This window comes from Xyrauchen texanus, chromosome 18, assembly GCF_025860055.1.
Source record: "Xyrauchen texanus isolate HMW12.3.18 chromosome 18, RBS_HiC_50CHRs, whole genome shotgun sequence".
Taxonomy (NCBI): Eukaryota; Metazoa; Chordata; class Actinopteri; order Cypriniformes; family Catostomidae; genus Xyrauchen; species Xyrauchen texanus.
The window spans coordinates 39,766,962-39,911,140 of record NC_068293.1 but is presented as its reverse complement, the minus strand read 5'-3'; the positions used below and the strand labels follow the sequence as shown (position 1 = coordinate 39,911,140).

General features: G+C 39.2%; 2 protein-coding genes across 3 annotated transcripts; one reads left to right on the top strand and one right to left on the bottom strand.

The window, feature by feature from the left end:
- Nucleotides 1-61,027: 61,027 nt before the first annotated feature.
- Nucleotides 61,028-79,948, top strand: igfbp5b (insulin-like growth factor binding protein 5b). Of its 2 annotated transcripts, none has more exons than XM_052148129.1 (4): nucleotides 61,028-61,711; nucleotides 74,065-74,189; nucleotides 74,285-74,404; nucleotides 74,704-79,948. In XM_052148129.1, the coding sequence occupies exons 1-4, from the start codon at nucleotides 61,384-61,386 to the stop codon at nucleotides 74,836-74,838; spliced, it is 708 nt and encodes a 235-aa protein (XP_052004089.1). In that variant the 5' UTR covers nucleotides 61,028-61,383; the 3' UTR covers nucleotides 74,839-79,948. The 2 variants fall into 2 exon arrangements, with proteins under 2 accessions (XP_052004089.1, XP_052004088.1); XM_052148128.1 differs by having other exon boundaries at nucleotides 73,978-74,189.
- Nucleotides 79,949-84,439: 4,491 nt separating this feature from the next.
- On the bottom strand, nucleotides 84,440-129,002 carry igfbp2b (insulin-like growth factor binding protein 2b). Its single transcript, XM_052148127.1, has 4 exons — nucleotides 128,538-129,002; nucleotides 108,064-108,221; nucleotides 99,931-100,071; nucleotides 84,440-88,380 (listed from the first exon to the last, which is right to left on the bottom strand). Exons 1-4 carry the CDS (start codon nucleotides 128,884-128,886, stop codon nucleotides 88,222-88,224), a joined length of 807 nt encoding a protein of 268 aa, XP_052004087.1. The 5' UTR covers nucleotides 128,887-129,002; the 3' UTR covers nucleotides 84,440-88,221.
- Nucleotides 129,003-144,179: the final 15,177 nt, after the last annotated feature.

Here is a 144,179-nt window from a genome sequence, read left to right as displayed (position 1 = left end):
TGTCGGACAGCTGCCCGTAAATCTCTCTCTCTCTGTCCCACTGTAGTCTCCAGTCGGCCTTTATCCCTCTCTGAGGCTTGATTAGCCTGATTAGGGTCCGGGTGTGCAGCATCCCGCCCTCCGCCCTATCACATTCCTCCTTCGTTCTCTCAGGCCGGGGGTGGTGCCTTCCAACCCGTCTGCCGGCAGGTCATCCCCGCCTTCCTGAATCTGGGAGGGGACAGGGGGAGGGAAACAACACTAATTAAAAACACAGGGGGTACTCCTTGTAACAGTGCAGTACCCCCTAAAAACCAAAGTAAAATTTAAAAGAGAGAGAGAAGAAAAAAATAACACTTACTCGCAGGTTCTCTGATATGCCGTAGCTTGGTCCTCGGCCACTCCTCCACCCTCTAGTGGACAACAGCCGCGTCTCCCTGGGTGGTTCGGAGGCAGTCCTCCGGCCCCTGGCTGACGGAATGCCTTGCCGAGTTTTTGGTGGATGGTAGGGGTCTCCCCTGCCCCTGGCAGCGTGCACCTGAGACCCGTAGTGACAGATTAATTGACAGCTGCTATCAGACTCTAAAATGGAAAGTGACTGGAGTGACGCAAGTAGCTTTGCCACGGAGCGGTCTTTTGAAGTCGAGGACCTTTCTCCCCCACCTTCACCTGAAGTGGAGGAGGGTGAATTGTCTGTGGACACAGGGCCGGAGCCATATCAATTCGAGCCGCTGGCTCAAACTGCGGTTTTAACTCCCTGTTGAGCATCCGAATGCGCGTTCACCTTCACTCGCGTGCAGGAAAAACAAACGAAACGCTGTTCAGTGATGGTTATCCTTTTAGCAGGATTTTTATTTAGCAAGCTTCACTTGAACATAACATCAGTTAGCTATTCTCTCAACTTAGAAGAATGTGACGTAAAGCGTAACGTCATCATGTACAAAACCGTATACCTCCAAATAAAACTATACAGGTAGTCAATACCGTAATACAATGTATAAGGGTGCAATACGTTTAACACTCCCGCATCGCGAACGCGCGTTTGTTGACCCCAGAGGATTAACTTTAGCCTAACCATAAATTGTGATTCAAATATATATGATCACTCACCTCAAGATGCCGCTGCAGTGGTGGAGTCCATGCAGGAGGAGCAGCGTTTGGCACTACATCGCTTTTCAGCGCGAGCTGTTTGGAGAAGCCCATTTCCAACTCCATTGCGTTGGAGAAGCAATCCCGCATAAAATGCAGTTTGCACACTCCTCCAGCTCTAGGCGGGAACTCGCGGTCTTCCAGAACAAGGACGTGCAACCCCTGGCGCCTAATTTCCAAGTCTGCTGGAAAGCTATACAGTCCAGCAGTGCTGTTGCAACCAGAAACACTACACCTACGTACCATCCTGACCACTGTACTAAATACAGATAATCTACGCTAACTTGAAGCTATCCTAACTGACCTAATACTATGCTACTAACTAACTATGCTTCTAACAATACTACACTAACAAATATGCTAATTAACTACCTAGGCTACACGAAATAATCTAAATAACTATATAAATGCTATGCTAAATAGATGCTAAAATACTCTATCCTGATCGTTTTCAATACTCGCTATTCCAACTCCTGACTCGCTACTGTGGTTTTGACGAAACGAGATGGTTTTTATACTGCCATGGGCGTGGTAGCTCGTACCAAGGGCGTGGTGAGCTGGAACCTGCTTACGTCAGCTGTCACCGCTTACGTCACGAAGTACCGCAAACAGCCAATAGGAAAATTCAACTGCAGTAGCCACCGTTCAACCTGAAGAGGGCAGCACTCAGACGTTTTTGCACCATATATTGTAGAATTAAAACACTTTATACACAAATGTCAAAAAAATTACTTGAATTAATGACCAGTACTAATAAAGCCCCATTCTTACTGATCATTAACTAAAAAAAGTTGGTTTAGGGTTTAGTTACCCTTTAAATATTTAAAAGTGCAATGTGTCATTTCTGAACCACTAGTAGCACTAAGCAAAACTGCTTTGTTTTACAACATTGCCTCAACCAATAGCATGACATGGAGGGCGAGGCTATCTGCTTGAAACATATTTGAATGTTGAAACATATTTGAAAAGTCATTATTTTTGAGATTCCATACCTTCAACTTTCCAATTGAGTGATGGCAACTAAAAAGCAAGACCACTTTTTAACATGTATATATGGATTTTGTTGCATATAAGAATATTGTCTTAGCTTCTAAAATATAATTTTATTATTTTTTCATGCAAAGAACATCCTAGAAAGACTTCCAAACCTAGAAACAAACACAGCCACTGTGGAGAATTATACACTGGTTGGGAGCAGAATAAAACATTACAGCTGAGGCATCCAGAGAAACATGATGCCAAACCTCACAGAGACATATTTTTGGTAAAAACCCCAGAGATATATCAACACTGAGCTCACAATACCAGCAGCGTGAGAAGCCACCGAATCACCAATGGTTATTTACAGAGTGATGCATTGTAAAAAAAACTTCTCAATCACTTTATTTTGTTTTATGTATTGAGATTTGGATCATTGTTTGCGGGTTTGCTAAATCAATCTCAAGTTGACAGTCTCAAGTTAGTGATACATGCTAACTGCTGTTCTAAGAATGAACTCTTTGACCTCATTTGCAAGAGTCTCCAGGCACTGAATGTTATGTCTGGGCAACAGTGTTTGCTGCTTTTTTTATTTTATTTATAATCAAGAGCACAATTAATATCCTTTTCATTTGACAATTTCTGTTAAGCTATTTTTGTTTTTGGAATTGTTCAAATCTCTGTCCTGAGAACTCAAGGTCATTCACTGTTCTCGAGATATTGCAAGAAATTTGTTGGATCTGTCAACAAGGGTGGAGATTGAAAATAAGCAAGCTATTTGTCCAGTTTTAGGAAATGCGCTGACCTTAAACAACAAAATAAAATTTATTCCTGACAAGCCAAGAATGTTATACAGTCAATCAATGAGCTAGTGACATTTAAGGGTGTTCTCGCCCCTCACTGCTCAAACAACAGGGAACGCTTGCTTAAAGTAATGGCTCCAACCTAGTCCCATATATCACATTACTATCTAAATCTTTGCTAAATTATTTTTACGTGGCTCGTTGTAAGTACAGTATCATGGCAGTTTGCTGGTGAAATTAATACTAGAGGGGCAAAAACGACAATGACTTTCATTATCAATTCATAAACACTTACTTTTCACCCTGTTCCTCACACAATGCTATCTTATGACATTTAAACACTTTTACTAAGGTGCATGAGTTGTAAGTCAATATGTTTTAATGGTTGCATTACATCATCAACTACAGTACATTTACAAGCTTGTTTTAGTGCAATTAAATTGTGCTGTAGCTCGACTCATGTACAGTTGCACTTGCAATGTCACAGAAGTACCACAAAATAATGTGGTCGCTTCAGCAATTGCGTTTTTTATGTCACATTAGCTTTTTCTGACACTTTCGTTTAGGTTTAAGATTTAGGGTTGGCAGGTAAAATTTGCTGATTTAAAACTCCACAGAAGATTAACCTCAGAAAACTCACCCATTTAGCAGAAAACTTTACTTGCTTTTAGCACCGCACAGTGGATATTTCACTTCGAAATTCGCCAAAGGCGCCATTTTTTATTGTACAAGAAAAAATAGGATTTGTGCGCTCCGATGGAGGGGAAGAGTATTGTTGACCAATGACTTCGATTTCAGTCTGTTCATCAAGCAAAGCTATCGTTTGGATTCGGAAGACTTGGAATATAGCGCATGAGAAGTATGGACATATATATATTTTTTTATCCCCTTTTCTCCCCAATTTTTGGAATGCCCACTACTTACTTGGTCCTCATGGTGGCGCAGTTACTCACCTCAATCAGGGTGGCGAAGGACAAGTCTCAGTTGACTCCACTTCTGAGGCCGTCAATCCGCGCATCTTATCACGTTGCTCATTGTGCATGACACCGTGGAGACTCGCAGCATGTGGAGACTCGCACTAATGAAATTCTCCACGATCAACGTACAACTTACTACATGCCCCGTTGAGAACGAGAACCACTTAATGAGGAGGTTACCCCATTTGACTCTATCCTCCCTAGCCAATTTGGGCCAATTTGGTTGCTTAAGAGACCTGTCTAGAGTCACTCAGCACACCCTGGATTCGAACTTGTGACTCCAGGGTTGGTAGACAGCTTCAGTACTCACTGAGCTACCCAGGTCCCCTATGGGCTTCTTTTAAAGATGCTTAATAACCATCCACGTTGAATAGTTTTAAGACTAGTCGATTAAATTAAAAAGCGTTGTGCATGAGAATCCTCTTGAAGCATGCTTGTGTTACGGCATCAAGATATAAATAAACCTGACCTTGACCGCACAGATTGAGGGAAAAAAACCACTGCAATGTTGTAAATCAGTTACAGATTACTCAATACATAAATTTGTTGCAAGCCATAAAGTGGTTCACTTTTACAGTACCTGCAGACGGATTGGAGAGTGAAATTCATGGCCGCCCCAGGCCCAGCTCTATAAACTGAACTCATAAAACAGACAGCAGACTAATAATGGAGGCATGAGTAGGGTTTGCCCTACGCTCTGCAATACTTAAGTAATGTACAACATGTCAAGAACGGACTTAAATCACATCATGTGGAAATAAAGAGAAAAACTGACTCTCTTTTAAACCCATTGGAGTTCATTGCTCAAGATTGTTGTTTTATCATTTAATCTGAATTCTTCTATTGCAATCTAGCAACATATACAGTGGGATCCCAAAGTCTGAGGCCACACTGAAAATCTGGGATTTATTTATTTTTTACATTTAATCCTGAGAATAAGCAAATATGTAGGATTTTTAAAATTAATAATAAATAAATAAATAATAGGAGTTTTATGACATAAAAGAATAAACTATAAATATGTAAAATGCCTGTACTATTTCTAGGTCACTAGTCAAATGTAAGCAAATGTGTGACACTTCACCATGTTAACTGCTTTGCACAAAAGGTCAGATTTCCTTGCTTTCATTGATACACACAAGATGCTCTTTGGAACATTCTCAAAGCATGCTGTATAACATGGATCAACAGGTTTTGAACAACCTTGTGGAATCCATGCCAGCTCAAGCACATAAAAGAAAAGCCAGCAACACCTTAGAATTACAGTTCATCCTTAAAAGGTAATTGTGCAGGAATTAATACAGGATTAATTAAAACAGGAGTAAAAAATTAACACTTTAGTTACTAATATTTACTAATATGGAAACATGATTAACCAATCAGTAAGTAATAGTGAACTGATGACTGAGGTAGTTCACTATTAGATAATCACTAATTACTGAATTTGATTTTCCTCATTGAGAACTATCTACTAACTAGGGCTAACTTAAAATAACTAGTTGTTAATTACTAATCAAAACATAAACAGTGTCTCAAGTGTGAATGATTATGTTTTTATTGTGAACATGATCATGAAAAGTGCCTTCAGAGTCTGGTAGAGTGTCATAGACAGGCTACATATGTATTTACCCAGCATGTGTATTCCTCGGGATATCTCTGTTCATTACAAATTATCAACTTCAGAAGGTTTGATATTTATATATATAATTTTGGTAACCCATAAGTAATGAGTCGAGTGTTACCACATAGACACAAAGGAATTACTAATTATTTTAAAGTGAGGGTCATGGTAACGCATTATTAATTAATGAATCCACACTTGAATATACACAAAAAAAGAGAAAAGAATGAGTGTCACGTCCATTAAGCTTCTAATCCAATCAGGGTTCGCCATATTCAGTGCTCGTGCCCACCCGTCGATCCGCCTGCAAGCGGTAAACTTCGACATGTATTCTGTTCTGTTCAGAACGAACATAGGCGAAGGAGGAAACATGTCAGATTAATTTGATAAAACTGTATGTATTTACAGAGTTGGCTGTCTAGGGCGGAAGTACACATGTGAAATCGGCCTCATGCTGCACGCCGGTTTACTCTCCGTTTCCTGTTGAAGTCTTGTGGAGATCAACATTTTAGTGTACTTTAGACACATAATTGTATTATTTTATTTTATGTTAAAATATAAGACTTTTATAACATGTAGTAACTGTGAGCGCCAGCGATTAAAAGCATTATCCTGCTAAAGGTTTGTAGCCTAAGCAATTATGTTCAATTATTTCAATGATTCCGAATTCAATGATTCATAATTCAATGTCAGAATATCTTTTTATTTTATGTCTGTGAATGTTTGTTTGATCTGTTTGATTTAATGAATAAAATGTAGGAACAAACACTTGAGTATTCATTACTAACTGACAAGTAACACCTCAGTTACTATTAATGGTTTATAATATGTTTTCACTTTAGAATAATTGTCCAGATGACCTTTAACTCCTAACCTTTAATTCCTTCATACTCAAGTGGGAACACTTGACTCATTAATTATGGCTTACCAGAAATATTTAAAGGGGTCATGACATGAGAAACCAAATTTGCCTTGATCTTTTGGTATATAAGAGGTCTTTGTATCATTAAAACGTCCTGCAAGTTTAATATTTTAAGACGTCCTCCCCATTCTAAACGAATCATTTATTTAATCAAGCTCAAAATACAGCTCGTTCTGGATTCATGGTTAGAAGTGACGTGACGGTTAGAAGTGACGTACCAGCGTTTGCATATGACCGCCTCCAGCACAAGATAACTACGCTTTAAGCGCAAGACAACTACGCTCATTTCAGTATCGCCGTACGCCTCACAAGTGTTCAGTCGATGGACAGCGAGCTCTGACAGAGACTACTTGTGCACAGGAAAATTACGATGCCACACAGATGTGCTGTTCCTGGCTGTGGTCAAACAAAACCTCTGAATAAGCTGCCGAAAGATCCAGACGTCAGGGAAAAATGGATGCAGTTTATTTTTTGCGGACGTCCCAGTCACGGCAGTGTTAACTTAAGCATTTGTTCTGTACATTTTAAGGATGACTGTTTTGAGAACAAATCTCAATATGATGCTGGCTTTGCCAGAAAACTGTTGCTCAAAGATAAGTCCGTGCCGACTATTCTGGGAACAACGACGACGCAAACTGTAAGTAATCTATTTTAAACTTTAAACTACTTTTTAAAGCGCAATTTCATTCATTATGAATAATCACAGTGTTTTTACTTAGTTTACTTGCATATTGTTCTGGCTGGGAGCGTCAATAATTGATACATAGGCACTGACGTTAGCCAATCATAACAGTGGGCGTTAACACTGAAGTCTTAAATGGAAAACGCCCCCAAAACAGACTGTTTGAATCAGAGGATGAGAAACAGGGTGGGAAAAGGTCATAAATCACTAGATTTTAAAAGTTTTTCTTAAAAAAAAATATATTAATACTATAATTGCACCTAAGGGAACATAATAATACAATAAAAAAACCCATGTCATGACCCCTTTAAAAAAGACCTTCAGTAATATCAGACATGCAGAAGTTAATAATACAAAAATAAAAAATAAAAATAAAAAACAGAACAGATATCCCAAGGAATGCAAAGGTTGGGTAAATCCCTGTATTTCTGTTAAGCAAGCCAACTATGATCATGGCTGTGACCACCATAGACATTGAGGGGGACATATTAATGACGGACAATTATTCTAAAGTGTTACCAAAAAGCCATAATGAAATTAATATTGATTTGATAATATTACATCATTAAAAAAAATATTAAATTAGAAAAGAATACAAAATAGAAACATTTTCACTAGTAGTCTTAAACTTTTTGACCCTGTTGTTCATAATGTAGAACCATGTGATCTACGTAAAAGGCCCTTATATTTTGTATCCTAGTTGTTTAAAGCATAGACAACAGAGAAGTATTGTTTAAAATAAAAACTATGGAATTTTGCATGGCATTACTATCATTTACAAGCTTATAACTCACATGAATAGTGCTTTAGTGTGCATAATGATGTTTTTATTGGTTAATGGCTGAACACGCAAACATGGTATGTGAATGAGAACACTACAGGCGCTCAGTGAGATGGGGCTACTATAAGTTGTAAAGCACTTAATACCATTCAATCAGACTTCATCGCAGACAGTGCATGAAACCAGGCCTCCATAAAACAAGTGTATATTTCACTCTGTGTAATTATTCAGTTCAGAAGTAATGAGTAATTACATTTGTTATAAAATTATATAATGTAAAAAAGAATTAATATCACATTTCCATCCTTACATTCTGAAAGTGCAGACAGACAGAATAACTTGTTACATTTTTGTATTTACACCACAATACCGGAGTTACTTTTCCATGCAGGTAACATGCAATCCTTTTTCAAGGTATTTAATAAAAGATGGACAGCTGAAAATCTTTTCAGAAGACGTGGATTTAACCATTCAGGTTGTGTGGATTTTTTTTGTTATGCTGACTTTATCCTTTGTGGAGCTTGGAAGTTTTGAACCCATTGACTTACACTGTAAGGACTAAAACAGCATTTTTCAGAATACTGTATCTTCTTTTGTGTTTCGCAGAAGAAATAAAGTTTTAATGAGTTTGGGACAGCATGAGGTGGAGTAAATGATACATTTTGGGTGAACAGGTTCTTGTAATGTATTTATAAGAGCATATCATTTCAAAATATTGAAATACCCTGGTATTTAGCGAGAGCCTTTGTGTTTCACTGGTGGAAGTATTTGCATTTGGAATGAAGGGAAGAAAAGGACAGGGCCAGGTCAGTGCATGCAAACTATGTTGTGGAGAAAAACTCTTGTCTACAGCAAAAAATACCACTTTGAATAAAACAAAAACACCTGCAAAGCTCATTACAGCATTACAATTCTAAAAGAGAGAGAGCATCAGCACACTGCCAGTGAATGAGAAGTAACTCATGTATTACTTTATATAAAAAGAAAAAATGTAGTAGAATTATTCACTTTACAGTACAGCAATAATCTAATGCACTAAAAGGAACATTCTCCATCATCATATGTGAACCACATTGTTTCAATGGGTCATCAGAAGTCAACAGGTCATACCAATCTGCATATGGTAGTCGGTGAGTATCGATCAAATCCCTGCACCTGTGTGGTTAAGTCAATAAGCTGCGTTTGAGATACATCCTGTTCAATACAACCCTCTGTCATGTTATAACAACCCAGTGCTGTATTACACCTCTGAAGCCATTGCAAATCAGTAGTGCTATTCATTTGGGAAATCTGTTTGACAACAGTAATTATTTTCACAGTTCTGTTGGGTGTCACTAATGGTGCAGAAATTGCACACTTCCTTTGTGCAGAATCAACCTTATCAACCATATGTACACTAAAGCCCCTATCAATAAAATTATTCAGGCTATTTTTTTACTTTTTAGGCTGCACCTATTCAGTCTAAAAGTAGTGCCATTTTCCAGTGGCCAATTTGTGAAAGGAAAAAGTGACCACATTCCAATTACACTGTAAAAACCTAGATCTAATCGACATTACCTCACGAAAACTGTTTATTGATATAAATGATATATTAGGGAAAATTGGCCAGTGAAAAAAAGCCCACACCAACATGTAAAATGATGGACAGGGTGGGGTTTATGAGAAATCAAGGCGATCCATTAAAATTCTATTCAAGTGATGTATTACACGTAATTGTATGCTATCTGCCAATTCAAGCGAGAGAGGAAAACTGGTGAGAAAAATATAATACTTCATAGATCAAACGTGGACATTGGAAAAAGATAACATCTTTATTACTAATGGTTGACCAAATAAAATAAACCAGTTTTCAGGTTTCTGGCCGAACCATAGCAGATGAGGAAATGTAATTTTTTCAATTGGGTTTGGTGAGGATGGTTTCACAGAACTTGTAAAATTTTAAGGTAGTTCACAGTTGAGTTTCATTAAAGTATCAACGTTGTCTCAGATGGTTCTCCTAAAATAATGTAGCAGAAATGACAATAGACACAAATGAGACAATAAACAGTAAGTGTCTAGCGCTATAATATGAATGTGGATAGCATAGCTCTGATCATTCGGCTTTGGAGTAATATGGTGAGATGTTTGAGTTCATATTGAAATCTCAGACTTTTGTTTCTTAGTAAATCTGAACACAGTTTGAGACATTATTACATGAGATAACGGGGTCTTTTTTCTCTGTAGAAAATCGAAAAAGCAGGAAACTTAAGCCACAATCTCCATTCCCTCATCATTTAATCTCAGAGAAACAGTTGAGATATTACATAGATCTCATTTGTGATTTTCCATCTTATGTGTTTCCAAAACAGGCATATTTAATTCTGTAAAAATATGGATGACTTCAAGCAATCGCTGCATATAGCAAAAATAAGAGGAGAACTAGAACAAGTGCCTCAGACAAGACTTCACAAAGGCATTGAGTTGGTTTAGCTGGTTGTCTTTCAAAGGATTCTTCCTGCAAGGACATTTTTCATTCAGAGTACACTGTCTGGTATATGTTCTGACTCATCTCTCAGTGGCAAAGCTCATTCTCACCCAATATCTACAGATAATGATAATAACTGAGATTTATTGACAGTGCAGAGCCTAAACAATGTACACAGTCAGTCAAATGTTTGGACACACCAACCATTCTTCAATATTAATGTATTAATAATAGTAAAAGAAACTAAAACTATGACACAGCAAACATGGACACATGGGAATTACTTAGTGACCACATTTTTTAAAGCTGAAGTACTGTATGTAATTCCGGCGAGACTAGCGCTATCAAGCAGAATTGCAAAAATAAACAATGTTTTCAAAACAGTTTTCTGAATACCCCCCCCCCCCCATCTGACATTAGACAAACAAAGAGATAGTCCAGCCCCCAACTCATGCAATCGGTTGAGAAATGTTGTTGGTGCAGGTCTAAGGAGATCTCTCAAAACTAATTTTCATAGTGCCACAAAAAGACAGTGCTTACCATTTTCGAGATAATTGACATATGAATGGCTTACTTATAGTTGTGAAGGGATATGAAGACTTACTTCACTTTATAGTAGTTCCCATGCTTTGTCATGTTTGGATGCTTTACCTTCACTATCTAGTCAAAGTCAGCAATTTAAATTAAAATTTTAGTTTTGCAAAGAAATTCATTGCTTAAGTTAGACCAGCTTGAAAAATATAATTTTTTTTGCGTGATCTGAGCTAAAAAAGCACAATTAATGATGCCATTGCTGTTAGATTTCAGTCTTTCCCCATTCAAGTAAAAAAGGTACTTGATTGTCGCTTGTATTCATGGAGAATAGCTCCCTGGGAGCATTCCAAAGATGGCCGCCGAGTCAACTGACTTGCATTGATAGGGATCTTTGAAAACACTCTTACAGTATTCCATTGGTTGGACAAACAAGTAGTCTCACCCCAATTCAAGCCATTGAGTCAATGTTGCTATTTCAGGCCACTCAAACAGACAGAGATGCTGAAAGCAGCAAAGAGCTATTTATTTACAGTTTCAGCGATATCAACCTAAAAGTGGCTTATTTAAACTGGTCTCGGCAAAATAAACAGGGATAAATAAACAGGGATAAAAGAAATATTGCATTACCTATAATGACCCTAACCATACATATAAAAAAAAATACGTTATCAACAGTTATTTTGTTTATACAATAACATTTCCTAACCTGTCTTTTTACAATACGTAGTTCTATTTGGAAATAGTGCATACTCAGTTCACCAATCTAAATATAAATTGTAAAAACAAACAAAACCGGTATTGTCGCTATTTTCTCCTCTCTGGAACGTTCCACAATAACTACCTCACAGGGACTTTCCGTTGTTGTTCACTTCCTGCAGCGAACTGGAAGAGTCTGTGTTACAGTAAAGCTCACCTCTTTACAAATTAAGAAACTGGATTGACTTATTGTCGATTTGAGGAAACTCTGATGGCCTGCAGCAATGATCAGATTCGTAATTCGTCATTCAGGAGAATTCCCCTCCTGGTCAGTGGTTTTGCCTTTTCAAGTTCTTGCCAGGCAGCAGTGATTCAGATGACACCCGGGAAGGATGGGGACTTTTCCAGCTCAGTTCAATCTCATGAAAAGAGCAGCCACCCTGAGCTTATCAGACAAAAACCCAACCTGAAGGACAAGGTACAATAACACGTAACTTGGCAGGAAAACCAAATCGAGCACTGAGAATCGTATTCCCTGCTCTTTCTCTCTGCACTGGGATGAACTTTTTTGGGAATTTTGTTGCATGTAGTTTCATTCTTATTCATAAAGCTACACAAGCAAATAAATAATGACAAGTGGCTACAGATGGGGCCAATCAGAGTTTACATTTCAGTAAGGACAATGCAAAGAGACAAATGTCAACAGAGGTACAATTTCAAGACCCCTCTGTGTACGGTTCAAGAACACAACCTTCAGAATGCCAGCAAGCTTTATCCACTGTGACACACAACCTACAAATATAACAGCTGGCAGAGAAAGCACTTAAGTTTAGAGTCAGCACAAAAGTGTTGCTAAGAAAATGCTACCATTAAAGCAAAATGGTTAAGAGTTATATCAGTCATGGTTTGAAGATCAAAGCATCTGTCGAGAACTGAACAAAATTTGTTGGAGTAGCACAAAAAAGGCAAATAAATTAATAAAACAGTTTCACCAGAATAGTACTAGGTGGCACTATCCCCAGACTGCCCTGTTACCCACAGGATGCATATCTTTTAAGCCATTTTTTGTGAAAATTGGACAAGATTTGTGGGAGGAGTAGCAAATAAAAACAGCTAACAACATATTTTATGATTTCGTACAGTCGAGAATGTGAATGTTGAAGCAGAAGAAGTCACATTTTGAGCTGATGGTGGCACTAGAGGTTTTGACTGAGAGACCCCTAAATGGGTCAGCGGACTATTCATACCATCCCAAAATATTGTGCCAAATTTCACTACTTTTTTCCGAACGGTTTCTTCTACAGTTTCCTCCAACATGCACCTCCATAGAAGACAAAGCAGAAGATAACAAGCAAATACAATAGTGGCTTCGCACCTTCGAAACTTTCTCCATAAAGAACCTTTTCTCTGTTTCAGGGAACCAGATAAACCTTTTTGAGAGCAAAATCAACGTTGTTTTCCCCAAATTCCACAAGTCAATGGATATCAATTAATATTCAAGGCATTACCAGATCTGTTACACATGGCCACACCATTACACTGGTACAATAGAGCGAAACATTCCTCACACAGGGACAAAGTGTTGACAAGTGCAGTTTGGGAAGTCTAACTGGATCACCCAATACTTCTTTAAATGCATTTGCTCATGCCTTGTGTCATTAACCTATGCTTCCATCCCTCTTGGATAAAGAGACACCAGAGACAGTTGCATTCATTTCTTTGTCTTAGACAATTGGGCTTGCATTTAGTCACTGTTTGTCCTTCACTTTAGTTAGGGCTATGCCTTTAGAAAACACCAGGTCAATTGTAAATGAGCAATTCTGAAACTACCAAATTGTTCCCTCGATTTGCATTATTCGCTTGTGCAAATACTAGACTAAAATCGCATTTGTGTCAGCTCAGAGTAGTTCAAAAGAATTCTGTATCCTCCTTTGCATATTTAAATTGCACAAGTATGCATAATGCATTAGTTTGTGATCTCTGGAAGCAGTGCGGATGATGTAAATATTAATTCCCGCATGACGTGGTCTGATCTGAATCATATTAGATGTTATTTAGATGCTCTGTGGTTTGTCTCTGAGTGACTAAGACCTTTAAAATTCCATTACTGATCGCAGTTAGACCGCAGCTCTACTCCTCCTTGTAAATGTCTATTGTGCATACCTCTCTCATCAAGGAACAAAGAATGATGTCAATGGCTTGGTCAGAATGAGGCTGCTCTGTCTGAGCAGCATCATTAGCAACACTGCCAGATGCAGAGACACATGGAAGCCAACCATGGTGGTCCCATCATCTCTCCCTTACTTGTATTGATGGCAATTGTACGTCATCAACAATTGAGAGGTACAAATGAGTCAGCGCTTCATTTAGTTGACAAGGAGGTTTCTCTTAATCACAAAACTGTGGCTCTGTTCAGAATAGCACACAACTCTTACCATTTCTGCAGTATATTTATACATTGCATAGCATGCATATTTTCTGTGGCATGGGTTATTATGTTTGGAATAACCTATATAACTCTTATTATTGCAGCAGTATATTGTGCATAATATGCACATTTTCTGTGGCATGGGCTATTTTAAGAATAGCATTCTGTAATACTACTCTTAAAATCTTCGCAGTATATACTTTAATATGAATAGCCTACTGTGCACAGAATGCACATTTTCTATGGAATGGGCAATGTTCACAATAGCATACTAGCATACTTCTACTATTGCTGCAATAATAACATGTATACCTTACAAAGCTTGCACATTTTCTGTGACACAGGCTATCTTCGGAATAGCATACTACTATACTACTTACTATTTATGCAGTATATATTATGTATGCCGTGCTCAGTATGCACATTTTCTGAAGCATGGTCTATGTTTGGAATAGCATACTAGCTTAAAACTCTGACTATTGCTGCAGCACCTAGCATGTACTGTATACTGTGCACAGTATGCACATTTTCTGTGGCATGGGTTATGCTCGGAATGGCATACTAGCATACTATTACCATTGCTGCTGTACATAGTATGTATACTTTACACAGTATATAGTTGACGTCCGTTTGTGCCAGGTCTCGCCGTGTTTTTAGCATCTTGTTCATGAGTGTGAAGTTTTTAGACTTTTTAGTTAATTTAGAGTTTTTAGTGTCAAGTTAAAAAGAACTTCAACTTTTAAAAATGCATCTGGAGACCCTTGCATTAGTGTATAGCTTTATTAAGCATGTTCGGTATGAACAGGCCCCTATTGTTCTGTTTAAAATACCACTTTTGAAAAAGAATAGGCAGTATACATACTACACAGTATTCAGTAAGAAGTAAGCTAGTATTCCATTCCAAACAGAAGAGTGCATCATGCAAGAGGTTCCAACTTCTCCATTAGGTTGTGGTTTGATTGTTAGTTGAACTTTTACCAACTGTTGTAACCCTTAGGTTAAAAAATTTCTAAGCATTACCAAGGCATTGTGTTCATATTGTTGTTACACCCTTAGTGTCAGTACTTACAGTAACTACTAAGGATTGTCAAACCAAAACAAAAAATTTAACAAGGGGAATTTCATGGCTGGAACCAAAGGAACTGACTTCCAAATAAGTAGTTCCTATCTTTGGAGGTAATAAAACACACCCAATTACAAATTCATGTACTGACAAAAGCTAGATGTATTTGTAGAGGCACCTTGAGGTAATATCGAGGTGTTGTATAGGAACAATATTAGAGGAATGTACATCCAAATAAGGAGATCCTGTCTGTGGGTGGGTAATATATCATAACTGATTGCAATCTCACACCCTCACCAAGCCAAGGCTATAGAAATAGGGAAAAAAACATGTATAGGGATGTAGGCAGGCTCATATGTTACAAGGGTAACTTAGAATAAGATAAGCTATCAACACATCTGAAGTTGAATGGCTGCTGATTATTTCATATTTTATAATTTGAAACCATCATACTACCTTTTGAGAAAATGTGGAAGATCCTGAAGTCAATGCATAGCTCAACATAGAGCTAACAACACCAAGGTCATAGGTTTGATTCCAAGCAAACACGCATACTGATAAAACATATTGTTGTATCGCAAATGTTCAAAAGCAAAACCATAAATAAGACACGAAAATTCAAAAGACATTCAAATATTTAATTCTGTACTTCATGTGAATGTATAAATAGGTCAATAGGTCAATTGATTACTCAACGGTATGACAGAAGAATGTCATTAAAGATGATGAAGATGAAGTTAGCCACTACAACCAAACACATTTTCTCAACAAACCCCACCCTCCAAAGGCTTGTTAGCCAGTCCGATGTTATCAATATGTAATCACAATGAAACAGTAATCAATTGTCTTATTCAGATATAGTCTGTTGTACCCAACACTGACTATAAGCAACTTTGTCTCACATCTCCAGTGATGTAATCTGTTATCATTTACCTTTTGGTTTAGTTGATTATCTCATCTTATGCAGCATGATTTAAAAATAACAAGTGTGGAAGTGTATATGTTTTAATATTCATTTTCTTCCCTGCAGGGGCTCAATGAAAATTTAATTGAGTCAAACTGACTTAGGTATGGAGAGTAATTAGACTTCTAATGATAGGAGCAACATGAGATGACAAGCATTAAACAAAGTTTAATATAATGTGCAAATTAATGTATGTGTCCACCAAACAAAATAGATGTTGTCAAGACAATAAAAATAAGGAAGAACACGGAGAAGGGTGGACCCCACACCATGCTAGAATATTCACATCAGGTGAGTGCAGTCTTGTAGATTATGTTTATGTTGAGCGAATCAAGCATTATATCTGTGTATTCATTAGTAAACATGTCATGTCTCAAACATAAAGAATATTATTTTACCTTGACATATCATGAAGACATGCTGTATAATTTCACATGTTATCATGACTCATGTCACATGAGTTTTGTCAAGTTCATGAATCTGAAATGTTGCCCGTGCAAAACAATTGATTGTATGTGGACAATCCTTTTTTTGTAGATAATTACAATGAACATGTTGAGCAAACAGAACCCGGGACAGAAGATTCTCCAATAGAAGTCAAACGAATAAGAATGGAAGTTATCTTTAGTGAAAAATTTATGATATCCAACCAAAATTTAACAAAGTGTTTCATTAGACTTTTCTCTGGGGAAGATGAAGTTGAAAATTACTTCTCAAAAGCTAAAATGAAAGTTACGGTTACATTTCTGGGTTACATTTTCTGTAAACAATATAAACAATATAAAAAGTGATATGATAGTTGAAGTGATATGATAGGTGTGGGTGAGAAACAGATCAATATTTAAGTCTATTTCAACTGTAAATCACACATTCAGCCACATCCAGGTCCAAGTCCTTAAAAAGGACTTAAATATTGATCTGTTTCTCACCCACACCTATCATATCTCTTCTGAAGACATGGATGTTACCACTGGAGTCATATGGATTTCTTTTATGCTGCCTTTATGTCCTTTTTGGACCTTCTGAGTTCTGGTCACCATACAACGCAAGTGAAGAGAATAAATATTCTTCCAAAAAACTTCATTTGTGTTCTGCAGAACAAAGAAAGTCATACACATCTGGAATGGCATGAGGGATTAAATGATGAGAGAATTTAAATTTTTCGAACAAACTATCCATTTAAACCATTAATAACGTACTTATTATTCATGACTGAAACAAGTGTAATTATACTTTATTAATATTTGTGTGTCTAAAAATCTACCAAGACTATTTAGCAGTGTTTAAGTATTATAAGAGTTTTCCCCACAAATCACAACAAAACATATTTTGTGAACTGCTGTGCTTGACTGTCATGCTATACAAAAAAAGAGAACAACAGTGTTTCCCCTATATAAATTTTTCAGCGGTGCTGCGCCTCTGTTGAATTATAAGCGGTGCTCTTTGTTCACATGTTCATTTAAAATTCATGACGCAACAGTCAGCTGTGCGCTTTGTACACTGCGAAAGAGACCTCACCACATATACACACAAATACATGCACTTACTAACAGTGACGTCACCGCACAACAACACGTGTCAAACTTGCGTAATTTCAAGTGGCCCGAATGCTCATATCTGAAAAGTAGAATGGCAGGAGTCACAACGTTTCACTGAACAATCAGTTAGCATTTTCCTTGTGAGTATAAATGAGCCTTCCCCTGTCATTGTATTTTTTGGAGAACATTTTCCTTGGTTCAAAAGCGGAATGAAACAGCGCTACACTGGTCAATTATAAACAAGGCTTAATCATAGCAGCAAGAGGGCAGAGCAGGTGCGGTTATATGCGAACTGGTCTCAACTGAACAGACTATTTTAAATGCGCCTGAGAACTAGTGAGATGCACGGTGGGGATCGTGAAACCATTTGAATGTGGTACAGAATTTTCTGTTGCAAAAACAAACAGCCTCCACATTCTAAACGGCACTGACAAAGAAAACAGGAGAAAACCAATTCACAGGTCACAATGCTTACAAAAATGTACCATGGATTTACTGTAACAACACTAACTGTACTGTATTACCTATGGTAGTTGTGGTAGAAAATATTTCTAAATGTATTTAGACTGCTGTTTTTTCGTTACAAAAATGCCATAGTTATTTATATCGAAACCATAGTTACTAACCATGGTATTGAGGAGCCATACATGGTTTTACCTATGGTTACTATGAACTATTAAACATTTCAGAGTTAAAACTATGGATACTATAAAAAAAGAACTATGGTGCATTTTCATAATTATGGACCATGCTATCAGTTTTTCTTCTGTGTAAAATATGTACTCTTGTAATGCTCTCTGATTGTAGGAAAATGTAAGTCTTATCCTGTTTGCCTTCAGAAATTCCAAGATATGGATGTAATTTAATCAGTAGGAACCTGATGAAAGGAATCTGCAAAGAAGACCAAAATTAGGTGTTATTTATTTTCACAGATGTTACTGTTGTTAATATCATAATTTTCCTCTGCACACCAACCTCAAAATCAATGCTTTACTGTCAAGTGTGCATTTTAATGCTTATAACAAGCAATATTATTTGCATGGGTGTTACCAAACCCTGCCACATTTTCAAAGGGCCCTTTGAGAGCACACATAAACCCCGATGTGGCCCAGGCTGTAATTGAGTTTGACACCCCTGTTTTAATCTATTCTTCAACCAAAACACATTAATAGAGGTGCGGCATTGCGGGCTTGTGGACGCGTGCACAACAGCGGTGCTGCTGAAAAAAAATCTTAGGGGAAACACTGAACAAGATTGGCCCAAAAATTCAATTACATCCTGATGTCATTGTAATGTAATGTCAAGTTACTTTTACTAATTTTATCCAGCCCCTTTCTCTTGTTAAACAAGATTGGTGAACTAAAAGAACGACATGCTGTCTCCTGTTGTTCAGTCGGTCACCAGATCCTGATCTTTGCTCGTCCTGCACTCGACCCTGCTGAAGCACCCCTAAATAGTATCTAGCAATGCCTGTTTTTGAATGATTTGTATGTATATGATTTGGCCCTTGTCTGAAAATCCGGATCTAGGCCGCTGCATGGCGTCATTCATTGTTGTATGTGGGCCGAGGGAAAACAGATTAGGTGAACTGGAGCTGGGCCAGAAAAAAAAAAATTCTATGTGGGTAAAAAGACCAGCTGAGACCAGCAAGAAATCCCCTGCTGGTCCAAGCTGGTTTATGCTTGTATGACGCTGATCTAGCTGTTGTGACAACATACTGTAGCCATTGCTGTTCAAACGTCACTGAAAAAGTTGGTCGATCACATTGATTTAATATTTTTTCCTGATGAATGCTTGTCAACCAAGGAAGTATAGCTGGTTAAGCTAGTCAAACAAGGAAGTATAGCTGGTTAAGCTAGTCAAAAAGTCTTGTTGGAACACCAGCTTCCTTAGCGAAGCCTATGCTGTTGACCAGCTGTACATTTTTTATATATTTTCACCAGGGCTGTAATATGCAGCCTGGCTTTAATTAGCAAAAACTGTGTGCACAATGTTTTCTTCCCTGATTCACTCAACATCTGCTGAGAGAGAGGTCAGTAAAGGCAAACACTGACTCAGCAGTTTTAAAATGAATAATTTGTGATTTACATTTTTTAAAGTTTACAGATTGATATGAACAAGAGTTGGCTTACTGTTTGAAGTCAGATTGCAATCCTTTTGATAAAGACTGACATAATTGGGCATTCTTGTACAAAGCTAATGATGCAGCAATTAGCTAATTCTTTTTCAAATCTGCATGTTATTTGTTTTTTTATTTTTTAAAGAGGCTCAATTAACTTGAGTGACTAATAAGTTAAAAAGTCTGACCCACAAGACTGTGAAGACTTCCATTGTAGAGGTTAATATTTTGAAGCTGTTTTAATGCAGGGCAAAAGGGTAAATTTCTGGCACTCAAACTCTACTCCTCATATGTCATCTTTGGGGAGGTGAAGAGTGGACCTTTGGTATGAACACGATTAAAAAAAATGCCATTTAAGCTTTGTATCATCACAGCAAACACACTCCCTCTTCTTAAAGTTAACAATGAAGAGTCACATTCCCTTACATTAATAAATATGGAGTGTTATTTTTCCACAACCAGTTACGCCATCAAGACAAGATGATATTTCCATGACCATTCCCAGTTTCATCCATGAGTCATTTGGAGGTCAAGAGGTGGGAAGGTTGGTCATCAATACCCTAGCATTGATACTACTATGCCAACCCTGGCATTGATACTACTGTGCCAAATCACTGTCATGTTCATGTGTTTTCAAGTTGCCAAATAGGTTTTAAGGAGATTTTAAACATTATGCTGTAACCATGGGTTCCCTATTCATTTTTAATGAAAGAGAGGTGGCAGAATGGAGGTGGCACTGCTTGTCAAGCTTGTTTACAAGATTTACTGCTTTGTCATGCACAACTTTTTGAGGCACGGCTGCGAACATTGACGGGGGAGAATAGGGTGCTGGATGCCGCGAATGAGTCACCCCCTGCTGCCACAGGCCTTGGGGATTAAGCTTGTATTTTGGTGAAAAGTAAGCCATTTATTGCTAATTTTGTTGTTTATTATCTATCGCTTACATGCAACACGTAATATAATATTTGCAGTCAGTGCCTCATTCAGAGATACATGCCATCACTCTTTAGCACTGAGCTGAAACAGTTGCAGACATTGTCATGCTTTTGCTGGTGTGTATAGAAAATGCACAAGAGTGGCAGCAAGACTGCAAGCAAAGTGTGTAAAACAACCATTAGTCAAAAAGTGAGGCAACAGACTACATTTTAAATTCTTGTAATCGGATTACAGTTACAACCTGTCTCCAAGACGTAAGCAGAGCGAAACCTCAAAAGCAAATCAATCCCATTATGATTAATGATGCTATCTACACTGGATGCAACCATTGCAACTTATCAACAGTCTGTTGACATTCCGTTCTATTACTGATGCACTGTACTCTCTTGCCTCAAAAGCTCACAGCTGATTGTCAGTACACATCAACTTTTTTAAATGTTTGCTTCCATGCATCATGTGTAGGTAGCCTAAAGCTGTTGTGACACAAGGCGACACTGGTCATGTCCGGTGAAGAAAGGGTTTTACTGAATTTCAGTAAGAACTTCATTACTGACACGTATTTTACAAATGGGTTACACTTAAAAGTGTCACAGCTTGTTACTGAATCACTACATTGTAATTATGACAGATTTAACATCAATAGGTCTGGCCAACATATCCAAAGTAAATTACTCAAAAATGGACCAACATAGAGCTCTTTGCTCATAAACATAAGCTTGTCAGGTATCTTATTTACTCAACTTTCTCCAGAGGTTTCAGATTGAAGGAGTTTAGGAAAAATAGCTGAGTGTATGTTTGAGGTGCTTCATTTTCAAGCGTAACAGAATACAAAGGTAAATATGGATGTAAATCAGCACCCCTCAACTATCACCTCGAAATCACCTCAGACACAAAAGGATTTATGTTCTCTGAAATCATAGTGTGATTGTGATATTGTACCATTGACAATGGTTCGTGTAGCCATCTCAGCTTCAATACCTGGAAACCCAATCCTGAGGCATCCAAGAAAGAAAATAACTGAAAATACCCAGTTGCATGTCAGAGCAGCATTTGACAAGGCCAACATATAAATGCTCAGAAGATTTCACTGACTGATATATTCACCAAGACATCAAACTGAATTGCAGCTCCTGTCACTTTGCTGACTATGGTGAATTTCTATGCTGGTCAAGGTTGGTATATGGTAGTTAGTGCTGTTTTGATGTTAATCAAGTTGGTGACTACCATAGCCAGAGAAAAAGCTGGTCAACCAGCAAGGTTTTTCAAAGTGAAATCACTAACCAAGTATGTCTAGTTTGTTAAGCAAAGTCAACATTCACATTGTATGTTCATTTAGTGAAAATCAATGGTGAATGAGGCTACCATTCTGTCTAACATATCTTCTGGGTCACATGGAAGAAAAAAAGTCCTACTACCATGGATTTGAAGTAACATGAGTGTGAGCAGATGAAACCAGACTTTTCATTTTTTAGTGAATCACCCCTTGAAGCATACAGGCAGAATGACGCATGAAGGAGACGACTGAAGGGTGCAAATCCAGTCACTCTCTTTCACCCTTGCTAGCTAGTGGCGTGTCTGAACCCAAAGAGCTTATCTGAAACATGATTGCCATCCCTATCAGTGTTCACATTTCACGTGCTGTAGGCCCAACCCAGGGACATTAGCAATCGCGATAGAGGTGGGAAAAAGTAGACTTTGCCAGTATTGTAACTGACATGTCTGTTTATCTTCACGGCTTCCCGCGCCGCCCTGGCAATGGAAGAGATTATATTCCAACATGTTTTAGCTTGCAGCTTGCCCAGAATCAAGAGAGTGCACCCAAATACCCAGTGCTTGCAATGAAGGCATTAGTGCAGGCCTGTCCACCTCAGTCAATCTTTTCATTTCTTTACTTTACTCCCCAAAGTTTATGGGTTTTTTTTCAACTATGATCAATTTTGGACCCTGTAGTCCACACTTTCTCTTGCTAGTTTATTTAAACTGTCTTCTAACAGTGTCCAACAGTGGACATACATGCATCCAGAGGTTACACTACAGATACTCATGCCAATAGAAAAGATGGACTGAATTTTGAAAATAGTGAAGCCATGTAAAGATGGTCAATAAAAACTTGTACTGGGTTTAAATGGTTTTTTGTTTTTTATATGTCAAAAATGACAGATAGTATTTTGTAATTATCCATTAATGTTTAAAACAAATCTGTAAATAATGGAAGATCTTCGTCTACACAACCTCTGCATGCATCATAGGAGAATTTATCTTTTCTGAAAGTCTTGATTTCTTTATTTATGTTTCTTTAGTCCACAAATCTCACTCGTCCGAAATACAGATCCTGTTCTTACTGAAATTGAGTCCTGTAAGAGAATATGGCATACAAAGGGCTTTGGTGCCAATTAAAAGACACGTCTATGACACGTGTTTGGGAATGTGTGAGGATTCTTTCTCAATCAGATGGTGAATGGACAAGGGAATGGGCCATGGTCAGGGTAGAATTTAAACCACCATCAAAAAGGGTAATCTAAGCTACTATCTTAATCAACCTGTCATGACTCAGTAGGATTATTGGATCAACAAATGACCACACAGTCTTGATTATGATCTCTAAATGCTAACCTCCTCGAAACGCTTGTATGTTTTCAACATTATTGTTCTACAAGAAGGAAGAGCGAATGGTATAAAGTCCATTCTCTAGAATGCAACAGAGATCTGTCTCACTGCTGTGACTGGCAATGGTGTGAGTTTCAGTGTTGTCATTTCCCTAGTCCACCCTAGTCCACCTGATCACCATTTCGTCATGTAAAACTTCAGCACTAGGAGAGGAAACATCAGCATAGTCTCACAGAATGTTTGCAAAATTTTTGCAAACTGACTTTTATGTGCCATGTTCTACGTTTAGCAGCAGTTTCCTGGTTAAAGTAATACTAGATGTGCTACATCAACTGTGTGTTTTATTCACTTTCACTCAAATCATGAGAACAATGGCTGACTTTATAAATGTTTTTGCTCTTTTACTCACATACAGCTATGTTACTGTATGTTGAAACATTTTAATTCTGAAAAACAATACATTTTAACGCTTGCATTACACACTTTCCATCACCATTGTGATTAGCTTCCACAGTAGCTCAGCTCATAGAGTAAGACTTAGAACTTGGAAGTCTGTGGATCGAGCCCAACATGCAAGCTGACACAAAATGGCATGGTTGCTTCAGAAAATGTATGTTGCATTTGCTTTTTCCACACTTTCAATAAGGTTTAGGTGTTGGTCTAGTGTAAGAATGTCTGTTTTGTTCATTAAAAATGCATATTTACCTTAAAAATCTTGTCTGGTTTGGACACCATTTCACTCACTTTTGGTGCCCCCTGCTGGACATTTCACAGCAACACACACACATATATATATATATATATATATATATATATATATATATATATATATATATATATATATATATATATATATATATATATTTTTTTTTTTAAATACAAGTGTATTTGAGATTATTTTCAAACATGCATTGCATTTGCCTGGTCATAGCCCTGCTAAAAGGACCATCATAAAGTACAGTATCAAAACAATATTTGGACACTTAATCCACATTTGGACCGGCATGGAAATTCATACTGATATATGATAGTCTTTACAGCAGAGAGAACAGATCCCTCATGTTCTCAAGTTTTCTTATCTGAGAAAAAATGAGAAAACATATATGATTTTTGTCATATGTTTTGGTTTGGTTTGCAATAATATATTGAAATCAAAATCATTGGCAAGCCAATAAACAATCAACTTCAATATGGCTAATGTTTGCTAGCATGGAGCCAATCATGGAGGCAATCATTAAAAAAAAAACATAGTTGCTTTCCAGTTTCAAAGCTTACTTTTGCAAAAGGTAAAAGAATATCACACATACGATGTGACAGGGAAATATAGCATTTGAGTTCAGTGTTTGCTGACTCATTTTACAGTCAGAATGACTCTTATCTTTCACATTTTAAAGGCGAAAATGAGGGACACTTTCTTTGGTGGCTAATCAACACGTCATGTCCAGTTTCCCATCAAGTTCATAAACTGACAAATACATAAAACCCATAAATTGATAAGCATCACAACAGCACATTCCAACTATATCTATGATGTGCACTTATGCCAATAAATTAAGACATTTTCAAGAGGAGCATATGATTCTTCAAGACTGTTGCCAGACATATAATGGGACCCAATGTCTGAGACCACTAATGAAAATACCTCAATTTTGCATCCTTTTCTAATTTAGTGCTAACATTTTCATTGCAAATTATCAGCATAACAATTTGAGTGAAAAGTTGAATGAAACAAATGGCCAAAAAATTACAATTCTCTCATTTACTCTTTTTACTCCCCCTTATGTCATCTAAAACTCAAAGATATTTTGATGAAGATATAAGCGGCTTTTGTTCATTCAATGGAAGTAAATGGCAACCAGAATTTTCAACCTCCAAAAAGGACATAAAGGCAGCATAAAGGTCATTCATAAGACTTCAGTGGTTTAATCCAGAAGCAATCCAATCGTATATGGGTGAGAACAGACCAAAATATAAACGTTTTTTCACTATAAATCTTGACTTCAGCAGGCTCCTTGGTGATCATGATTTCAAGCCCAAAAATCAATTGCACATGATAACTTAATTACACTTCATAATAAAAATTCCTAGCTCCATCAAGGGCTCTGTGCATGCCCATTGTACAAAGGTGCCTGGATTTGTTCCTGGTAGACAGATGATCCCTTAACCCTGAACCCCTTCCCTCATTCTAACCATATGCTCTATATGCTCTGTAAGGCTGAGTAACCTGCCAGGAACAACTTGTGATACCTTTCTCCCATCGCGTCTGCGCATGCATCAAGCGCTAGGAAGTGTAATTGAGCTTGAAATAATGATTGTGTCTAGAGAATGGTAAGATGAACAGTTCTGAAGTGATATGATTGGTGTGGGTAAGAACAGATCAATATTTAATTTTATTTACAATAAATCTTTAATTTCACTTTCATTTCCACATTCTTTTGTTTTTGGCGATTCACATTCTTCGTGCATATCACCATCTACTGGTCAGGGAGGAGAATTTATAGTAAAAAAATATATATGTTTCTCCCCTTTTTCCTCTCCAATTTGGAATGCCCAATTCCCAAAGAGCTCCAAGTCCTCATGGTGGTGTAGTGACTCGCCTCAATCTCAGTTGCCTCCATGTCTGAGACAGCCAATCCACAGATCTTATCACGTGGCTTGTTGAGCGCATTACCGCAGAGACCTAGTGCGTGTAAAGGCTTTACGCTATTCTCCACTGCATCCATTCACAACTCACCAAATGCCCCACCGAGAGCAAGAACCACCGAGAGTGAGAACCACATTATAGTGACCATGAGGAGGTTAACCCATCGTGACTCTACCCACCCTAGCAACTTGGTCAATTGGTTGCTTAGAAAGCCTGACTGGAGTCACTCAGCGCACCCTGGATTCGGACTTGCGACTCCAGGTGTGGTTGTCAGTGTCTTTACTTGCTGAGCTACACAGGCCCCCCTAAAATTGTCAGTGTTATAGATTTGCTTATATTTAATTAGTGACCTAGAAAGAGAGCACAGAATCTTGAATGGGTCATGACATTATTTCAATATGTTCTGTGAGGTTCACTTATAATTAAACTTTTTCTACGTGCACGCTGCATACACACACATATATATATATATATATATATATATATATATATATATATATATATATATATATATATATATATATTTGTTATACCTAATAATTTTCCACCATAATTGTAACACTCTGTCTGAAATGGTTAGGTTTGGTGTTACTTTTTCTTTAAGACATGACAGAAAACGCCCACTGTTGTGATTAGCTTTCTGCTCTTGACTGACCTGCTCTCTCACTGCTCGCCGCTACTGGGTGGGGCTACAGAAGTGATAAGGTAAAGTGGTCATTGAGGTCTTGTTGTGGAGGTGGTCAGATGTAAATGTCTACCACAATGTGACATCATAATGTGGAGGAAGTAGAGGACGAGTCATTTTGGCAGCTCGGTTTAAAAAAAATATAATGTTTGCAGTGAGGAGGACGTTTTGAGTTCTGAAACATAGTCTGTTTTTATAATACAATGAAATCTTAAATGTCGAACCATTAAGGAAAATTTGATTCTTCATGTTATGACCCTTTTAAAAGTCATAACTATGTTTCACATATTTAAAAATTCTAAAACATTCTGTTTATGTCAGGGTTTATGTCAACTTTTGGAAGTACACTAGCTTATAAATGGCTTCAAAGCGAATAGACATGGACTAATAGCCACAAAATGCTGATTTTGATTTCAAGGGGTCTTAAAGGCATCTGAGGGTTTCATTTAATAACCATGCAGTTATTGAATGAAATATGGTTCCATTATTAGGAGGATTCACCTTATTAGAAGCAGAATACCGTTACAAACAATGTAAGCTGTTTATGTTTAAAGATCACCTAGAATCATCAACCACTAATTCCTTTCCTCGTGCAAAATTGTAAATGTTCAGTTACAGCACTGAGGTGGCAAAGCAAACTTGCCCTTTTGCTCTTAATCACGATGGACATTTAGAGCTGTCAGAAACTGAATCTGCTTTTCATGCCATTCCAAAATGCAGAGCCAGGCTTTGTCTTATCTCTACGGGCAACAGGTACTTGATATTATGCTGGCCCCTGTGTTTATTTACATGGCCAATTTCTGTATTCATTAGCAGGAAGCGAAGCAAATCATGGCAGTGAATTCAGTTATGGAGAGTCTGCACAAGTAATTACCTTTTACTTAAGCCCAGTTCCTTTCATTTAAGTTCTGCTAACAATTTTTGGGAAGCTACTTTGAAACAATGCATTTTAAAGTTATTATTCACCCAAAAATGAAAATACTCACCCACATATTTGTTTGGACCTGTATTAATGTAAGCGCAGCGTAGTTCTAGATGGAAGACTAGCAGCTGTACATCATCGCGCCATTAGCTGGGTAATTCCCAGCCAATCACATGTAAGCCGTTGCTTTATAAGTCTGCTCACAATCTATCACATTGCTATTTCAGTGTGCTAACACGGCAACCTCCTCCACCCCACCACCACCAGTTGAGTCCCGTCCTGCTCGGGGGTAGGCTCCTCGCCCCTACCTCCTATCTCCGGCAGGATTGACAGTTCCGAGTAATAATTCTTCGGACCACCATACAGGGCCTACGCCAAAGAGAGACATTACTTTTCTGTTTTATATTCATCAAATAAATATCATCTTAAATCTCACTCAAGTCTGCAAGTCTTCCTGATAGAACTTTCTTTCTTATGCGGAAACACAAAAGGAGATGTGGTGTTAATGAATATGTTGGAGGTGTTCTATCTTTTCAAAACAATGGCAGCTACTAGCAACTCACTTTAAAGATTAAAAAAGGAACCAAATGATCATAAAATTAGTCCATGTTAAATGCAAGTTACATTCAAAGCCTTTAAAGGCATGCAAGAGGTTTTTGGGAAGAAGCAACATCAAATGTGGGTAATTTTTCAGTTACAAATGTTGACTTCTGTTATTGTTTTATGCACTCCAAATTTTTTTTAAAAAAAAGAACAACAGCTGTAAATCTTAAGTGGACTGTTTGTCAGCCTGATCTCATGAAAATTTCATGACTGTGACAAGTGCTGAGGTGCGCTAAAAGCCAAAAAAAGATTTTTTAAGTTTATGCTCTTATACTTTTAATAATCAAAACCTGCTCTACCTCCCTAACCTAAATCTTTAACCAAAATCTAACCAATAGTGACATTAAAAGCAAATGTGATATGATAGAGCAAAAACCTAAAAAGAAAAATGTTTTGTCCATTTTAAACAAACAAAACCATTGTCCCTACCCTTAACCCAACACCTAAACCTAACCGATAGTGTCATAAAAGCAAATTTAAGATAAAAAACGCAATAGCTGAAACAACCACATCATTTCGTGGCAAGTCTATGACACTTTTGGCTCACATGTCGTTGACTCACATGTTGAGCTGGTGTCGAAGAGGGGTCTTCCATGTTCAAAGACCATCACTCTATCAGTTGCGCCACCATGCAACTTAGTCATGCTTGAAAAAGCTTTTTCTTGGTTGTGCAATACGAGTGCTAAAAGAAATCTTGGGCTTTAGTAAATGTGTTTACATGTAATAAGATAGTATTGTGCGGGAAACACAGTGTTTGGGGGGTAGTATTGTATAGGTATAAGTGTTTCTCTAACGTTTTACTCGTGATTTGAGTTGTTTCCAGAAAACTGCAATGATACATAGAGTACATGAACTTTGTACAATAAGCACCTACTGTTTATCTTTAAAAGTACATATATTCTGTTCTAATCAGGGTGGACTGTTTTCTGATTTTGTAGGCATTTGGGGCAATTGGTTTAAGTTTTTTTTTCTACTTTTTTCAGCAGGATACTGTCACGCTACTGAAAAAATTTTGTAATGTTGATATTTTTAGTCAGTTACTCCCCAACAATGCACAATCAATGCATTCAGCTCTCTTAATGAATTCCAACAGCCCCTTAAAATCTACGATCCACAAACCAATCAGCAACCTTTAGAAGCATATGTCACACAGGTTACCAGCTGCACAGGTCCTACTGTTTATTATAAGACTGAGCAAGTGTCTTGCAAGGTGAAGGGGTCAGGAGTGTCAAACGGCATTAGGGGCCCCCTGTCGTGACCTTTTAAATAACTGCAAGGTTATGTGACTCAGGTGTTAATGGTCACATGTTGAGGTCAGGCGTAAGGCTTCACTAACGCTATCTGACATCCAGAGTGCTGACATGTGGGTACACTGACACCCATTTAATATAAAAAGACACATGGCTGTTGCACGGACCAAGTTAATAAGGAGAACTTGGGAAAGAGCCTGGAATGGCAAGGCACACTGGTAATATTAGAGAGGCTTTATGAAAGCCAGATCTTTGAGAAAAGTTTGTGAGAGACACATTCCATTCTCTGGTCCAAAATGTATTTGTCAATTCAAAGTGTCCTGGGTGAGCACAGGCAACTGCAACATGGCTTTTGTCTAAAAAAGGAGGAGGGACTGTCCAAAGTTTAATAACTCACAAAGAATATAGGTCATTTGAAATAAGGTGCAGGTTAGCTTAAGGGTTTTTAGAGTGAATTAGATAAAGATATGGGCTTCTGAATAACGTTTAAGCTTAATCATACAAAGACAACACAAAGCTCTAACAAATCCCTAACCATAAATATTAAACTTTGTCCCTTATCTTTTGTGCTACTGACATGAATGATAATTCAAATCGTGCAACTTGTTTGAGGAGAGGTGTACTATTACTTTTCTAAGCAATCAAACTTGTGTTTTTCACCTGGTGGACCAAAAAATGGGTGGAAAAATACTATAGATCAACTTTGAAGGATGGACTGGAGCCATGTGTAAGAACCAGAATATTTTTGTATTGTATGTGTTCATATGGCAAACAGTTGATATGGTTTTCAAATTCAATCTTTATGACTGACTGTCATTTTGTAAGTACATAAATCAGATTTAATTGTTCAGGCAGTGTAGTCAATTTCTGGTGTATCTACATCTCAGAGTGAAATCGTAAAGAGTTGGTTGATTTCCAACTCACGCATGTTACTGATTATGCGATTGTGCTAATTTCCTGGTTTCAACATGGTATCCAAACCCGGGTCTCAAGTGCCGCTCTTCCGTCAATATCTAGAGTTTCCGCAAGCTTGCCGCAAATTATCCACTCATTATTTTCACATGCAAATGAGCTTTGCGGCAAACTCTTCAGGTTTGCTGCATGTTCACCGCTACCCGTGAAAATAATGAGTGGCAAATTTGCGGCAAGTTTGCCAGAACTCTACCATTTTTGTTACAGCCGATGCAAACATGTCTGATAGGAGATGACGCCTCTCTGTGAGTTGGCATGATGTGGCCGATCCAAGGGTTCCGGAAGTATTGGAAACAACATGTCGGCCTCCCATGTGATCATGTTGATTATTCATGCATAAGTTGTGTCCAAAACCACTCATTTAAAATTCACTACATAGTGAATGTTCCATAGTTTGCTATATGACCAGTGAGTGATTGAAATGAGTGTATTTGGACACAGTTTCAGACAATATTGAGCACTTTGCTTCACATTACAAAGATGTTATGTCCTGAATGGTGAAACAATTACTAGAAGTTCAAATTAACTGTTCAGACTGAGACACTTTTAAAAAAAAATCTGATTTTAAAGGAATAGTTTATGCAAAAATCTTGATGTCCTCACCCTTATACCATTTCAAACTCATATGACTTTCTTTCTTCTGCGTAACACAAAGATTTCTGTATGTTAGCCTAAGTCTACTGCGTAACACAAAGAAGTACCTGTAAATCCATACAATGCAAGTCAATTGGGTCCAAAACTCTTAAGCTCCAAAAAGGACATAGCCTACTGTAACGGCAGCAATAAAGTTAATCCATATAGCTTGAGTTTTGGGTGACTAACAAACCAAAATGTCACTCCTTTTTCACTATAAATCTTGATGTCTGCAGTCTCCTTGGCGCGATCATGATTTTATGCTCGATTACAATTTCCTGCGATTGACTCATGCGCAGAGTGGGTGTACATCCTTATAAAAATCTAGAGTTTTGCCAAACTATCAGCAAATTTGCCACTCATCATTTTCACATGCAAATGATCTTGCAGTTTGGCCCAAATTATGGCCAGAAGTTTTCAGATCTTCAACGGTAATTAATCTGCAGCAAACCTTTGGCAACATTGGACAATTTGCCGCTACTGGCAAACACTTATATGGCAAACCTGTGGCAACAATGGAGAGTTTGCAGTAAAGCTCATTAGCATGTGAATAAAAATTGTGGCAAGTTCGCCACAGGGGTTTGCCAGAACTCTTGATTTTTGTAAGAGACTACAGATATCATGATTTGTTAAAAAAATTAATAAATAAATAAAATCTGAAATAATAATAAGAACAATATAATCAGATTTCTGCTGCCTGTCTGAACAAAGCCATTGGGAAAATCACCAAGCAACCACCTGGGACACCCGAGCAACCACCCAGAACACCCTAGCAACCACATAGCTATGTTCTAAATACCTCTGAGGACAACTTAGAAACTGTATCGCAATGCCTGGAATGGAAAGCCACAATAATAATATTAGAGAGTTTTGATGAAAGCCAGATCTTTGAGTAATGTTTGTGATAGACAAATTCTGCTCTCTGGGCCAAAATGTATTTGTCAATTCAAAGTGCCCCAGGAGAGCTCATGCAACTGCAACAAGCCCTTTCTCTAAACTATGTAGGAGAGTCTGTCCAAAGGTTTAATCATCCACGAAGAATATAGGTCATTAGAAATAAGGTGTTGGTAAGGGGGGTGCTTAGTGAATAACTTAAAGATCATTGCAATACGTGTCCAAAAATAGTCAAGTCTAGTCAAGTCAAACATAAATGGCAAGACATGTGCATTGCTCTATGTTACAAAACATAGTAATTAGTGTCCTTGCATCTACATAGTGTGCTTCAGTGTCAAGTTTATTTACACAATTTATGATATTCAGTGCAGCGTCCATTAAAGTATTTTTCCTGCACCGTTTGTGTAGTCGACACACTATATTTCGAGCCATATCGAGGAACAAGACCATCTTAGAAAATTTAAGAACCACCCAGAACACCCCAGCAACCTCATAGGTATTTGCTAAATACCACTTAAAACACCTTAGCAACCACATAGCAGCACTCTGACAACCACCAACAACACCTTAGTATTGTGGCTGTGACTTTTGCCAATAACATTTTCTTCAGAAAATGTCAAAAATCTTATTATTGTTTTTTTTCCTTCTTAATATCCAGGCTCTATTCCAACAAAAATGTAGGAATAAAGTTCTTCCACTGAGTTAGTTGAGCATTTTAAATGCAACAGATACAGCTTACATCATTGTAAGCTTACAACATTTTTCTTACTGAACACAGTATGTGATTGGTTCATTTTAATATACATTTATATTTGTCTACTGAATAGTGATTGTTTTTATATTATTATCATATCTACTGTATTTATCTATTTACAAGGATATTATTTGTTTCTCTCTCTCACTCTTTCAGTGTTTTGGATGACAACCTCAAACTTTAACACTATTTTGCTGCTGCGCATGTGTTGGTATTTCATTCAGAAAATAATGCAGATCTACTTTAGCAATTGGTCTACTTAGAGTCTGCGAGAAATTAATGGCTACTTGAATGCGCTGCTGTGAGAAAATAAGTGAAAGAGACAGAGAAGGGAATAGGAAGATAAATTGCTCTTGATTTTGGCTCGGGTGCGTGCTATGCTGATATCATCGTTTCATGCGTACAATTACATGCAATGGACACATTTATTCTCAACCTAGGTTTTTTAGAGTGTAGTAATACTTGGATGAAAAACTTGCCCCTGTAGTGATTTTACTGTGCATAAGATCCATTATCTTACCATATCTGAGGCAAGATGATGTGTAACCACTAATTGGAATCTCCATGGCGACTCATCACAAGCTTGGCTCATGTCAAAAATGCAACATAAATCTTTCGCAACAGCTCAGCTCTGAGAGGGACCAGATGCGCTGTAAACAATCCAAGACAACCCGACCATACTGCACCAGTCCTGACTCAGTAACATCAACACAAGAGCTGTGGCCACATGCACCATGTTTATTTGGTGGGATGTTTTGATTGCACCCAGTTGCAAATTGATCCATCATAGGCGATAGTGTTTAGGATTTGCAAAGTTTCTTGTACACTGTAGGATTTACAAGGCCTTGGCAATGCTTGCACAGTAGGGGTGGATCAAAATCGGGGCTTTGTGTCTGTTAGTCAATGTCTGCTAGCTTTAAAGACATAGTTCACCCAGAAATGAACATTCTGTCATCATTTATTCATCCTCATGTTGTTCCAAAACAGTATGAATGTCTTTCTTCGGTGATTGAAAATGTTAGCCTAAGTCTCCATTCACTATAATTGCATCTTTTTTCCCATATAATGAAGTTGATTGGTTACTGAGACTATCAGTCCCTACAATTTTGCCTAACAATTTTTGTGTAGGGCAAAAGTCATACAGGTATGTGTGACGCACTTGTTCTACCCGCTCCGTACAGGACTTGAACTTAGGTCTCTGGCGTGGGAGGCAGGTGCTCTAACAAGGAGGCTAAAGGCTACAGCCTCTAATGTCAGTCGCTAGTGCACCTCTTGAGGTCAGGAGCTGGCTCCCGTTACATATGGAACAACATGAGTGTGAGTAAATGATGAATTATAATTTTTGGGTGAACTATGCCTTTAATAGAGGTACCAATATCAGCATTACTGGATTTATAGCACTTCACATTGAATCTAAAAGAGTTCTGTAAAAATATGTGCAAGCTGGTTACATTTTTGTCCCAAATGAGAGATTAATTTGAAACCAGTCATCTTAAATTGACATCCTAGTCCTATTTGTACATTCCAAAAGTCTCATTCATAATTTATGTCCCAAGACAAAGTAACTAATATGAATATATGTCGGGTTGACTTAAGAAATGTAAGTGTCATTGCATGTAGCTAATCGTCAATTACTCATTATATCATGGTTCTCTTACGAGAGGTTCTCTCGTATTGCGTAAGCTAGCTTACGCTACGGGAAAGATTCATCTTTTCTGAGATATTGAAGCCAAAAAATTATCCTTAATTTTGTATCCATTGTCAACGCAGTGCGGCAGCTGCAGACCTTGAGCGGGCTAGCTAGCGAGCTCATTGGTTGCTCTGCGGCAACTGCTGCAGCCTATAGATGAGCTTGGGCGAACTCGCATCCAATGAGATGCGTCCGCGCGCTCACTGCATCAAAGCCCGCCAAAAAGGGCATGACTAGAGTGCATATAAGCGTAGTTCGTAGGCTGGAACCCTGATTTTCATCTCTTCAGCGAAGCTCTTCGCATCACTGAACCGGAAGCTGCGTCGAAGGCTGCCGGAAGCAGTGGTAAAAGCGATTGCCTCGCCGGAGCCCATCCCTCGAGCATCGCCTTCACCCTCCCCGCCCACCCGGGACGCGCAGTTGCCGCCGAGCGGCTGCTCTGCTGCCATCTCGGACGAAGAAGTGGAGGATAAGAGCTGTTCCATCATGGCTTCAGACAGCGAGGAGTGGTCAGGCTCACACGCCTCCTCCTCGGCCCAGGAATCCAGCAGGACCCACGCCGGAGTTGAAGGGGAACTAACACGCCTCCTCATACAGGCCGTTGACCGCCTCGGGCTCGAGTGGTCACCGCCCCTTGAGCAGGCACCCAACAGACTTGACGGCTGCTTTCTACAGAGCCGCCGCCACGCAGCACCCGCTACCCGGGCCGCTCCCTTCCTGCCGGAACTCCACGCCGAGCTTTCCAAATCATGGAACGCGCCTTTCTCGGCCAGGGTCCGATCCCACGTCTCCACCTCTCTTGCCTCGGTGGACGGCGCCACTGAGAAGGGCTACGCTTCCATCCCTCTGGTCGAGGATGCGGTAGCAGCACACCTTTGCCCGCCCTCCGCGAGATGGCGGTCTAAACCAGTGCTCCCGTCTAAGGCCTGCAGAACAACTTCCGCCTGTGTTGGCCGCGCCTATTCCGCTGCCGGCCAAGCTGCATCTGCTCTGCACTCTATGGCCGTCCTACAGATCCTCCAAGCGGACCTTCTGCGGGAGTGGGATGAGGAAAGCAGGCATCCAGAGGCGGTTGCAGACATACGGAGTGCTACGGACCTCGCCCTCCGCGCTACCAAAGCTGCAGCCCAAGCTATAGGGAAGTGCATGGCCGCGCTGACTGTGACCGAGAGACATCTGTGGCTAACACTAGCCGACATGGGAGAAGCAGAGCGCTCTACGTTCCTCAACGCACCACTCTCTCCATCCGGTCTCTTCGGCTCCGCGGTGAGTGGTATCATTGACCGGTTTTCAGAGGTCCAAAAAGCCACACAAGCCATGAATCTTTTTCTGCCTCGTCGCGCTAGCTCCTCTGCAGGCCGCCCACGTGAGCCTCCTGCATGAGCCTCTTCACAGCGCCCAGCTCAACAAAGCCAGACTTCTCAGCGTCGACAGGGCGGCCGCCCTCGATCGCACTCAGACAGCCGCCGCAGACCGCCACCCCCCCGCGGGCCTCGGACTAGAATTGCGCTGAAACCTGAACAACCGAAGTCCTCCTAGCTTTGTTGACAAAACGACAGATCAGTCCCGCTGCGGCCGGACCACCGTCAAAGCTTCGCCCCCTGTCAGTCCCCTTCCTTCAGGCTACTACAGTGGTAGATTCAGCAGCCAACAAGCCGGTGTTAACGCCCGCTTGCCTGCGCTCAAACGCCGTTTTCACGGCGACCCAAATAAATGTGGTAAAGAGCAAGCATGCCATATGTGTAGAAAATGTGCCCACAACCCAGTGTTCACCTCTACACACAAGCATTACACATCCCGTGTCCATACCAGAGAGCAAACATGTCTTATGTGTAGAAAATGTGCCCACAATCCAGTGTTCACCCCTACACACAAGCATTACACATCCCGTGGCCCTATCACGGCACACTCACATAAAGCGGTTACGAACCGCTCCAGTGTTAGGGTTAATAAACACACCCACGAATCCGTGCGCTCGCCCATTCTCTGGCCGCTCTGTCACACGACCAGCCTTATGTGTAGAAAATGTGCCCACAATCCAGTGTTCACCTCTACACACAAGCATTACACGTTCCGTGTCCCCATCAGAGCACACTCAAAAGCGGTTACGAACCACTCGAGTGTTAGAGTCAATAAATGCGCTCACGAATATGTGCGCGCGCCCATTCTCTGCCCGCTCTGTCACACGGCCAGCAAACACTTCTCTGTATGTAAGTCCCGTGCCCGTGACTATGCTTGCGTATCACTTAACAGACGTGACTCTTTCCCCATTCACCTCAATCGGAAGTCATTCACAGAACAGCCTGTCCATGCTGTCTGCGAGCAGTCCAGCATAAGCACAGTAAGCGCGCTCACACATTCTGTTCAGCGCGCTGTGTGCGGCAATCAGAGCGATTTGGCCACTCACCCTCTAACATTACGCTTCAAAGCGTGGGAAGATATTCCAGGGATATCCGAATGGGTGTTAAGCACAATAAAACAGGGCTATTTGCAACAGTTCGATCGCCGTCCTCCTCGCTTCAGAGCGCGGCTCGAAACTACTGTGAACACGGAAGCAGCGTGCATGCTTCGTTCAGAAATAGCAAACCTTCTGTGCAAAAGGGCCATAGAGAGAGTGCCGCCTCCCCTGAGCGAGTCGGGGTTTTTACAGCCGTTATTTTCTTGTCCCCAAGAAAGACGGCGGCCTCAGACCAATATTAGATCTCAGGGTTTTGAACAAAGCGCTTGCAAAAAGACAGTTCAAAATGCTTACAACCAGCAAACTCCTCACGCATGTGTGCCAGGGGGACTGGTTTATTTCTCTCGATCTGAAAGATGCATACTTTCAGATTCAGATAAATCCCGTCACAGGACATTCTTGAGATTCGCCTTCGACGGCCAGGTTTATCAATACACCGTCCTTCCGTTCGGCCTGTCCTTAGCACCCCGTACTTTCACAAAGTGCATGGACGCGGCGCTCGCACCCCTGCGGAGTCAGGGTTTGCGAATTCTGAACTATTTGGACGATTGGCTGATTTTGGCACAATCACATACGGAGCTTCTGTCTCACAGGAAAGTTCTCCTCAGTCATCTGAACAGTTTGGGCCTTGCAGTCAATTGGACCAAGAGCTCACTACAGCCCAGTCAGACAATTTCCTTCCTTGGAATAGAACTAGACTCAGTGGCAATGACGGCTCGCTTATCTACACAGCGCGCGCCGTGTGCAGCGACTAGCCGCGTCATTTCAGATGAACAGCCTCACACCTCTGAAGAAGTTTCAGAGAGTGCTAGGCTACATGGCCTCAGCCGCAGCAGTACTTCAACTGGGTTTACTGCGCATGTGCCCGCTTCAGCACTGGCTAAACACCCGCGCGTCTCGCCGGGCTTGGGCCACAGGCCGCCAGCCAATCAGAGTGACTCAGACCTGTATTTCAGCTCTGCAGCCCTGGACAGTGGCCGAGTGGTATCATCGGGGAGTGATGATGGGAGCTGTATCTCGCCGAAAAGTCATCTCGACAGACGCGTCCAACACGGGTTGGGGCGCGGTCTGCGAGGGCTCTCCGGTTTTTGGCCTATGGTCAGTTCAGGAAAAGCTCCTTCACATAAATTGTCTGGAAATGATAGCGGTCGAGTACGTACTCGTGCGCTTCCTCCCGATCATTCAAGGTCACCACGTCCTGGTCCGCTCGGACAACAGGTCTGTGGTATCCTATCTAAACCGTCAGGGCGGTGTCAGATCCAGGAACCTCTTCCATCTGATGAAACGCATACTGAGTTGGTCCCAGCGCCACCTGCGCTCGCTGAGGGCGACGCACGTGCCAGGGCACCTGAACGATGGCCCAGTCAGACTGTCCAGAGACAATATTCCCCCAGGGGAATGGTCCCTGCATGCTCAAACAGTCCAGACGTTATGGCGCATATTCGGCAGAGCAGAGATAGACCTCTTTGTGTCAGAAGAGAACTCTCACTGCCCAATATTTTTCTCGAAAAGAGAGGACGCGCTGGCCCAGGACTGGCCCAACCGCCCGCTTTACGCCTTCCCTCCCGTCTCGCTATTGCCACAGGTAATGCAGAGGATCAGGGAAACGCGCCACTCGGTGCTCCTCATAGCCCCGCGCTGGGAGAATCAAACATGGTTCCCGGAGCTTACGCAGCTGTCACTGACAGCGCCGTGGCCCATCCCAGTGAGAGCAGATCTCCTCTCGCAAGCTCGCAGAACGATCTGGCATCCCCACCCAGAGCGCTGGGCGCTACACATGTGGGTGATCAACGACTACGCGTCGCTTTGCCAGAAGGAGTAATAAACACCATCATACACGCTAGAGCCCCCTCCACGAGAAGACTCTATGCGTCAAAATGGTCTGTGTTTTCAAAATGGTGCACCGACAGAGACCTGGACCCACGGACATGTGGGGTGTCGCCGCTGCTCGTGTTTTTACAAGAGCTGTTGGATAAGGGCAGATCCCCATCCACGCTCAAAGTGTACGTGGCGGCCGTCGCGGCGTTCGCTGAACCCCTGCACGGCCAGTCACAGGGTAAAAACGAGCTGATCATCCGCTTCCTCAGGGAGCTAGAAGGATGAACCCTCCGCGCCCCCATCGGTTCCTATCTGGGACCTTTCTATAGTTCTCGAAGCTATGAAAGCCCCCCCTTTCGAACCGCTTCAATCCGTGGATGTGAAACACCTTTCACTTAAAACCGTTTTTCTAACTGCCCTATCATCAGTTAAACGGGTGGGAGACCTTCAAGCGCTATCTGTCAGCGCTGCGTGTCTTGAGTTTGGACCAAGTGACTCCAAGGTCATTTTAAAGCCTAGACACGGCTACGTCCCCAAGGTGGTCAGTACTCCTTTCAGAGCACAGATCATTTCCTTATCGGCGCTTCCAGCATCTGATAGCGAACGCGACGCCAATCTCCTTTGCCCAGTCAGAGCACTGAGATTGTATACTGCGCGCTCCGCATCTTTCAGAAGCTCCGAGCAGCTTTTCGTTTCGTTCGGAGGGTGCACCAAAGGTCTCGCCACCTCGAAAGAGACACTGTCCAGATGGATAGTGGACGCTATTGCTGCCGCGTATGCGTCAAAAGACCTACCATGCCCGCTAGGCATTAAGGCTCACTCCACTAGAGGCATGGCCTCCTCGTGAGCATGGTCCAGCGGGATTTCCATTCACGACATATGTGTGGCAGCGGGCTGGGCTTCCCCCTCCACCTTTGTCAGATTTTACAATCTGGAAGTACCCGCTCTGCAGGCTAAACTGCTAGCAGTTTAATACGCTACAGCTCCCCTGGTGAGCTGCATTAATGGGACACAGTCCACACAGACCGGCACCGCCGCTCTGTCTATGTGCTTATGTACTACACACACACTGGCCCGCACTCTTGCCAGCCAAATATTAATTCCCCACTCACAAGGGCTCGCCCGGGTCCCCCATAATTCCCTGGGGCTTATGCAGTGGATGCTTGGCGCGCACGGCGTTGACAAAGGGTTCCCGTAATGTAAGCTAGCTTACGCAATACGAGAGAACCTCTCGTAAGAGAACGAATCGGTTACTAACGTAACCTCGGTTCTCTCTAGATGAGGGAACGAGTATTGCGTAACCGGCCGTGCTCGCGCCACGAGCGATTTTTCGCTTCATTCAATGAAAACCAGGGTTCCAGCCTACGAACTACGCTTATATGCACTCTAGTCATGCCCTTTTTGGCGGGCTTTGATGCAGTGAGCGCGCGGACGCCTCTCATTGAATGCGAGTTCGCCCAAGTTCGTCTATAGGCTGCAGCAGTTGCCGCAGAGCAACCAATGAGCTCGCTAGCTAGCCCGCTCAAGGTCTGCAGCTGCCGCACTGCGTTGACAATGGATACAAAATTAAGGATAATTTTTTGGCTTCAATATCTCAGAAAAGATGAATCTTTCCCGTAGCGTAAGCTAGCTTACGCAATACTCGTTCCCTCATCTAGAGAGAACCGAGGTTACGTTAGTAACCGATTCGTTTTTCTTCCACGGTAGGACTGACAGACAAATGTTGCTTCCTCAGTCATGAGAATGCAGAGCATTTGTCAGATTTTCCAGCAGAGCATGCCAATACGATCACATTTCGTGTGAGGTGATCTTTATTTCAAAGTCAGATTTTTGTAGGACGGCATAATATGAAAGTCCAGTAAACTGAGACGGTGGACTGATGATGGATTTGCCATAAATCAAGCAATATATGCTACTAATAAACTCTATGTGCTTTGTAAATTTCAGAAGTAGAGCTATAAAGTAAACAAACCTAAATCAATTTAATCTTATAGGGCATAAGGCAAACAGTTGTCATCATGTTCTCACCCTGATTTTGTTCCCAACCCCAAAAGGAGATATTAGGCATAATTTTAGGAACCGAAAGCCACAGTCATTATTCACTTTCAATGTATGGTTAAAAAAAAGAAATAAATAAATAAAAAATATATATATATATATATATATATATATATATATATATATATATATAAATAATTAAATGAAGGTGAATGGTGACCGAGGCTGCCTAACAACTCCGTTTATGTTCCATTGAAGAAAGTCATGTGTTTGGAACAACATAAGAGTAAGTAAATGATGACATAATTTTTTATTTTTAGGAGACCCATCTCTTGTTCCAGATGTTTGAATTAAATATATAAATATATACACACTGGTGGCCAAAAATTTTGAATAATGAACAGAAGTTGCTCTTATGGGAAGAATTTGGTACTTTTATTCTGCAAAGTGGCATTCAACTGATCATAATGTATACTCAGGACATTAATAATGTGAAAAATTACTATTGCAGTTTGAAAATAAAATGCACAGAGCTTCTTAAACTACTTCAAATAGTTTTGTCGGGCATTTCTCATGCACCTTACCGTTTAGCTGATCCACAAAGGCTCAGTGGGGTTAAGATCCATAACACTCTTTTATAATTATCTGCTCTTTAATATCTGTGTTTCTTTGCCCACCCTAAACCTTTCTTTTTCCTTTTCTGTTTCAAAAGTGTTTTTTTCTTTGCAATTCTTCCCATAAGGCCTGCACCCCTGAGTCTTCTGTTTACTGTTGCACATGAAACTGGTGTTGAGCGAGTAGAATTCAATGAAGCTGTCAGCTGAGGACATGTAAGGTGTCTATTTCTCAAACTAGAGACTCTGGTGTACTTATCCTCTTGTTTAGTTGTACATCCGGCCTTCCACATCTCTTTCTGTCCTTGTTAGTGCCAGTTGTCCTTTGTCTTTGAAGACTGTAGTGAACTGTCACGATTCCTTTGTTGTCTGCCCCGTGTTTCACTAGTCTTTGTCATAAAACTACACTTCCCATAATTCCCTGCCCTCATCATTGCAGTCATTCATTGTTCTCACCTGTGTCTTGTTTAATCATCACTATCCCTGTGTACTTAAGCCCCATTGTTTGTTCAGTCTCTGTCGATCATTGTTTGTGCATGTTATGGTAGTCTGTGTATTTATCTCCTGCCCGTTTTTTGCCGTTGATGATTGTTCATGTTCATGTTCATGTTCATGTTCATGTTCATGTTCATGTTCATGTTCATGTTCATGTTCATGTTCATGTTCATGTTCATGTTCATGTTCATGTTCATGTTCATGTTCATGTTCATGTTGTGTTTTCCCCTTGTGGTTGTTTTGTTTGTTCCTGGTGTTTTATTTTAGTTATCCTGCTCACCCTTTTGTTCATATCATTAAAGAACTGTAAGTAGATCCTCACTCCTCGTCTGCCTCCTTTTGCCAAACCTAACATGAACACCTTTGTATGAAATCTTCAGTTTTTTGCCAATTTCAAGCATTGTTTAGCCTTTATTCCTCAAAACAATGATTGACTGACGAGTTTCTAGAGAAAGCTTTTTTGCCATTATTGACCTAATATTGATCTTAAGACATGAGAGTCTATTGCATATTGTGGCAACTCAAAAACAAACACAATGTTACGCTTCATTTAAAGAACCAAATAGCTTTCAGCTGTGTTTGATATAACGAAATGTGATTTTTCTAGCACCAAATTAGAAATTTAGCATGATTACTCCAGTATAAGGTGTTGGAGTGATGGCTGCTGGAAATGGGGCCTGTCTAGATTTGATAAATTACTTTTCTTTTTTTTTTTTCAAATAATGATGGTGCTGTTTTTTACATCAGTAATGTCCTGACTATACTTTGGGATCAGTTGTATGCCACTTTAGTGAATTAAAGCACCAATTTCCTTCCAAAACAGCAACATTAGCACATTATACCAAACTTGTGTGTGTGTACAGAAAAATATGCATTCAAATGACTGAAATGGGAAAATATCATGTACAAAATTATATTATAAACTAAAAATGTTTTGCAATATGCCTAAATGTAAATATTAGTAGTTAAAACAGTAAACATGTTCTCAGTAGAACAGTGAAAAGCATAGTTTGTGAGCCTGTGCATAGATTCCAGGGGGGGTGGGGTGGAAGTTAACCACTCCAATAATCAAAACAAGCAAGTACAGTTTGTTGTTTTTTTTTTCCATTGTAAGAAAAAGCACTCATTGCATCAACCTGATACAGTACCTTGTAGCCTCAACAGTGTCTATAATTAGACTGGAGAACTGTGAAAATCAGATTGTTAAACCATCAATCAGACATGATTATTATACTGTTAAATTAATTCAAAAATATGCATACAAAATACATTGGCACAGACCTTTAAGAAACATCAGTGTCTTCAGTCAATAAGTAGAAAAAGCTCCTTTTCTGGGACAGGCCCTGTAGGAACTCAAAACAAACAAAAAACTAACAGACATCATCAGGCAAGCCAGATATAATGTATGCCTTCTAAATCTCTAAAAAGCCCATTCAGCAAGAACAAAACCATAGGCATCTAAGGCCTAGTTCACACAAATACTGTATTAAATCAAATCAAATCACTTTATTGTCACACTACCATGTACACAAGTGCAACAGTAGGTGAAATTCTTGTGTGCAGTTCCGAGCAACATAGCAGTCATGACAGTGACGAGACCAATTACAATAAACAACACAATTTACATATCAAATGTACACATACTTACACAACACAATAATTATATACAATGTACAGTATACAATACACACAATATAGAATACATAATATACAATAAGTGGGAGTATATGAAAATATATAAGTAGTTGAATTGAGGAGAATATGTTGACAGTCCAGTGTGAGATTATAGATTAATAAAGTGCAGTGCTAATTATTGATCCTGATAGATCAAGTGTTCAACAATCTGACTGCTTGGGGGAAGAAGCTGTCATGTAGTCGGCTGGTGCGGGTCCTGATGCTGCGATACCGCCTGCCTGATGGTAGCAGTGAGAACAGACCATGACTCGGGTGGCTGGAGTCTCTGATGATCCTCCGAGCTTTTTTCACACACCGCCTTGTGTATATGTCCTGGAGGGAGGGAAGCTCCCCTCCGATGATGTTTCTGGCAGTTCGCACTACCCTTTGCAGGGCTTTGCAGTTGTGGGCGGTGCTATTGACGTACCAGGCGGTGATGCAGCCAGTTAGGATGCTCTCTACAGTACTAGTGTAGAACCGTGTGAGGATGTGGTGGTTCATTCCAAACTTCCTCAGCCGTCTCAGGAAGAAGAGGCGCTGGTGAGCCTTCTTCACAACGGCCTCAGTGTGGACGGACCATGTGAGTTCCTCAGTAATGTGGACACCGAGGAACTTGAAACTGCTGACTCTCTCCACCGGTGCTCCATTAATGGTGATGGGGCTATGTTCTCCGTCTTTTTCCCTGAAGTCCACTACAAGCTCCTTGGTTTTACTGACGTTGAGGGAGAGGTTGTGCTCCTGACACCAGCGTGTCAGAGTGTGCACCTCCTCTCTGTAGGCTCTTTCATCATTGTCAGTGATCAGACCTACCACCGTCGTATCGTCAGCAAACTTAATGATGGTATTGGAGCTATGTGTTGCCACACAGTCATGTGTGTATAGTGAATACAGGAGTGGGCTGAGAACACAGCCCTGCGGGGCTCCAGTGTTGAGGGTCAGTGATGAAGAGATGTTGCTGCCCATTCTAACCACCTGACGTCTGCCTGACAGGAAATCCAGGATCCAGCTGCACAGCGAGCTGTTTAAGCCCAGAGCCCGGAGTTTCATATCAAGCTTGGAGGGCACTATGGTGTTGAATGCTGAGCTGTAGTCTACAAACAGCATTCTCACATACGTGTTCCTTTTTTCCAGATGGAAGAGAGCAGTGTGTAGTGTAGATGCAATGGCATCATCAGTGGAGCGGTTGTTACGGTAGGCAAACTGCAATGGGTCCAAAGAGGTGGGCAGAACAGAGCAGATGTAATCTCTGATTAACCTTTCAAAGCATTTGCTGATAATGGGAGTCAGAGCAACAGGACGCCAGTCATTTAAGCAAGTGATTGTGGCTTGCTTCGGTACAGGCACAATGGTTGATGTTTTGAAGCATGTGGGGACTACAGACAGGGAGAGGGACAGATTGAAAATGTCCGTAAAAACACCAGCCAGTTTATTCGCGCACGCTCTGATGACGCGGCCCGGAATGCCATCTGGACCCGCGGCTTTACGGATGTTCACCCGTCGGAAGGATCGGGTTACATCCGCAACAGAGACGGAGAGTGAACCAACCTCTGTAGCGTCAGCAGCGAGTGCTCTCTCCGCGAGGGCGGTGTTATTGTCCTCAAAACGAGCATAAAATGTATTAAGTTCGTCCGGGAGAGATGCAGCGATGTTCATGGCGGAGTCTTTATTCCGTTTGCAGTCCGTGATGGTGTTAATTCCCTGCCACATACTTCTCGAGTCAGTGGTGTTGAACTGACCTTCAAGCTTGTGCCTGTACTGGCGTTTGGCTGCACTGATGGTGTTACGGAGGGCATAACTGGCTTGTTTACGCTCCTCCGCTTTAGAAGAATTAAAAGCGGAGGTCCGCGCATTGAGTGCCGCGCGAACATCGCCGTTAACCCATGGTTTCTGGTTGGGGTATATCCGTATTGTTTTGGTCGGAACAACATCCTCTACGCACTTCCTGATGAAACACGTTACGCTGTCAGCGTAAGCCTCGATGTCATCATCAGAGGCGGACCGGAACATCTCCCAGTCCGCGTGATCAAAACAGTCTTGTAGCGCAGAGTCTGATTGGTCCGACCAGCACTGGATCGTTCTGAGGGTGGGTGCGTCCCGTTTCAGTTTGTGCCTGTATGCGGGCAGAAGCAGGACGGAATTGTGGTCCGATTTGCCAAATGGGGGGTGGGGGAGGGATTTGTAGCCATCCCGGAAAGGAGAGTAACAATGGTCTAAGACCCGGTCCCCTCGTGTGTTGAACTTTATGTGTTGGTGGTATTTTGGAGCGATTGTTTTGAAGTTGGCTTTGTTAAAGTCCCCGGTAACAATGAACGCAGCCTCAGGGTGCGCCGGTTTCCTGCTCACTTATACACCCATACAGTTCCCTGAGTGCCCGGTCTGTGTCGGCTTGTGGGGGATGTATACAGCTGTGATGATGACCGCTGTGAATTCCCTCGGTAGCCAGAATGGTCGACACATAAGCATGAGATATTCCAGGTCAGGAGAGCAGAAAGAATTTATGAAATGTACATTCCTCTGATCACACCATGATTTGTTGATCATAAAACATACACCACCACCTCTGCTTTTACCAGAGAGGTCTTTCGCTCTGTCCGCTCGGTGCACAGAAAAGCCCGTGATTTCGATGGCCGAGTCTGGAATCTCCGCAGCCAGCCAGGTTTCTGTAAGGCAGATAACGCAGCAATCTCTCGTCTCTCGTTGGAAGGAGATCCGCGCTCTCAGCACGCAGAGCTTGTTGTCCAGAGACTGAACATTTGCCAGTAGTATACTGGGTAGCGGGGGTCGATTTGCACGACGTCTTACTCTGATGAGAACGCCGGCTCGTTTTCCTCTTTTCCTTCTGCGTTTCCGCGGCCGAGCAGCCCAGACAAAGGGCTCCGCCGGCGTGTTTGTAAACAGCGGGTCGACATTAAGGAATTTGAAGTCCGGTTTTCGATGTGTAATTGTAGAACCAATGTCCAAAAGCGTTTGTCTGTCGTAAACAATAAGGCAGACAACATCCAAGACAAAAAAACAAAAAACTGTAAACAAAACAAACAATAAACCGCAGTATTGTATCGGAGCTCGCAACGCAGCAGCCATACTCTGCGCCATCTTGAGATGGAGCAGGGCTTCTGTATTAAGGCTGCTGTAGGCGGGGATCGAACCCGTGTCTGCATTGCTCAAGTGTTAGGTGTTTTACCACTGAGCTAACTCCCCGATAGTTGAACCAAAGAGCAGAATAAGCAAAGGTAAGATACGACAAGTCTTAGAAAATCTATCCACCACCAGAATTACCGTATTTCCTTGAGACTGTGATAAGCCTGTGATGAAGTCCAAGGAAATGTGAGACCAAGTGCGTCTCGGGAGAGGTAGTGGGTGCAGCAGGCCTTGAGGGTGGGTCCAAGGTTCCTTGTTCTGGGCACAAACGGAGCAAGCAGCGACGAAGGCCCAGACATCCCTCTGCAGTTTAGGCCACCAGAACTTCCTCTGGACAAGCTTGCATGTTCTAGTAGTTCCCGGGTGTCCAGAAGGGAGGGAGGCATGAGCTCACTGCAAAACCTCAGAAAGCAGACAGTTAGGGACAAGGAGGCACCCTGGAGGGCCATTACCTGATCCTGGCTGCTGCAGTTGGGCCCTCTTGACAGCCATCTCAATATCCCACTGGATGGGGGCCACCACACTGGAAGTGGGGAGAATGGGTTCTGGACAGGACTCCCCCTCTGGTGGCTCAAACTGTCTCGAGAGTGCATCTGGCTTGAGATTCTTGGAACCTGGGCGATAGGAAAGAGTGAAATGAAATCGGTTAAAAAAGAGGGACTAATGGGCTTGTCGAGAATTCAACCTCTTTGCCTCCTGGATGTAAGTGAGGTTCCTGTGGTCCGTCCATATGAGGAAAGGGTATTTGGCCCCCTCCAGCCAATGCCTCCACTCTTCCAATGCCATTTTAATGGCCAGCAGCTCCCTGTTCCCAATATCATAATTCCTCTGAGTTTGGGTAAGCCTATGAGAGAAGAATGCACATGGGTGAATTTTATTATCACTCTTACTCCTCTGTGACAGGACAGCTCCTATCCCCACATCTGAGGCAGCCACCTCCAATACAAAGGGCATCGCTGGATCAGGGAGAGTAAGGATAGGGGCAGATGTGAAGAGTTGCTTCAATTTATTGAAGGCCTGGTTAGCTCTGCTGGTCCATGCAATCTGTCTGGTTGACTTCTTAGTGAGTGCGGAGAGAGGCTCTGCAACAGAACTGAAGTTTCTAATGAATCTCCTATAAAAATTGCGGAAGCCTAGAAAGCGCTGTACCTGCTTCACTGAAGTTGGACATGGCCAATCCAAGACTGCCCGAATCTTGCCAGGATCCATCTGGAGACTGCCCTTGCACACACAGAATCCGAGGAATGAGACTGCCGGAACATGAAATTCACTCTTCTCCAGCTTCAAAAAGAGTTTATGCTTCAGCAACTGCACTAGGACCTGCCGAACATCCTGAATGTGTTCTTGGTAGTTGTGGGAGAATATGAGTATGTCATCCAGATAAACAAACAGAAATCTATTCAGCATCTCTCTGAGAGCATCATTAATAAAGGCCTGGAAGACGGCTGGGGTGTTTACTAGGCAAAATGGCATTACCTGGTATTCGTAGTGGCCCGTCGGGGTGTTTTGAACGCTGTCTTCCAATCGTTTCCCTCACGGATTCTAACTAGGTGTCACACAATAAATAAAGCAAAGTACAAATAAACAAGGAAAGCCGAGCTTCCACAAAACAGAGAAACAAAAATAGACACAAGGGTCAAAAAAGGGTATAATAAGGAAAACACTTAGCTAGAGAACTGGTCACTGGAGGCACCGGGTACATAGACTAATAAAGGTCTAGACACAGGTGAAGGGAATGAGGGTAAACGAGCAGAGAGTTGAACAGGGTTAGGGGCGTTGGTGCCATCTGCAGGAGTGGAGAGAACATGGCATGGAAGGCTCAAGGAAAGTACCCCCTGCTGGTCTGGAGGGGAACAGCAAACCAAAGAGGAGATCCTTTACAAATACGTTTTCATTTGAAAGCACATCCTTTTCTCTCCATTTTGGCCTTCCGTCCTCACTGAAATGTTGTTTTTGTCTGTGAAAATTTTGCTTTTTGAAAACGTACTCCAAAGTGGATAAATTTGAAAATGGCGTTTTCTCGTTGTAGTGTGGACTGTGAAAATGGATGCTTTGGAAAATGATGGTAGCAGTTGTGCCTGATACTCACTTTGATAGCGTTGTTAAATTGTCTGCACTTATATAGCGCTTTTTTTAACCTTAGAGGTTACCAAAGCACTTTACACTGTGTCCCAGTCACCCATTCACACACTCATACACCAATGGCGGTGGAGCTGGCATGCAAGGCGTTCAGTGTCTTGCCAAGGACACTTCGGCACGGGAATCGAACCGCCAAACCTGTGCTTAGCAGCCAACCCGCTCTACCACCTAAACCATAGCCGCCCCTATTAAAAAAATATATGTCACTTTGTACAACCTTCACATTGCATTCCTTCAAAGGCGAAGGGAAGTTTACTCGTAATTGGTGTCCGGCGACAGAACACGAGGACAATTGCGTTTCAGACCGTACATGCAATGGGGATTTTCTGCATGTGCAGTGACACGATTTAAGCATTTTCATAAATGTCAGTGTGGATGAGCAACTTTTGGAAAACAATTGAAAACGTTAGTGTGGACGGAGAGCGTTTTGAAACGACAACGCTGTTTTCAAATGTATCCGGATTAATGTAGATGCAGCCTAAATGGGGCTGTTACCCCAAATTAACTCAGTATATAATAACCCACAATTTGTCCTCTGTCTACCCTCTGTTAACTTGCTGAGTAACCAGTTCAATAGTTTTTGAACTTTTGGTAAGTTCAGTCAATAAGTAACACGTTTGCACCCATTTTGATCTGAGTGCAACAGTATATTAAATGAGAAATAATGTAAGCAGGACTTGATTTTTGACTTGAACTAATTATGACCATGAAAAGAGGGCATTAAATACCAGAATGGAACCAGGTGGCTGGTGGGGAGGGATTGAACAGAGAGTAAATAGAGTCAAATTTGGTTTTGGGCTGACTTTTAGCTCTCAAAAAAACTGCCTGTAATGTGTGGGTTAATAGTTCAAAACCGGGATGGCCGGGTTGATATATTGCTCAGGTTGCAAAACTAACAAACATCTTTGACAGTAGCGCTGAGACATCTTGTCTGTGATCCTCTTTTGGAGCCAAAATCTCTCTATCACCCTGTTGAAATTGCACATAAATTACCTTGAAGTGTTTCATGTTCTCCTTGACTGTGTTTCTCCAGTTCCACCCTGACTGGCAACTCTTGCAGCATACTAAAATCGGAAAATAAAAATGGTAATGAGAGAAACAGTATCCTCTTCCAAATAAAATCCCTTGCTAAGTGAACTTTCTCCAAGGCTGAGCTAGAACCATTGTGAAATTATAGTGCATTTAACACAAGTATCCTTAATGTTTACATACAGCATTTGTGCTGTCATCGTAAAGTTTGTCTTTATAATTACATTGAAGTGTTGCATTAAGACAAGCCAGGGAAATAAATGGGTTAATGCCAGGTTTATGGTTGACAATGTTTGGTCAAGAATTTGCCTTAACCCTTTACAGTGAAGGGAGCCTCTTGTATGTGGGTTTGAAAATGAGGGCCTTCATAAACATCCTTCTCACCATAGGAAAATTTGCAACATAATTACATACTCCGTGAAGCCCTCATGTCCTCTCTGGAACTATTCGAGAGTCTCTGCAGAACTGTAGACGCAATGAGATCCATGACCAAAACACAACTCTTATCCACCAACTGGTCATAAACTTGAAACCCAGAACCAGTCAGTTCTGTGTTCACTCCTGAAATAAAAATGGTTTGCATGTTCATTTGAATCAAGACAACAATCACTGTTGAACTGTAACTGGAATGTGTGCAGTGTTGGGTAGTAATGGACTGTATGTAATTTGGATAACATAATCAGATTACAAATATCAAGTTCTTGTAATCAGAGCAACATGAACTCATCACGCGGGAGGTCAGAATGTTTTTTTTTTTTTTCCAAGAGTTTCAGTACCCTACGATCAGACAAATTATGCCAACTCATTGAACCCATTTAATCCTGGTTTAAAGATGCGTCAGGAGAGACAATGTTTACACCTGACTTGGATGCTTAAATGTTTCTCCTGTAACCATCCCATGTTGAAACCAGGAAGTAATCACATTTGCACAATCACTGACTGTGTTTATCCCTAAAATATTACATTTTTACTCCACACGTGACTGTACGACCAACAACACTTACCACTTTGGCCACTGGGGCGCAGCATTTCGAATTTCAGTGGACACATACTGAATTTTGCTACAGAAAATCAACCTACTCTTTCTGATTGCACTATGAGATCAGTCTGAAGTAGAGTGCACTTATTTATATAAATGACATGATCACAATCATGGGAAAATTTTGACATCCATTGAACATTCATAAGCGCTAAAAGAGAAGCACTTTAAGAGTGGCACCCATGTTCACGAGAGAACTTGTGTTGTTTAGAGCTGAAAACAATGCAAGTTCTCATGAACACGTGAGCCATGGTGAAAACACTTTTCTCTCATCCAATACAGTATCAATCATTTTAAAGTCACAATGGACAGAAAGTTGGGTTTGGAATGACATTTGTAGGTGTAAATTATAACCAAATTTTCATTTTTGGGTGTAATATTCCATTACATTTAATGCATACAAACACACGGTTAACTAAAAAATGAATAACCCAAATGTTGGCTTGTGTCTCCCCTCTGTTTACTTGTTGGTCAACCAATTTAATGATTGTCATCCTTATTTCATAAATTCAATCAATAAGGAACACCATTGGCTAATGTAATTTGGATTACACAATCAGATTACAAATATCAAAGTCTTGTAATTAGAGTGTAGAATATAATTTATTTGTTAACTAATTTCCAAAAATTAAAAGAAAGGAATGTAAATTGGTGAATAGTGCACTTATAATAAAATATAGTCATGCACGTTTGGAACAGCAATGAGGGTCAATGAAAAATGACTAAAAATATTAATTTTGGTGTGAATTACCCCTCTTTGCCCCTTTTTGTATAATTGTCAAAAAAAGATTATTCTTCCACGAGACACCAAATAAATAATTGTTAGATCAAAGTTCAATCTACTAGATTAAACTACTGATTATAATTTTAGTCATGTAACATCTAATCAGTACCAGATTACACTTCAGAAATAATCTACCCAACACATTGTGTGCGACGCAAGTCCTGACATTTTTCTTGGCAGGGTCAATGAAAGACAAAGTAGAGCATTCCACTGGTGAGGCCTCTTTGTGGTCAAAGCACAACCACCTTTCTGAATGGGCGAACACAGACTCCAACAATACGTCCATTGTAGTGTGTACATGGTGCATATTTCTGGTGGGGTACTGTCAGAGAAGACAGATTGCTGGAAGACGTAAAAGCAATTGTGCTTAAATAGTGACGACATTATGAAGGACAGCCGAGCATGTCAAACATGCATTGGTTTGTGCGGGCCGCAAACTTTACAAGGAAAGATATGAGGCCAGCATCGTCTTGTTTGTTCCTCGTACTTGGGAAATGAAGAATCAAGTTGAACAGAGTTTGCGATAAAGTGACTTCTGGCCTTGAATAAGAGATAGGACAGTCTTTGGTCAGGAATGTTTTTATTTAACCATGTTCCTTTTTAAGGTCAGAGAATGTGGGTTAGCTGGGATGAAATCTTCACAAGTTTTCTGGCAGAATTCTTTGTACCAGAAAAGAATGTGATCATGGCCAAGCCTACATGGAATCTGAGCACTTTGTTGCATTTTCTGTGCTGATTTTGAGGGAGAATCTGTGGAATGGGCTTAAACATAATAAAATAATGATACAATATGTTAAAGTTGGATAGGATCTGTTTTGTGGCTCAACTGGTAGAGCATGGCTCAAGTAATGCCAATGTCATGGGTTCGTTATTATGGGCATTTTCACAAAAAATGTAATTTTCACTAAATTGATGGTTAGATCTAGGGTTGTGAATTGGGTCAAGGTATATGGTTATAAAATATGCATTCCTGATAACTGTTACACCATTGACAACTAAAAAGACAACTCACTTTTGGCACCACTCTGTGGACATTTCACCCAGAAACTGGAGATCACTGGTGCACATATGCTCAACAACACTTCCAGCGTCTTCCATTGGGGGCAGTGATTCAAATTTCAGTAAGCACAGACCAATTTCAGCAGCAAACATTTCGACCTACGTACTGTCGCTGAATTCACTCTGCGGTCAGTTTACCCAAACTCATGCCATTGGTTGAGCAAATGTAGCTGTGTTTTGACATTCAATCGGTGCAGGAGCTGTGTCTGGTCAAGACCTTCAAGAATGTGAATGGACCCTCTTAAATAGGGCAAACTTAAACTAAAAGTCCCTGTAGACTTCAGCATTGCAAATGAAAGACGAACAATGTATTATTGATTAAAGACCTCTTTCTTATGGCACCTTGTAGTTCTTCTATTTGATATGATATTATGGGAAATGTGGGTTGAAAAAGAGAGTGAGAGCAGGCAGGTGAGAGAGGGTTAGAGAGAGAGAGAGAGAGAGAGAGAGAGAAGGTTGAACATGAGGAAAGGTTTAGAAAGGTATTAGCTACGTGAGTTTAAGGCATCCATTAGCCTCATTGTCTACCTGATGCCTGCTTTCATTCAACAGGCAAGCCTGTTAATCCCAGGAATTAGGCCTAGATGAACTACGAGACGATGGATCACTGGGACCAGCACCCTTGGAAAATCCTGAAACATCTGGACACAAACTTGAGTCAACAAACGTATTTCGCTGATGAGCATATGAGCTAGGTGATATAAAGAATATTCAAGAATATTGGCAATAATGGATTGAACAACACTGATTATAATGCGCTTTTTATTTGCTCTTTAAGTTTCCTAAAGACTGTGTAATTAGGTTTATTTCCAACCTGGTCTCATAGAATCACGTTGCTATGCGTACATTTTTGCTAAATAATTTTTTGTGGGTCGCATACATATCAAACCAGTTTCCTGGTGAAATAAACAGTAGAGGCACTACAACAACAATGACTTTTATTTCATTTCACACAAATGGACACATGAGGTGAAAATTGCTTGTTTTCCATGTCACATTTACTTTTTATGACAATATCAGTTATGTTTAGATTTAAGGTTTAGAGTAGGGAGGTAGGTTTTGATGATTTCAAACTCGAGTGTTAACCTTGAAAATCGCATCTGTTCTGGAAAAATTGAACTCGCTTTTAGAGGCACTCAGTGGATATTTTCCTTTGGAACTGCCATGATACGTGTAAGGCACCACGTAATATTATGCTGCAAAAATGTCGCAACACTCACGTAACTTTCGTGAGATCAGGCACAGAATTTCGCAATTGGTCCTTGTCTTTTGATTCGTGAGTAAATGAGCGTTATGATTGGTGCTTAATTCCGTCTCTGCTATTGAACTACAGTTTAGTAGCAAAAATGCCATTAGAGTTAGCTGTTTTTGTTTTGTTTTTATTAACTACTTCAAACTGTATTTGTATTTGTCCTTCTATTTAAATGGCAGATAAATGATACTAGGGTAAGATGTCTGCAATGTCTCAAGGTCTGAGGTTTCACCTGTTGTAAATTCCAGCTTGCTGGAGTCAAAATTATTATTATTATTATTACTCTTTGACCACAGAGCACCTTAAGTCTATACCCCACTTTTTTAGCATTCTCTATTGGAGGACATTGTTTAAGGATTTACTGTGTAAGTATTTCATCATACAATTCATGTCCCTCTTTTGTACCCCTTTTTAGAATTAGACAGTTTGTTGGCTCACCACACACACACACACACACACACACACACACACGCACACACACACACACACACACTCATAAAACACTATTATACAATAACACAACCACATATTACATGTTAAGTCTTAATGTTACACATGTAACAGGAGCCAGCTGGTAGGTAGCTGTGCAGTATGTAAACCTCACTCCCCTGACCTCAAGAGGCGCACTAGCGACTGATGCTAGCGGCCGTAGCAGTTGTCAGTTCGAATCCCGTTTTGAGCGGATCGAGCAGGACCAGTTACACATGTTCAAATCATTAGTTGGTATAAACAGTAGGACACCCACAAATCCTTGTAGGCATTAAACCAAAGATAAATGGAAACATAACAAATGGATGGATATTATTTTACCAATTAAGCCTTTTTTGCATCATGACAGAGATGGAATTCCTACAATAATGTTCACGGACCACATCCCACTTAAAATATTTGTACAGAAACATTTAGATAGACACCTCTGATCCAGTAACATCAGAACTTTTTCCATCCTTTTTTCATCATGTGGGTCACTGCTTTCACAAACTGGATAAAAGACACATGTTCAAGCCTGGCAAATACTCAACAAACCAGCACAATTAAAATGTGACAAATAGGAATTAAATGCATACTTTTGCTGAATCAGTGGTAGGGGGCCCTCTGTTGGCCACAGGGACCCTATACAGTCGCTTATGTCGCTTATTAGGCACTGCTCTATATTCAGAAGTGCTAAAGAGTTACCTTCAAATGTTTGTGCCATTAAAGCAGATGGGTTATTATTCAGATAGCAAGCTATAACATATCAACTTTAACAATATGGTTCAGAGACATCAGTTGATCTGAAAGAGAAAACGTAGAAATTGTGTCCACTAAAGCCCGCTACAGTGTCACTTGTGGCAATACTAAGAATACAACATGCTATGAACTGGAGTGACACATTTCAGAATTGAAAAACACACAATATAGAGCTTGCTAAATAGAAAAGCTTCACGTGTATAAGTTTTGGGCCTAAACGTGAACAATCTCACAAAAAGGAGGTTACAAATAATCCAAAAATGTGTGATTAAGACGAATTCCTGAGCCTTTTATTGTCAATCAAATTAATCTGGGTATGTTACATCATTATTACTACCGAGTGACTATTTGCACTAAGTATAAAAAGCAACTGCCATACAGTGTGGCTTTTTTCACTCAAATAGTTGTGTGGAAACACTGAAATTAAAGACAAACTACACCCCCGAGTGTTTCTTCATTTGTGTGGTGTCTAAATACGCTGTGGATGTGTTTTTTCTCGTACGGACGACCTGGGTTCAATTCCCCCTTTTGCCCTAGTTTTTCCCATCCTGTTTCATGTCTCCAATCTTAATATTTCTTTTAATACTTCCTATAATAAAGATTTTTAAGTATTAACATACAGTAAAGGTTGATTTTCTCACAGTGATTTGGTCGATGTGAAGGTCAAGTGGAAGCCTATATGAAAGACTAGATTATTGTAATGCTTTACTGGAAGGATGCACAGCAAGATCAATAAATACACTTAAATTGGTTAAAAATGCAGCTGCCAAAGTGCTGGCTAGAACCAAGTAATGTGATCATATTAGCCCCATTCTATCAACGGTACATTGGCTACCTGATAAATTTAGTATTCATTTTAATATTCTGTTAACTACATACAAAGCTTTGATTGGTCTAGCTCCACAGTATTTAAGTGACCTTCTGTCATGCTTTATTCCATCATGTTCATTACGATCGCAAAATTCTGGCCTGTTAATGGTTCCTAGAAAATCAAAATCCACAAAAGGAGGTAGATCATAAACTATGGAATAGTCTCCCTAACACTGTTCGAGATGCAGACACACTCCCTTAGTTTAAGTCTAGACTAAAGACTCATCTATTTAGCCAGGCATACACCTAATTTATCCATCAACTCACAATTAGGCTGCTTTAGTTAGGTCTGCCGGAACCAGAAACATTTCTCATAATCTATAACTCTGCAATAAATTGAATGGCATCTACGCTAATATTATTAAATATTCTCAACCGAGACATGGAAGTGATATAGCGATTCATATCCCAAGGATACAGAGCCAGCCAGATCCAGCTCCGTTCCTGCTTGGTGTCAGACTCCACTGCTATGTGTCGCTGAGTGATGACGACAAACTACAACCGGTGCTACCCAGACATCACTTCAATCTTTTAAAATGGACTTCATGTGCCACTGCCTGAACCTTGGGCTTAGGATGGAACCCACCGAACCTCACAGAAATGACCTGCGATGCACTTCATTGATCTCTGCCTGCATTGTCTTTGTCTATTGATGGACTACACTCTTGAAATGGAATACATAGACTATCAATTAATTGCCAACAAAACACTTCATCAGCCAACTAACAAGGACAATTGCATCTATGTGAACTTCTGCAGTTAATCCAGGATGAACTTCAAAAACATTAGTCATTAATCTTGCAGTTCATACTAAATCTTTGTTTAAACACTGACCCTTAACACTTACTTAGTTTACAAATTTTAAACCATGACTTGCACTGCACATAAGTAATTTTGACATTATATTCATGCTGTTTAGCCTGAGGGGATCTGGCCCCCACAGTGAGTCTGGTTTCTCCCAAGGTTATTTTTCTCCATTAACCAACATCTTATGTAGTTTTGTGTTCCTTGCCACAGTCGCCTTCGGCTTGCTCACTGGGGTTATAAATACAATTCTTATTTAATTATATAATTATATACACAATTTACAATCATATTTAATCAAAATACACAATTATGACTCTAAGACTTTATAGATATTATAGTTTCATTGTCTATTAAAGCATGATTTTCTGTAAAGCTTCTTTGAAATTATGTGTATTGTGAAAGCACTATACAAATAAAAACAACTTGACTTGACTACCTTGGAAGAACGAACTCATAAGGACTGGAGGACGTAGAACTATTGCAAGCTTTGAGATATGCCGTAATCTTCCTGTTGCACTATTACGCCCGTTTCACACATACTCCGTGTGCAGTGCGTATGCGGTATGTATACGGTGCATATATGGTGCAGGAGCAGCACGCGCTACAGTGCTTTCACATATGTTGCGTTTGCAGTGCGCTACTGATCCGCAGTTTCTGTGTGCCACAAAATCAAAAATGTGTAAGGAATTTTGATTTTAAACCCAAACGTTAAATTTGAGATTGTTTAAGGCATTGAAACAGTATAAAAATTCATTTCAATCATTGTGATTCTTTGTTTTACATGTAGTTCGAGTTGAAGAAAAGCTATCACGCTATATCTGTTGCTAAGAAGTAGAAGAATGAGACGCATTTGCGTTCACTGTCTTTTTTTAGGGTAAAAATCATATAGGATGGCATTTTGCAACTTTTGGGACTATAATCATACTTTTTTGTTTTTCTTGACCCTGTAATTTAGTAACTGTAGAACACATTAACTGTAATTATGCGTATATGATGAAATGATTACAGTTTCTTGTCAATCTATGTCTATTTTAATGTGAACAATGCGCTGCCACTTTAATTCAGTGCGGTGCAGCACAGCAAAAATAGACTCGGTGCGTAAACGATCGCTGCACTGCTGTATACGCACCGCAACTGGAACGGATCGACGGACTACATCCGCGTGCAGTGTAAAAGCTCTAAACTGTTAACATGGGTACGGAAAAAAATAAGCACCACATAGGCACTGCAAGACAAGACACCAGATGCATCCTCGATTTCAAGGACAAATCCTGTCTCATGACTTATATGTTTCACATCTTCTTACTTTCTATATTTTTCTGTTTTATTTTTGTATATTTCTCTTTATCTTATATCTCAGTGAGTGTACTTACGCCTATGTACAGAATGTTCAAATTATACAGTGTTTACATTATGTGGATATGTGCATTGTTAATGTTTTGCACTATATATATAGTGTGTTCACACATTGAGAAACAGCCTTTGATATAACTAGCCCGTCAAAAAAACTCAAAGGTCTGCCAAAATAAAAGTCCAGCTAAAATGAAAGCGCTATTCATATGGATGTGTGAAATTGAAGACAATAAAATATAACTACAGTATAAAAATATTATATTCAAAAAGTAGAAATAATGCTCATAATAACAATAGCAGAATATTAAATGGTTGCATTATTATTTGTATTATTATTATAAGTAGGCCTATCTGTAAGCAATATCACAAAAGCTGAATATCAGCATGTTGTGATTCAGCCATAGCAGCCTTGTGCCTAATGTAATCAGATTTAGTTTTGTTGTGCAGCAATTTATTTTACCAAAAGAAAAAATATATATATTATCATATATAATTTGATTAAAGCTGTATGCATTCATTTGATTAAACACCATTTGATCCTAAAATTCAATTAAAAACATTTAACATGAAATCCAGAAAAATTAAAAAGTAAAATGCAGAATTTGTATCTGTAAGACTTTATGCAGTTATTTTATTCAAGTCCTTTTCTGTATAATTTCATCAAAAATCTTATGCTTTTTTTTTTGTTGATTTGATTTGTTAAGTATTGATTTAGTATCGATACCGAGGTACCAAAGCTTGTATCGTATCAAAGCCAACATTTTGTATCGGAGCAACCCTACTTCCAATGCAAAATCGGAAACAGCAGGTTGACTTTTCTTTAGCTTAAATTGGTCTGTTTACAGAAATTCAAAACACTGCCCCCAGTGGTCAAAGCAATAAGTGTTGTTGGGCATATAAGCACATATGAGGGACGCCAATACGAGTTTCAGCTGTACAGGCAGTAATCCAGTGATGAGGAATTCATGTTTTATAAATGGTTCCCCCAAACCCTAAACCTAAGCCTAACCAGTGGAGTAAATATGTAATGTTAGAGAGAACAATGCAACCTCCAAATCCCGCACGCCACTGATTATGCAAACTCAATTACTTCCGGCATCCGAACCCAGCTCTCCCACACTGTTGACGTGCCACAGAGGAAAGTAAACACACCGGAGCTGATGCAAACATGTCTGACCGGAGATAGCGCTTTTTCAGTGAGATGGTATAAAGTGGCCAATCCTAGGGTACCGGAATTATCAAAAACAACATGATGACCTCCCATGACCTCCCATTGCTTTTAATTAAACTTTTCACTCAAATTGTTCAGCTGATAATATATGATCTTTTATGTCATTAATAATAATTTTTAAAAAATTCAATATAAGTAATGCAAAATAAAAGCATTTTCGCTAGTGGTCCCAGACAGTTGTACCTTACTGAATATGTTATAATAAAGGCAACAAAGTATCCTAAGACACAGAGACTATAACCATACTGTATCTGTCTATTGCTTCAGAGCACTGTGACAGTAGGTCACTAAACTGATTGTTTTCTAGTATTGCATCTAAACAAGATGTACATTCTTGAAGAATCCTGACCGTGAGACATATACAACAGGAACGTGTAAATCTCTGCTAATGAAACGTTCAGCATTTGTGGGCCAGCATTCATTCCACAGCAAGTGTTTTAGCATTGCTCATAGCTCCTTCTAGTGGCCAGAACAACTCTTAATGAAGTAAATCCAGCACATTCACACTTGTACAGCTGGGGAAGGCAAGAAACAGCATGTATGAACAACACACAGAACACTACTTATGAATAGATGATCTTGAGCAGTTCTATAAACGTGGTATGACACAGCTGACAAAGACATTTTCTAGAAAATCACAACACTGGTGCTTGCAACTCATATAGGATATGTGCAAATGTCCTTATAGAGCACTCTATAAGGCTAATCATGAACATGTAAACATAAAGAGGGCCTCTTGTGGGCAGGTTTAAGTGGTTTATGAGGACTTTTTTTAGGTTACTTGTGGTATTTACAAGGGTATTTTGCTATAAATGTGGTTTATGAGGACATTTCTAGTGAAGCATAATTCAAATAGCTTTTTTGTGAGGGTTAGGTTTAGGGGTAGGGTTAGGGGATAGAATCTATAGCTCGTACAGTATAAAAATCATTATGTCTATGGAGAGTCCTCATAATGATGGCTGCACCAACATGTGTGTGCATTAATTTAACAACAATGTTAAAAGATTCTATCAGTTAAATCGTATCCTTTTACGAGTCTCTATCTATCTATCTATCTGTCTGTCTGTCTGTCTGTCTGTCTGGCTGTCTGGCTGTCTGGCTGTCTATCTATCTAATCACAATTTTCAGCTGGTTTCAATATGGTTTTAATAAGTGCATTGCACCAAAAAAAGAGATTTCGCACTTCAGAATAAAGTAGCCAAAGTCTCATCTGTGTGCATTGCTTATCCATGCCTAGCTTTTAGTCTCATTCATGCTGTAAACTGCGCAGTAAATTCTATCACCAAGGCGATTGCATGTATTATTATTATTATAATTATTATTATGCATCCTTCACGACGCAAAGCGAGTGTCACTCTCATGTAGGCTGTCGTTGCTTTGTAAAGCGTTGCCTTCAGGAGATCAACTAAACAGGAGATTCGCGCATTAATCTGACGCAGCAATAATACAGTACCAGACCGAAAACAACTACACAAAGTGCACAGGGGATCTCAGATGAGGAGGATATGTTCGATATGTCTTTGAAAATATATATGTGTCCCCAACTGTTTTCATAAGGATTTTTTTTTTCTTTCGTTGTGATCTTGGCATCATCGCAGCCCTATCGGTGTGAAAGACGGATCCCTATTGCCGAAGGGGGGGCGCTGGCTCTGCGCCAGTATCTGGCAAGTGCGCCTCCCTTCACCGCTGTTTGGCTTATTCATAGTTAGGGGTTTGGGTTTGGCTGTTTTTAAAAAGGCAAGCACTGCTCTGAAGTTGATCAGTCTGCTCAGAAAACTTCTTCAGAGGGGAAAGTGTGATTTGGAATCGGAAAGTCCAGAATTTCAGATCAACAGAATTGCGCACAGACTGGACACTTGGAGACATTTGGAGAACGGACTAATCTGAGACATTAGCTACCCCTAAAATTCAGCGGATTTTTGAATCTACTTTTTTAAAAAGAATATTTGTATTTATTATATTTATCAAAGACCCAGACCTGTGCTTATTTTTGCATGCGGACTTTTCAAAGTGCCCATCATTTGCATTAAACCCGATGACCTGAGACTGTTTTTACTTGCTGTTTTTCATCAGAGCTCACTAGTTTGAACAAAATAGAAAGAGAAATATGCTGCTTTTTATGCTTGCCACATTTTTCGGGGCTCTGACCCAGAGCTTTGGCTCTTATGTGCCGTGCGAGCCGTGCGATCAGAAGGCGCTGTCCATGTGTCCCCCGGTCCCGATGGGCTGTCAGCTGGTGAAGGAGCCCGGCTGCGGCTGCTGCTTGACTTGCGCTCTGGCTGAGGGTCAGGCGTGCGGTGTCTACACCGGTACATGCACGCATGGGCTACGCTGCCTGCCGCGGAACGGCGAAGAGAAGCCGCTGCACGCCCTGCTGCACGGCAGGGGAGTGTGTACGAACGAGAAAGGATACAAACCACCGCATCCTTCCATTGGTAAGTTGGCTGGAAAGAAGAATTTATGCTGATATCGAAAGCGAAGCTTTTTTGTAACAACAAAGGTTTGTTGATAAACAATCGTGCTGTATTTAACAACATCGTTTTAGACCGGCATCGGCCGATAACTGCGTCTGTTGGCTGAAAGTCAAGTTGTTGTTTTTTTTTTTTGTGAATTAGGTTTAAAAATGATCATAATAACAATGTTGTGTATGTGTAATAATTATTAAATAGTGTATTATTTAGCCTAAAATATCGGTTTGAGGGATATTTGATTATAATGCAGAGTATAACAAATTTGTTAGATTTGAGCAATTACATGCAAGTAGTGTAGGCCTATATGCAATAATTAAGTTGTAATAAAGCCTCTATGAAATTATTTAGCTTAATATGTCGACATTGTTATCAGTCATTGGCCATTCTGCTCTCTAGATATCAGCACCTGTATGTGAGCCATTGAAAACCCCATTTCGGTTGACCACTATCATATTGAAATCATTCCATTGAGATCTAAACATAACCCTTCTATGGAGATTTAACCACTTTGAAGGCTTCGCTTAGTCTTAGTAAATATTTCTGTGCTTGATTAAGAATCCCATTCCCACAAGTGCACTAAGCGCAGTTATATATGTGTGCAAAGGTTTCTCAAACCAGACGAATGATGCATAATCTACATTGCTGCAACCAATTCTGCATTGCTGCACTGTTGTGTTCCATCATTTTGCACTGCTGCAGATTATTAGAATGAGGAAAGATTCCAACATTCATTGGAATCTTCCAAGACCATTTGCTATCGACAGATCTCCCTTTGTTTCCGAGATGCAAAAGTGCAGCTATGCTTTATGTTAGTCTATATCTTGCTTTGTGGATTAGAGTGTTTGATTTGGCAATGGCTTTTGTTTGACGTTCTATTGACATTTTGACTCATCATTGTTATGATCACACCTCAACATCATTTTAAGGTGTGGATGGCACAGGTGTACCCATGAACACATGATACTCTGGAGCGAACAAATTCAAGGTTCGTCTGAATTTAGGTTTGTGTCTGTGGGTGGTGTTGAAGGGTCGGATTACTGCTCAAAGATTAAATCCAAGGGGAGGAGGGTAGCTGTGGTGTGTATAGCATACCTAAGTGATAAATTCGACAGAGCACTCTATGAATTAACAATGTTTTTGCATTTAACTGCAGTTATGAAGAGTAATTGTGCACAGCAAGTATATAAATTGGTTACATTTATGCAATTGGCAGACATTTTTATCCTAAGCTGCTGCATTCTATTAATACTTTTCATAATTTTGTTTGTTCCCTGGGATTAAACCCAAATCATTGGGATTGTCTGTGCATTGCAATACCAGTTGAGCTACTAAAATAAATATTCACTGCATTAGGTTGCAGAACTCTCCACTTTTTAATAGATTTACTGGGTGAGTCTCCCAACCCCCTTCTTCCTTTAGGCAACATCAATGCATGAAACAGCAAGCGAGTGGAATTTGCTGTATTCTACATGCATTGTTCCAAAAATCGGGAAGATCGACTGCACATATTCATAAAACGCTAGCAGACAGAAGAGGTAGAAATACCTCCTGTGTCCTTTTACCATGACTGTATGTACACAAATACAACCCCTCACACACAGGTGCACATCAAAAACATGTTTGTCCCAGTATCTGAAGTGCTCGATGAGTGTTACTGCTGCTCTCTGGTGATTCAGCAGAATGTCTTTGTGGTCGATCTATCAAGTGCTGTTCGTCAAGCATTTAGATGAATTTAGAGGAGCGCTTCTAGCCTCCTTTCGTCTTTAGTTTGAGCCTGGTTTTACTAGCTGGTAAGGACAGACCAAGAGAGATAGGGATAGAGGTCTAGCGCTCTTGCCCGCATTAGAATTCAGAGCTGTTGACCCCCCTGCATCAATCTGAATCCTTTGAATGCCCCATTATGCCCTAGTTTCACAGTCAAAAAATTAAAAATTTAATGCTGATGGTAATTTCAGATTGTCATTCAGCTCCACTTACGTTAGGATTGAAAGGTACTTCAAATTTGCCTTTTATTGCACGGGAGTCTTTCTGTCTGGACATGCCGAACGTGTGCGATTTGGAACGTGGATACTTGGAGCTGTTGCCAACAGATATGACTAGATGTGTACAGGCTTCTTGCTCTTCAAGGTGGAATTTAATGCTGCGTTTGCAAAGATTGCTGTCTGCCTAGATGCATGAACGATTGTTAAATGTGATGATGTGTGCCATTTTTCAATGTTAACTCCTTACTCTCTCCTATCCCAGCTTATACAGTCTAAGTAGGAGATTCGTTGGTTGAGTTCCCCCAAAATGGCCTTAGTTTGGGGGAGGTATTACCTGTTTGTCCAACCAATGGAAGATGAGGTTATTTTCACAATTTAGTTTCGATGCAGCTAGTGGCACAGAAATCACACATTTCACCTTTAAAAATGATGCAGATCTAAAAACTTTGACTCATAAACAAATAAAAAAACATACATGTTCATACAAAACATTTTATCAGAATCTTGGCTGATGTATTTGGTTCGTTTAGCTACTTTACAATTGCTGATTTGTGCATTTTTATTTAATCACTACTGACTAAATAATGATCACAAGGCATTGTAAGGCAGTTGTTTCACTATTTCTTGTCTGTCATCTCAAATGTATTGTGTGCCACAGGCCAAACTCACTTGCACCATCTGACTGACATTGAAAGATATACGCCTCTCTCACATGTTTTTTTTTATTATTTTTTTATGTTGTATATTTTGAAAATGATGCCCAGTTTTTACTGTGCAATAGTCTTTGACAGTAATTCTAAACCTGTAGTGCCCATGTAATGGTTACAATTATGGTATACAACATTTATATATATATATGTATACCATAATCCTAAACCACGGTCTACCAGGATCATATATCAAGTGCCCACTCATCCTTTGCAAAGGTATGCAAGCAGGGAATCTATTTGGCACGCTTGAATGACTTCTTCCAGTAAAGTTTAACAGCAATCTGTGCAGCGTGTATTTGTCGCTGGCACCTGGAAGGCTAGTGAGTAACAGCTGGGAAGAAAATCAGCGTGAACAGTAGTCTCGTCTCTGTCAGAAACGTGATTCCTGGGCTGCGACATCCTCATGCTGTGCCATGCTTAAATAGGAACATGTGTTTGGCTGACCATAACAGTAACCAGTCAAAAACCCACTGTTCATGCACAAAACAATCCAGGTAATCTGTACATTCACAGCTTAGAAATTTAAACATTCATAAAGCAGAGCGGCACCATGTGGTTTTACCTGAAGATGTCAAACTGTTGAAAAATTACCACGCTAAACAAATTTCCACATTGTATTACACTGCTTGATGAGTTCCTACTCTTCTTTACTATTTTGGGACATATTTTCTAATTACTCCATGTTTTTGCAACAGTCTCATGAAAAAAAACCATAATGCGGTCCTGCCTACTGATTGCTACAAAAATACCTCTATCTTGGTATAAATGGTATAGCAAAATCTTTACCACATTTTTACCATCACACTGTTTATACAGTCTTTGCGCTCAGTCTTACAACATACCACCACTCTTTTAAGCTTAAAAAATCCACAGCATCTTCTATATATCCAACGGTGTCACTTCTTCTAGATACTATTTAACCTATAGGTTTACAGCTCACGTTTACAAAATTAAACATACAGAAAAGAAGCAGACAGCAGGGCTGCACCATGTGGTTTAGCTGGAGACGGTGACCTGTTGAAACCTCCTGTCATGTGCTTTGGGGCAGTGGAGGGGGGGATGCAGTGTCACATTTCTTTAGGGAAGGAGAACAAAAGGTGCCTAATTTCTTGCCTGCAGCACAGGTTCAGATGTGGTTCCAAATTGCTGCCTCATATTTGGTGCTTTGCAGGCTTCTCGAGGCAGAGGATAGAGACGGTCCAGCACAAGCCAAAATGAGTACTTTATCAGTTTTGATACAGTATACATTATCTTGTCACACCCAGCTGTTGTCTCAATGTTATTGTTGTCCTGGCAGTGTGGCCACAGAATATGTGAACCCAAATTTGGGGCGAAACCAAAAATGTGGCTTGTATTAGGCTTGCACTTGTGATAAAGCACATTCTCTGAACAAAAGACACACTTCTGATGTAACAGGGCTACTTCCTACTTAAGCCATATCCACACTAGACCATTTTTGTCTGAAAACCCATTTTCATTTGTAGAAATAGTTATTTTTCATAGGCACTCGATGAAAATATGATTTATTTATTACATATAAAGTGTGGTCATCTAAATTCTTTGGGTAATCCACTGAAATTCGATAAATGATAGATAATTTTCTCATTTGATTGTTTTTTCGTTTTATTTTTAACTTGATGGACGCAAACAAAAAGATACGATTAATCACATTAAATACGATTAGACTCAAACCACAAGACTTATACTGTAAGTGGATAGTTTAGATTCAAATGTGATTGAACAAGCCACATTCTAACCCTCAGCCTAACTAAACAACAAAACTCCCCCCTTAATAACTACTAAGTTCTTCCTTTTCTTGACTTGTTTGGGCCACATCCCACTAAGTATTTTCACAGTACTCCATATTTATTCGTCACTCTTAGACCAGAAACATACTGTATAAAAAGAACTGTATATACGCTATTTAAAAGTACACAGTCGGAGATGCAAGCGCTTGGCTAACGCACGCCAACAGGCAGTCCGGTTGAAGATGAATGTGCATTCTTACGTTTCTGTGATGGTAACAAACCTTAGTACTCAAAGGGGCAATAAAGGTACTTCAAAAGTCTGTTAACACTAATTTTGGAACGCAATAGCACACAAAATGAAGCATGCGTAGCTAGAAGTATGTGTTCACATACTTGCGTGGAGGATTTTTCGATCCTTTATATGTAAATAACGTACTGTAAAGCATGCAAATATATTTACCACTTTCTTACTATCAGCCCATTCTTCTTACCACCAATGTTTAAAACATCCACAATAGGCCTATATCCCACAATGTCATTTCTTTAATGTACCTTCAGCGAACAAAAGGATATATAATAAGATTTATTATGTACTAGCTGTGGTTCTTTTAGTTTTGAAGGTAGTTTAGAAGAGGAAAGATTGCGCTTGGATCCCTTGGTGGAAATATTACAGACAGTATCACTACTTTGCCATTGTCTGAGCTGATTGAAATCAGTGACTGGGACTGATCCATTGATGTCCTGAAGTTGATGACACGACCAGGTGATGAAGAGATGCACACATGTGCTTTCAGCTTGAAGGGCATCAACAGGTGTCATCACTTTGCTTTGTCCTGAATTATAGGGGACTTGCTTGAATAGTAAGCTATGTGACAGTTTTCTTGGTTGTAACTGATAGCAGAGGCAACATGAAAAATGTTATCCTAAAGCACCTTAAGGATTGTTGTCTAGCTTTTAATGTTACTTTGTAGTTTGCAACACTATCCAGGCCTATTTTATCTAACATTAAATGTGAAGTGTGTAATTTCTGAGCCACTAACAGCACCAAATGGAATTGCAATCTGTTTGTTTGAGCAGTTTTACTGGGCCAGACATAACAACATTGGTTCAACCAATGGCATTAGTGTAGGCCAGAACTACCTGTTTGGGTAAACAATGGAAGATGGGGAAGAGTGTTTGAACACCATTTGTTGCAGCAGAAATTTCATGCATAACTAACATTGAACTAGCATTTGTGCAAGTGCACACCAAGTCCTGAAAGGTCACATTCTTTATTTTGTCCTGGTCTTTTTCTGGCAATCTTTCTAGATTGACTAAAATGCTGCTCTGCTACAGTGCCCTAAACACCTTGTGGACATGGTCCAGACTTAAAATATTTAGCAGTGGAATCTAGCCAGAGATGCTGTGGTTGGTCTATGACATGAACAAAGCAATAAAGGCAAAGTCTAGCCCAGTAGAATTTGCTTAAATGTGTGTGGGGGGATTACAGTGAGACACTTACAATTACAGTCAAAAGGGCTTCTAATTTTAAGTACTGGCATTAATTCTTCTGTTAAAAACTTGAGCAATAAAGTTCTTTAAATTATCGTTTTAAAGCCATTTTAGGGGTTATGGTGTTACGTCGTCATGGCAACAAAGTTAGAAATTGGATATAGCTTTACATAGAAAAGGTTAGTAAGTGATTGTATTACACTAAAATTATTTTAACACACATATTGTTTACATGACGTGACTATATTTCTGAAACAATGAGGATTTTAATGTTTATGGATTTGCCCCATTCACTTCCATTGTAAGCGCTTCACTGTAACACAGATTTTTGCTTCTTTTTTAAGGAGAGGAGGGATGAAATCAAAAGGAAATTTTTGTGGTAATCACCACAACCCACCACCAAGTCCTTTTTTTAAATTGTGCAAAGAAGACAACACAACTCAAAGGGGGATTCACTTTTATCATTAGCCCCCAGAAGAATGTGTGGATGTTCATGAAGTATAATTGCCCAGTGCACATGTAAATTATTAAACAGAGCCCTATCAGATGCATCTCCTTTGGCCAAGCTCGGCTCCCTTTATCTTAATGAAAAGTTTTGCAAGACCGAGAGGAGAGACACCAATACCTCTCCAGCTTTCTTTCCAATGATCATTTGAATAGACAGGGCTCCACGTGATACGCCTGGATTGGCCGTGCTCCAGGATCTTGGCTGTATGTCAGATGTTAAACACAGTCCAGCTAAACCTTTACAAGCCGGGGGCCACGAGCATGGAAAAAGTGATTTTGGTCTTTGCTCTGAAAAGTCTGCCACAGAAAAAGACGACTTCAGCACATTGATTGTCTGCAATCGGCTTTGGGTTAAACTTGCTTCCATAAACAAGTGTATTTAGGCCTTGTGTACGAATAACAACAGTGACAACAACCGTAAAGAATTGTTTTGTTCATGCCAACCCATTGAGAGGGCATCTTGTCTCCTCCCTCTTGAGCTTACTGACCTTAATCACTACTCCACAGTTCATAAATCTTGCTCTAGGCAAACATTAGGGTACTATTACATTCCAATAAGCTGTCCTACCAGGACAACAAAAAAAAAAGGCATCACGGCTTCAAATTTTGTTGATTGTCCAGCCAAATTGGGATTATAAAATAAAAAAATATTTTCGGAGAATCTGAGCATAGTTGATTCACGGGACAGATTATGGTTGAAAGGGGCTGTTCAGCCCTAACGCGGTCTTGCACTCAAAACAAACTAGATGCAATGCATAAAAAAGAACGCAGATGTCTCAAGACGTGATTAACTTGACAGCATTGTGCAGGAGATGAGGTGCAACAGTCACTTCCATTTAAACACGGCAGACCAGAAACGCAACCTCAAGCAAAGAAATTCCATTTGACACTGCATACCAATGTTCAAGCTTAAGAACACTGAACTGCGAATCTGCATGACGAGAGGACATGTGACGAACAGAAAATCAAAACGTCACACACTTACCCCTTGGCTCAATACAAAACAAATATGTCAAAGCTGTGTGTTTTTATTGCTGCTGTAAAGTGAATAGACGGTATATTTTTAAATGTTTTAATATTATCGTATTTATTATTTGTGAAGTGCTATTTCCTAAAAGCAGAAGCTCTCCCAAGTGACATATCCTGGTCCATTGTGTGCATGCTTAAAGCCTAGTGTGATCGCACCTTTACATAGGAAAATAACTAAAACAAATTTAAAAAATGCATTTGGCATTAGAGACCTAATTTCAGAATTCAACAAAGTTTGTTGAGTCAGTTGCCTATTTAAATGATGGTCTATAGATGTAAAAATGGTTGAAGCCAGATGTAGAACATTAAGATCTTAGTAATTGGTGGTAATTGCTAAGGCAAACATTACTATTACTACTGCACATGTTGCTTATATTTTAACAAACCCCTCACAAACTTTATTCATCCTGTACCATTTCTGCTACAACCATAAATCGTGTGCCTTGTTAATGAAAGGTGTAAATCTTGCTGTAGGCCAATTTTCCCAATCTTGGTCCTGGAGTATCCCCAAAACTGCACATTTTGTATGTCTCCCTTATTCGACACACCCAGTTTGTGTCATAGATCCTCATAGGTGTGTTGGATAAGAGACACATCCAAAATGCGCAGTGTGTGGGGTACTCCCAAGATCAAGATGGGAAATGCTGCAACATTTCAATGAGCACTCATCTCAATTTCGGGTTGCTTCAGGAGCCCAAACCTGTAGGGAACAGAAATCTGGACAGTAATTTCAGTCTGCCAAGTCATGAGTTGCAGGATTAATTTCAAAGAGACAGCCCATGCTCTCTGATTGTAACTTCAGAAGCCAGGAAACCAATTCCTGTAATGAGTGGGCACCCGCCCCGTGTGTCTCCAGGTCAGACAGACTCTTTCAGCACCAGGCAGCTCAGAACACCCTGCCCCAGTCCACAGCAATGTGAAGCACTGGAACTCAGGGGAACTGTGAGGGCAGTTATCTCAATCATTTCTGCTGGCCACAGCAGCTGTCTGATAATGCCCCCTTGGCTGTGTCCGCAAAAAAAACTTGCCGCCCATCCTGCCTCGATGTTTAGGCCTGACTTTGTATGTCCGTTAGCATTATAATTTTTAAATACAGACATGAGTCACTCGAGGCTGTATGTTACAGTGATTTTACAGCAGGTAAAGCGATATCTTAGGCATGACACAAAGTGAACACTATAAAGCTTAAGAAATGGTGACGATGGCTGGTTCTGAAAGTATAAATCCCATTAATTAATTCTATTGGGGAACTGATTTTTAAAGATAACTCATAAACCTTTAACCTCATGCAACCCCCTGTACACATGTGTGGATGTTGTATTTTGGCTTTGCTATATGCAACGCATCATTTTAATTCATTTAAACTGACTGATCTCAGTTCAGAACACTCAGGGCTGTCAGGAAAGGTTAAACTTTCAATGCACAGAGTCATGTAACAAAACAGCATGGTGCCGATCACAGCGGAGTTTGTCTTTGCGAGAAATGCTAACAAAACTACATCTGGTAAGAAACCTATGTACATTTTTACATTAAAACCAGTTTTTGTTGGTTTTTGTCACGTCTCACAGCACAGCACAATGAAGGTATATGGAATATTGGTCACAAAACATGGAGGCTCGGCCATGCGGTGACGTCACCTGAAACAGATTAATATGGAGTTAGGATGAATAAAGAGGTGCAGACTAGTGCAGACAGCACACTGGAGGATAAGTCATTCACTAAATGGAGCTAAATGGAGCAAGGGAGCATCCTATAGCTTTCCTATGCAGCCAGAATTCACTCCTAACATCCGACCAAAAGTTCAGTTTCAGGCTGCAGATGATGTTTGGACCACTCAACATGTTTGGCAGCAAGGGGCAATGATAATCAGTACATCGATTCAGAATTTATTATATGTACAATTTTATTTTTAAATGGTTGGCAGTGACTGGATGATGCTGGCCATTACTTTGAATCAGAATTATTATACTAATTTCTGATTGGTAAAATGCTTCAGCACTGGCTATCACTTGTTTGTCTTAGAGTGCAAAAAGAGTACATAAAGATTTTTTTGCCAAAGTAGAAAAAAAGAACTTTAGAACATAAAAGTAAAATCAAGTCTAATAACATTTATTTGCGCAGTTTGTGATTTGTGCTAATCCCAATACACATTGTTCCATTGCAGCTTAATGAAAATCAGCCGTAATGTCTGTAACATCTCAAAAAACATAAATAACCAACACTCCTGTAAACGTAATAAATTTTTTTTTATACAAAATAAATCTAACTTTAAAATGTGATATATGTGGTCATTTATTTTTAGGGGGAAAAAAATGGTTTGCATGTTTATTAGGTGCTACAAGTTACAAAATGTTATTTTATGTTGTTGCATTATTTCAACTTTTAGCATTTTAATAGTGGAATTTGTGGTGAATAACTACATTGCCCATGATTCTGCTGAGAAAGATCCACCAATCAGGGAATTGTTGCAAACAAAGTGCACCAACAGAATGTACAGTAACCGCCTGTTTGCATGACACACTGCGAATGACACTCTCAAACTACTGATATATTTGTGTATGCCTGAATATTTTGCAGTACATTTTTAAATAATGTTTTTAAACATATAATCTTGATTTAAACATCTTTAAATGGATAGTTTTATATTTTTCGATCAGTTTTAATTGGATTACATCATTTGCAATGCTTCATGGGATTGTAGTTCATTTCCTAATAAAATACATTGTACCTTTGTCTTTTTGCTTTAGATAAAAGTTTTTAGTGCTGTGATTCACCTCCGAGCTGGTTGATGTGGTTCATGGCTTAGAAATCTTTTATGAAGGATTTTACGAAGTCCCAATGAAAAAATGAATGAGAAAAATACTTCCAAAACCAAAACGGCTGAAGAACTGTTGCCTACATGTAGGCTGTTTATGGTTTTTATGTATTCTGCTAAATTTTACTGTTAAATTATTTAAGCACACAGTTTGTTCTGCAATATCTCTACATTTCCTCTGAACAAATGTTGACTGTTACGACCTAGCATTAGATTTGCACACCTCACTAAGAGCTAGCGGTTGCCATGGTGTTATGGTTACTGTGACTTCAAAGTCCCTCAAGTATGGCTTTAAGCTGTTAAGTGTCCTTTGAAAGGCAGTTTCCGTTTCTCACTACAAAATTCCATAGTCATGCAAGTTGTCTTATAAACTGCCTTATAAAATCAAAAAGGGAACATTTAATATTCAGTTGTAAAATCTATGGCATACACTACCATTACGTGTGATATTTAAGTTGTACACATACAAATATATTAGGGGAAAAAATGCAATGTTAATTCCCACCAAAAAACAGAGAATTGAGTTTAATAATAGAGGAATATTCCGGGTTCATTACAAGTTAAGTTCAATCAACAGCATTTGTGGCATTATGTTAATTATCACAAACATTTATTTCGACTCGTCCCTCCTGTTCTCTAAACATCATAGCTACAAGACAATGTGTGTTGACATTATTTTACTTCTTATTTATTTAATCACTTACTAACCTTTTCTGTATAAAGTTATATCCAAATGTACAACTTTGTTGCAATGATGAGGTAACGACATAAACCTTGTAACTTAAAAGTCCACTTCGAAACAACTATTTGTAGGAGTGGTGGTGGTGTAGTGGGCTAAAGCACATATCTGTTAATCAGAAGGTCACTGGTTCGAGCCCCACGGCCACCACCATTGTGTCCTTGAGCAAGTCACTTAACTCCAGGTTGCTCTGGGGGGATTGTCCCTGTAATAAGTGCACTGTAAGTCGCTTTGGATAAAAGCATCTGCCAAATTCATAAATGTAAACTATTTAAACAACTTTACATCTCAAATAAAACACATTTTAACAGTAGAAAAAATGTAAAGGCATATATAAAATGATAAGCTTTTAAAAGTATACCCATTCACTTCCATTGTAAGTGCCTCACTATCATTTATATAGAAAAGGAGGGTCGAATTGTGGCATAATGTTTATTTGTGGTAATCAACATTATGCCACAAATGCAGTTGACTGAGATTTTGGGATTTTGGTCTGTTTGGTTAATCAGATGTTTATTTAATAATGAAGTCAGGCATAAACTTCCCGTATAAAGTGTCATCATCAGTGGATTGGGCATTTGTACAAGGTGGGGGTGGTCATCACCTGTTGACCCCTCCTGGCGGGAAAACAGCTGCTTTCATGTTTACTCTCCAGACTGTCATCAGGAAGAGCAAAAAAAAAAAGCCTTTAAAGGGAAAATCAGCCTTTTTGAAAATTATTCATTTTGAAGCCAGTTGAGTTATATCAAGATCATTTATGTTGTTTGCTAAGGCAGGCATACATTTTAATGTTTCAACAAACCCTGAACCCTTAGTATGAAACTTAAGTACATAACTCGTCCCATGACATTTTTGTTCTACAGACATGAATGACACCTCATGAATGTAGTTTGTTATGTGCTTTCACTTTTCTAAGCAATCAGACATCAATTTCTGCCTAGCGGATGATAAAATGAGTGAAAACACCCCATAGACATACACTGAAGAGTAAGAGACCAGAATATCTTGAAGACTAGGGGGTGGGTTCTTTTGACAAGTGCCAGTAAGAAACCACCCTTAACGCCCTAGCAACCACTTGGAATACCATAGCAACATGTTAAAAAAACACTGGTGACATGTTTGGCATGGGAAATCACCACTCGCAGTTTCTTTCAGAAAACGTAAAAACCTAGTTAAAGCTTAATTTCCGATTCTCTTTGTATTATCTAGATCGTGAGTCTATAGAGCATGATGATACAGTGAAAGCAGACACGTCCGAAGACCAGCTTCCTAAAATTCCCCTTTACCCCAAACCAGATGTGATCAACAGCCGGAAGCATGCTGCCGTTCGCAAAGACAAGAAGAAACAGCAGGAGAAGCTGCGGTCACTGGGGCCGATGGACTACTCCCCTGTTCCCATCGACAAGCATGAGCCAGAATTTGTAAGTAGTGTGATGCAGCAGCTGCAGAAAAATGATAGCTAGTCATTTACCACTGAGATAATGATGCAATGTGCCATGTGTTTGTTTGACAACAGGGTCCTTGCAGAAGGAGGCTGGATGGAATCATTCAAAATATGAAAGACACCTCTCGCGTCATGGCGCTGTCCCTGCACCTTCCTAACTGCGACAGGAAGGGCTTCTATAAGCGCAAACAGGTACGTGTATTTTTTTTTTTGCCCTATTTTTGTGTGGTTAAGGCAAGGGGTGGGCATTTTCACAGAATATGGCTGATTTTTAGGGACATGCACCCCATCTTATGCTGATTATACTTAAGACGACAACATATAGGGTCAAGTAAATGCCTTAAAGAAATAGTTCACGATAGTTATACTCTAGAATAATGGTATTGCGGTATCTCTTTAGTCATCAAACCGCTCATTGAGTTGGTTGTTGAGTTACTTGAGTAGTGCTTGTAATGGATATATAACTCTTTTGTCCCTTGTTCACCCTGCAGTGCAAGCCCTCCCTTGGCCGGAAACGAGGCATCTGCTGGTGCGTCGACAAATATGGCGTGCAGCTGCCCGGCACCGACTACAGCGGCGGGAACATCCAGTGCAAGGATTTGGAAAACAGCAACAACAACGAGTGAGAATCGACCCACCTTGATCATCAGACCTAGGGCCCACCTCCTTTTCCTGTCCCACCAGTCCACCTGCCAGTCACTTTGAGATTTTGTTGCGAAGCGAAAAAAGAAACAACAACTATTAAATATACAAATAATCAAAAAAGAAAAATCGTCCAGGAATCGTTTCGACTGAGCGCTCATCTCTAACTCAGTGGACTAAGCCAATGAGAGGAGCCCCCTTCTAGCGCTGAGTCCCAGCAAAAAATAAAAAAACAAATAAAAAATGGTTAAAAATATATACATGCAATTATATATTTTTATAGAAGCTGAGGTATGAGCACCATAATGTTTTGTTTAATGTAAACATAAAGCTAAAAACTAAAACAAAAAAAAGAATATATGGCATGTTTAATATTAACAGGGCTATTTTGGTCTCTTACAACTTTTGCTGTCAAGGTATCAAAGGAGATAGCAAGAAATTCTACTATTGAAAAAAAAAACATTCTTTTTTTCCAAAAGAAAAAAATTAAAACCCACATGGTAGAGATCTGCTGATACAGTCATCTCTATCTGGCTATCTTTTGGTCCCATCAAAGCACTTATTCATTAAGAAACCTGCTTGGAAATGTGTAACTTCACCAAGTTCAGTGTATACGTGTGTGAGCATGTGCGTATGAGTGTGTGTTTGAGCGTGAACGTGTGAAATACAGCGATAGCTTCCAAAAAAAGAAGGTTTTTCGTGGCATATCCCTCCCAGAACGTAGTAAAAACCACAATCCCATTAGACAAATCTGTTTCAGTGGCTTCATGACTGTGTAGCTTACCTAACATGCCGACCGTGCCTATGTAAACAGACGCTGCCACGCAGAGTTACACGGGTGAGCCGACCGGTCCAATCCGAGGTCCCGTCACAAGTTCCTCTTGATTTAGGAGAAGGGTGGAAATCTCCTCACACAGAATCAACTGGTGCCCACATCTAGCTAGAAGAAAAGGCCACTATGGCATTTTCAGGATCAGATATTGTGGCATCTGGTGCATGTTAAAATAGAGACAGATGCTAAAACCCTTAAACGCTCCCAGTATTTGCATTTGAACTTTGTCGAAAGTTCATCTTGCAGAGTGGTAGGTTTTCTTTTTTTTTGTATGTGATTTTACTTTTATGTTTGCTGTTTCCTTGACTTCATTGAGATAATGACAGTCCATTCATGAGCCATGTTCCTTGACCATGTGGTTTCACTGAAATAGGTGTAACCTTGGTATGTTACCTTTAAATAACTCTAGATTATTGAATGTGTTTTTATTTTCTCATATTTTATGCTTCTTGCCATCTTTAACAAACAACCACAAAGATCTGGTGCTTAGGAGAGGACTTGTGTATTTAAGCATAATATCAATTTGCATTGTTCCAAAACTTACACATTTGAATGCAGGTCTGACCACTTTCAAAGCTCCGCCCTCTCTGACTGTTCACCAATCAGAGATCATTCTTCTGGTTATTCAGTCCAACACAATGACTGGAAGTTTCATTTGTTCTGTTTTGTGTATTTCTGTACTTCATCAATGTTGTGAGGCGTGGTGGAAACAGGCTACATTTACTATAGTGTCGATTAGTGCGAGTTTCTGTGTGCGAGTCTCAGTGCCTTTCTACATGCAAATACATTTGAATAATGACGTGAACGTTACACAATAGCCAAGGGGACTAAAACAGACTAACCATTTTATAATGACGAAGGACCTCAATTGTTCATATAGTCATCAGATATAGAAATCCATTACACCAGATATGGAAATCTATTACACCACTTTGTATGTCATGCAGCTATCATAAAGCACTCCCTAAGATAGGAGAGGACTTTAGTCGCGAACAGCTCCAGCTAGTGCTAGCTCATTTACTGTTATTACTTTTTACGAATAAGCTGACGATTGATTTGACAGTGACTGCAAATGTGTGTAATTGCTGATGAGAATATTTTCAATCACTTTTTTGCAATCAAGCTATAGATCCAACAGGGATACTTAAAGAGGACTCACTGGTCAGCCCTCGGGTCACAATAGGTCCATTCGGATCTTATTTCAGGGCCCGAATGATCATAGCAGGGAGGGGGCCATAGTATAGTCGATTATTAGAAGATTGACAGCCGTAGTCCCACAAAACAGATCTCTATCTTGAAAATACCCACAACCAGGCCCAGACAGAATTGGTGAACTGCTCCCTTATGGTCACAGAATGCACAAACAAAGTAGCTAGCGAGGGTTGCATAAAACTTTGTGAATGTCGGGCGTGCCAATTCTGCCGAAATCTGCAATATGCGACATGTTAAATGGAGCTGAGAGTACTTCACTCTTATTGGTCACTTGAAAGCTAAATCAAATTAGCCAGTGAGGACTGCGCAAAATTGTATTAATATGGGGCCTTCCAATTTGGCGGAAATATGCGTACCGCAAATTCCATCTGGTTCTGTCTGTAATGGTTTTCTTGCAGCGGAGACAAAGAACCACGGTTCCGCAGAATGTAAACATAGCATGTCAAAAAAGAATTGTGAATAACGATTGGCTCTCAGATGGAAGGTGGCAAGAGAAAGATGTTAAGGGAGTGCGGGTTAACCAGACTTTTGCAGATGGAGTACGTCGAGGAGGCGTAGTTGCCTCTGTTATTGCACAATTAGCCTTGTAGGTGTCGCTCGCCACTGGGCAAAATCACTACATTGCAAAAATGATTTTCTTAATCAGCATTTTTGTCTGGTTTCCCTGTAAAATAAATCTATAAATCTATAAAACAAGATACAGTTACTTGAGTAAATTAAAGTAAATGTCTTTTGTTTTAAGGGATATTTAGATACATTTACTGTGAGACAAGACAAATGTACTAAGGAAATTATTTTTTTTTGCAGTGTCATGAGCATTATCCAGGTCCTGATCCATGCTGAATGCCCCCTCCCCCCAAAAAAGCAGCTTGCACTTAATTATTTACCTTGCCACGCATTTAGTGCCGTCTTCGAACAAAAAAAAAAAACAAGTGAATCTCAGTTCAGGTATAGAAGGAGGAGCAGGTCTCAGACAGAAACCCTGCTTGAGTACCTTTGACAAGGGCTTTGCGTCCCAAGCCCACATCATCATTCAGTGGGTAAACCAGTAATACAACCCAACCAATCACAGTCTAGTCTCCATCTACACTCAATAGACTTTGCGTCTCAGTGATATCCGGGAGGAGGGAGAGAGGGTGAGGGCCTAAGAGGATGATCTTGTGCTGGGCCTCACTTCCCCAACAGGGGATACAATACAACACATTACACATCACAGTAGAACGTTTAGATGGACAAAGGGGGTTTTCGGAATCTGCTAAGCAGGCATAATACAGCGAGCATCAGACTGACAGCTTTTCTTCTGGACTCAAAATATGTAACAGCTGAATCTGATTCAGCAGACTCTTTCCTAAGCTCCGCCCCACTTTGGTTAATGCTGTTCGCTTAGACAAGCTTTGCAAACATCCCATAGGAAGAAATGGGAGATTGCTGAAAATGTGTGATGGTATTCTTATGTGGGCTGGAATGAAGTGTGACATTGCATGGCATTTCTATCTGCCTGAATCATTATGTAAATGAATGTAACATTGTTATTAACACCTATATACCTTGAGACAAATGTAGTTGTCCTTACTGATTTTACACATGATAATTTGGAAATGAGGGCTGAGACAGTTTAATCCAGAGCATCCACATCTCAATATTTATTTAAAGAATTGGCAAAAGAAAAATATTGCACACATTTTCTCTGATTACCTTGTGAAACTGGCACTAGATGTGCCCTGGAAACAACATTTTATCGTATTATTGGATAATTTCCATTTAAAACTATAAAAATATACAGGACTTCCATAGACAAACATTCAAATAGAGCAAAAGCTTGTAAGATGGACAGCAACAGTTGCTTCAAAATGTTTTTTGAAGGCGGGGCTTAACAAAGAGTTAGTTTTGTGCATGCATTATGGAAGAAAAACATTTTTGCATTGTATTCTTATGTCGTAGAATCCATCTGGGTATCGATGTGAGAATGTGGGGGAAAAATTATCCTTTCTGATTTGCAATTAGACTATTGTAAAATTATTTTGATGTCGCTTTTTTGCTGCTTTTATCAGATTCCGAATCTCCTACTTGGGTAGACAGTGTTCATAACTCTTCAGTATGGTGCAGTAGTAATGACAGGTTTTCTTGTTTCTCTGAATGCATAACAGTTTTTTTTCTTTATTTCTTTTTCTTTTTTTTATGTGGATGAGAAAAGACTTGATGATTGACCACCTAAATGTGGCTTAAAACCGGCATGTGAAAAAGACCCATTTGTGGCTGGAGGACTCTAAAAATGTTCAGCATTTGGAACTCTTCTTAAAAACAATAAAATAGAAAAAAAATATCTCAAATTATTAAGAAAGTGAATATCACTGTGTAATATTTATTCAACTTGTAATTTATGTACTCTTTTAACCATTGTCTTTTTTGTTATGACAAAGCATTTATTTAAATAAAGTTATGTATTCATTTAAGCTTGTGCAATACATTTATTTGTACATGACAGGAATTTGTTCTTGTTAAATAAATTGTTATCAATAGCCACAGCAATATCCACATTATGATTTTCATACTATATCACATTATCACATTCTGCATGCAAATACTAAGAGAGTAGACACTGATATTTAAAAATCCCAGTATGTTATATGGCCAACCAAATATAGATATGGCAGTAATAACACTTACAGTTTAAGGAATAGTTCACCCAAAAAGGATAATCCTCTCATCAATTACTTACCCTTGCCATCTCTAAATCGTATAACTTTCTTTTATTCTGCGGAACGCTAACAAATATATTTTAAATAATATTTGATGTGTCTATATCTGTACAATGCAAGTCATTGGGGTCCTCTTGCAAGCTCCAAAAAGGATATAAAGGCAGCATAAAGGTAATCCATATGACCCGAATGGTTAATCAATGTCTTTTGAAGCGCTCTTTGCATGAATCAGGTGCTAGGATTTATAATCGAGTCTGTTTCTCACTCAAAATCAAATGTATCACTTGACGGCATGAGGGTGAGATAACGATGAGAGAATTATAATTTTTGAGTGAACTATTTCTTTAAGAATGAATGAATTAAGAATTATTTACTGAAATCATTAAAAATACTTTGCTTATAAAACCATCAGGTGAGCATACATTAAAGGAATGTTTCTAAGGTTCAATACAGATTTATTAACAGCATTTGTGGCATAACATTGAGTATCACAGAAAATAGTGTTTATTTATTTTTTTTTTCTGGCAAAGCATAACCAAGTTCATTCACTTAGCGAAATAGTTCTACCTTAAATCTGACAAATTTGTCTTTACAGCTCAAAAAATAAAAAGGTTTTTATCGCATATTCGACGTAAGTGCTTTTAAGACTTCCAGAACACTGGGGTCCTGTTTACTTCCATTGTAAGTGCATTTCTGTGAATGCATTTTTTGCTTTAACAGAAAAACACAGGGACAGGTTGAAATTATTTTCTATTGTAATCAATATTATGCCACTAATTCTGTCGACACACCTTAAATTGCATTAGACCCGGAACATTCCTTTTATAGTTACTACATGTCCCAAGTAAATTCGCCAGGAACCTGTGACACATTCACACACATTGTTCATCTGCTTGCTAATTTAATTGTCTTCATTGATAAATCAGGATAAGCAGAGAAGCCCAGGGGAACTGAACATTACAGGATACAGGTTTATTTTGGGTGAAGACTTACTGCGTTTAAACTCTGCCCAGAGGCAAGGCACCTGGATTTCAACAGAAGTCAAAGAGATTGCTCAGGAACAAGGAAGTCATTTACCAACAGCCCCAGCTTCAAGGGGGATCCCTGACCGACACAAGGGACCAACTCTTCATTCAAATAAGCGAGGAAATCAGTGGTACAGATTATATGGAGCCATGTAGTGGAATTTCCACTTTTATCACGTTAAGCTCCAGGGCAAGTATGCGCCACATTACATGACAATGCTGCCGGGAGTAAACTTGTGCATCAAACCAAAGACGCAAAGGGTAGGGTTGGGGGTTAGGTTAGAGTTAGCGAAATGTACCCTATTCCTACGATAACCAAGTAGTTGCAGGAATCCCATTTCACACTACATACGTAACTGCAACATGAAAGTGCAAACTTAATAATCATGACATCTAATCTACAAGGAAGGGGAAAAATTTACTTCCTAATGGAAATTAATTTAGACAGAACAGAACCCAAAGCCCAAAATGCAGTGACTTTAAATTGCTAAAATGTTATTTAACCCAAAACTGAATATAATGAATAATATATTCATAATTTTTAAGTCATGTTTTTCCAAACCTGTGCGACTTTCTTTCTAATGCAGAATACAGGAGATATATTTATGAATTTAGCAGACAAATGTACAGTATAATGGCATTGACAGTGCTTCACATTAAGGCTTAAGCCTTCTGTTTAGAAAAAAAAAAATACACTTGTATTTATTTGAAACAAATACAGACTCCAGGATTCAACTTAAAACACTTTTATTTCAGAATATATAAGTCTTCCTGGTGGATGAAAAATTTGTGAAAAATCTCTTAGAATTCCATTGAAAAGTTCCTCATACATATCTAGGGATCAAGATCTCACAGACTTGCGGATGGTCTCTTTTGACTTGGGCCAGTAAGCAACCATCTTGCAACCATTTAGTAGAACCCTAGCAACCACCTAGCAACACTAAAGCATCATCCAAAATGCCCTGACACAAGTTTCATAAAATGTTGTATATATATATATATATATATATATATATATATATATATATATATATATATATGGTATATATCCAAAGGTATGCTGACAAATACAAAATTAAGATTAGTTTTTCACAGTCTTTAACTCTTAAACTGGTCAAAAATGACCCAAACATAAAAGGAGGGTTAAAAATGGACCCGAACGTATCATAAAAGCAGTCTTTGGATCGTATTCCAGATCTTCTTAAATTTTTATTTTAAATTAAATTACACACCATAAAACAGTAATGGCATCATTACTGGAAATATCAAGATGTCTTATTAAACATTTCTTGAAATGTCAAGTTTTGGGCTCATAACTCATAGATCTATGTTCCTTGAACTTATTTTTCTAAAAAAAAATTCCCTGCCCTTCCAGGGAAACAAAGGGGAGGGAAAAACAACAACAAAAAAGAGAGGGAAAGCCAAACACGGAGTGACAGTTGGAGAGAGAGAAAAAATACATACTCGCCGGTTCTCTGATATGCCGTGGCCTGGTCCTCAATCACTCCTCCACCCTCTAGTGGATGATAGCCGATCCTACCCGGGTGGATTGGAGGCAGTCCTCCAGCCCCTGGTGGACGGAATGCCCCACCGCCCCCTCCTCCCCTCGCAGTCAGCAGTAATTCCACCACTTTCAGGCTGCCGGGCTCCTCAGTCCCTCAGCGGATGGCCGCGACTGCTCCTTTGGGGTGGATGGTAGTGGCGAGGACTCTACTACGCTGCATCCCTCCTCCTTCCCGGGTTTTCAGCACCAATGTAACAGGGTAAAAGGGAAAGGAAGAGGCGAGAACCAGCTTGACAATATAAATAATAATTTGAATAATTAACTTAAAACAAAAGACATACAGTACAACACAATCGCATACAGGGCAGCTGCCTGCAGCTCTCTCTCTCCCGAACAGCCACCTCTGGCCACCTTTACCCCTCTTGTTGGCTTGATTAGCCTGATTAGGGGCCGGGCATGCATCGTCACGGCCTGGCCCCGCCCTTCTCCTTGCCACAGGTTGCTTTGGCTAAATGTATTATTCTTTTGGGTCCTTTTTAAGCTTAAACTTTCATGCTGCCAGAGCACGCGGAATTCAGTGACGTCATGCCGGGCCAGTCCCCGCGTGCTTCACCACTACCCAAGATCTCCCCGCCGCCAGTCCATGTCACGCAGGCGGACCAGCACCCCTCCAACAGAGCGGTGGGTCTCGTCTCGTTCAGCGCGTCAGGGGACGATGGTGAAAAGGATGACAGCCTTTCTATTGACGCTGCATCCGACGACTGGCCGGGCTCGGCCTTCGACCCCGCGCCGTCGACATTAGCGGACACGAGCACGGGCACCAGCATGGACTCTGAGATCGTCCGCATCCTGTCCAAAGCCGTGGAAGACCTCTTCAAGCCAATCATAGGAAAGTTCATGTTAATAAATACATTTATAATTTTCTGTTTTTAGCACTGCAGAAATATCTCACAAGGGCAGTGTGAAGGTTGTAACCTGTTAATATAGGTCCTGAAAAAATGTGTATTGTGTCAAACAGGCTTAAGTTTGAAATAAACACATATTCAGAGCACTGGAGTGTTCTTAGAGTAACGCATCACGTGTTCCTAGCGATAATGTTGGGCAAAGCGGTGGGGGTTTGACGAGACATTAGTATTTGTTCATAGCCTTAAGGTAACCACTAAGATGAACAGACAGGTGAAGTTCTTCCTGGGATAACCGAGATTTACAAAATCCAGATGTGACAGATCAGGACGGTCCCACTTCATCCACAGCTGGGCAGCGTTCATTTGGATGGGAAAGCGCAACAGACCCAGAGAGGAACACATGTTGGGGATTTGATTTGTGGGGCAGTGAACATGACAATTACTATTGCCTTCAAAGAAACTGACAACTGCGTTTTAGACTTCAAAGCACTCATGTCCCTTTTATCGTGTAATAGGTTGAACAACTATAGATGGCTCTGTCTTATCACAACATGTGGCTCTCCACACCACTCTTTTGCCAGAGAACACAATGATTAGAGTTTAGAGTTTCATCCCCTGCTGGTCCCTGCATGAGGCGAGACATTGTTCACTGCTACAGTATGTTGGAGTAATTTTCTTGTGATTCGCTCACATTCGGATTTCATTTTAGGAAACATTGCCAACACAGATATAATTAAAGTAGATAAAAACCACCAGGGGAAGCTAAAGATGGATCTCTCACATATAATCTCTTCTGTAGAAAGAACAGAACAGGAATGATATGCTTTGCCAAGGTCAATTATCTCAATAAGAAATGGCCCAAGATGTATTCATAAAAAACAAAAAACACATGAAGAGACAATGATCTTGATTCTACTGCCAGCCATTCCCTATTTGTTATAGCACAGGTGCACTTTTAAAGTTTCCTTGGGGATAATCTTGCCTTTAGGTGCCAAAGGTGGCAGACAATGGCAAATTATGCATTTATGGTTTCCGAGACTTTCCTACACCTTTTAACCGATGATTTCCATGACTTTCCAAGTCGCTCATGTGTACTGCATAAGGAATTTTAAGACTCAATTTACAAATATTATAAAGAAAGAGCCATTTATATCCAATGAAATATTTTACAGCTAAACTTTATAGTAAAACATATGTCTACTATATAAACTAACATGATTTTCACAGGTTTTCCAATGACTGTGGGACTGTTTGAAAAGAGGACATCCAGTAAATTACTACTTATAAAAAATGTCTGGATGATCTTGGGATTCATGGAAAACATTAATGGGACAACATATAAACAAACATATGAAAAACCAATCAAAAAAATCTCAACAAATGAGTCATAGGTCTGAAAGGTCATACATTTAATCATGCTGGATTTTATTACAAGAATTTAAAACCAATGTCTATTTTGCATGCATTGCTGGCTTTTTCCATTGCAGTTTGACAAATTCAGTCCATGCACCATTCGCATGTCTGACAATACAAGGCGCATGCTGTGTTTAAAATGGTTTGAGTATTGTAGGTTATTTAATACCACCGCACCTCCTGACACACTGGACACGCAATTAAATACAGGGGGAAAACAGGCATGTGAGATGCAGGCATTGAACATGGTGTTTGGATTTGCTCAAGAAATTCCCCCTGTCATTTGTGTGAGACTCTCCAAATGCAGAGACCGACTCTGACAGTTTTACACGGCACCAGATGGCGAGCAATCCTTCCCACTGTCCCTCTGGCTTCTGGCATGGCACAGCTTTGAAATGCACACAAATACACACACATACAACACACACAAATTCATGAACCCTTCCATCGCATTGGAACTGCTCTGGCAAATCAATATGCCCGAAAACCACAGGGATTGGTTTCGCACTGTTTTCAAACTAGGCCAAACTCGAGCTACCGTAAAATTTACTGTACCACCGGAGGGTGGGCAGCGATCTATTTTGGAAACAAACAGAAAACTTGTAGGTCGTGTCTCAGCAAATCTATCCGTGAGGCACTAAAATCACATGCAAGGAGGCTGTGTGATTGTGGAGAGCCAGTCTGTAGCAGCAGTTAGCACGATGCTAACTAAATAACGAAAATGCATTAAAGTCTCTTTTAAAGACGAGCGAGATGTGGTAATACTGTGAGAGATACTGAAGGTTAATCCATTAATATATCTTAAAAGACTAGTCCATAAAAGCAAACACTGATGGAGGGCTGGAGCTGAACACTGTCTAACAGATTAGGATCAATGCTAAAGCTTAATCAACTTCTATTTCTGTATTGAGCTGTTCATTTCAATGTGCACAGAGAGAGAGTGAGATAGAGAAGGGAGAAAAAGGGAGAGATAGACATATTATGTTAAAGGCTGAATACAAATATGACCAAGGGATGATACGGCTGCTGATCAAAATGACACTTTCCATAATTAGGGTACAAAATAGTTTTTTGGGGGTTTTTTTTACAACAAAAGGCCAGTGACAGGGGGTGCTTAACCTTCACAAAATGCTGTTCGTCCACCTCATGAGGTCAAAATAAATATTATATAAGCATTTTAATTTCTATTACTTTAAATGAGGTTTGCCATTTTTGCAACCCCATTACCAAATTAGTTTTAATATATATATAAAGTAACACCACAGTATTCTGTATTGTCTTTAAAATAATTCTGTGGTGGAAATGTTGGTGATGGAAAAAATATTTTTTACCATTTTGAAATAAAATGACTGATCTGTCCAATGTCATATCTAGCACTTTAGGTATCCTAAATAGGCCTACAATTAAATAATATTTTCACACTTTTTGAATAATTTGAAAAATAAAACCTTCACCAATTTGTACCCTATTCCTGGAAAGTGCCTTTTTTCTGCTGAACAACCCTCAGCATACAGTATATGCTGTCAAAGAAAGTTAAGCTAGCTCACTAAACCTATGTGCTACTTGGCATTCCTTCACTGGGCTCTTCATCCTACCCCATTCAACCCTTCTGTCGGGTAAACTCACCCTCACCAACCCCCAACAAACCCCCAGGAAGCAGCAAGGTGAGGCATAGCCCACTGGCACTGCAGGCAAACCTGTTTATTTATAAGCTCTTAACCAACTTTATATCACATTTGCCAATGTCAGTCCTGTGTCCTAATCTAGCCTTCTGTCAGCACATCATTAGTAATAGCTGATACCCACTCTACAAACACACACACACCACCTTCATTCTAAACACTTGGTTTGGAGGCAAAGAGAGTGCAGAGGTGAATCGCTAACAACCGAGAGCAACATTTTATTGTTTACATTTTGTTCTTTCATAACTCTTAAGAAATATTGACATTCTGGTGTTTTGTTTGAGGGATATTTTGAGGGTGTTTATGCCCCCAAATTGAAACTACTATGATCGTTTACTCACCCTCATGTCGTTCCAAACCAGACTTTATTTCTTCCATTGAGCACAAAAAGAAAATATCGATTTTTACGATGCATCGAGATCTTCCTTTGAACGATCTCGATATTGATTCTTAAATCCCAAGAATGATCTTTTAATCTATAAGCAACCCTCTATTACATAGATTGTCTGGTAAACAGATTGAACTCAGCAGTGATTGTGTAGTAAAGTAGGGTAGATGTTCAGCGGCATGATCCTCTCACTGGGTGTTGAGAGTAAAAGTTTGGTTTGACTGGTTTTTGAAATGTGTTTCCAAAGACAAGATCCACGCATTCCATTAGTCAATGAATACGGTCTCTTTTAATATCCTTACTGTTCTTTACAAAATAATAATAATAATAATTAACATCACAAGAGACCGTACCAATTTTGAGCACATTTTCTACAAATCAATGTACATAATTTTAATGGTATAAATTATGCATTAAACGATAAAATATGTAACAAATTAGAACATATGCAATATAATATCATATTTACTGATGGAATATCTGGATTTGTTCATTTTTAAAAAGCTAAAATGTGACACAAATTATGAAAAAATAATACAATATATTTATTAAAATTAATATTTTTTATAATGTACCTAGTTAGAAGGTACCCTTTAGAATGAACAGCATTAGCTGGGAGAGAAGTTCTCTCGTGTGACTTTTAACTGAAATGTACCCATGTGAATCAATACTGAATCGATATGGAACCAAAATTGGAATCAAATTGAGAGTTTGTGAATCGGAATCGAATCAGGAAATCTACATCAATACCCAGCCCTAATAATGAGTGAGGCTCTGTCCCTAACATTTTTCCTAATATTTCCTTTTGTGCTCCACAAAGGAAGGAAAGTCATACAGGTTGGAAACAACATGAGGGTGAGTAAATGATGACAGAAAAAGTTGGGTGAACTTAAAGAACTTAATATGATAGCATGGCTCAGACCATTTGGTTTTGAAAAAATGTGATGAATATTTTCAGACTTTGGTATCTTGGCAAATCTGAGCACAGTCTAAGACACAATAATTGGGTTTTATCTCAGACAAGAAATTTAAGAATCAGGATATTTCAGCTAATTTCTCCCTTTGTTCTCCATTTAATCTAGGAGAAATAACTGAGATATTAAAGAGATTTAATTTGTGATTTTTTTCTTTTCCTTTTCTTTTGGATAAAGTCTCTCCCCGAACAGATACTTTTATATTTCTTGCAATGCGAAACCAGCTCCACTCTCTCTCTCTCTCTCTCTGCCATTGCACCTGAAAACATTCTGCCATTTGTGTTTCCGCAGTTGGTGTTGTTTTGTTTCTGGCAACAAGAGACAGTGTACAATTTTTATTGGGTCTCCAAAAACAAAAGGGAGACTAAATGGACAATGGATGTGACTTTACACTAAACAGCTGCGTTTGCTGTTAAAGAGACACCATGAAATGTCACTACTACCAAATTCAGTCACAAGATTAAAAGACACAGGACAAGCCTAAAAATAGGCAGAAAAAAAATCACTCAGAGTTAAATTTAGCGCAAAGTTATCTGGATTTGAGAGATGTGAGCTTTAACTATGTGTCCTTGATTTGTCTTTGCTGGCATGTGACTTGTTCCACACTGCTATTGACAATACAGATGATACTATTTGGAAAACACACACATACAGAATTACACACATGCACACTGCTCTTCCACTCGCTCTCTTCGTTTGCGACCAGGGCATCTCCTCTGGAGCGAGAGTGCGTCTATTTCTGCTGGGTGGTGGGTGGCTCCAGCTCTGGACCACCGTAGTATTGGCTGCAGTTGGGGTCCCCCCTCACTTTGGGGGATGAGGGTATCTGTTTACCAGTGTAAGGGTTGACACACCAACACTCGCCCCTTTGTCCATGGGTGGACATGTGGCACTGGAACACAAAAAAAAGGATGAATATGAGAGGGGTGGGTTAACGGTGGGTGTTGGAAACAGTATTTGGGTGATGTTAAAATACTTTCTCCTATCACGTCTTAATATGCAGAGTCAGCTAAACACAGATCAGCCACAACATTAAAACCACCTGCCTAATATTGTGTAGCTCCCCTTCGTGCCATCAAAACAGTGCCAACCCACATCTCAGAATAGCATTCTCACCACAATTGTACAGAGCGAATATCTGAGGTACCGTAGACTTTGTCAGTTTGAACCAGTCTGGCCATTCTCTGTTGACTTTTCTCATCAACCACGTGTTTCCATCTGCAGAACTGCCCATCACTGGATGTTTTTTTTTTTTTTGGCACCATTGTGAGTAAATTCTTAAGACTGTTGAGTGTGGAGATCAGCAGTTACAGAAATACTCAAACCAGCCCATCTGGCACCAACAATCATCCATGCCATTATCTAATCAGCCAATCGTGTGGCAGCAGTGCAGTGCATAAGATATGGGTCAGGAGCATCAGTTTAAGTTCACATCAACTATCAGAATGGGGAAAAAAATTTGATCTCAGTGATTTGGAGCGTGGCATGATTGTTGGTGCCAGATGTGCTGGTTTGAGTATTTCTGTAACTGCTGATCTCCTGGGATTTTTACACACAGCAGTCTCTAGAATTTACTCATAATGGTGCCACAAAACATGAAACATGAAACATCCACTGAGCGGCAGTTCTGTGGACATAAATGCCTTGTTGATGAGAGAGGTCGACAGAGAATGGTCAGACTGGTTCGAACTGACAAAGTCTACGGTAGCTCAAATAATCACACTGTTTTGGCATCACGAGGGGGACCAACACAATATGAGGCAGGTGGTTTTAATGTTGTGGCTGATCGGTGTAAGACATTCATATTTTGACTTCAAAGAAAAGTGTAAATACTCACATAATCACATGTGCAATTAAAATCGAGCTAAAGCGGGGTTTTGCATAGCTGATCTAAAGTCTTCATCTGTCTGTCCTAGTATACATGACAATGCATAATTGAACATTTTAAGGAAAGACATCAGCTGAAGAAGTGCTGAAAAAACATGTTGCTCGTCACCTCTGACCTTTGTTCACACTTAGGCCAACAGCTGTCTGATTAACATTTATACATGCTGGATGAAGCCGAGCTACAGTCACATGGACCCTAACAACGTAAATGTAGTAAACTTTTTTATATTTCCAATTTTTTTAAATATAGTGTGAATATATAACATTTTACTTTGTATTATATTACCCTGGAATACGTTTAAAAAATCGAGTTACAGCTGCGATGAGGTGTCTAACACAGCTGAGTGGGAGTGACAGAAAATGTTGACTATTTCTCTCTTCTTACAGCTTTTATCAGCGCTCTTTATTTTTATTTTGTTTTGCAAATCTATGAAAGCGCAACAGTTGATCATTTCTTTTGCTGTTGGAGCAAATGGGTAAGGGTCCATTATCTAGGTCTGTTAGTAGTTTACATGACATAAAATAGACAAATTATTGTTTTAGTATGAATGAAATCGAACTTTTAAAGTGCATGTACTGTGCATTGATCACAACCGGTTCCATTCTTTAAAAATATACTGGAATTGTACGATTTTCATGGCTTCCGGTTCCGTCAATGGTTCCTGTACGTGCAAAACATGCAGTGTTTCCAGTATAGACCAATTCCCGAATGAATGACTCTAATGAGCCAGCTCTTTGAATCAAAACCACAAAACATGCAGCACATCTGGTATAGTCTGAATATCGAACTAATAACTCTAATAAGCCAGTTCTTTCTAATCTACAGAGCAAAACATGCAGCGCTTCCAGAAAAGTCAGATTCTCGAAAGACTAACTATAATGAGCCGGCTCTTTTGAATCTAAACCACAAATCATATGCCACTTCCGGTATAGCCCTTTTCCCGAATGAGTGACTCTAATGAGCCGGTTCATTTGAATCTAAAATGCAAACTATGCAGCGCATCTGGTATAGTCTGATTATCGAACTAATGACTCTAATAAGCCTGTTCTTTCTAATCTACAGAGCAAAACATGCAGTGCTTCCAGCAAAGTCCGATTCTTGAACAAATTACTATAATGAGCCGGCTCTATTGAATCTAAAGTGTGAAACGTACGCCAGTTCCGGCATAGTCCAATTCTTGAATGTGTAGGATCTGACTAGCCAGGCAGATGGATATTAAGAAGAATTAAGACAGAATTACTCAAAGATGGCCTATAATTCCGGCAAATTCATCTAAGGAATTCGCACTGGCACCAAGGTATCTGACCTGACCTGCATCTGGCCAATGTAAATGTCACCGAACAAAGGAAACGTGTCCAGGATATCACATTTTACATCCCCTTCTGTTTTCTGTGGTAAGATCAGAAAAACCTCTTGTTAATGGTCATCACAGACTGATAAAGCCATCTCAGCAAGGAGACCCTCAATTCTAAAGGGCAGAGGTAATTGTCAGTATAATCCTCACATGCTAAAACTCATCTAAGAGAGAGATTGAACAGAATCTCATTGGATCTGAACTTTTGGAAACTCTCTTTAGCCGGACCAAAAAAAAAAACAGCCAATCTCCTCCTCCTCCTCCTCAAAAAAAGTTATCTTCTCTACACTACAACTTACATGATGGGGAGTCGCGAGTCATGGCCTCACTTCAAAACCCAGCCTTATCATTCCAGCAACAAACCATCCGACATCCAAAAACATAAACGGGAACAACCATTATTTTCTCCCGATCCAGCCAAAGAGTCAAAGGACCAAAGCAACACAAAGAAATGCAATGCAACAAAATGCAAGTACACCTTCAGACTTTTGCTAGAAAGTGCTGGTGTTTTATGTTTGATTGCATCGAGGTATAATAAATAAAGTATTGATGGTTATAAGGGCTTGGCCTAGAGACCCCAGATATTTATATTTTCTCCGTTACAGGTCATTTCCATTCACCTTCTGTTACAGCTCTTTCACCAACCTGTTTTTCATGTTTGTCTATGTGTATTAGTTTAGTTTTTATGTAGAAATAAAGTCTTGTTTGTATTCAAAGAGGATTTGACTGTGGTATATTTTGATAAATAATCTAGTCAATTGATTCATAAAGGTTTACGCTCTGTGCTCAAACAAAATCTCAACATATTTCTGATAATATTTGCGATGGCCATCAGAATAGTATTACTCTAAAGAGTTAACAGATTCGTCATATCAACTCAGCGTGGCTGAGTTCAGACATGAATCTTAAATCTTTCAATATTACCAGAATTAATAATTCCCTTCTTGAGCTAAAATTCCTATATATATATATATATATATATATATATATACACTCACCTAAAGGATTATTAGGAACACCTGTTCAATTTCTCATTAATGCAATTATCTAATCAACCAATCACATGGCAGTTGCTTCAATGCATTTAGGGGTGTGGTCCTGGTCAAGACAATCTTCTGAACTCCAAACTGAATGTCAGAATGGGAAAGAAAGGTGATTTAAGCAATTTTGAGCGTGGCATGGTTGTTGGTGCCAGACGGGCCGGTCTGAGTATTTCACAATCTGCTCAGTTACTGGGATTTTCAAGCACAACCATTTCTAGGGTTTACAAAGAATGGTGTGAAAAGGAAAAACATCCAGTATGCGGCAGTCCTGTGGGCGAAAATGCCTTGTTGATGCTAGAGGTCAGAGGAGAATGGGCCGACTGATTCAAGCCGATAGAAGAGCAACTTTGCCTGAAATAACCACTCGTTACAACCGAGGTATGCAACGAAGCATTTGTGAAGCCACAACATGCACAACCTTGAGGCGGATGTGCTACAACAGCAGAAGACCCCACCGGGTACCACTCATCTCCACTACAAATAGGAAAAAGAGGCTACAATTTGCAAGAGCTCGCCAAAATTGGACAGTTGAAGACTGGAAAAATGTTGCCTGGTCTGATGAGTCTCGATTTCTGTTGAGACATTCAGATGGTAGAGTCAGAATTTGGCGTAAACAGAATGAGAACATGGATCCATCATGCCTTGTTACCACTGTGCAGGCTGGTGGTGGTGGTGTAATGGTGTGGGGGATGTTTTCTTGGCACACTTTAGGCCCCTTAGTGCCAATTGGGCATCGTTTAAATGCCACGGCCTACCTGAGCATTGTTTCTGACCATGTCCATCCCTTTATGGCCACCATGTACCCATCCTCTGATGGCTACTTCCAGCAGGATAATGCACCATGTCACAAAGCTCGAATCATTTCAAATTGGTTTCTTGAACATGACAATGAGTTCACTGTACTAAAATGGCCCCCACAGTCACCAGATCTCAACCCAATAGAGCATTTTGGGATGTGGTGGAACAGGAGCTTCGTGCCCTGGATGTGCATCCCACAAATCTCCATCAACTGCAAGATGCTATCCTATCAATATGGGCCAACATTTCTAAAGAATGCTTTCAGCACCTTGTTGAATCAATGCCACGTAGAATTAAGGCAGTTCTGAAGGCTGAAAGGGGGTCAAACACAGTATTAGTATGGTGTTCCTAATAATCCTTTAGGTGAGTGTATGTATATATATATATATATATATATATATATATATATATATATATATATATATACATACATACATAGGAATTTTTGCTCAATTTAATATATATATATATATTGTGAGCAGATACAGCAAACCTGTTGTATTACATATTTAATGGTGAAGAATTTTAATACAGAATTTTTATCCTTCATATATTGTAATGGTGGTCAAATACAGCCAATATTTTTAAACTGATTTACATATAGAATTCTTACATATTATTGGTAATGAATGCTGGCAGTTGTAAATATACACTGCTTATTTCCTACGTATCATTGGTGGAGAATGAAGGCAGAATCTAAATGAGTTGTTTGTCTTTTACCACTTTTCTTTGAATCCAGATAACATATCAGAAAAACATTAAACAAGTCTAAAGTGTTGCATCTGTGATGTATGCATTGTATGTTGGCTTGTTGTCATGACAACCATCAAACAAGAGCTTGTATTTGCATCCCTGTAATGAAAGAATGGTCTAACGCTGACTTCAGCACTCATGGAAAGAGCACAGGAACATAATTTAACTCTGTTGAAACAAACCCAGTCACAATTTATGGAATAAAGTTCCAGTTAAAGTGAAAACTCCAAGAGAGGAGATAAAAATGTTCCTCTGCCAGGATGAGAATTCTCCACACAGTGCAGTAAGGGTGAAGAGATGAGCGATGTTCCTCTACCATTCCTAAATAGCCTTATTTTATTAGCTAGGTGTTCGCATTTTTGTACCTGCTTGCTGAGCAAATTTGAAAATAACTTGTGTTACAATGTGCATCGTTGTCCGAATTTACTTTTTAACGGGAGTGTAAAGGTTTGATCATGCTAGAGATGTGCAGTAGATCTGTGTACCATCAGTGGATAGACCCTGCTGTGTAACCAGAAACTGACAGGAAAATCCGCTCTGATCAAATTACGTTGTTGTTTAACCAGCCGCAATTAACTTGCCACTTAAGTATAGATAAATATCCCTCCGAACGAGTTGAATGTATAAGCGCCACTCCATAAAAGAATTACGTGAGTTGTCTGTAACTTGCATTGCTTAAGAATTGCTCTTTAATAGAATAGACTGATAAATAAATGAAATATATGATAAATATATGATAGATAAACTAGAGTTATAAATGCCACGCTGCAAATGGCCAAGTATGCTGTTTTAGTTGTGTGTTAATTTTCCCCTTGAATTAATTGAAATTGCAAGTGCCACGTTGAGTTACAATGAGATAAACGTGACGGCTGTTAATTGTGTATTGTTAAACACGCTGATGTTCATGTGATTAGCTGAAACTATGTTTTCATTCGTGCTAAAGCAACTAAAGAAATCAATGGGAGTGTTGTTGGTTGCACTGCAATGAGAGTTCACTGGAAGTCCAAGGAAACACTTTTGGGGCAACTCACCACCATGCGCAATCTGCCGACACCATATTGTAAACATAGCACAGTGTAGCCAAGCTAACATGAATTAGCAGTCTTGTAGTGAAAGCCTATACTAAACCATAGCATCAATAGCTAGCGGATAGCATAATGTGGCCTGTAACAGTAAAATAGAGCTTGTGTTTAAACAAACTGGAATAGATTAAACCTTTTAACTATTCAAACATTGCACACATCCTTGCTCTCTCTCGCTCTCATTATGCATTTTATTCCATTTTTCTCTTTCTCCATTACCTCATATTACAAAAATACTATTTCTCAAGTAACAATTGATATAAATGTAAATTAGGTTGAATTGGAGTGTCAATAAAAAGCTATTTTCTTCCCATTGCTTCTTTTATCACTTATCTATTGCTTAAGGCTTAACTACTTTAGATAATAATAAGTCTGAAGCAGTGTAAGTTTGAAGAAAACATACCGCTCCCTATCATTCCTATTATTACCTACTAACCATCAGTTTCCATCTTATTTTAATTATTATTGGCTGTTTTATTTCCCTTTTGTGTGTTGTGCATTGAGGTGGTCTGTCTCACGTGGAGGGCCCCCACCAGAGCAGTATCAACTCAACCCCCAGGCCCCACAGTATAAGACTAAATCCACTTCCACACAGTGGAATTTTAAATAGACAAAATCCCTCCAATTCTCCCTAATCAACCCTCATGCTACTACTCTCTCTATGTTTTTATCAACGCAATCCAAATTCCAGCAACCACGTCCGGAAACAAATAGCAGAGAGAAGCGCCAGGTAAACGTCACCGCCTCCCCCCAAGCGTGCCTTTGAGGCATCTGTGGTAAGCAGTTCAACTCTACCACATAAAACAGGTGTATGGTGTCAATCCTGACAGATTGAAAATAAATTTAATTACACTTTACTAGTTGCCCACATTCACTGAAAACAGCACTTAGCTGTTACTACCCCTTATTTGTGTCTCCACACACTGAAGTGAACACCTATCTGTAACACTACACATAGGCTCTTAAACCTGTGCATATCTGTGTCAGCTCTCTCCCTAGTCTTCCACGAGAGTGTGCCAATATGTCACTGAACACTGACCCTTCAGCCCACTGGAAAACTTGGAAGCGGGACTGAGTGTCATGCTGGAAAAAGTCACCAGCTCCCAGGCTCACAGTCTCATAGGCCAGATGAAACCGAGCGACAAGTACACCACCCATCTGACACAGGAAGTAAACAACCTAAAGTTGCAATCCACAAAGACCCAAAAGGTGCTAACGCATGTCATGTGCCACATAGATCAGCTAGAAGATGAAGCCCAAGATCGATGCAAGGGGTCCGAACAATTGGAACCATCATCAACGAGAGAAATCGAATGGCTCCAGGAAGCCATGACAGCTGCCAAGCACAGAGAGCAGCAGGCTAAAACCACCCAAGAGGACATGGAAAAGAAACTCCAGAACACCAAAGTGCAACTGGAAAAAGCTAGGTTTGATATGAAAAGACATGAACTTTTGAAACAATGCATTGGAAGGCCATCTGGAAATGTCCAGAATTGAAGATGAAACCCTGACATAACAACATGACCTCACCAAAGAAGAGCTTGACATGGTCAGAGATGAACTGAAACACTCTTACGAGTTAAGGCGATAGCTTAAAATAGACAGGCATCCCATAGCAGCACCCCTGTTCAACAAAGCAGCATCCTCCAACCAAAAGCTAACATTTGATGAAAGAAAAAAGGGCCTGGAGCACAAAACCCTGCCAGTCCTCTTCCAAGATCCCCTCTCCAACAACAGTGAAAGGGTGAACATCCCAATGAACCCTGAAGCAGCACCTGGAAGGGATTTTAAAGACCTCGACAAGCTGGCAAGTAAAAGCTCATGCCAAATCCTGTTGAGGGTCAGGACATCCATGCTTACTTGCATGACATAGACTTCCACCTGAATATGAAGCCTCAGATTACTAACAGATACACTTTCTACATACTATGGATAACATCCAGCCTTGAGGTGCAAAGTTTTCTTGACAGACAGCCAGACCACACAAAGTCTGGCTAACAACTTCTAAGAGAGGCTCTGAGCAAGAACTGTTTACCGCCCAGAACACCAAACAGGGTTGGAAAGAGACCATGCAAGTCTACTACCATTGACTACGGAAAGCCTACTTCAAGTCCCAGAACAAACCTGAGATGGAAGAAGAAAGCAACTTCAAAGTCATCTTCCTGCAAAACCTGAATCCCACGGTAAGCTATCATCTAGGAATCACAGCCACTCCTCGCACAATGACTCAACATAAGTGTGACTGCGTGATAAGGTTTATGTTAAACAAAGAATTGCCTCAAGAAAGGCCCCCAAGGCATCGTCAGTCTCAAGCCTTACCTCTCAAAACCAAGGGCTGGCATTAGAATATATGTGGCATCACAGCAAAGCCAGGTTCTTCAGCATAGAGCGGAGTACACCCCATGGCAACCAAGAGTATGACCCCCACATCAGCGCCAGGCCCAGGTGTATGTCCAACCACAGAGAGAAACTGTGGAACAAACCACTTCCATCAAGCAATCCAAGAGAAAGGATGACATGGGAACCCAGATGGACATTAAAAGGCAACAGATAATGAAAGCTGCTGAAGCTGCTCACAGCATAATTCAAGCAGAATCCGACAATAAAGACAATTTATACACATCCTGTCTCAAACAATGACAGGAACACAGGTGCCAGCTAGTGAAAATTAGCCTTAACCTAAACTACATCCTAACAAGCAACATGACAGAAATTCAGTCATACAGAAGCTCATGATGTATCATATACAGACCTCAAGAACTGAGAGAAAGACTTCCAAAAACTGTGGCTACTTCAGCACCCACAGTCACCTAGAGAATCCAGATTAGCCAAGACACAAAGTGCCTTCTTCAAATGGGTCCACTGAAACCAAGTCGACAGACAAGAGCAGTCTGACATAGTTTGAACTGTTCTTACAATACACCACTAACACATCCAACCACTATAGGAAAATATCAAACTGTTTTCCTCAAAGATAAAGCACCCGAAACACTCAGTTTCCTCTTCAATATGCAAAATGCTAAGCTAATCCAATTAGCCAGCAAGAAATTCAATGGCACAATATCATGATTGACTCCTTATGCTTTTTGTTCATGAGCCACCGTGAATTCATAGAGCATTCAGAAAGCCTTGTGTGAATAAGACATTTGTCTGTGATATGCCATGATAGTGTCGACAAGAAACAGTCCCAACTAAATTGAAGGAACTTACCACATTATACTACACCAGGGGTCGGCAACCTATGGCAGGCATGCCAGCAATGGCGAGAGAGGAGTCGAATATTTTATTTATGTAAATTCTGCACCTGCATTCCAATCTACATCTTGATGTAATCTTCCTCATGATCACGCAGCGTGTTTCAGTGAGCTGAATGGGAGACTAAACAAAATGTTAAAATGAGACAAGACTGCAGTATACCCAACAGACTCGTGCAAGCCATTCGCGCATCACAAGCCAGGAGTAAATGTGCCCACTTTGATTCAGTCAGGCAGCATGGATGACAGCCAACGTTCTGTGTTTCATTTGTTTCTTTTTGCTTTCAGAGCAACTTGTAATGATGTAATAAGGAAAACTCCTCTATTAATCCTGGAGAGTTTGCATACCGGTACACCCTCCTTAAGTCATGGTTACATTCATAATTGCATTAAAGGATAAAAAGAGAAAAAATAAACCCACATCGTGTGGTTCAAATATCTGAGTATATTCAAAATCTCAATTAAATATAGAAATAAAGTTTTAGGATTTTGCAGGTGCAATTCATCAAAAAGGGCTAAATAGTTGTTTGGCTCGTGAAACATGAATGGCTTGCAGGTGTAGCGTGAGCCTTGTCACACTTTAATAGTATTTAGTCTCCCATTCAGCTAATGAAAACACCCTGCATGATCATGAGGATTACATCAAGATGCAAGAAGTAATGTTTTCATTGCTCTGGCAAATTCCCCATATGAGTAGTTGTAATATTACCAGAAAATGTACGTTTCGATGCTTTGCGTAAACAAAGCCATGAGATTAACAGGTTGAACAGGTTGAAAGGTCAGCACAAGCTAAAGTAAGAAAAAGTTCTGACGGAAAAGACTCAATTGCTCTGTGCCGCTTCATGCGTAAACATAATTTTTTAGCTGCGGATTGTATCTCTGATGTCAGCGATAGTATTTTTTCCCCTGCAATTCATCAGTTTAATTTGAAGTCATCGAATAAGATGTCATTTTCTATTGGGGGCCAAATTCAGAAAAAAATAAGGTGTTCAAGGCAGCATCACTGTAATAATAATAAAAAAGGGCTATATGCTACTAGATTGACACTATTGCATCATGTATATTGTGCACTTAATATTATGTCACATAAATGAGATTTAACAACTAATAGTACATTGCTTCAAATTAACATTTATATTACTGTGTCTACTAAATTCAATTGGCTCAAAAGAAAATAATGAATATTGTCAGTCATTAAACTTGATTACCCAAAGAAGAGCAGATAAAGCTTCACTTCCACTATGCACATTCACATGTGCAAGGAAAAAGGAAATGGATTGAACGGGATCCAAATTTGCCAAAGAAAGGGCTTTTGGGTATTTCCCACAACCTCAGTTAGTAGTAGTTAAAATCTTTATTTTATGGATTTTTAAGCCAAAAAAATTCAAGGAATTCACAATTATTGTTTTAGTTTATAATTCTATATTCACCATAAAATTTTGATACACATAATAAACAACATTTTATAAATATGTTGTTTTGAGTAGATGCTATTTATTTTCATATGTTATGTTTGTTGAGCCAACTAATCATTTCTGTCAGTGTACTTTTTGTTCAAAGCTTGTAGTGTAGCTAACTACTTTTTCAAAAGAGTAACTTGACTGTAGCTTGTAGCTTGCCAAGCTACAGTTTCAAAGTAGCTTCCTCAACACGGGTAGGAAAAAAGCATAGGGGGATTTAATGAAGCTCTTGGGCGAGGATGGGGTGGAGGCGAGGTGGTTCCCCCAAAACAGCCCTCCCGCATCATTGGGCCCAGCATGTTTCATTGACCCCTACTGAGTACTCCCAAAATGAGGTCATAATTGAACTGGACAATGTGCTGACGCTGAGACCCAAAATAGGCAAAAAACATATTTTCAATTTTGTCCCCCAATGAGAAAGAACAAAAACTGACAGTTACAGTAATTATAAGAGGAACACGATGATTACAACACAATTAAATGTGCTGAGGTGCAGTGTTTTGAGCCCTGGGAACAGGATTTTTCAAAACAACATACTTGTTTGCATCTCCACGACACGTTTGTCCTGGTTTAGCTCCAGATTCCTTGTCTCAGATGCCCAGATCTCCAGATACAATAATATTATTATTATGTGAAACCAGGGGAAAATTTTATTTCTCAGAGGTTGCTCTTTTATTGCTGAGGAGACTTAATAAAATTCTCAGTTTTGTTTCTTTTTTTTTAACCAATGATAAAGGGATTGATAAAATTACACACATCAGTTATTATGTTTTGCTGTTAAGTGTAAGTTTTGGGCGTATAGAAGTTTACCTGCTTCAGGTTGTACTGTCCTGTCTTGTCACAGTTGGGAAACTTCAGGTCATAAAGATTCTCCAATGGTCCCTTGTTGTCATGGAAACTCATTCTGGAGATCTCCTCTAAGACACGATCCAGTTCCTGCTGACACTGGCTCTGGAAGACCACACACACACACAATTCTAATTCCTTTTTCATTATTATGAATGCAGTTAATGGCCTCACATTGGCTAAGAAAATATACTGGATATTTGTACTTTTAAAAATGTTTTTATCACACTGTGGGGCTACTTGAACTAATAAAGCAAAAAGAGTATATAAAATGCCAAGGCAAAAGCAAACGGTGACAAAAAGGACCTAAAATTAACTCTTAAAAACATTTATAAAAAATGTAACATATCTTAATGTTGGGGGCCTGGGTAGCTCAGCGAGTAATGATGCTGACTACCACCTCTGGAGTCAACAGTTTGAATCCTGGGCATGCTGAGTGACTCTAGCCAGGTCTCCTAAGCAACCAAATTGGCCCGGTTGCTAGGGAGGGTAGAGTCACTTGTGGTTACCTCCTCATGGTTGCAATTAGGGGTTCTCGCGCTCAATGGGGCACATGGATGGCGGAGAGTAGCATGAGCCTCCACATGATGTGAGTCTCAACGGTGTCATGAACAACGAGCCACGTGATAAGATGCACAGATTGATGCACAGATATATATATATATATATATATATATATATCTGGGTAGATTGACACTATTTCCATTTACTTTTTTTTTTTTTCAAAATTAACATGTTTATATTAGGGCTGTCGATTTAACGCGTTAATTCAGTGCGATTAATTTGACTTAAAATAACGCGTTAAAAACATGTATGCAATTAACCGCAATGCCCGCAATAATATGGAAGATTCCTGAGAAATGCAAGCTTGTAGAACCACCTGTTTACTCCAGAGGGCAGTAAGTGAAACTTCAGCTGTGTGGCAATGCGCAGTTTATACAGTGAAGAAAAACACCCTTGAGCAGCAGAACAACACAGACATTTGTTACGTTCTTGCGTTCAAAACACTTGAAGGAGCGCAAATCCGAACTAAGGGATCTCAAGCTGTGTTCTAAGTATTAAACTCTATTTAACTTGACACAGTGACCAAAATTTTATGTTTATGACGCAATGCACCCGAGACGCTACCCAAGCATGTCTGATGTAGGTGTAAATTGACGGTCCTTAAACAAGCCCTCATAATAAATCTCCAACTGATTGACAAATTCACTTGTGAAATGGATTGCTGTGAACTGTGTGCCAATGATTGACTTCTGATCAATAATATGGTAGTAAACAATACATTGTATTTTAAAGTCGCTTTTTATATTGACTTATCAAATTATTAACTCTTCTGCCACAAGAATGTAATGCATTTTAATTATCTGAATATTGTTTTATTTTATTTACTTTATTTTATTTTATTATTATAATTTTTTATATATATACATTTATAGATAACTATATCATCAATATATATTTAATTATTTTTATATGAGGGGCTTTCTCAGCAAATATTTGTATATGCGATTAATCACGATTAATTAATCGGGACACCATGTAATTAATTAGATTACAAATTGTAATCGATTGACAGCCCTAGTTTATATGTTTATATATATATATATATATATATATATATATATATATATATATATGTTAATTTTGAATTTTTTTAAATAAGTCAATGGAAATAGTGTCAACAACCCAGATCCTCATTAATATTTTGTGATTTTCTGAAAACTTTTTTCCACCCTTTTTCAATCAAAAATTGTAATTATCTCATCATTTACGTCATCCCAGATATGTATGACTTTCTTTCTTCAAAGCTTTTTAGAATAATACAGTATCTCAGCGCTGTAGGTTCATACAATGCAAGTGAATGGTGTCCAGAACTTTTAAGCTCAGAAAAAGGACATAAAGGTAGCATCACAATAATCCACACGACTCCAGTGGCTAAATCCATGTCTTCAAAAGCGATATAATAGGTGTGGGTGAAAACCAGATCAACAATTAAGTCCTTTTTTCCTTTAAATTCTCCAACATGTCCACTAGGTGGCGATATGCACAAAGAATGTGAATCACCAAAAACCAAAGAACAAGAATGTGAAAGTGAAAGTGGAGCTTTATAGTAAAAAAAGGACTTAAATATTGATATTTTTCTCACCCACAACTATCATGTCACTTCTGAAGACATGAATTTAACCACTGGAGTCGTATGGATTACTTTTATGCCTTTACATACTTTTTGGACCTTCAAAGTTCTGGTCACCTTTCACTTGCATTGTGTGGACCAACAGAGCTGAGATTTTCTTCTAAAAATATTTGTTCTGCAGAAGAAAGTCACACATCTGTGATGTCATTAGGGTGAGTAAATTAGAATTTTTTATTAATGTATTTATTTTGGTGAACTATCCCTTTAAGCAATAAATTAGAAGGAACAAAGCTTTATGGTCATCTATGTGAGATTATCTATTATTTTAGTGCATTCTCCCATCACATCCTATACGTTTTGCCCTTTTCTTTGGTTTACTTTATGTAAAAAAAAAAAACAGAATGAGTGAGATAAATGCCAGGCCGGCATTCATGAAAACATATTAGCATGGCTAATATTAATCTCGAACTGCAGCTAATATTCTAGCTCGGTTCTACCTCCCTACTTCTTCCCAAGGATAGACATTGGCATGAAAGCCAAGTCCTGTCTCTCTTTCCTTCTCTTTTTCCCTATCTCTCTGATGGCTGCTCCCCTCTTGGCCTGGGATGAGAGGCACTGGGGTAATAGGGTCTGCCAGGGATCTTATCCGTAACATGTGGATGAAAAGTGCTCCATCACAAAGCAATGAACAGCCCCCTGCTGTCATCGGGCATGCCGTCACCCTGGCATTCTCCTTCAGTATCTACTTCTCATGAGATATGTGATGTTATGCTACTGATTTATGACCTCCACAAAAGAGTCTTTTATTTAGTTTGTTTTTTTATTATGCTACCATTATCATTGGTTTGAATCTTTACTGCCTTGTGTTTTTATTTTCTGACCTTCTTTTATTTCATTTCCTTGCTGGTTTTTGTAGGCCTGCTTTCAAACATCCATTTGTTTTATCAGTGTATCATTTAGCTGGTTTATACAGTTACTATTAGGGCTGGGTGATGCATTAAATATTCACAATATTTTTGAAATCATTTTGTTGGCAAAATTCTATTAAGCTACATTGCGAATTCCCCAGGTAATTTGAAACACTTTGCATTATTCTGTTTCATTAGACTAATTGCACAATCTATCTGTCTTGCAAGTATGAAAGCGTTACAACAGAGGTGTCTTAAAGGGATAGTTCACCCAAAAATGAAACTTTTCTCATCATTTATTCACCCTCATACCATCCAATAAGTGTATGAATTTCTTGTTTCAGCAGAACACAAAAAATATTTTTAGAACACTATTTCAGATCTGTAGGTCCATACAGGTCCTTCTCAAAAAATTAGCATATTGTGATAAAGGTCATTATTTTCCATAATGTAATGATAAAAATTAAACTTTCATATATTTTAGATTCATTGCACACCAACTGAAATATTTCAGGTCTTTTATTGTTTTAATACTGATGATTTTGGCATACAGCTCATGAAAACCCAAAATTCCTATCTCAAAAAATTAGCATATCATGAAAAGGGTCTCTAAACAAGCTATTAACCTAATCATCTGAATCAACTAATTAACTCTAAACACCTGCAAAAGATTCCTGAGGCTTTTAAAAACTCCCAGCCTGTTTCATTACTCAAAACCGCAATCATGGGTAAGACTGCTCGACCTGACTGCTGTCCAGAAGGCCATCATTGACACCCTCAAGCAAGAGGGTAAGACACAAAGAAATTTCTGAATAAATAGGCTGTTCCCAGAGTGCTGTATCAAGGCACCTCAGTGGGAAGTCTGTGGGAAGGCAAAAGTGTGGCAAAAACGCTGCACAACGAGAAGAGGTGACCGGACCCTGAGGAAGACTGTGGAGAAGGACCGATTCCAGACCTTGGGGACCTCGCGGAAGCAGTGGACTGAGTCTGGAGTAGAAACATCCCCGCATTCCCCAGGTCAAGCCACTTCTGAACCAGAAACAGCGGCAGAAGCGCCTGACCTGGGCTACAGAGAAGCAGCACTGGACTGTTGCTCAGTGGTCCAAAGTACTTTTTTCGGATGAAAGCAAATTTTGCATGTCATTCGAAATCAAGGTGCCAGAGTCTGGAGGAAGACTGGGGAGAAGGAAATGCCAAAATGCCTGAAGTCCAGTGTCAAGTACCCACAGTCAGTGATGGTCTGGGGTGCCATGTCAGTTGCTAGTGTTGGTCCACTGTGTTTTATCAAGGGCAGGGTCAATGCAGCTAGCTATCAGGAGATTTTGGAGCACTTCATGCTTCCATCTGCTGAAAAGCTTTATGGAGATGAAGATTTCATTTTTCAGCACGACCTGGCACCTGCTCACAGTGCCAAAACCACTGGTAAATGGTTTACTGACCATGGTATTACTGTGCTCAATTGGCCTGCCAACTCTCCTGACCTGAACCTCATAGAGAATCTGTGGGATATTGTGAAGAGAAAGTTGAGAGACATAAGACCCAACACTCTGGATGAGCTTAAGGCCGCTATCGAAGCATCCTGGGCCTCCATAACACCTCAGCAGTGCCACAGGCTGATTTGCCTCCATGCCACGCCCGCATTGAAGCAGTCATTTCTGCAAAAGGATTCCCGATCAAGTATTGAGTGCATAACTGAACATAATTATTTGAAGGTTGACTTTTTTTTGGTATTAAAAACACTTCTTTTATTAGTCGGATGAAATATGCTAATTTTTTGAGATAGGAATTTTGGGTTTTCATGAGCTGTATGCCAAAATCATCAGTATTAAAACAATAAAAGACCTGAAATATTTCAGTTGGTGTGCAATGAATCTAAAATATATGAAAGTTTAATTTTTATCATTACATTATGGAAAATAATGACCTTTATCACAATATGCTAATTTTTTGAGAAGGACCTGTACATTGCAAGTGAATGGCCATCAGACGTTTGTCGCTCCAGAAATCACATAAAGCAAACATAAAAGTAATCCATATGACTCCAGTGGTTAAATCTATATCTTCTGAAGCGATATGATAAGTGTGGGTAGTGGTCTCATGGACTCAGTGGTCTTTTTTCTTAACTATATAGTGGCTATAGAGTAAGTTAAATGAGGAGGAAAATCTGAGCAGATATAGGATTGGTTTCCATATCAATGCACATAAGGCGTGTTCTAATGGCAAGGATATGTTATAATGAAAACTTTAATGCTGGTGGCCTCAAATCCGCATGAAATATTTTGTGATAAATTGACGAGAAAAGCAAGCAAAAGTGTTCTATAGATAGTTTTGTTAGTATCTCTGCTACTTACAAAACTATTAGACCCACCCGTTACAAAATAAAAGAAAAACTCAATAAAAACAACTTGCCAAGAATAGTAAATTAGTAAGACAATTTGTCTATTGGCTCAGAACTGTAGATGATGCCTGATAGAGAATGCTGATTGGAATGAGGTCTTATTGCAGTGGTCATTTGGCAAAGGGTTTGAAGGTCCAGGTGCATGTCCAAGAAAAGTTAATTAACTCGCAGTGGATTTGCGCGATGGCCAAATTCGACAAGTGCTCGTTCATTCTTTGTTTTATCAGTTGACAGCAGCTGTTTTTCTTCCTTGGAAATCCGATTGCGAATGTGTGCTCTGTTTTACATGAGCAGTCGTTGTTAATTAGGTGACTAAGAAAGTAATCACTCAGAAATCCTTTCAAAAACAGCCCTAAATCGAACAACACTCAAAGCTCAAAGCTTACAGAAGTTTGGTAAGGCTCCAATCATGAAAAGAACATACTGAGTGATAAATTAAGCACCTTTTATACACATTTGCTGTTTTGTGTCTGTGCTATTGTGTATGTGGAGTGTAAGTCTGATAACCAGAAGAGGGCACTACCGTACTGAAGACCATGACAACCAAGGTGAATATAGGTCTTTCTCTGTGACGCTCTAAAGGCTCTTTCACATGACTCCTGTCAGCATTCCCCAAAGTATTGAACTCTACAGAGGGAGGCATCAGCTACAGTCTTATCCCCCGTCAAGCGTTATAATACAGCACTCAAAGTTCAAACTTCAACTTTGGCAATGTTTGCCACTAAACTTTCAGGCCAGCACAACCAATGTTTACTGGACATTGTGTATTACGTAGACTGTCTTTGCAATGACAGGTCCAACTCTACAAGTTTGTGATTTCACCTCACTAATGATCTTCTTTAAAAATACAAAGTAGGAATAAATGTTTAAAATTGTCAACATTTATGAAGAGACCACATTTGTTTGATGTCATCCAGTCTTACATTTTTTTTTGTCTTTTTTTGCCTGTAACTAATGAAAAAGGGGACCAACTTTCTGCCTCACTTCCTGAATTAAAGGGATAGTTCACTCAAAAATGAAAATTCTTTCATCATTTAATTAACCTCATATTGATCCAAACCCATCTGTGTCGCGATCACAGTGCCATCGATCCCTATATAAGCATATCACGCAGTCTGCATAGGGCACCAATTCCGTAGGAGGGCACCATCTTACCCTAGTGGGGTGATAGAAACTCCACCGGCTGCCCTTTCTAGCATTTTATACATTATTTGAAGACCCGATATCAGTCAAGGAACAAAGACTATCACTTTACAGCTCGCACCCCACCCCCCCTCCAATGATCATTGGAGTAGGGAATCATCGGTGTAGTGAATCGATTTGGCCAGCTCTGGCCCTACGCGATTATTTAATAATTGTCTGATTGCAGTTATTTGATCTAACTGCAGTTATTTGACCATCACAAATATTAAATAATCAACCGCAATTATTGTGTACTTCAAATTCCAATCATCCGTTACAGTCCACATAAGGGAATTTTAAGTGAATATTTATTTTAATGCCATGTTTGTTTGTCTCATAGTCTGGTGTTATTGCATTATTTATGCACTCTCACTGACCCACACACGGGCTGCTCCTGAAAATGTAAACATCTTCTGAAGCGCAGTGATCCACGCGCAGAGCTCTATATTTGTGGCCAAGCTAATCACAGGGCTACGCGCAAACACAGTGTGCTACGTGTTATCCAAGTTTTGTTAGAATGCCAATTCTAAGCACAACTTTTGTGCCAGGGCAAAGCGCAAGTGGGTGTTGGTGAGTGTGTTTGTGGTATCTGTGGGTGTGTGCGCACAAACTGTGGGTGTATTGTATGTTTATAAAGTGGAGCAAAGTGCAATTTGCTATTTTTCTGAAAAATATGTAATTGAGCTTAGACATTTTAGAACCACTTCTGTTTTCAGCTCAAAGTTTAAACTTTGCTCATACATTTGCAGTTTGCAGATTCCACCAGTAGGTGGTAATAAAGTTCATGTCCAATCTCCATCGAAAACTTTCTAGAGGTCATGGTTTATTTTTAATTAAGTATTGTAATTATTACGATTATGTTTGTTATTATTATATTTATGTTTATATATACAATTTTATTTGTGACATAATTTGTATTAGTAATTTTCCACCTGTTGTAGAAGAGTGATTTTTAAGTCACTGCAAAAAGAGCCGGTGAAAGAAGTTGGAGAGGGTAAAATCTGGGGAGTTGGGAGGTCGAATCCGAGAATTTAGAAATATTTTTAGCATAAGTTTTTAGTTTCAATAAATGAATTACATTTTTAAAAGCAAAATCGACTGTTAGAAGTGAAAAAAAAAAGAAATATTTCTCGATCCATAGCATTACCTGGAAGGCGGATACAATCACTGTTAATTCTAGTCCGGATTTGTGTGCCACTTGATCATTATGATTAATGATAGGCTACTTACATTTTCTATCATTTTAACGGCGCCTAAATCCAAATACTGAATCGCATTTTCCATGCGGATAAAAGGAGCGTGTCCCAATAAATATGCAAACAAGTTAATGCACAAAAGAACATAAGTCCATATTTCTCTATTACTCTATTATAAGAAACAGGACATTAAGCTAAATTTGAGTGCTGGGTTACTAAGACCTGAAAGATGGTACAACAAGAGAGCAGAAACTGAATTCTTTTCAGAGGGACACTCACCTGTCTGGGGTGAGGCGTTTTGTGGTCTTCCTGGGGGCTGAACATCTTGGTCCTCTGCTTGTTTAGATGCTGCTTCACAGCTATTTCCTTAATGTGCTGGTAGTTGTTTTCTTTGCCTGGCTTCTTCTGAGGAGGAGACCGTGTGCCATTTACCTCTCCTGAGGGATGGAAGTTAAAGATTTACAGAATTGTGCAAAATTAAGAAGTTAAGAATTCAAGAGTTGGAATTTCAATTGAATTGGCCATGCCCTGCAGGATACAATAATAAACACAACCAAAACTGTACACTTTAAAGTAAAAGTAAAAGTAAAATGTCAATCTTGAGATTTTAATAACTAATAAGCAGAATAGTTCAAATGAAGATAGAGATTAACTGGAAAATTTATATTTTTATCCAGCCCTATACAAAAATCATATGTTTTGACTAACAGGGGCCTGGGTAGCTCAGCAAGTAAAGACGCTGACTACGACCCCTGGAGTCGCAAGTTCCAATCCAGGTCATGCTGATTGACTCTAGCCAGGTCTCCTAAGCAACCAAATTGGCCCATTGATAGGGAGGGTGGAGTCACATTGGGTAACCTCCTCATGGTCACTATAATGTGGTTCGCTCTCGGTGGGGCGTGGGGCGAGTTGTGCGTGGATGCTGCAGAGAATAGCGTGAAGCCTCCACAATTAGGTTGACGTTCTCAGACATGGATGCAACTGAGATTCGTCCTCCGCCACCCGGATTGAAGCGAGTCATTACGCAATCAAAAGGATTTAGAGCGCTTTGGGTATTGGACATTCCAAATTGGGGAGAAATATTGGAGAGAGTTCTCTCCCCTACCCCCCCCTCCCCAGACTCCAAGCTCACGTGACTTGCCAGGTTGAGGACATGCAACAGGAACAAGCAAACTGGCAATGGCAAGCGATGAGCCTTACACTGTAAGTTGATCAGCTAATGTATACTTTTGTGTACTATGTATTTTTGTAAATGCATGTTTGCAAATTATAAACCGGCTCATAATATCATAATATAAAACCTATTATGATCATTTTATGCTCTAGTACAGTAAATATATTACATATTGCAACTTTAAAACATTTTAAAGGCCCATGCACCAAATTAACCATGCAAATTCTTAAATACAAATTTGAATTACAAATCTGCATCCAGTTCAACACCTCAATTCAAATGAAATGTAGAAAATGGATTGCTAAAAGCATTGTCAATTTAATTCTGAAAGGTTGCACAAGAAATACACTTTATGTGCAGGAATTTGGATTATCACTCTCAGGTCAAAGACTGTAACCAATATGTTTTTTTGTTATTTTTAATGACAACAAACCCAGGATCAGTGTTCTGGCAGTGCATCAAAGCAAGGCAGAGAGAAAGTTAAAAGCAGGGATCAATGACAGCTCTTGATTCAGATAGTCTGTGAAGAGATACGCGCCTTCTAAGTCAATACATGCCTGGCATGTCAAGCTCCAAAAATGACCTTCATCGTAAATGCTTCTTCAGAAGCCATATGACGGCTAAGGAACAGAAATAAAAGTAAATCAATGTTCATTCATAATTTTCCCTCCGCCAAATCACTGAAATGTCATCTTGCATATATTTGATACCTTCACAAGACTTGCGATAAGTCATATGATCTACATTATAGTTCTTTTATTGTGTTTTCGTCTGTTTTGGACCACCTCGTCCAAAAGTTGGTTGAAGATCTTTAAATGTCTCCTTTTGCATCCCAAAGCAAAAATAACAGCATAACAAGAGCATTTGGAAAGACATACATGTGAGTAAATAATAACAAGTTTCATTTTGGTACTGAACCATTCCTTTAAGTAAAATCATTCACTTTAAATTGCAGGAAGCATCAAAGCACAAAGCTTCTAAATATGTACAGTACTTTGTCTTCCAAGGGCATATTGGTTATATGTTCCTCTTGGTAATATCACTTTTACAGTGCATATAATAACTTAGAATCTAGACGGCCCTATGAAGCCCTCGTCCATGTTCAGGTCAGTGATCTCAGCACTGTCTATTCTGTGTCTGGCTCACTGACATTAAAAAGCACAGCTCTGAGAGCACAATCCTCAGGCCACACGCCCAGAACAGGTTCTCATCTGAATGATGTCAGTTTTGGGTGAGTGGGAGCTCAGAGATGGGTTTATGATTGCTCTGAGCATTGTCCAGCACTGAATAATGTGGTATAACGTTTCAAGCCCAACTGTGAAGAACAGACCTAAGACTAGTGTCTGAAATGGCGGGCAACTTTGCCAGAGTTTGCCTCATTGAAGAAATTACTGGCGGGTGTGCTTCACAGCAGACACCTACCATTACGTATCCTCTCAAGCATCCCTGTTCCACACTCTCATCTCTGGGCCGACACCAGCAACACTTCCCACTCACAGTTCCTCTCGCTTTTCAAAGGCTTAGTGTGTGGGCTGTGTGGTTGGGGAGTGGACAGGAACTCTTTTCAAGGCTTGGGTCGGTTTCTCCATTACTTCGCTTGGAGAAACGTGACAGGCTGTTGAAAAGTCAAGTGCCACTTTTAATGTCACATACTAAATAGTGAGATACCTATGTAGGCACCCTTTTAAGGCATCAAAAGGTTCCAAAAGGTAAGCAGCATGATTACGCTGCCGTATAAGTCTGAATGCCGTCACAATTATAGTGTTGATTTGACTTAATTTCAAATAAAAAAAATACCACAATCAACAATGTGAAGTTTTAATGAATTGGAATATGCATCTTCTATGCATGTTATATATGTTATATTAACAGTAATTCATTAATAGCAATTAAACAAATCACAAATTCTTACTAAATATACTAAATGTAATGCAAAACTTGAAATTCTTATTTTTTTTATTTAAATTACAGTATATTTCAACAGTAGGCTACATGCACATTATTTGGATTCCTCCACATATTTATTAGGTATTAATTTTAACAAATTATTGATCAATGAATCGTTTTAACGACAATCAATTATGAAAATGTCTGGAAAAGGCTAGTCAAGTCTCCAGTGCATTTCCTAAAGGCCTGGTATACTTCATATGACATCATTTTGATGATTCTTAACAGCTCGCCAGTGCAAACCTTCAGGAAAACTTTATACCGGCTGCTAAAGCATCATCATCAGTTAAGATCGAACACATAGGCATATAGGTGCAAACTTACCAGCATATGCATAGTTAGTTAGGGAGAGCGGTAGTGTAGCCGTTAGCATGCTACGAACCTGGCAACCAAGATCGATTCCCGCTCATGGCCAACACCAGTGACGATTATCTGAACTGGTCCTGGGCCTCCCCTAGGTCGACTCAGCCTAAAATGAGTACCTGGTGCAGTGAGTAAAACATCGCCACTGGGGAGACAAAGGTGGTCGGGCGTGGTGCTGGTGCACCCACCCCCTTGTGTACCGTTCTGGCCTTCATAGGTGCTCGCTAAGAGCACTTGCCCCTACAGTCTGTTAAGGCTAAATGGGGGATCTTTATCTTTGTGTTTATTAGTTTACAAAATAAATCAAATCTACTAAAATACACTTATTGCCTGTTCACTCTGTCGTTTGACATGCTGCTTCACTCATGTGCCGTGCAGCCGAAAGTCAATCACACATCTGCCCAAAGTAAGATATGCCCATCATCATTCTTTTGTCTATATTCTACCCATTAAAACTCTTTTATACACCCATCTTTGCAGTAGTATCAGTGTCATTCTAAATTAAATATCAGTGTTACCTGTGCATATTATGGCTGCGTAGAGTGTGTTAGCCTGTTAGCATTAGGGCTGCAACAACTAAATATCGATAATTATCAATAATGGAAATCATCGACGACGAATTTCATTATCGATTAGTTGTATATTTGGGGTAAGCACGGAGAAGCCCCATCATTGATGTCACTTTACAGCACATTGAAAAATGTGTTGCATGATGAAACTCATTTAAAAGACAACAGAGACAAGTTGAAGTTGTCCAGCGCATGAGAGCACTTTATAAAGACTTCAAAGAAGATCATAATAAGCATAGAGTATTATGAGGACCGGTTGCTGCATCAGGTACGTTGACAGAGTGCTGTTTGATGCATGAGAGTTGTTTCACTCCAGTGCATCACTTACATTTTCCTGCTAATTTCTATGTTTTATAACGTGTACATGTTGTGAATTCTAAATCAAGTGTGTATTTCTACTTATTTCGCAAAACAGTTTGTTTTGACCTCAAGCGAGTATCCGTTAAACTTTGATGAGTGAGTGAGCGAGCTGGCGCATTCGTGTCAATCACACCGATCGTAATGGAGAAAGGGAGTGCAATCATTTGGATTCAACTGTGCAACATCATACCATGATTTCAGATTCAATGTAATGATTTGTGCAGCTTTTCATGTTTTTAAAGTGTTTTGGTTTCTCCACCTCATGTAATACAGTGAGCACCAGGAGGAGACTTAAGTTCAAGGGTAAATCTCAACCGGGTTTAGATGACTATACTATATTAAACTGTGTTTAATGCTGAATATAATGTATAATGATGCTAACGGTCCTGATATTTGAATGTCCTCCTGATAATGCCAAATTAAATGTCTGATTTCACTATTAAATTTATACCATGGTAAACATTATGTTCCTATAAAATCATACATATATTTTGAAAATAATTGTGACAATACTATTCTAAAACCTACAATGTTAATTTAAAAAAACATTAAATGTATGTAATCAGTGACAGTGTACATACATATGTATCTAAATTAATTATGGCTGGGCAGAATTATTAATATTTCTATTATGTTGTCACTATTGCCCTCTGCTGGATTTTTAGTCACACTCCATCCCCAATGAATCATTTTACTCTTTAATAAACAGTACTTTTTGTTAAGTTTTACAAGTAAAGGAAAGGAACTGTTTTGCATATGTCCTGAAACTAAAAATAATGATGATGATAATAATAATATAATAACTCACTTAACTTAACTTTTCATGATTCAGGCTTTGTTAAATTTTTTTGTGAGAGTAAATAAATGTGAATTCAGTACCGTAAATCGATCCAAATCCACATTTCTGATTTTTTTTTAATTATTATTATATTTTAAGAAAAGAAAATAAATACGATTTTCATTTGTTTTTATCTGATTAATCGATTCATTGAAGGAATAATCGAAGATTAATTGATGATCACAATAATCGTTAGTATTAGCGTGATGAATTTAGAATGTAAGCATGACAAATAACATATTATGTACTCCATATTCTTTAATGTAACTCATAATTAAGTGGTTAAAACAGCTTCTTTTACTGCTTTGTGTGAACTGTACTTATAGAATGAGGCATGATAACACATTTTAATGTCACATGTGTTAAGGTTTTACATGCATCCTTATATTTAAATGCTCCCCCAGCGGTGTGGCCAGTGTCTGAATGTTGGCAAACAGTATACCATTGCTCAGCTGTTTCTAACATCTTTTTGGTTCAAAGAGCGAAGAATAACTTCGACATGTGTATATCGAGGCCTTAAGTCTTTTTAAATGTAGTAGAGCATGGCAAAACATTACCCTAACTAAGGTCTGTCTAGTTTTGGATTTGTGTTTTGGATGCTGGTGTCTCAACCAGGCTTCTAAACTAGCTTAACCATAAAGATGACCTTGGTCAATTAGCTTCACCAGAAAGACCATGCTGATTTCCCAGCATTTTTTGAAGGTGTACAACATGCTATCCTCATTCATCACCTATGCCAGCACCAAACCAGCTTGGACCAGCATGGAAATGTATTAAGCAGGGTTCCTCAAATCCTTGTCTCTTAGGCCCAGTACATGCTGGGAATCCAACCCGAAGACACTGACATTAACTGAAACTTGTCCACAGTTCACCCTTCTTGTTAAACGTTTACAGAAAATGATCTTTCAACCCTTACGGCTATGAAGAGGGAGTTGAACAGCCATGTTGTTTTACCAAACATGCTGCAGTGAGCACCCTGGCGAGTAGAATATGTCCGTATGAAAAAGTAATGAAAGAAAAACACCAGCAGCTGCAATGCCTGAGAAGCCGGCATGTATCTGGCGCTCTTTCTCTGTTGCATAACTACATGGCCTTTTGTGAAGGTTGTAGCTTCAAAGGACTGTACCACGGAGGCACAAAATAACAGTGTAGAATGTAATTTATTTTCCTTTCTTTGGGGAACTACACAACTCAGCGGAAAACTATGCCAAAGTATGACAAAACAGGACCAGGTGTGGGAGAGTTTGCGAGTGCTAACTGTTGGTTTTGGTGTGCGCCAAATGGCTTCCCTTGGAGGTTTTGAATATCTCAATTTCATGTCCATTTAGTCTGGCACACAAGTACAGTTACTTGCAAAGTTACAACAGTGTAACAGATAGGCCCAAAAGATGGCTCTATAAATTACCTGTGGTTTGAGTATGGGTAAGATTCAGGAAATGGCTAAAGTCAGTTTTTAGCATGAGGCTTCCACACGCCCTATGTCTCTGCGGTAACACGCTCAACAAGCCACTTGACAAGATGCACGGATTGACATCTCAGACGTGGATGCAACTGAGATTTGTCCTCCACCACCTGGTGGTGAGTTGCACACACTGATGAGTCACTACGCCACCATGAGAACCTAGAGCGCAATGGGAATTGGGCATTCCAAACAGGGGAGAAATGGGGAGGGGGAAAAAAACGAAGACTGAGACCCTTCCCATATTAAACTGACCCTAAAAGTGGAACTTTGAGCAATCTTGAGCATTCAATTAGGACTTATGTTCTAAGTCTAAGGAACAAGAATGTGCAACATGTTTATATTTACATTGTGCTCTAGAGATCAGTTTTTGTTCCAAGGAGCTAGGACCATCCTGAGCCAAGATATTGAGGTTTCCTTAAACAGCTGTATAATAAAAATGTGTTGTGTGCCATGACACAATTGGCCATTGTGGTTAAACCAAGTAAAATAACATTTTTAAATGGTCAAGCAACCAACTTTACAATTATTGGACCAAAGTAGACATTGTGAATTATGTTCTTGGTCCAGGTGGGTGGAAGGATTTTACAAAAACATCACAGTTTTCCACGCTGATGGTGTGTCTTTAACACATTGAGTTTCTCAGCCAGAGTAACAGAGAATTCAAGTCTAAGGAACAAAAATGTGCAACATGTTTATATATGTACATGTACCTTGTAATGTGCTCTAGAGATCAGTTTTTTGTTCCAAAGAGCTAGGACCATCGTAAGCCAAGATATTGAGGTTTCCATAAACAGCTGTATAACCAAAATGTATCATGTGCCTTGACACAAAGATGTTGTCGTGGTTAAACCAAGAAAAAAAAAATGGTCAAGCAACCAGCTTAACCCAATGGGGTCTGAGGGTGTTTTGCGACCTGGAGAAGTTTTGACATGCCTTGACGTTTGTGGTTTTTCAGTTGCTTAAAAACATATTAATGGCTAAAGTCTGAAAACACTGTATTCAGCACGAACTGGGCTACAATAATATGTGAAAACCATCCTAATCACTCATTCATACAAAACAATATAGTCATTTAACTTTTGTAAGACACTTTTAGTGTTAGAAAGGCCATATGCAATACCTTAATAATCATGAATATTGATGTGATTCACACCTGAGGAGACAAAGACCCCTCCCTTAGAAACATAATAAAATGTAATATCTGATAAGGAGCATTTACACAATATATAAAACAATTTTCAGGATTATTTGAATAGAAAGTTCAAAATTACAGCATTTATCTGAAATATAAAGCTTTTGTAACATTATAAATGTCTTTACTGTCAATATAATGCATCCTTGCTGAATAAAAGTATTAATTTCTTTCAAAAAAGCAAAACAAAATTTTTGAACGGTAGTGTATAATGTTCATCTTTCTATTCATCAAAGAATCCTGAAAAAAATTGTACACAACTGTGTCAACATTGATAATAATAATAAATGTTTCTTGAGCGGCAAATCAGCGTATTAGAATGATTTCTGAAGTATCATGTGACACTGAAGACTGGAGTAATGACTTCACATCACAGGAATAAATAGCATTTTAATTTATATATATATATATATATATATATATATAAAACTTGCCTCGGGGGCATTTACCATTCGCATTGATCGCCTCATCACATTAACATATGAATAGCGCCCTCTGCGCGTGGGTGTGATCCCATTAGGGATAATTAGCTGAGCCAGGAGAAACTGTACATCGCTTTGTTTAATACAGAATACATTGCAGGAGAATATTTGTTTTAAATTTGATTTGTTTTATTTAAAAGTAGACATGTTATGCTTTCTTTAGACATATGTTTCATGTTTGTGTGATAAGTATTTCACGGAGTTTCAGTTTTTTTTGTGACGTGTTTCAGAAATATGCTCGCGGAGACCGAGACGGCTGAAAGCGCACCGAATATATTTTCTTTATTTTGCAAAAGTTAAAGGTTTTGTTGTTATTGTGAGTGTACACAAATAAAAGTAGACTCTTTATAGTTTCTAATGATGTCTTACACTTATTTGTATGCCCAATGGCGTGTCCGTCTACCCCTAACAATTATTGGACCAAAGGTTGACCGTATATATATATATATATATATACAGTATATATTTATATTAAATATAACGCTAATTCCTCCATGTTCCTCTGTGGCCAAAACCCTTCATTTGGTGAATATGTAGGCTACAAAATGCTTAATTTGGTGAATATTTACATTTAGAACATTGTAACACATAATTATGTCACTGTTTGTGAGCTAATTTACGATTATTAAAACTTGACAAAAAGACAACTGACAAGCAATGGCTGATGCTCTTTTTTTATGAATAATGACAAAGACCTACTCTTGATGAACTACTGCACATTCAGGATATTTAAGCATATATGACCATTTTATTTTAGAATAATTATCTTGTTACACATTGTTGATGATCTTAACGGTTCTTGTTTTGCATGAGCAACAGTGACCATTGGTGAAACAACAGTATTGAGCAGAGAACAAATGTATCTAAATCAAAGTGACGCAATGTGGCAACTACCAGTGAGAGCGCTGACAGTGAAGCTCATGCCTACTAAGCCTACAAAGGGGCCGTTCAGAAGAAACCAAAAAAAGCTAGATGCAGCACAACAAATTTAATAGAATAGGTGTCTCGAGACAGTGTCTAAAAACCTCACCACTCCTGTGCAAGATGCTGTCTAGTGCAGGTTTACAAGGATGCAAAACACGTTCAGTGTGAACGGCCCCTAATGGTACAGCTATTTGGCAACCTCCAGCAATTTAATGTCAGTGTGAATGCCTATTGGGGCTGTAGTATTCCTCAAAAGTAGAAAATCTGAAATTTAGTTAGGATCGGATAAATACCTGTGACCTAGTTTTAGAGTTTGAAGAAATAGCTTGAAGTCAAAGTTTTGCTCAGGAAATGCCTTAGATTCATTTTTTGTGGAATAGTGTTGATATCCACTTGGCACCATAACAACTGCTTTCTAAGTGTCAAGAACTGCCTGAGTTCTTTGAAAAGTTGTTGAGCAACAAATGTATATAACTCAGTGATATAATACTTGGCACAATGTTAAGTGTAGGTTTTAGGAAGATGAATTGGTAAGAAAAGGAGTAAAAGTCCCTTTTCAGCGCTGCACAGTGAGATATAACTTTTATCTACAAGCTCTCAATATTATTTCCTTCTGGTAAGGTGTCTTAGTGGGATCCAAAGCTTAGATTACCCCTACCAAATGTTATAGCAACCCAAATAATAAAATATTAGGTTACAGTCATCATTGCAATTAAATTAAAAACTCAAAAATAAATAATTTCGTATTGTATGAGATATAGCTAAATCCAACATACTGTTGAACAAACTTAGGATTTTATTTTCTAACCTGCAAATACATGTTTAAACAGTGAAGGGCTGTTCAGAAAAAAACACATTCTTGCTCTAAAAAAACGAGATGCAGCACAATGAATATAATAGGACACAGGAGTTTCAAGATGCGCCTTAAAAAGGTTACGTAATTTTTAACCTGACACGGCACTAAAAAACACAATGGTTGACATTTTGACAAGAGAGAGGCGTGGATGGATGGATGGATGGTCTGTCTGTCTGTCTGAAAACCCCTGTTACTTTCAATATTTGGGTTTTTCAACTGAACATTTAAGGTTTATCTAGAATAACTTTCCTTTTCTAGTTCAATTATGAATCAAAATAGGCTTAAAACTGAGCTGAATTTGGCATAACAGCTAAGATGACAGCACTTATCGTAACTCAGCAACAGTAACATCATAAATCTTGTCAGGCATAACAAAATGGGCCTAATGACAGGAATGTAGCTGTGTTCTGAGAGGTATTAACAAAGCCTCACTGCAGCTAGACTTATATTCTTTGCCATAATATCATATTGAATACCCTTGCTGTAGTCAATATTGACATTTTGACAACTGTGTATCAGTCAGGCAGCCAGCTTTATAGTACGTAGTGAAAGATGGCTTAATGTCTCAGACTGTGTATTTTGCTGACGCTCCTTCATCTCCTCTCCATTCTGTTGGGGGTTGTAGTCTAGCATGGCCTGGGGGGAAAAGGACCAAGTGTTTTTGTTATTTCAATCGCTTGTCTGACACCCGTGACACCCCAGATGCCCAAGAGCATAAGCAAAGTCATGGTGCCTACAAGGAGCCTCTCTGGGGTCGCAGGTTTCAACACGCAACCGCCACACAAGGTATCCGCCCCAGGCACTGCAAAGGTGTTGAAGAGAGCGTGTCTCAGCATATCAGACCCCAGAGGGTTCTGAAGGTGAACAATGAAAGGCAAAGAAACAAATGGTGAGTAACATCAGGTATAAATCACTAGCTAGGATAAAAACGAGAGGAAATGGAGAGAAAAATCAGTACATAAAAATAGAATGCATGTGAAGACAATTTTGAGGATAGTGTAGTCCGGGTTTTCTGTAGGAAAATGGTGCATAAGCTCACAGGAGCATATTTGTACAGTACCTTGCTTTATCTTAGCCTGATGTTACGAAATGACATGCTTCATAACACATTTCGCTGTGGTTTCCTAGTGAAATGTCCAGCGAGGGGTGCCATAAGCGAGTGAAATGGTGTCGTAATCAGACAAGGTTTTTAGGGTGAATGTTAGATGGAGGTTATAATGAGTAAAATGTACCTCCCTAATGTAAACTTTTAATCTAAACCTAACCAACAGTGTCCTAAAAGCTAATGAGAAGATAAGCATACAGACACCCTAACCCTAAACCAACAGCTAAACCAAACCAATAGTGTTCTAAAAGCAAATGCGACATGTCGCTTCTATGACAATTTCATCTCACATTGCGTGCTGGCTGGGCTCAAGCCCCAGTCTTCCGAGTCCAAAGTCCATCACTCTATCAGGTGAGCTACCGCACAAGCTTATCACATTGGAATAAGTGTGTAAATGTAGGTGGGTCTATAATACAAGTGTCAAAATGTATTGTTTTTTAAAATGATGCATTAGAGCAAGTGTTTCAATAAATTCGCTTATTATAGGGCGCTCTGGAAAAGTCAATTCTGATTGTTCAATGGCTCCATCTAGAGGTTTGATATCTCTGAGCAAGAACCGCACAACTAGGGATCAAGACGTATCAGACCAGTCATCCGGGTAGTGCGAGTCATCTTTCCTACTTCTCGGATCACTGTGCGATCTTTACAAGTAAGATAATAAAATAAATGTAACTCAAATCAGTATTTTATGTCCATTTATTTATTTATTTGGTTAGTAGCTGTTTATTTGGTTAAGGCTCTGGGTTACTGACCAAAAGGTTGGTTCAAGCCCCAACACCACCAAGACACCCCTGTTGGGCCCTTGAGCAAGGCCCTTGAACCTATCTGCTCCAGGGAGCTGTATCATAGCTGACCCTGCACTCTGATCCCAGCTTAGCTGGGATATGTGAAAAATAAATAATTTCACCATGTATATGCAGAAATGTGTGACAATTGATCAATTTATTTTTATTAATATGTGGTATAATGTACAGGCAGCCTGTTGTTATCACAAAAGAAAGCCCTTAAGGATGAACCAAGACTTCTGATCATCCTGTTTGGTTTATTTTTCCGATAAAAAATGGCTGACTCTATATTATCTCTCACATAGCAGTGTTTGAGTAATAGAGTGAAAAATAAGTGTCAGCCATTGTACTAGTTATGTGTGTGAAAGTGAATAAAACGCAGTGCTTGAAGCACCTCTAGTGTGAATTTCACCAGGAAACTGCGGCGAAACAGAGAACTCTGCACGTTTGTAAAAATCTATGTATGTTAACGTTCATTCTAAGAAACTACGTTGCTTTATCTAATTGCCCACTGCTGGGATATTCCATGTCAAATTAACCTAATTTCCATAGCTGAATTGGTTTTATTTTCATTTAATACTTTTTGAAGATATATATAAACTATGATAAAAGGCAAACCATTAAATGCCATGAATCAATATTTACTAATACATTATTTTGCAGAGGATTAGAAAAATGTACAGTTTTCACACTGATTTTGGAGTAAAACTGCAGGTCAAGAAATTAACCTCAGAAAGGTTGCAGCATCATTCTTTAATTTATACACAGAGATAGGTAGTATATAACTAAAATTAAGTGACTTTAGCACATCTTATGTCAGTAATGTGAGTCCAAATATTGGAGAAAAAAAAAATCTATATATAAAAAAATTTAAGGTTTAGAAGAAACTTTCCTTTTGGCATATTTAAATTCAATACCCTAAATGGTTAAATCCAAGAGATACGGGGGTCCATGCATAAATTGTTGAATTATACAATGGTCAAAAACAAAAGAACAACATTTTAGTTGTTTACTGATGTTCACACCCTTCACTGCAGCTCTCAAATCTGAGATTGCGAACATTCAAATGTGCTGTGTTGTGATCGGTCATGTGACATGCAAGAACCAATGGTGTTTGCCATCAGTTTATGAACTGAACACAAATGAGTAAAGCGCAGAGGGTAAGATTATGAGTGCATAATTGCTTACATTTTGGTCTGTTCCTCACACAAAGCTTCCATACGACTTCAGTAAACCCTACGAAACGGGTTGATACTATTATGGTTCAGTTTTGTCCTATTCAGAGCCAGTATAAACAGTTATCCATTTTGACAAACATAAAAAATGTTTGTCTCACAGAAGAAAGAAAAATGTGTGACAATGACAAAAAAAAAAAAAAACTTTTTCTTTATGTGCCATGCTAAAGGTCGCAGTGATGATAGAAATACATAGATGTGTCCAAGTGTCCAAGTAAAATTAGTCATACACATACAGTATGGTGCAAAAGAGTTTGAGGCCACAATTAGACACATTTTAAATAAAGTTCTTCTTGAAAATGTGTATATGGACAAAACTTGTAGGCCTATTTTTAACTTATTGCATGCAGCTCATCCAAAGTTAAGGCCAATGCTATGCAATTGACCCTTCACTAAGCCCCGCCTTAAAAGCGTTCCTGACCAATCCTTAGTACCTGTTGCTCTGACAATTACTCTGACAAGCGTTTGCCTTTTTACAATCAGAGCCTATGGGAGTAATGTGTGTTTGAATAGTTTTAAGTGAGATTTTATCGAAATAATCATATAATAAAAAAACATTGTTGCTGTCACTTGTAATAGTGATACGAGGTACGAGATGACACACACAGTGTTTATTTCTTTAAAAAAAAATAATAATAATAATTATTGAGAAGAGCATGCTATAGATTAAAGTGTGTCATTTCTCATTATCAAATTTGCATTATAACATCAGCGAGCATCTACAATTGCGCCAAGGTAAATTAAAGCTAACAACCTAGCATTCATTTAAGTATTGATTGAGGTCTTAGTACAGGTGATAGTAATAAAGAGTTCACAGCATCAAAATGAGTGTTAAAAGATGTTAGAAGCAGTTATTTTCACTTACACTAATATTATGAGGGTTATAATCGCTATCAAGTGACGCTTTTCTCTTTTAATGTGGCTGTGATAATTGTTTGCCTCAATTCTGATTCACAGTCTATACAATCAAATTACTGTCTGATTTAATCATTTCTTTTACAAACAATGTCAGCTAAATATGTTTTACAATGCCACTCTTCATTCCAGCCCACGTAATAATATTATCCATTCCATTATCCATTTATGCCAAATACTCGCCTTTCATTGCAATATCCCATTCGTTCCTATGGGCAGTTCTGCAGAGCTTGTCAGAGCGTGCAACGGTAGCCAAGGGGGGCGGAGCTTAGCGAAAGGTCAATTAGAACAGTGTCCAAGCAGGCATATGTGCACTGACTATGTTATGTCATTACTAAACGAGTTACTCTCATCAGGTCTTCATGCGTGCTGGATTATGTTTGAGGCAGCAGTCTGACAGATAAACAAAGCTAACTACAGGTGGTGCAATGCACCCACAGTTGGGCCCACACACATACAGTATCAACAGTGAGCTTTTTAAATAATTAGAGATACTCAAAAGTCAAGGAAATGTTTCTGCAGTATTGCATGCAATCTAGTTCATATCCCTCGATGCAGCACATGGGCTTTCGGTTAGAATGCAATTTCACGATGCCAAATCACAACATTCTCTCAAAGTTAAATTGCTGAGTTAACATGCCGTAACAACACAAAGGCATGCAGTGAGCACAAAGATGTGGATCAGACGTCCTGGTTTCAACACCTTTTAGTGAGTTTTCATTATTACATTCAATCAGAGTTCACTGCATTAATGAGCCCATAATATAGAGCCTCCTCTGAATTCAATAGATCGGCTCACTGTTTCACTCATTAATTAATGTAGAGAGAGAGAGAGAGAGAGACGCTAAACAACAAGCATGCATAATTATACTCACAAAACCAGTTCACCCTAGGTTGTAAAAAAATCTCAGGTAACACAAAGAAAATGTGCTTCATGTGGTAAAATCTAAATTAACTGTTTTTATTCAAGTAAAAAATATGAATTAAGTTGACTGAGTAGGCCTGTCACAATTATTAAATAATTGTCTGATTGCGGTTATTTGAGATAATTGTGATTACTGTGCACTTTAAATTCCAATCACATTTTAATGCCATGAATGGCACATTTGTGTGTCATTCAACTGAACTCCGAGCGCTGCACAGCAGACATCAACCCAGAGCAGCTCCTGTCTGGAAGAGCATGTGAAATGGTCTGCACTTGGTAAATGGTCTGCACTTTACACTGTATTCCATTCACCCATTCACCCATTCACACTCACACTCATATACCAATGCAGCAGAGCTGCCATGCAAGGTGCTAGCCTGACATTGGGAGCAACTTGGGGTTCAGTGTCTTGCCCAAGGACACTTCGGCATGTGGAGTCATGTGGGCCGGGAATTGAACCACCAACCCTGCGATTAGCAGCCGACCGCTCTACCACCTGAGCCACAGCCGCCCCTTGAAGAAATGCTTCTCAAACGCTCCTATGCGTGCGCCGTCAGTAGAGGCTCGATGAAACGACTCCAATGGAAGTCATTTGATAGGGTCAGATCTAGGGCTGCATAATTAATAGAAATAAAATCAAAATTGCCATATGACCATGTGAGATTATTAAACCGATGAGGCCTGCGATTTAATAAAGTAAATAGTCTACTAGTGCTGCTCGCTTCCAACATTGGCTGTGTCTCGTTTTGAAGGCTGCATGCTAGGTAGGACCTTTGACAGCAGCAGTATACCGAGTGTCCTCTTTTAAACAAGTCTCGTTTAAACGAGACGGCCTTCGTATACAGGAAAATCCTATTTTTCCAATTACATAAAACATTTTATTGTAAAAACAACTGTATTGTTTTTTAAAATATATATTTTTTTAAATTTAAGGTTTATTTTACAGTTAATAATCGTTAATCGATAAAAAAAAAAATTCTGTAGCATTTTTACAGTTTTTTACCATTAAAATTACCGAAATTTTTAACAGTGTCTGTTTGGTTGTGAGTTTGGTTCTTTTTAAGGGGACTCAAGTGTGAACCTTTAAAGAGTAACCAAAGTCTTTTTATTAGCAATAGACCATGGGCAAAACATTACTATATTGCAGTTCAAATCAGAATTGTAATTTTTCTCAAAATAATTGCAATATAACTTTTTCTCCAAATCGTGCAGCCCTAGTCAAATCAGGTAGAAAAACTCTTTAATGGGTTAGTTCACTCAATTTTAATTCAGTCGTCATTTACTGTCGTTCCAAATGTATTTGACTTTCTTTTTTCTGTGGAACGCATAAAATGTTTGGCAGAAATTAATGCATGGGAAAAGTATGCAATAAAAGTGAATGATGTCTGAGGCTCCCTGTTATCAGTCCTTCGCAGTCTGCCTAAAGCCCCGTTTACACCGCAAATGACATTTTCGCTTGGTGTTGCTAGTCTCTGTACTTCGATGTTGCTGTCACTCTAACGCTATTGGTGGACTGCACATCTGGCCATAGTAGCTTTAGAAATGCTGATGACACTGATGGTAAAACTAAGATATCATTCTAATTTGACAAGGAATCAATTATTTTGCCTCATTCTGCAGGGAAAGCATTTCATGTAACCTGCAGCAATACTCAATGCATCATATCTTTTAGAGGTTGTCCGAGGATTTTACCGATAATGAAGTTGAGCAGTACCTGCCAATAACAGATTAATCGATCAATTTTTAAAACTGATATTGAATGAAAAATAGCTCTCAAAGTAAAATAGTGCTGAACTTTATTACAAAAATAAACAGCACTGACTGAACCATGAAAATGTATTTTACTTTTTTAAATGAAATTAATTTATAAATATTAACATATATGAACTAATATTCAAATTTTAAAGTCAGCTGATTTTTAAAATTGACATTGTTTCCTTAGTCCACAAGAGGGCGCAATAAATACATAAACCATTCAGCGCCATTCTATTATTGCAAAGAGCATCCCTATCCTGGTTGTTAAAAAAGAGCATTTAATGTTCAACTAATGTGTATAAAATAAATAAATAAAAAGTTTTAGTCAGTCCATATTCTCAAATGTTAAGTCAAAAGTAAAATGAGGGGGGAAAACGCTTCAATAGACAGTTCAAATGGTGTTACACTTGCACTGATTCCTACTACTTCAGACTCAAGCTTCATAATGACAGCGAAATACCACATTGTTTTTTATTCAGAACAGTCGTATGTAGAGTAGCAATATTCCAAGATAGCAGTGGTATTCGGCTGAACTCGGTGGTGAAGTGGCTCAGACTATGAGCCCAGGCCAGGGGCTGTTCAAACAGATGGACCACAACAGACTGGAACCAAACGCAAGGATCTCAAGATACACATTTCAAAGTTGAGCATCTTTCCTGACAAATCATTAAACAAATAATTGCTTAATCTGAGAAACACTTCAACGTTCAAAGACCTCCACCAACTGTAAGGGGCTGTTCACACAGAGTGTTTTTGTAAACATTCATTTGTTTTTCTATGTAAACGCGTGCTAGACGTACGTCTTTGTTTGCCTTTGTTTTTGTTTATTCAGCGTCTCGTGAAGGAGCGCTGTTTTTTAGAAGATGTGTCTAATTAAAAAGAACTCTAAAAGCAAATTGAAAAAAAACTGCTTTCTGATGAACTGTATTTGTTGAGTTGTGTCTATCCTTTTTTAGTGCAAGAATGTGATCGATCTGAATTCATCGTATTACAGTGTGGATACATTTTTTTTATGAAATCAGATGTGTTTCTGATATGTTTATAAATTGTTCTCGGCTGCATGAAGGTACTAATTTGCTTTCTCACATCACTAGCTTTAAATATGCAAATTAGCTGGCTAACGAATGCATAAATGTGACCATCTGGATATAAACTAATGCAATTAGATGGTAATAAATGGTAACAATCATGACATTTAAACATTTGGGTAGGACTTGCATGTATTTTTGGTCACATTGTTCTAACTGTTTAAGGTTAGCTTTAATGTTAGCATCCTCTCAGCTTTGTGGGCAAACATACTGGTGGTGGTGTACTGGGCTGGAGCACTGGACTGCTAAACAGAAGGTTGTTGGTTTGATCCCCACAGCCACCACCATTGTGTCCTTGAGCAAGGCACTTGCTCTGGGGAGATTGTCCATGTAGTAAGGGCACTGTAAGTCGCTTTGGATAAAAGCATCTGCCAAATGCATAAATGTAATGTAGCCTCTAGTCAACAAATGAATTACTTTATAATGATATGATAATTTTTGTTGTTGATGTTTTAAATCTGCATCTGAATTCTTCCGCTCTATTTAGAATGTAGTCTCACGTGTCAAAACAAAAACCACAAGGCATCAGTGAAGTGATTTTATTTCACCTCTAGAGGCCACTCTCATACTGTATATATCAGTCGACCTCTAATATCATTATCAATCAATTAAAATATGAAGACAACTCAATCAGAATGCCAACAGTATCTGACACAATTTTCCACACATTATTGTTTTATTATACCCATGCATGTGATTACAAACTAACCATATAGAGCAGTGAAATCCCTCAAAGTATTGCAACTCCTCTGTCTTTACTGCACTGGACAACAGTATCTCATTGGAGACAAATGACCCTGCCTTCTCTCCCACCGGTAGTCCCGAATTCTGCTCATCATTTGCATAAAGTTGAACTTTGCTCAATTTTGTCATATCACTCGCCACACCTACATCTTGTCGCCAGCGGTCACTGGTGATCATGTCGCCAGAAGTCACTGTGCTCTCATTGAAAATGAATGGGAATGTGTCGCTGTGCCGCTTTGTCACTCTGTGTCCCTTGTAATGTGACTTCTGGCTGACTAAATGTTAAAAATCTGTTTTTTTTCTCTCTTTTCTGCAGCTGTCACTATGTCTAGAACTGTATGAAAGGGTTTGAGGTGAGCAGATCAATTGTCACTGTTGGGTTTGGGCAACTCTTGTTTAGAGTTTACTGGTATCCCAAAATACACCATTCAGACGGTGCTCAGACAGCGTGTCGGGGGAGATTTTCACAAGGGTGCTTGGACAGGCATCAAAGCCCACTGTGCGAAAGTCCAATTTGTGCCAGGCGACATTGGCCTTTCCTCTTGATTTCTTGGAAATTTAACAACATGATAATGACAGACAATTTGTTTCAAATCAGAGGCCTTTGGCACAGTTTAGACATCAGTAATTTGACAATTCTTTTTTATTTTTAGAAATCTAGGTCACATTTCATTGGCATAGCAATGGGTTGAAACTCATCCTAGACGCTAGAGTAAAAAAGAAGGTCTCAACCCTCAAGATACATGATTACATTGCATCATGCAAGTGGCATCATCAGGGCAAGGGGTGGCATTGTCTATTATCCAATTAAAGTCATCGTGAAATGGATTTCTTAGTGAAACGGGACAATTTGTCTTGGAAAAGATTACCAAGACAAATTGTGTTGTCTAATGTGCACTAACGAATCATGCACAATTAAACAAGGTACATGCCTTAAGAGGTTAAAATGGGTCAATATGGTTTGAAAGGTCAATATAGTTTCACTTATTCCAATTTTCTAAGCAAAAGTTAAGTTATAAATGAAATATTCATGCTTTTTGGCAACCAGAGCACATATCAGACTCAAAAAAAAGTGCTGAGTACAAGGAAGAGGAAAGAGACTGTTGCGAATCGGAAAGTCAAATGTCACAGTATTGACAGTTTAACAGGTGATAAGCTTGTTTGCTTATAGTTTGGAGCACTGGTCTCATGGCCAACAGATCAATCACAATTCAGTTTCAACACCGGCCATGCACCCAAAAGCAAAATATAAGATCTCCAACTGCTTCTTAAGCACACAAAAGCAGCTGACCTCAAAGGAGTCATGCTGCTTACTGATCTAGTTGGTCTGTGCTAACTGATCAAAACTAAGGACCAAAACAATAAAAGCATGGAAAAAGCACTGTTTAAAGTGAACATAACAGTTTCCACACTTTTCAATTCATTTTAATGAGTTTTCCATTCGCTGGCGATTACTGGAAAAGGATTAAAATCATTCGCAAAGAGCAATGTCTTACCAGCAAAATATTTAGTTTTCCATGAAAGTGGGAACCCTGGTGTAAACAAAATCAGGGAAGAGTGACCAGATGAGGATTTTTTTGTGATCATGTAAAAAGATTGCAGTCACAGATATCTAGTCTTTTAAATATTATTAAGATGAGCATAATTATGAACTTTTTTACTGACTCTAGAAATGTTCATGACTTGTCCAGGCTATTTAGAAATGTCCATACATGTTCAGGTTTTCCTTGACTGGGGGAAAACTGCTATAAACAAAATCAAGAATGAGTGACCATATGCACAATAAGCACATTAGGCATAAGTTGGTGATGAAACAAAGGGCTGTATAAACAATCAAACAAGATGGTGGAGAAAAGAGTGCCAGAACAAAGACCCTGCTTTGATCCTGACTTCAATGTTGATATCTCAAGTACAGTGACATGGAGATGAGAGAAGACATGATCAAAGCTACATTGCAACATTAACGCATACAGATATGCAAGCATTTTGTCAACAGTTGCGCATCAGTTTAAGTTTCCAGACAATGTAACTCACCACTGTGTCCTGGATCCGGGATGGGCATGGTGGGCTCCAGGTCCACTTTGCTGTCGCATCGTCCGAGACCCTGTATCAGCTGTTCCAGTGGTAACTCGAAATTTGCGCTAGGGTAACACCTCAAACCGCTCCCGCATCTCGGCGTGTAGACGCCGCACAGCTCGCCCTTCTGCCGGGCGCAAACCGGACAGCAACCGCAACCCGGTTCCCTGACTATCTCTGCGCAAGATGAGGTGGTGAGCTTGGGACACGCCGCCTGACGCTCCGCGGTGCAGCTCGGGCAGCGGAACACAATCTCCCCGAGCGAGCCGTGCAGGAGCAGCAAACTGCAGAGCAATGCAGACAACATATCGTTATCTTTAAAGGCTGATATATATGTCGGGATTCTGCACGCGACTTCAGGTAGAAAAGTAAAAGTGCTTTTGGGGACAGGTGAGCTTCGCCTGAGATCTCTGCAGGGTCCTATTTGCGGTCATGTTACTCCAAAATTGCATCACATCAATCGCCAGTCAAATCGCAAGACTGTCAAATTACAGTCTGACTGTTGGCTGCTTCTTCTAAGGGTTTATCGAGAAATACGCTTGCTTTGTGGGAATAATTGTTAGAATGTGTATGCTTGTGTATTTGTTTTGGTTGCCAGATAGCTTTTTTTGTTTCTTGGGTTGGTGCTTAATAAAAAGAATACCATAGTAACCATAGTTCCAGCCAAAATACCATCAGCCTTCTACATTTAACCTAAAACTGTGGTAACTTGGTTTTAGGAAAAATAGATTAGGTTAACAACAACAACGACAAAAAACTGTTTTAAAAAAGAAGAAAAAAGTAAATAAAAAAATCAAGAAATTACTAAGATTTGTAATGCCTTTTCACACTTTAAGATTTAAGACATTTACAATTATAATTATATATAATTTTACAGTACTAACAATAAAGGTAACGTGTTAGACTAGCTGCTCAAAAATAGCTAGCTAAGCTACCAGAAAAAGCAAGCTGAGCTAAAAGCTATCCTTTCAGAGTAGTTACGCAGTGTTGCCAACTATTTTGAGACATATCCAGCTGCAGACCCGCAGCACCACCAGTTTCAGAACCCCAGTTTCAGAACCCCAGCGCCAGAACCTGAATTGAGGGGCGGAGTTATTGACAATGAGACAAGCATGGCGGAGAGCATGGTGAGTTGTGTAACGTTTTTGACATCATGTTGTGAAAAATTATCGCATATATTAAGCTCAGCGTTTATCTGCTAAATATTTAATTTGTGCATAACTTTATCATCTTAATGAAGCTTGAATATGTTGTCATACTTTACTGTATTAAAAAAAATAATTCTACGGATGGTTCGATACATTTTTGCGTGTTGTAAATGAGCCTTGCGGTGACGTTTTGAAGACATCTTGTGAAGGTGTTAAAGTGTTTGTTCCACGTTCCTCTGTTATATGCATTGTTTGTGAGTTAATGTTACCTTATAGTTGAGTTTTTTTTTACGTTGAGATTATTGTGTGGTGCTTTCATCTCTTGTAGAGACATTTCGAATGAATGAAGACCACAAGGAAAAGGCCCATAACAATCTCCTGGAACAGTCAGAAGCTTCCAGAGAGCCCTTTCTATTTCATTTTGTGTTCAGGGATGACATGGAGTTATTTTAGCAAGAATGTAAGGACAAAATGGGCCTGAGAGTGAATTCCTCATTTGATACATTTTAAGTTTAATTTATACAGGATTGTCATGATAAAATGGGCCTAGGGGTGAATTGGTCATTTGTTGTATATATTTTTATTGTTTCTTTTAAAATTATGCTGAATTTTCTCTCTTTTTAGTTTTTTGACATGTTTTATTTTACATAAAGAAAAATGCATGCTGCACATGTTCTTGTGAAATAAAGTATATTTTATATAAAATACCCATAAGTTTCAAGCATTTTTTTTCACCATCATGATCAGGAGGTAACTCTCATAATACAATGAAACGGATAAATATATACAATTATATTACACAAGATCAATGTTTTAAAACGCTTATTGTACTGTACCTTAAAGAATCATTATAACATACGTATAAAGTATGATGTTTCGTTTGTAATAAAAGCAAAGTACTCTCCAAAACGTTAGGTGGCGCGACTCGGTTTCGAACGTAAGCTCCGCCCCTCACTTCAGGTTCTGGCGCTGGGGTTCTGAAACTGGTGGTGTAGCCTACTCTCCAAAACGTTAGGTGGCGCTACTCGGTTTAGAACGTAAGCTCCGCCCCTCACTTCAGGTTCTGGCACTGGGGTTCTGAAACTGGTGGTGCTGCGGGTCTGCAGCTGGATAGTATTGACTATTTTCAATGGAAAGTAGCTAAAGCCTGCTCGAAAAGTAGCTAAATGACGCCAGATGAAGTCATGCGTCATTAGCATATTAATGACGTCATCGCGTCATATTTGCATTCTGCCTAATTTGTCGGTACTGTAGCCTACTTCAGTTTATAATAACGGTTATCTCCCCTAAACCGTGCTCATACTGTTTTTATATAAGTATATAGCCGAATGTCCAGTAAAACGGTTCTCAATTACATATTTTCTGTTAGACAACGGAACGGAACGGAACTTAGCTAACGTTACATGTTTATGAGTTTGAAGAAGGTTTATTGTTGTGTTTGGATAAGTAAAATGTATAGAGTCTGTAAATATACGATCTGAAGACGGAGAGTTCAGAAACCGAACTGGAATGAACTAAAGCTCTGATTAGTAGTGAATATAAGCGCATGCCAAGAAAAAACGGTCAAATTAAATGTTTTGAATTAAAACAAAGTAGAAGGCAGCTGCTATGTGATCACTGATTGGTTCCTGCTAACACAGCGTGCACATGCGCAGCTCATTCATGTCTATGTCCGCTGGCGTGTAGTCAACGGAATGTGCTGCTCCTCTCAGCCGCTCACTGAACAGAGCAGACGCAGCGGGGAAGACAGACCTCACGCTTGCAGTACTGGCGATATTTGGAATTTGAAAAGTTGCTAAGGTTTGTCCAAAAAGTCGCTAGATTTGTCGCTAGCCGCTTTTTTGAAAAAATGTCGCTAAAGGGGTCTGAAAAGTCGCTAAAAATAGCGACAAAGTCGCTAAGTTGGCAACAATGGTTACGCACAATGTCATTTATTTACGTTTTGCTTCAAATAATACCATGGTACATGTCTAAAAGCAAGATAAAATGTCATACTTTGTGTTTTTGTGTAGTCTACTGTTTTGATACTGCAATAAAGAGCTGTTTAAAAGCTGCATGTGCAGGTGTTGAATTTAATAAACACCTTTTTCATCACTAGCAAATTACAGGATGAATTTGCAGGTTAGGTATTGTGTGTCACTGTCTCTTGCATGTCGCAGCCCCTTTCAGCATATTGCGGCACCGTTTTGTGGCCTCCTTCAGTTTATCGTGGCCCCCTAAGGCATATTGCGGCCCCCTCTGCATCTGGCATATCGCAGCCCCGTTTCTCGGCCCACCAAGAAAAGTCCCGGTTCTGCAGATGGCCAGTCCAAAGCAAATCTGTTTTTACTATACAGCTGATTCATAAAATATCTTTATTATTATAAATAAAAATAAAAAAATAAAAAACCGATTCAAAAGAGTGATTAATTCGCAAATAGCTAATCAGTGGTTATTTCTGAACAGCCAATAGAAAATACAGAACATGCCGTGACTGCTAAAATATCTGAAAATAATATTCAGCGGTTGTAAGTGCGCAATTCCACTTCTTCAATAAAATACTGAAAAGCTACATTAATAACAAACTAACGATGCTATCACATCGCTACAGAGAAAAGTAGTGACTCTGCTGCCCAACACTGATGGCATATCGCAGCACCATTTTGCGGCCCTGTTCAGCCAGTTGTGGCCCAATCGCCATAACGTGGCGGCCCGTTTCAGCTTATCGCCCCTGTTTCGTGGCCGGCCGACCGGTTCCTGGTTCTCCCTATGGCCAGTCTGCCCCTGGTTACCTCCTCAGGCAAACACGTCTTCTGTATTTGAGCCTCCAGCAAACTCTCGAGTCAAATCATTTTTATTTGTATAGCACTTTCACAACACACATTGTTTCAAAGCAGCTTTACAGAAAATCATGCTTTAACAGAAAATTAAGCTGTGATATCTGTAATGTCTGCAAGAGTCATCATTGTGCAGTTTGATAAAAAGTGGATTAATTTCAGACTAACTTGCAGCAACATTTTAGTGCTTACAGGATGTTTGAAACACTGTTGAAACGAATATGCTAATCAACATATTTTTTTATATAATTAGCCTTTTTTTTATTCTTTTGGGATGGGTTCAGTCCTTTATTATTTGCATACTGGATGAAACGGGTGTATTCAAAAGCAATAATAATTGTCACCTTTTTGTCAAGCTTTAGTCATTTCAAGACCGGACTACTGCAATGCTTTGTTTGCAGTTGCACTAGTCCCAGCTAGTGCGATGCAGATGGTCCTGAATGGTGCAAAGTGTTTGACTTCAATTAACTAAAGAAGCCTAACATCACCCCCTTCTTGATTTCCCTCCACTGGCTACCTGTAGATGCCCGCATCAAATTCAATGCATTGACTTTGGCCCTCAGGACAGCCAATGGAACAGTACCCTTTTACTTACTGCTTACAATGAACGAGCAGCACCTGGTGGTGGCGCAAAGTCCTTTTCACGATCATTCACTTTCTCTGTTCCTCTGTGGTGGAATGTGCTTCCAACCTACAACCGATCTCCTGAAACAATCACAACATTCAAGAAACACACCTCTTCCGAGAGCACTTAACCTGCCCACACTAATGCTACTTGTTATTTAATATATAAACTTTTTTGTCTGTATTTTTCTTCTGCGCAAGCTTCTATACTACTATAGCTACTCTTGGAACTTGCCAGTGTGATATTGCAGATATTGTTGAGTTTGTATGAAACTGTTATTTTTTAGCCATATTGCCAGAAAAGCTGGGCTTGACAACAACAGCTTTTGCTCATTTTGTATTTAGTTTGTTTCTTTCTTATACCAAATCACTCTGGCCTGTCTCTCTGTATGAATCACGTGAGTCAGGAACCATGCTTTTTTAACAGTGCTTCTGTTACCCCATGTGTCTGTCTCTCATGGTTGCCGTAGAGACTGAATGTTGTTGATCACTGTTGATTTATGAACACAGAAACAGCCGCTGACTGAGTAACTCCAGCCTGTAGTAACAAGCTGTCAGCATAAGGATTCTTTGTTTAATGGATTGTCTATGATTCTGTGGGGTATTCATGCCTGTGTGGCCGGTGGCTTATGAAAGAGACTTTGGAGACTTTAGGCTGAAGTCTTGATTAGTCCTGAGCATACAAATCCCTGTATGTCATCAGCGAAAGAACACATGCCGTCAAATTTGCTTAACAAATCATCTGTCAGAAGGAACTTTGAGTTTTCTTTCTGATGGACAAGAATAATTGATGGATTATGATGGTTATTTTCAGACAAGAAGAACTCTAGTTGTATAATAGGAATTGGAATGCACCCAAAAATGAAAAGTCTGTCTGTATAATGTACTCACCCTTGTGTAGTTCCAAACATGTATGCTATTATTTTTATTTGAGTTTTTACATGAAACACAACAGTCTTTTTAAAAAGTTTTGTCAAGATCAGAAAGCCTTTCATTGGTCTACAGCACAGCCATACATTTGGCAATTGAATTCGTCAATCTGCACAAGAATTATTTTCACAGGTGTTAGAGATAATTACAAACCAGGTGACAAGCCTTACCGCTCTCTCTCTCCCCCGCAGACCGACGCACGACCACGTCCCCCCATGCCACAATGTAATATTCAGAAATCTTAATTTTGAGTGGAAATCTGATCAAACATGGTCAGCGCTAAATACAGGTCTAAATGGTGTCTGAACATTTTTGTGATCAGATCATAAAAACGCATGAGACCGCATTGCATTTGATTTGTAAAGGCTAATCCGTCCTGAATGCATCCGGGCAGCAGTGACGCACCACCCTGCTGCTGTCAATAAACCACTGCATTTCAACTTTGGTGGTTGAGTGAGTAGGGGGAGGCCGCAGACCTGGGTAGGGTTGCATCAGCTGTGCATAAGGTGTCACGTAATTTGGGACATAAAGTTCACACTAAGGGCTTAGGAATTACTAGTTATTTTATAACTAAGTCAGTGCTTAATTTGTTTGTACCAACTGTTCTTAAGGCAAGACTTATCTAGTAGGTCGTAAGCTCTCCGTAATATAATGCGTAGTCGCATAATATGACATTTACATGTATTGATCCAATAAACAGCCTTCAAATTTGTACACAGAAGTGTTAAAAAGCCGTGAACTTAAATTTGGTTTTGTTACGGTTGATGTTCAAACCTTTTCTGCACATGTAAATGTCAGATTTAATAAATTATATCCCCATTAAAATACGATACATAGTAAAAGTAGATTGGATAAATAGTATATTTGCCTTGTGTAAATAACAATCTGTAAGAACTGTATCTAAAATAATTAAGGGGTGATATATAAATGCTAATTCAACAGGCTTGAAAAATAGATCAATTTTATGCCCCTGCTGTTCCTGAAAGACCAGGTGTAAACAGTGATGTGTCTCTCCTGACCACATGTGATTTGACTCGTATCACCTGAGGCGAATTATACCTGGGCCCAGTTGTTCAAAAAGTCAGTTAAATAAATACATTCCATAATTTTTTTTTTTTTAAATTGAATATTTTTTCCATCTTAATGATATGCTGTACACTGGATCCATTTAGTTTTTTTCCTCAGTTGAAGCTGCCTCAATAACCTGAACTAAAATGCCAAAATGTATCCCACAATTCTAACAGAAATTGTCATAATGGGAATGACGTAGTTGACGTAGTTGACATGTTGAAGCTGTGACCGCAGAGACTTAGGCATTATTTGTTTAAAAAATAAAAATGTAAAAATTACCAGACCACGTGTCCTACTGTTGCATCCACCATGAGCAGGAAGTGGGAAAGGGGTCCTCAGAGTTATAGCTGAACACGATATTGTCTGATTTATTCAGGATTATATACAAATCTGATGGAGTTGACGTAAAGTTAGTACACATATGTGCTTGCATTTTTTATAGAAAATAGAATTTAAAGTTTACTTTATGTATTATTTGATAACTTACAGATCCCTACCTTTCATTTGATATTTATATTTATGAATTTGTTGCATTTTAAACATTTCTTTGGCAGTTTAAAATTGTGACCTCTTGTGAGGACAGTTTAAGTTACATGTGCTTCTAAATCCTCTAAATCTGAGGCCATGGTTCTCAGCAGGAAACTGATTGAGTGCGTGCTCCAGGTAGGGAAGGAGGTATTGCCGAAAGTGAAGGAGTTCAAGTACCTCTGGGTCTTGTTCACGAGTGAGGGGACAATGGAGCGGGAGGTTGGCCAGAGAATCGGGGCAGTGGGGGCGGTATTGCACTCGCTCTATCGCACCGTTGTCATGAAAAGAGAGCTGAGCCTGAAGGCAAAGCTCTCGATCTACTAGTCAATTTTTGTTCCTACCCTCACCTATGGTCATGAAGGTTGGGTCATGACCGAAAGAACTAGGTCGCGAGTACAAGCGGCCGAAATGGGCTTCCTCAGAAGGGTGGCGGGCTTCTCCCTTAGAGATAGGGTGAGGAGCTCAGTCATCCGTGAGGAGCTCGGAGTAGAGCCGCTGCTCCTTTGCATCGAAAGGAGTCAGTTGAGGTGGTTTGGGCATCTGGTTAGGATACCCCCTGGCCGCCTCCCTAGGAAGGTGTTTCAGGCACGTCCAGCTGGGAGGAGGCCTCGGGGAAGACCCAGGATTAGGTGGAGAGATTACATCTCCACACTGGCCTGGGAACGCCTCGGGGTCCCCCAGTCAGAGCTGGTTAATGTGGCTCGGGATGGGAAGTTTGGGGCCCCCTGCTGGAGCTGCTGCCCCCGCGACCCGACTTCGGATAAGTGGTAGAAGATGGATGGTGCTTCTAAGTATAGAGCATGAATTGTTTTTTTTAATCTAATTAATTTATTTATAAATATTAGTAATAAATGCCCCGAGTAAACACATTTCTATTAGATTTAAGTAAGGAGTATTTTTATTATCATCAATTTCTTAATTTTTAACATAAAGATGACTGTTGTATGCAAGACATGTTTTGTCCCTCATCTCAAGAATCATTAATATATTACTATAATTATACATGGTATACACTCTGCACCCCTCTACTGAGGTAGTTCAACTTATGAATTAACATTACTTGCATTTGAACATCATATTTAGAGCAAATTGGTGTCATTTTATTTAGACAAATTATGTTCATTTCCATTGAAGCAAAGAATTGTGGGTTGTGATAGCCCTCGAAGGATACACCTCATGCATCCTCCAAGTTCCCGCAAAAGAAGGTTGCATCTGAAGGTCGGAGTGTCCTACTCGCTTTTCTGAAACGAGACAGCCTCGATGACGTATGTGGCCGACAAATGCGTCCTCCGGAGGACGCAGCCTTCCAAACACAGACAATGACTGGATTTTTCAAAAATAGGCATTACAATATAGTTATTTAATAACCAATGTTTATTGATAATGTTCTTGAAAAAATTAACTATATCGTGATATATATCGTTATATAACATTAGTGACATTGTGATACAAGATTTTGATCATATTTCCCACCCCTGCCAGGTATAAACGCGGTTATAGAGACTTTGGGATGGTCTACTAGGGCAAGTAAGCAGCCTGACAACACCCTAGCAGCACCCTGGTAAACTCCCAAAACAACAAGTGCCATAAAATGTGATATTTTTTTATTTTAAATGTATATACTATACATATGCCATTTTTAATTGTTGGGGAGAATCTAAAGGCATTTTTACCAAATACAAGATTAAGATTAGTTTTTCACTGTTTTTAACTCTTAAACGGGTAAAATAATTACAAACATAGCAGGATCTTTGTGAAACTGCAGACTTACATCAGTTTGATTTTCATCAGTTGCGTGATGGGTTGCATTTGCAACACTTAGAGTTCAGATTAATAAAAGTTGTAATTATTATCTTTTTCTTGCAAAAAGTTTGGATGTAATGTTATAATTACAAGATATGAAGTCAAAATTCTGTGATTTTAAGACCCAAATGTGAAATGTAAAATCACAATTATAAGATAGCAAAATATATATATTTAAGAATCACAGCAGTGATGATATAGGGCCATATAGCACGATTGCGAGTGTGATATTGTTTATGAACAACAGTTCAATGATCAAGTATATTTAAAAAAAATTCTGAGTAAAGTAAAACCAAGTACGGTTATAAAAACGCATTTGTGCATGGAACTACTTACGCGACCGATCAGAGTCTGCCATTGCTAGTTCAAACCAAATGATGCGTCCAAGCCTTTGTTATTAATTCAAAAATGTCATTTCAGAAATAGTATCATGACTTGTGCTGTTTCTAACAAGTTATTGGATAAACAAGGATGTGTGTATGTGTGTTTATCACTTTGTGGGGACCAAATGTCCCCATAAGGATAGTAAAACCCAAACTTTTTGATGTTGTGGGGACATTTTGTCGGTCCCCATGAGGAAAACAGCTTATAAAATTGAAAATGTAAAAATGCATAAAGGTTTCTGTGAGGGTTAGGTTTAGGGTTAGGGTTAGGGGATAGAATATAAAGTTTGTACAATATAAAAACCATTATGTCTATGGAAAGTCCCCATAAAACATGGAAACCCAACGTGTGTGTGTTTGTGAGTGAGAGAGAGATAGAGATAGAGAGAGAGAGATATGGAGCATGTGCAATCAGCTGTTGCCACTCCCAAGCAGAGATGCTGTATCTGAAGATCAGCTTTCTTAGTGGAAAAATAGTGTACAAGCAGGGGTATTTCTCCCTATTTCGTGGAAGCCAGTGCAAAGAGTCAATCACTAAAGAAAGCGCAATTTCCTCCGCCATTTTAAACAGCACCCATTGTGTAATTAATCAGTCTGTGATGAGCCATAATGCTGAAGTTGTTATTAAAAGCCATTTAAAGTTATTTCCCAGCTTTTTTTTTTTTTAAAGCTAAAGATCAGGAAGAGCTGTTGTATGTAAACAGCTGGCACGGATTCACTTCACGTGACCTAACTGGCTCACATTTCACACAAAAATATTTTTTTGCCACTACCTGCTGGCTAACATATGTAATGTAAAAAAAAAGACATATAGAAGCTCTTAACAGATATGCACTGCTCTTACACTTTAGTTTAGAACGGCACAAACACAAGCAGAGTGATACACACACAGTGAAGCATCGGCGTGCTGATGGTGCCAGACCATCATTGCTCATGGAACATCTCTCGTCCAATCAGATTCAAAGACAGGAACTAAATGTTTTATATATATATACACACACACACACACACACATTTATTTATTTTTGTATTATACCCTGGTGTAAACGGTGTGTGTGTGGTTATAAGAAAGTGTCTTTAAAGAGGCTGGTGCCCATGGTCATGATCAAGATCATAATCTGTCCTTGAGTGCAGAACACTGTAAAATGTCATGGATGAGGCAATAAATAATAGTGTGTGCATTTTTCTATTTTGTGGATCTGGACAAGTAACTGGCAGATTTAATTTTACACTTCATTTATCCTTTGCAGTTTTACTCCCAGATCATGAACCATCAGGTAAGATAAACAGCTTTATGTGGACATCATGCACTCTGCATTCTCCATGTTTCATTAATTATCCGACCCACACCGCACTGTAATTTGTTTAGCACTCCAGGCAACTGAAAGGACTGAACTCTATACAGTGCCAAGATACACAGTCTCCTCATTGTGTCCAGATATAAATACTTGCACTGTGTGTGGAGAATTGCCTGGACGTCTTCCCTTTGGATTTCTAGAAAGAATGGCTGCAGGGACCGAAGTGTTTCTAAGGGTCACTGAAGTACTTGGTCTTCGAGTGCCACCTGGAGGATTATGTTCTGGATATAGAGGGAGGGCCCTGCAATTTGACAAAGTTTTTGGATGGTGAGGGTAGTGTCTTGCAACCTGACGTTTGACATTCTGCATATATTTCGTCATTGTAGCATATTCTGGCCAAGAACCTAGACAAATATGTATACCGAAGTTCAATTTATTTTTACGTGACGTTTAGGTGTGGGTTTATTCAGATATCATAGATAATACCACAATAAAAGACTAACATGGAAAAAAGTAATAATGGTGATGCATGCTCCAAAAAGCTTGCCTTTTTGTTTTGTATGCAAAATGCAGGACACTTTGAGAGGACTTTATTATGGAGCCACATATTCCACTGAGTTGCCTTTATTGGCTTTAGTCCCAGGAAAACATATTTCATAAGTTTTATCTATTCCATACTGTTTATAATATATGTGTAATCTGGTGTGTTCAGTTGGATCTGATATCTAAAGTCCTCTCTTCAACCAAGCAACTCTGCTCTTGAAACCCTAATGGCTGCAAAATCTGCAGAATCCCTTGTTCTTTGCAAAAAGACTTTCCAAATGCCTGTTTAATTCCTCTATTTAGATTAAGTTTTATCAGAATTTGAGCTATTCCCCTGGACCAATTAAAAATCAACTGCTGTTTTCTTATCTTTGTACTTTGTACTCTTGACTACATTTGGCATGATAGAGTTGTAACTGGTTGAGTTCGTTTGGGTAGAAGTCAATAGCATGCATGCCCTTTTCTGGGGAGGCTTCCCTTATCAATGCACCATTAAAACCAGCCTGATCTCGTGAAAATTACGTAAAAATGGCAACATGTTTGCAAAAACGGAATGACATGCTTCATTACACGTTTGGCTACAGTTTTCATGTGAAATGATTAACAGGGGCACCAAAAGTGAGGGAAAAGATGCTGTAATCACAAGGTTTTTAAGGTGAATTTAGACATTTTAAATGTAAGGTTTTAATGAGTAAAACATACCTCCCTAACCTAAAACTTGAACCTAAACAATAGTGTCCAAAAAGCAAGTGAGAGGTAACCAAAACAGACATACTGTACTCACCCTTAACCAATGCCTAAACTGAACCAATAGTATCCTAAAATCAAATGCAACATTATAAGCACATTTCCTAAAGCAACAACACAATTTTGTTGCCTCTATGACACTTGTGTCTTATATGTCAGTTTGAGTGCTTATCCAGGCTTGAATCTAGGTTTCCCATCTAGTCCATCACGCTATCAAGGGATCTACAACAGATGCTAACCACATTGGAATTGTGTTAAAATGTATAGTTTTTGTTTTGTTTTTCAAATTGTGTGTCATAGTAAAAGTATTTCGATATGATAACATATCAGTGTGTGAGTAATAGTGTAAAAAATAAGTGTTTTATCATAATCAGTCATTGTACTGGTGATTTGTGTGAAAGTGAATAAAAAGCACAGTTGTTGTACACAGAACATCAAACAAGTTGTACAAACTGTATGTCCAGCATCTCAAAAGGCCCCAATTCAGATCTAGACAGCATATTTGTTCAGAGGCTAACAGGATTACACCTGCATCTCACTAAAATGGACATATTTCACATGGATTGTGATTGTGTATGTTGCCTAGCAACTCCAGATGGATGTGCATTAGGTAAATCATTTTACTCTACAAGAAAACACAGAACGAGGCTGAAAGGTATTTTCACAGCATTTTTAAGTGTCCATCTTTCAAGCGCTTGTCTCATCATAGCAAATTCAATACTTGTTCTGTTGTGCAAAGGGAAAATGTTTCCATTGCTCATGCTTGAGCATAATTGAAGCGAACAGAGAAAAGGATGATCTAGAGCTGCTAACACCCAAGACAAAAACTTGGATTGATGAGATGAAAGGACTGAGCGATGTTTTCCAGTTCCACTTTAACTGCTGTTTAAAATTAAAAGACACAATACGGGACTGCTCTGTTGTGCTCTCCAAGGAAAACACTTAGCATGGAGTGAACACGGTCAATTCGGATCAGTGCACACGGAATGGAGTTTTCTCGCAGCTGAGTTGGTTGCACATCACAACAGTTTGGCAGAAATTACATGGTTTGTTTCAATAACAGCTGCTGGTGTTGCTTTTCACTCTTGATTTTAGAATATGTTCCAGTACCACAACAACTGACTCGAGTGAGTCAAAGCCAGATAAAGAGAAGAGGACTGTTCATGATGTTTTTATTGAGTTGTTAAGATAAAAGAATGTAGCCTTTCAATTAAATCAATACTGCTTTGTGAACCTCAAACTTCAGAAAAAGACAAATGAAATAGTCTTGCATAGCCAGACTTTTGACTATCAACTTAAAGTCTGGTCCAGTTTGCAGTAGTGATGGGAAGTCAGATTTTTTCCACGAACCTGTTCTTTTGGATGGTTAATTTCACTGAACCGGTTAAAAAAAAATAATATTCACCAGTTCTTTTACATCATCACATAATGACTTCACTGTACATAATGCTAATAAGCCGCCATCATAGAATACACGCTCAAACACATTCAATAAAGCAAGATGTAAGCACGTATTGCTGAAAATTACATTTAATTATGTTATAAGAATAAGGGTGTTGGAAATGCTGGTGTTTTACACATGTCTAAAGTTTATGCACCGATCAGCCACAATATTAAAACCACCTGCCTAATATTGTGTAGGTCCCCAGTCGTATCCGAGTGCCTTGGTCAGACTGGTTTGAACTGACAGTTCTCTGTAGACCTCTCTCATCAACAAGGCAATTTCATCCACAGAAATGCCGCTCACTGGATGTTTTATTTTTTTTGCCACCATTCTGAGTAAATTCTAGATATGTGTGAAACTGTTATGTATGCAAATTACAAGAGCTCAGCAGTTACAGAAATACTCAGACAAGCCCATCTAGCACCAACAATCATTCATGGTCCAAATCACTGAGATCAAATTTTTCCCCCATTTGATGGTTGATGTGAACATTAAATGAAGCTCCTGACCTGTATCTGCATGATTTTATGAACGGCACTGCTGCCACACGATTGGCTGATTAGATAATCACATGGATGATTGTTGGTTTCAGACGGGCTGGTTTGAGTATTTCTGTAACTGCTGATCTCCTGGGATTTTCACGAGCAAAACTCTCTTGAATTTACTCAGAATGGTGCCAAAAACAAAAAACTTCCAGTGAGAGGTAGTTCTGTGGATGGAAACGCTTTGTTGATGAGAGAGGTCAACAGATAATGGTGTAGTGAGAATCACCCTGGCTCCAACTGAAATGAACTGGGCCTCACACAAGACACCAAAAGTTGTAGTGTACGTGTGTGCAATTATTAATATCAGACGGCCCCTCCCTCCATCCTCGGGGCACCAGCTAAGGAGTTTCACCTTAACAGTAAAAGAATGATCCAAATGGACCTCTTAATGAGGCAAATATTTTTCCAGATTTGTCTGGATGCTAGGGTATGGCAACTGCCATACTCTGCCATATGCAAACGGCACCCCTGGTCAAGTTAATAACACATCCTGACAGGATTAAAAACGTATGGCTATATAAGTAGAGTGCGCTGGTGCTGACCTGACCGGTCTCAAATTAAGAATGTGTGCTGCATTATGAAGCTTAAAATATGGCAACAAAGGCCCTGTTCAATTGAACAGCTAAAGACCTGCTGCCTATGGATGAATGAGGGACAATGTCCCTAACATCTTTTCATAAATCTAAAATGTCCCGACCAACATTTGGGCAATTTTACCTCTTTTATAAAGTTATAAACTTTTTTATTTTCATTTTAATGACTGTTAAAAATATATTATATGGATGTTTAGACATATTTAAAACAAGATAAAAAAATGTGGATTAATAATTTTAATTATTTATTTATTTGGTTGTATTTATAGTGTTGGCATTTTCTTAACTGCTTGAAATTGTTATGCATCACTCCCTAAAAAACGCAGAATTTCATTATCATGATGTGATCTCTTTGGTTATCACATCTCTTTGAAATCTATTATGCCATGAATCATGTCAGGAAATAAAGAAATCCTCATTTAAATAAATAAATATATATATATATATATATATATATATATATATATATATATATATATATATATATATATATATAATTATTATTATTATTATTATATTTCCAACTCAGTCCTTAACATTTAAATAGTGCATTTAGGTTTCACAATGTTGTCTAAGTCATGGCTCTTATATTTGATCTACACAGTGAGAGGCCCTTTATGGGTTCCAATGTTGACATAAAAATATGTGGGAAAACTGCATGTCCTTCAGACTGATGGCTTTTAACACGGATCTAGGATCCCTGAGAGTAATGTTTTACATATATGGTATGTATTTTGGGACTAGTGAGAACCAGTGACCCACTACGAAGGGGTAAAACCATTGTCATGGCAATGAAAAATGTATGCATCAAAACACTGCATTGAATTCCAATATGGAATGTTTGGATTTTACCCAATCTATATTGTAGTATTAAATGAACAAAAAGGGTATTATAAGACTTAGCAAGAATGTTTAAGCTCAGTTTTTAAAGGAACATTTAGGGTTAAATATGAGTTAAGCTATATTAAGCTCTATTATTGACAGCATTTGTGGCATGATATCTGTAATGATGAGTCATAGGAGTTGAGATCCATATTCATCAAACAACCCTGTTGTAGTAGTCCAGGTAAAGTAGTCCAGGTAAACAGTAGTAAACATAAGCAGGCAGCAGAGAATCAAACAGGGGA

Excerpts from the sequence above, each read along its gene's own strand:
- igfbp5b (XM_052148128.1), top strand. The coding sequence starts at position 61,384 with ATGCTGCTTTTTATGCTTGCCACATTTTTCGGGGCTCTGACCCAGAGC. Across the intron at positions 61,712-73,977 it reads ACCACCGCATCCTTCCATTG|ATCGTGAGTCTATAGAGCAT; the intron begins GTAAGTTGGCTG and ends TGTATTATCTAG. Across the intron at positions 74,190-74,284 it reads ACAAGCATGAGCCAGAATTT|GGTCCTTGCAGAAGGAGGCT; the intron begins GTAAGTAGTGTG and ends GTTTGACAACAG.
- igfbp2b (XM_052148127.1), bottom strand. The coding sequence starts at position 128,886 with ATGTTGTCTGCATTGCTCTGCAGTTTGCTGCTCCTGCACGGCTCGCTC. Across the intron at positions 100,072-108,063 it reads AAACGCCTCACCCCAGACAG|AGCCAGTGTCAGCAGGAACT; the intron begins GTGAGTGTCCCT and ends GTGGTCTTCCAG. Across the intron at positions 88,381-99,930 it reads GACAGTACAACCTGAAGCAG|TGCCACATGTCCACCCATGG; the intron begins GTAAACTTCTAT and ends TTTGTGTTCCAG.